Source organism: Acinonyx jubatus, chromosome E4 (assembly GCF_027475565.1).
Source record: "Acinonyx jubatus isolate Ajub_Pintada_27869175 chromosome E4, VMU_Ajub_asm_v1.0, whole genome shotgun sequence".
NCBI lineage: Eukaryota > Metazoa > Chordata > Mammalia > Carnivora > Felidae > Acinonyx > Acinonyx jubatus.
In genome coordinates, this window is record NC_069395.1 from 39,153,689 (window position 1) to 39,297,867 (window position 144,179).

A 144,179-nucleotide genomic window follows, 5' to 3' on the forward strand; every position below is an offset into this window, starting at 1 on the left:
CCACTGTCCCAGACTAGGTTTTATCCCTTTCTGCACCTTTCCCTGAGGATGAGAAAAGATGGGCTAGCCAGGAGGCTTCTGTCCCGGCGGATGTCCTCTCTAGTCTTAGAGCAGGAAGACATGAGGCATTGGATTCCCAGTTGTCATCAAGGCACCATGCTTTGCTAAAATGGTCATTTCTGCATCGGGCGTCGGACCTGCAGGGTTCATACCATTTTCCTGTGGGGCATTCTCAGGCCCTCAGTGGCTCATTTCCTCACCATCCCGTGTCCAGTGGTCTGGTCACAGGAACATTTGACTCCTCTCAAGCCACTTTGGACTTGGTGCTCATAACGTCTGTACCCTACCACAGCCACACCGTGTGGCCCAGGGCAACGTCTGCATGCTTTCTACATTCTAGGTGCCAGGTAAAGCATAGATACACATTCCTTCTTCTGAACCCCAGACATCCTTGGCTGCTCTGTCACCTCTACCAAAGCCTCAGGCTCAGCCCAAGGCAAGAGGGGCAAAGTGCCTTTGCGAGCAAGTCTCTCGGCCATTTTTTTTTCTCTGTCCAGGAAAGCGTCCAGCCAGTGAGGGTCACCTACAAGTCCTCTTCATTTGTTACTGCTCTAGGTTCTTCATTGTGGATGAAGCTTTTTTGCCTTGATTCCTTTGGTGCTTTGCTTTTGAAACTAAAAACAGTCTTTTCTTTTAGCATTTTAAAATACACTTTTTCTCTTACCCTGTCAAAATCAGTTTTCAGGTAAATTTCAGGATTTATTCTACTCTACCCCCTTCCCACATCCAATATGTAATAAAATAGCAATAACTGTTTGTGGGGATTTTTCCCCATGACGTATCTGTTTTATAACTGGATGTTTGTCCCTTTGACCCCCTTCGCCCATTTCTTCTATCCTCCACCTCCCACCTCTGACAACCACCAATCTCGTTTCTGTATCTCTAAGCTTGGTTGGTTTGTTTGTTTGTTTGTTTTTCAGATTCCACGCATAAGTTAGGTCATCCAGTGTTTGTCTTTCATTATCTGACTTATTTCACTTAGCATACTACCCTTAAGGTCCATCCATGTTGTCACAAATGGCAAGATTTCATTCTTTTTTATGGCTGAATAATATTCCACTGTTTGTATATACCACCTTCTCTTTAGCCATTCATCCATACATGGACATTTAGGTTATTCCCATATCTTGGCTACTGTAAATAATGCTGCAAAGAACATGAAACAGTCTTTCTTATCACAAAAAAAAAAAAAAGCCTGACTGGCAAATTAAAAGCCTTGACTTTCAAGACTATTAGCTCAATACTAAATTTTAGGACCCTATTTAGAAATTCTAAAGTCAAAACCTCGATTCTTAATTCTCTGCATTTGCGCCATGAATCCCTTCTAGAAGCAGTGCTTGCCCCTGACTGAACAAGGAAGAGTCACAGATACTGGTTTAAAGACGGAAAGATCTCAGTTACTATACGTAAATTTCATGGGGAATGTTCGAGGATAGTCACTGCAAGATTATGGAGTAATAAAGGGAAATTGGAGACAAATTAAATATCCATCACTTGGCAAATTGTTAAAACACGTTCCTTTACTCCTCTTTGAGGTATCTTTAACGTGGGTACAAATGAGCTCAAGAATAAGTTTCCCTGTTATGTTACCACAGCCACGCAAAAAAAAAAAAAAATTTATCCGTGCTTTTTTTAAGTTTTATTCGTACCTTTAGTAGTAAGATTTGTATTTTAAGTCCATGGCCTATGGAATATTATGTATCCAATTAAAGTTTGAGGTTGAGCTACAGCTATGTAGTGAAATGGAAGGTTATCCATAATATGTTGTTGATTTTTTAAAGTAATAGAGCAATATATTTCTGTAACATGACTCCACTCGGGCTTTTTGTTTCTGTTTTTGTTTTTTTTAAGGGGGGGGGCGCAAGGGAGTGAGGGTGGAGAGAGAGAGGGAGAGGGAAGCAGGGCTCACCTGATGCAGGAGTCAGGAACCTTGAGATGCTGACCTGAGCTGAAGTCAGATGCTTAACCGCCTGAGCCACCCAGGCACCCTTGGGTTTTTTGTTTTTTTTTCTTTTAAGTTGCTATACCTTTACCTATATCCACATGCATGTGCACACACACTATTTGTGAGAACACGCACCTTCATAGTAAATGCTACTCCTGAGGAGTGAAAATAGGCAAGGAGGCATTTCGGCGAGGGGGGAGTTCAAACATTGGCTTTATACATTTCTGCCTAAATGTATGCATTTAATTTTTTTTTTTCAGCAAACAAGCACAACTTTTGTTTGTAAGAGGCATAGGTATTAGAATACGAAAGCACTGAGGGAAGAGTGCACCCTTCACCACTGAGAGGAAGTGAGGTCCTGACCTGGATCAATGGATCCCCTGGTCTGGTCTGTGTCCTCGGGGGCCGGGGCAGGGGCGGGGGCGGGGGAGTCTGGACTGCAGGGCTCACCTCAGCGGTCAGTGACTCCCGAAGAAGGTGGGGGCACGGGGCCAAACACACCTACATCTGAAGCCTAGTCCGTGACATGTCAGGTTTTTCATCTTTTTGAATCATCCGCTTTATAAAATCAAGATCTCTTATAAAAAGAACACCCACCTCTCACACCAAGGAGTAAATGAGCTCTGCTGGGCACAGTGCATCGTATACAACGTGCTCAATAAATGGTAGGCGGAAGAGGCGGTCAGGTAGGAAGAATTCTCGTTAACCTTGAGGTCTGGGAAACACGGCTGCCCCCACAGGGTGGTCACGGACATTTTAAATGCCACCACGGCTGCTTGCTTCCTTTGTCTTTTCCCTTGCCAATTCGAGAGCCCATATCGACTGTCGCCAAGCATCTGGTAGGGGAAGCAAGCAGGGTGCACTTGTTTTCCTCAAACAAGGACGCGCCAAGTGGGATGTCGATGTGTCTGTGACACATGGGAGGGGGGGGGGGCGTCAAATGTGCAGAAGGGATATGCTGTGTTTCGCGTGGGTCCATGTGATAATGGGTTCGTAGTTCCCTACCGCAGGTAAGGAAGAAGTGGGGAAAGAGGCAGGAGAACCTTATTTAGGAAGACCAGAGTTCAGGGTGAGTGAGCAGGAAAAAAAAAAAATTAACTTGCGAAACAGATGGCACCAAAACCACACTGGAAGTCTGGGTAGAGGGCAGAATGGGCGACAGAAGGAGACGGTGAGGAAGGCGCGGTCAGGTACAGAAACTAGCCCTGGGCGGAGCGGGATTTGACGCTCACGCTTCTGGGAGCTGGAGACTCGGGCAGAGCACGTATGGTGGCAAAGGTGGGAGGCAGAGGAAATCCAGGCCGCCCGCACCCCCACCTGCCCTGACCTCTCACCCTGAAGCCTCAGAAAAGGGAAAATCAATGGACTCCTGAAGTACCGGGGCCTCAGGTCTGGGATTGGAATTTGACCCAGGCAGAGTGTTTACTGATCTAGAGGCGGATAGGTGCAAATGAGCTCATCTTTATCTTGAGAGGAAATTCGGGAGACCAGACCTAGACAAAGCCACATTTTATTCAGTGAAAACTTAGCACCGCCCCCTCCGCCCCCCACCCCGCGACGATGCACGCACGACCACGTAAAAACATCTGCCCGAATCACCTGGTCTCCGAAGGTCCGTTCTGAAAGATTAACGGATAGGGAATTAGGAGCTTCCGGAAAACCAAAAACGTTATTCCCAAATGTCTTACATTTGCCCCACTTGCTGCTTTGTATACTTTTTTCTTCCCCCTGCAGTTTGCAAATATTGACTAAGTTCAAGGGCAGGGGTATAAGGTCTAACTTCAGAGTTAGCATGAGGTGAAATACTTAAGATGGTGCAATCCTGTCCTAATGAAGAACATATTAGATCCCAAGGTTGGTTATGGGCAGTTCTTGTCCCCTGACCCAGTTGATATTTGTTTTATCAAGTCAGGGACTATTTTTGTCATCATTGTTAATCTCCCTCTTGCCAGATCTGTTTTGGCCGAGGGCATGCACTTGAGGTATGTTAGAAGAATGGAGTGCAGTATTGTGGGAAAGAATTACCGCTAATTCTGTCTGCCTACAGCTTCCTCAGCCCTGTTCATCTGATCTTAACAGACCAAGCAGAACCGTGGATGGAAACTCCTACAAGTCTGTCACCCGGTTTCCAAGAAGTAGAGTTTGGAGCTGAAAGAACAACATAGCAACATTCCCATGATGACTACAGGTCTACATTCGGTTGGAAAGAATTTTGACCCGCGCATCAGGGGAGAGCTTGACGGAACGCTTTCCCAGTAAAGAAACCCAGAGCTAAGTGGACAGGTCCAACCCACTTAGCCTCATCTTCGGACCCAGTATTGCATAAGTCTTGTCTCAAGGAATCCTGGAGACCTGGCCTAAGATCACTGGCAGTTCTAGCTGGAGCTCAGAATTGTGACCCATGGGGTTTGGAGTCCAATAGACCCTGGTTCAGATCTTAATTTCTCTAAGCCTCAGTTTCTTCCTGTGTGAAAGTAATCGTAACAATGCTCTCCTTGCAAGACTGCCGTGAGGATTAAATGCGGTATTGTGTCCGAAAGCATTTAACACAGTGCCTGTTACTTGAAATGGGATTAATATGTTTTAGCCTGCTTCCTTCCGCTCAGCTCCCCCAGCTGCTGGTGTAGCTCCTCTCCCTGCTGCATACGTCTGACGTAGTGGAATCGGGCCAGTACACTTGAGGGGATCCCATCGTAGCAAGAATGAATAGAGAGAGATAAGACCAAGTTAAACAATGTCCAGAACAGCAATATGCACTTTTAAATGGTGGGAATATAAACTGAGTGGGCTCCACTGACCTTTGAAAGCCTCCAAATAGATAAACGTGTGGTTGTGTGACTGCTTCCTAGACCTGAACACAGCCAGCAAAATCTGCATGTGAAGATCGTTGCCTGGGGAGTTTTTTCTTAAAAATCTAACACCATGGAGGCCATCATAGACTTCCTTTGATCTTAATGATGTGACTGAGTTGCCCAGTGTATCAATAAATCGCCTGGATAGTTTGTTCAAGGGAGAGATGATGTCCTTTTAGACTCATAGCAGCCTCAGCCACTATATTCTACCTCGCATGGCATAGTGAGATGCTATACATGATGTCGCAGTTGGAAGTATCGTATCTAAACACTCTGGCAGATTGGGTAACCCGTAACCACTTCCTCTCTTAGCATCATAGGAATGGCCGGAATCCACCAAGTCATATCCTCATGTTGGGCACCCTGAGTTAGCTCTGAGGTCTCGAAACAAACTGACTTCCCAACCTTTGGATCAAATGGCTATCTGCAACATAGACGGTCAAATCTGTATTTTGTATAAGTCAGTATTTAGAGATTCTGAGGGCAATAACTACTTCCATATGCAATATAGTCAATTATCCAATGTATCCAACTCGGTCAGGGGAAGATTAATATGAACAATTGAGCATTGAAAATGTATTTATGGGGGCGCCTGGGTGGTCCAGTCGGCTAAGCGGCCAACTTCAGCTCAGGTCATGATCTCGCGGTTCATGAGTTCAAGGCCCACATCAGGTTTCGTGCTGACAACTCCGAGCCCGGAGCCTGCTTCCGATTCTGTGTCTCCCTCTCTCTCTGCCCCTCCCCCACTCATGCTCTATCTCTGTCTCTCAAAAATAAATACATGTTAAAAAAAATTTTAAAGCATATTTATGTTTGACATTGGAGTGATAACACATCAACCTTGAGAGAAGCTCGCATAGTAACTCCTGAATCTGGCCTCTGTTTCTCCACACCTGGTATTTCCCAATGGCACCAGAGCTATACTGGAGGAAGGAATGGAAAGAGCCAATATAGGACACCCAATAAATATTGGGAGAATTCATGTAGATTTCAATTTACATTTTTTTATATGTTAGCAATAAACACCTAGAGCATACAATGGAAATAAAATAACAACCAAACCTATAAACTATCAGGAATAAAGCTATAAAACTATACTGTAAAGACATAAAGAAGACCTGAAAAAAGTGAGAGTCAGACAACAATGATAAAAATAATAATGATAATAAGAACTAATATTTATTATGTTCTTATGATGTGCCAGGAATTATCTAGATGATTTCATGATTCTCAGAAATCCTATGAGTTACTAATATGATTATCCTCATGTTTTTTTTAAAAAATGGAAGTAGGGCACATAAAAGAAGGTATACCTTTTTTGCATAGGAAGACCCCAAATGATAAATAGTTTAATTTGCCTAATTTGCTCAATAACTCTATTCTGTAAATTAATGCAATCAATTAGCGCTATAAATTAATGTGACCCCAATCAAATTTAGAGAACTGCTTACAGAACATAACGATTTTTATTCTTTTTAACAATTTTTAAGTTCACCTAGAAGAGAAAATGCTAAAAAGAAAGCCAAGAAAGTATTGAAAAGTACAAAGAGAGTTAATTTTTAAACCTGGTAACAACTACAGGGGCACCTGGGTGGCTCAGTCGGTTAGGTGGCCGACCCTCAATTTTGGCTCAGGTCATGATCACCCTGTTCCGGAGTTGAAGCCCCGTCCCGCATTGGGTTCTGCGCAGATCTTGGGATTCTCTCTCTCTCTCTCTCTCTCTCTCTCTCTCTCTCTCTCTCTCTCTGTCGCTCCACTGCTCTCTCTCACATACACACACTCTCTCTCTCTAAATAAAAAATAAATGATTGGGGCGCCTGGGTGGCGCAGTCGGTTAAGCGTCCGACTTCAGCCAGGTCACGATCTCGCGGTCTGTGAGTTCGAGCCCCGCGTCAGGCTCTGGGCTGATGGCTCGGAGCCTGGAGCCTGTTTCTGATTCTGTGTCCCCCTCTCTCTCTGCCCCTCCCCCGTTCATGCTCTGTCTCTCTCTGTCCCAAAAATAAATAAACGTTGAAAAAAAAATTTTTTTAAATAAAAAAAAAAAATAAATGACAAACAAATAAATAAATAAACTTTAAAAAACAATTACATTAAAGTCCAGTAAGATTATTAGATACACCACTCAGGGGCTTACAATGAAGCCCAGCACATGGGGGACACTCAATCAATATTAGGAGAATTAATGTATATTTCTCTCTATTTCTTCTCTGATTTACCCCAACAGATAGAAAAACAAAATATGAAATCACAGTAATTAGAACTGAGGAAAAATAGTTCAAGAAAGCAGATTAGAAAACCCAGAAACAGATACAGGTAAACGTAGGAATTTAGTCTATAATAAAGTTAACTTTCAAATCGGGATGAAAAGATATTCAACCACAAAAGGTATTCAACACTATTCAACAAAGAGCATGGAGATGATTTGCTAATGATATGGAAAAAAGTCAGATCCCCGTCGTACAACATACACGAAAATAAATTATTGATGGACAAAAGGTTGAAAGTGTGTATTCACACACAAACGCATGTGTGCACACACATGCACACGTACTCCTACACGTGACACACACATGAACATTCTGGAAAACTGATTCTACCATCTTGCACTTTGTAAAATATTTTAAACCACACAAAGCCCAGAAGCCATAAAAAAGTAAAATTAAAGATATGGCTACATAAAAAGTTATATCTCAGCAACAATAACAAAAGTGAAAAATTGGGGGAAAATAAACAGAAAGAATAGACTAATTAGCCTTAGTGCACAAAACACATCCATAAATCAGTTAAAAAATGTACCATTCAATAGTAAAATGGTCAGAGGACATGCATAGTGAAGATAACAAGGAAAAAATAAATGTGGTTTGTGAATGTGTGAAAGTATGCTTAACTTTACTGGCAACCAGAGAAGTGCAAATTAAAACATAATACCGTGTTTTTGCCAGTTACGTTGGAAAAATAGGAACCGTGAGATCATGACCTGAGCCAAAGTCGGACGCTTAACTGACTGAGCCACCCAGGTGCCCCAGTATAAAAAATTTTATTTAAAACACTGTTTTCAAATGCAAAAATTATAATTTTGGGCGAGTGAATGATTAAGCAAATTATTTCATGTATATATTTGGAAAACTACAGAACAATTTTTTTATGTGATATATGTTTTAAGTGTATTTATTTTGAGAAAGAGAGAGAGTGTGCAAACAGGGGAGGAGCAAAGAGGGAGGAGAGAGAGAATCCCAAGCAGGCTCCACGGCCAGCACACAGCCCAATGTGGGACTCGATCTCATGACTGGGAGATCATGACCTGAGCCGAAATTAAGAGTTGGGCACTTAACTGAGCCACCCAGGTGCCCTAGACTAATTTTTAAAATGAGATCGATCTTTATGTAACAACACAGAGAGATCTCCAGGGTAAATTACTAACTAGAAAAGTCTAGGAGCAGAATAATGTAGTACTATATTTTGTTGCTTCTAAAAATCATTTTTCCCACATATCAATACTTCTGAAATTGTGATGCATCATACAGTCCACAGCATCTAATAATTATAATAGATAGCATTTTTTTCTTCTTACTTAAACATAAGATAATAGCATGGCTTACAGTTGATGCCTCTTAGATTTTATGAAATATAGTAAACCACATCACCTCATTTATACTTAAAATTATATTTATTTATACGTCTAACAAAATGAGTAATTGAGAACTTAATTGGTACCTCTCTTGTGTACCGGTCTTAAAGGGGAATAACGAAGAGGGAGGAGCAGGAGAAGACGCAGAAGGAGAATCTTTTTTCTTTCCCTTTAAGGGAAGCCTGGTCTTTATGTTATTGAATTTGGCTCATTCACTCCAGGGGCCTTTACAAGTTCTGACCATCAGATCTGTCGGTGATAGCGGTCTCTGAAAGAGAGAGGATGGAGGCGTCTTTGTCTCAAAGGCAAGAGAGGGGCATAGTCCAACTCCATGCCCTGGTGACTACAAGGAGGTGGGAATTTAGGGTTTAGGCTAGGAGGCCAGAAAGCTGCTTCCCTGAAATGGAGGGATGGATGGGATTGCTACACAGGTGCCTGGGGAGGACTGAGTGCCAGACTCACCGTGTTGAAGGCAGAAGCAAAGATGTCTGCGACCAAGCTTATCACAGTGGCATAGGTGCCCCACAAGAGCTCTCTGCTTTGAGTAGCCTTTAGTGTTAGAAGCAGGGACCCCCGAGTACAGAAGCATAATTGACAAGAGAGCAAAGGCCCATCCATAGTCTTCCTAAGTCCCACAAACCCTGGAGTTCTCAATCAACGTCAAGGGAAAGAGAGAGTCTTCCCATGACTCAGACGAGTTGTCCAGCCAGCTCTGATGGGTGAGGGCTGGGGCACTTTATAAAAGGAAATGTCCACCTGCTTGATTCTAAATGGTCTGGACCAATTTGTGCCAGAGATGATAGATAGATGATAGATAGGTAGATAGAGATAGGCAGACATAGCTAGATAGGTAGACAGATAATAAATACCTGGGATTGGAGAGGAGATGTGAATGGCACCTTTTACTTTTTACCGTGTAAACTTTTTATTATTTGAATTTTTGCAAGCTCTCTTGCTCTTGTGATTTTAAAACAATTTTTAAAAGAAATTTTACTGTAAAAAAATGAGATGGGGGCGCCTGGGTGGCTCAGTCCGTTAAGCTTCTGACCTCAGCTCAGGTCATGATCTCACGGTTCGTGAGTTCGAGCCCCGCGTCGGGCTCTGTGCTGACAGCTCAGAGCCTGGAGCCTGCTTCGGATTCTGGGTCTCCCTCTCTCTGCCCCTCCCCCGCTCCCATTCTGTCTGTCTGTCTCTCTCTCTCAAAAATAAATAAACATTAAAGAATTAAAAAAAAAATTATATGATGGCAGATTGGTAGCTCCGTTTTACTACATCCATTTGCTTATTTAACGCATTTGTATGGAGCCTAGTTTACGTGCCCAGCACTCATCTGGGTCCAGGGAGAAATGCTCATGGACGTTTACCTTGAGGAGTTCATGGTCTCCAGAGAGCAAAGGTGCCAGAAGGGGGCGGGGGGGGGCGCTTCGGCCGCACGTACCCCCATGTCTGTAGGTAAAATTACAACCACCCTGTTGGTCATTGCCCAGAGTGGCCTGACAGCAAGTGCGGTGTCTCCAGTTCAGAACTTGAAGCGGTGTGCCTCAGAGGCCTAAAGTTATAGTTTTGCCGGAACTGTGTGCAGTGGCCTCAACGTGGCCTGTGATAAACTGCTGTCTGGGAATTAGCCACGCAGCTTCTCAAACAGCTGCTGAGAGTTGTCTGAGAAGAGTCATTTCACTCTGGGGGCAGAAAGCCTCTGTGGTCACAGCCAAACTAAGCTACAGGGCATTCTTCTCTTTCATTCCTTCAACAGACATTTGTTCTAGGCTTCGTGAAAACAGTGATGAGTAAGACATAGTTCTCACCCTGGTGGAGGCTATACTCCAGTGGGGGAGACAGTTATTCACAAAAACAAAGGAACCACGTAGACTACAAAGTTCTTTATTGGTGCAGAAGTTTAGAAAGGTGAAGGCAAGGGTCATGCTGGAACGAATGTCCCCGGGCCTGGGACAGGAGAAGGCAGGCATCTCTGAGGAAGGGACATTGCACTGACATCTAAAAAGTGAGTAAGTATCACGTGGCCAAAGAGGAGGGAAAACAGGCAAGTGTAAAGGACCTGTGTTTGGGGTAAATGGAGAGCATTTGAAAGCTTGAAAGAAGACTATTCCTCTAAAGCCAGGATGCCGATGGTGGGGTGTTCCCAAGAGAGGATGGTGTGATGGGGAGACTGTTCCATTGCTCTGGAGGAGGAAAGATATGAAGCTCTTTTCTTTGCTTCTCCAGACAGATAAAAGTGATTTATATTTCAGGAGAGAAGGAAAGAGATATACATATGGCTAATCTGCTTTATCCCAGATTATGACATCTTTCCCCCAAAATGTCTTTGCCTAAGCGGATGGAGTCATTCATCCATCCACTGGACCAAACCAAGAACCCAAGAGTCATTCTGTCTTTCTTCTCTCAAATCCCACATCTAATCAACCATTATTGATGTTCAATTCATGTTCCTTATATCACTCAAATCCATTCATCACCTTCTAGCCACAGTACCCTAATTCAGGCCCTGTCAACTCTCATCCCAGGTTCTACAAAGGCAGGAAGTGAACAACATTAGGATAGGCCTTCCTTCCTTCAGTCTTTCTACCCCAGCACTAATCCATTCTCCTGCACTGTATCGGGTGATTTTTCTAAAGCATTAATCTGTCCCTCTATTCAAATTGAGAGTTTTGTCACTGCTCCAGAATAAAATCCAAAGTCCTTAACACGGTTTTTTAAGACCCCTTATGATCTCTCCCTGGTTACTGCTCTATCATCCTCCACCCAGCTATAATGAACTACCTCTTTTGTGCTGGTTCCTTTCTTCCATTTTCATGGCCATTCTTCATACAACTGCTATCAATAAGTAATTGATCTTTCTGTGTCACAACTCTGGTATTTCCCAGATTAAGACTAATCTGCAATTCCCTTTCACGCCAGCATTATACCTAATCCCCTTAGCATGGCAGACCCGATCCCTAGGATATTATTTGTACCTGTTCCTTCTGCTGTATTTCCTAATACTTTCTCCCTTCCCTCTAATTCTTGCCCTACAGTATTGAATTGCTTCTGGTTCCCAATACATACCCTCTTAGTTTATGCCTCAGTACATTTGCATAGATGTTTCCTCCGCCTGAACGCTTTTCTTATTTGTTGCTTGAGCTCTTTGTTACTCCCTAAAGCACTATCCAGAGGTGGAATATGAAAACCTAGAATATAATATTAATCCAAACTGTCAATCATGAATAAAAACTCCAGTAGGCACTGATTCAAAGCTTATCTTCCATGTACTCTTTCTGAGAAATTTTCCTGACATGTATTCCAACGGAATGAAGGTGAAAACCAAACCAAAAAAAAGGCGGGGGGGCGGGGCGGGAAGGATGTGGAATAAACAGTGAAACAAACCAGGAAGTATATAGAAAATAGATTCACAGCTGTGTAGCAGCCTTAGACTATAATTCATTCACACTGAAACAAGAACGCAATAGTTCCAAGAAAGATGTCTTTAGAAGAATGTAAAACATTCTATGCAATGGGCAGAATGGGAAAATACGGTGAGAACATATTTGTGAAAATATGATGAAATTAGGTTCTTCTTCTTATACCAATAAGAAAGGAAAATCAAGAACATAAATATTCTCTATCATATCCCCATTGCCTAGACTTTCCACCACAAAGGAAAGCCTTAGAGCTGCCTCTACAAACACTAGCTGTTCCCTGTTTACAACCAGGGGTAAGGGGAAAATCACAAACACCCACAATACATTTTTTTCCTTGAAACAATAGTAATAATTTTTGCCACACCGTAAACAAGAACAAAATTCATGGAAGGAAATGCATTTCTGAAAACTATGGGAATACGCAAACTGAAAGATAAGTCCTATATTTCTCTGGACTAGGGGACTCCAAGCCATCAGCATTGTATTCTGCTTTGGAGGACCATAACATACAGCTGCCGTCATCTACCTGCGGGTTCCCTCGAGTACCATTAAGAATGACGCCCACTGGGGTGCCTGGGTGGCTCAGTCGGTTTAGCATATGACTCGGTTTTCGGCTCAGGTCACGATTTCACTGTTTGTGAGTTCGAGTCCTGCACCAGGGTCTGCACTGGTGGTGCGGAGCCTGCTTGGGATTCTCTCTCTGTCTTTCACTCTGTCTCTCTCGGCCCCTCCCCCATTTGTGCGTGTGCTTGCTCTCTCTCTCTCTCTCTCTCTCCAAAAGAAATACACATTAAAAAAAAAAAAGAATGGCCCCCACTATTCTAACCTCTCAAGGTTCTTTAGTCTTCCGAGATGGCCGCACTCTTCAAGTTCTGTGTGGTTGGCAATATTTGGGCAGCCCCTAAGACTTCCATCCCAGGTGTACATGTCTCGTGCAGTGCCTTCACTCTGAGTGTGGACAGAACCTATGAATATGATGAGCGATCACTCCTATAGTTAGGTTACATTATATGGCAAAGATGAAGGTAATTAAGGTCCTTAAGCAGCTGATCAAAGCTGAAATTACCCTGGGTGTTCCTGGACTGATTAAGTGAAATCTTAAAAAAATTCCCCTACTGGCCTTGAATTGTCACCTTGTGAACTGTCTATGGAGGGGGCCACATGGCAAGGATCTGATGGCAGCCTTGAAAAGCTGAAAGTTGTCCCTAGTCACCAGCTAGCAAGAAAATAGGACCTTTTATACTACATTCCCCAAATTCTGCCACTAACTGGAGAGCTTGGAGGAGACCCTCAAGCCTTACATAAGATCACAAGCCCTCACCTTGATTTCAGCCCGGCGAGACACTGAGGAGAAGACCGGACTAACTCCATCAAGACCTGCCACACAGAAACTTGAGATGATAAATTTGCGCTGCTAAATTTTTTTCAATGAAAATGACTTATTCAAGGTGTAGCTCAATGTGATTTATTACCTATAACTTTACAAGGCATTATAAATAAATCAGATCCCAAATCATAAAACAATTTCAACCACAAAATATATCAATTAGTAGATATACATGTCATTAAGGCAGCCAGATACACTTGACTCTGCTTCTGTCTCAAATGGCAAGAAATATCCAAAGGCTCCAACAATGTTTCTCTGACCTCCTCTTCCTTTACTATGGTTAAGTATTGATGGTTTTGTTTGAGCAGTGAAATTTCTCAGAGTGTCTTCCAAAGATGATGAATCAACGAGGAGGATCATTCTGCTGGCTATCTCTGTTACACAGTCTCCAGGTCTTTAACACTATTTGATTTCAAGTGGATGAAGCTGTTTCAATACAGCTGTTACTGGCTTTGAGCTTGCTTGAAGTACCATGGCTTCTTAGCTGGTTTCAGGAATTCTCTCTGTTCCACCATCTTGCTGCCATCATCCTCACCATCATCATCACCATCACCATCATCACCATCACCACCATCATCATCACCACCATCATCATCAATCATCATCGGTATTGCTTAACTTCATTGATTTGTTCAACAAACTCAAGTAAGTGTCCTCTACAGGCTAGCTCTCAGCTAAGTGCTGGTAAGTGGGAGGCTCAAGGAGTCCAAAACTTAAATCCGAATAGATCTGATTCAAAAGCCCTCCTTCTGCCTGCACTATGCCCTGTTGGTGCACACTTCACCACTGAATTTGTGGTAATTTGCTATTTAGCCATAGAAAAGGAACACATACTGCAATATCAATGGCAGTGTCCAGGAGGAGGTTGTGGGCACTACAGCCAGCTGTTCTTGTGAAGAACCCTGAAGCCTAAAATGTTATAGCTCCCGGAACCTTGACCCAGGAGGCAGCAAGGGTAACTGCTAGGGGAGCCCCGTGAGACGTGCTCGGGGTGCTATGTGTCTCTGAGGAGGCCTTGGCATCCAGGCACTTGGCCAGGAGGTAGGCTAGGTTTCCTGAGCACTTTGCAGAACTGTGAGTGGAGGGGAGGAGATCCAGGCACGTAGCAGGATCTTGATACGTTACCAAATTCAGAAGATAGTGGATTGGGATGGAGGCTGGGAAAGGAAGAAAGACACCACAATGAAAGAAAATTGCCCTCATACTTCATTGGCATGAACTCTAGAAAAGGCGGACCTGGGTTCAAATCCCTCCTCCCACCTCTTATTCTGCGCTCTCGAACAAATTACCTGCCCCTCAGTTTCTTCATCTCTAAAATAGTCCTTACGGTACCTCTATCGCCGAGTGGTGAGAATTAAGAGAATATGTATAAAGGCTTTCGTACAAAGCTAAGCACACAGTAGACACTCAATGAGTGAGAGTTATTACTATATGATAATAAACTAGTGCAATATGTATTAGTTTTCTACAGCTGGGTAACAAATTGCCACACATTTAGTGGCTTAAAGCAATACATATGCATTATCTCATCGTTTCTATGGACATGAGTTTGGGCATGGGCTGTCTGGGTGCTTTTGCCTTAACAGGGCAATTTACCCAAAAGCAGGCCACACAAAACGAGGCCCTTCTGGAAATATTAAGCTATTTACATCTCCTTTCCTCAGAGACAGTCCTAACCAAGGTGATGGAAATACTTCCTGTGGAGACTCGGGTCCTCAGTGGAGGAGTGATGGTGGTTGTGGGCGTGGGGAATGAAGCCACGGTCAGTCCTCATCAAGAACAGCTGTCAGAGAAAGGACCAAGAATAAGGAAGAGAGCCTGAGTGGGGGTCAGGTACCTCTTCCACTCCTCAGCTCTCCATTTAAAGCTGTCTTGCTATTTAGTGCAGCTCTCCAATGGCACTGACTCATCGGCAGACAGATATTATCCGTGGTCATCAAATTCACTGTTATTTGTATTTCTCCTGGGCTAAAATACCCTTTTCTGGAGCTGGTTTCCCGACCCACGTGAACATTCGTGAGTGGCCTATGTACCTTGTAAGGACTCGCATAACTTCGCTTTACGGTTCTTCTTCCAGGGCCTGGGGAATGGGTAGTACTCAGTGGAATACTCAGAGAGAGGATCCATCTGCCTGGTTCCAAGCACCAGTGTCTCCCCAGTTATCGCGGCAGTAACTATGGCACTCGTCACCGTGCCGAGCACAAAGTTTGCCTCATAAATCCCGCCTGACTGGCTGGTTCATCAGCTCACCTCCTAACGTGTAGTGCACATTGCCTGAACCAAGAACACTGGCTGGCCAGCACCCTGCACTTTGACATTCACATCGTCATCCTTGGAGCTCACATCAACCCTGGGAGACTCTTGACTCTAACGGGAACCCTTGACTATTCCTCTCTCATGGATAAGCTCCGAAATCTGACTAGTGATAAGATTTGAGTGTGAACCCAGGACTTCTGAATCTTGTCCACTCTGTTTTCTTTTATGAATCCGTGGTCCCCGTCTTCCGCTTTCCTCCTCATTCAGGGCAATCTCTTAATGTCTCACAGTTCAGCAAATTGATACTCAAAAACCGCAGGTGTCTTCTGCGCGCTGCAGAGATTCTGGATGGGAGGCGATCAGAGGAGTTTACTTTTCTATCCCTCTGCGGTCAGGCCCGGCTTCGTAGGCGCGAGTCCTATGCAGTCACACAGAGTCCCACACTTAGGAGAGCCCCACATTTCTTCACTGCTCTGCCGCTACCCTCTTGAAATTCTTCATAATTTTTTAAACAAAGGACCACACATTTTCATTTTGGACAGAGCCCCACGGATTATATCACCAGTTCGGTCTGCAATAAAGATGCAGTGGGCTTTAATATACATTTGCAAATTGGAGAGAGAATATAAATCCCTCTTCTCATTGGCTAATCAAACCCTGGGCATTTAATATAAGTCAGTGCCGCATCAGCTTTACCAGTAAACCCATAAAGGTAACCAAAAAAGAGGAAGGTTTGCATAGAAGCAGCACGTAAAACATCCCGGGATGGCCCTCCACCGCAGGAGGACCCGAAAATTCCTCTGTCTCCTCATCCACCTCCATCCTGAGCCCACCTACAACTACTCTCTACCCACATCCCCTCCCCCCTCCCCCCCTCCCCCGCCCCCGGCAGCTCTCTCAAAATCTCCTCCTATACGTATTGGCACGCCAGTTCTCTCCCTCATCTCCTGTGGCTCATCTGTGTTTGTTAAACATTATTTGGCACATAGTAAGCTCTTCAAAACCAGAGACTTGGAGTGCAGGGGACAGACGGTGGGCTTTTGAGTCGGGTCATACACGAAAGAGGCTGTACCGGCACTGCCCCCACCTCCCTCCTGTGCCCTCCCCCACCCCCACCCGCACCGCAGCCCAGGCCAGGCCACAACTGTGTTGATAAAGGAAAGTAACAGAGCCACAAAAAGCTTTGGAGACGAGGCCTGATAACTCACCCAGACCTGAAAGCTTGGATTCTGAAGGAGGCCAGAAAGGAGGTTGTCGAATCCACACTGTCCTTTTCTAAGCGTGTCTGCTTCTACACCCAGGACCTTCACCAGGGCACTCTATCATGGCCAGGCGCTGGGGGTCCCATGATGTCTAAGTCACTGATCCTCAAAGTTTCTAGTCTGAAAAGGGGAAATAACCATTCGGAAGGCACCCATCTGCAGCCAGGGGCTCTGCTGTCTTCACTCGTTTAATAAGCACACTTCTGATACCACGGCATTTTTCTAGGGCTTACACGGAAGAAGGACAGTGGATTTCCGATTGAGGTCTCCCAAAGTATGGGGAGGTTTCTCTTTTCGGCATGAAGGCACCCACACTCTCCCATCCTGAGACCCCCAACAATGACAGTCACACGCATGTGAACAGTGCTCTCCATTCTTCAAGGCACTTTCTGACTCGGCATCCCATATGATCTTCCGGGCACGCCTGAGAGATGAATGGGGCAAGAGGCATCCCCACTTTACAGATGGGGCAGCTGAGTCTCGATGCCCGCGCCGTGTCAGCAGCAACCTCAGCACACGTGTGGCAGCACGTTTGAAGCCATCATCCCGGCTGCTGTCTAAAGAGGGAGTTCTCACCGCAAAGCAAGAACGGTGAGGAGTCTTTTTCTCTCAGACCACGAAAGCATTAGCAAGCGCTTCCTCTTTCCCTCTAACTTCGGGCCCGGGACTGCTTCGGATGAGGCCACGCACCCTCCGATCGGCACAGTTGTTGTGAAAGACGTGGGCGAGGGAAGACAGCTCACTGAAGGGAGAGAGGAGGTTTTGAGGCTGGAGAGGGAGGCAGGGCACAGAAGAGCAGAGAGAGGCGCTGATTGAAAAGAAAAGGGGGAAATTATCCCAATTCTAGCACTGCTGGAAAATGGGAAAGTTATTGCTGCACAAAGACCCTCTCGAACCGCCTGCCTTCCAAAATTTCTACTGCACTGTCTGCAGTTACTTGGGTATGGCAGAAGCAGCATCTTTGTATTATATGAACAGTCTGCTTCATAATCAAATACCATCTGTCGCTACATCTGAACTTGTTTTCAACATCTGTGCGTTCTGGTCTTAACAAAGCTTTAAAAACTAATTCAAAAACTTTCACAGATCACTGACTAAATATGTACATTGACCATCTTTCCACATTGGGTTTGCTATGCTTCTTCTATAGGTGCCTCCCTCTGCCCGGGAAGAGGGAAGACGTATACACTTGGAGGCTTTATTCAGCTTATTTCCTAATGGCCTTGGGTAGCCAAGTGCAAGAGAGGGACACTTGCTTATGCACCGAGAGGACCCATCATATTCTTTCTTGGTGCCAATATGGTCCCTTTCTGCCAATGAGAAACCTGTAAGTTGATCAGCTACCATACCCCAATTACTCAAAATGACACTACAGATAAAACGGCAACCAAGGGGGGAATGAACTGTATGGCTTATACGCGGCTAAAGTGTGTTTGAACAAATGGTGAAGTAAAACCGTGAGGGCTCTCGGGAGGATAAGGACGCTGTTACTTTGCACATGCTTCAGAAATGTGAAGTACATCTTTACAGAACTTTTTGCCAACCCCCTGGCAGATGTTGACCAGTTTTGCTTATGTATACATCAGTTGCAGAACACTAAAACAGAGATTGGAAATTTTAATTTAGTCAAGGCAGTTGGGCTAAAATGATGGCTTTTGTTGAAACCATTAAATAGAGCTGCCTAATGAAGTACAGTACAGGGCTGGCAAACAGAGCCCTGATCGGAGGCTGCGGCTTCCAAGCACGAGAGAGGGAAGGCAGTGGCCTTGAGGCCTCGGAGCGCAGGCAGCGCGGCGCCCTTGGACGGAGAGCAAGGGCTCCGGGTGGTGGGGGCAGAGAGGAAGGAGGGCTGGGACCCCCCCCTGCCCCTGAGCGGAGGGGCGTCTGTCCACGATACCTGCACCGATAGGATCTTAGCGGCGCGCGCGCGCGCACGTGGGTGCGCGTGCGCACACGTGCGTGGGAGGGGGGGGCGTGCGCGCACGCGTGCGCGTCCGGGCGAGCGAAGGTTTCGTTTCGGAAATGTTCTCCTTGAAGTTGCAGGTGCTCGTTTGCAAGGGGCCAGGTGGGAAGTGTGGTGTAGGGAGCAGGTGCATGGTCCCTTGAAGGTGGTTTGGGTGACCTCGGATCCCAGAGGAGGGAGGGTAGTGGCAAGTGGTACGGCTGGGGAGCCCGTGGGAGGGGGGTGGGAGGCTGCCGGGTTAATGAGTCTGGTGATTGATTCCGCTGCTTCAGTACCCTTGCCCTTCCCACGGCTGCTTGACGGCAAGGAGCCATTAGGTGTGCCCGGGGCCATTCTTCCCGTCCCACTCGGGGTCAGCGGAGGCAAAGCAAAGATAACCTCAGTATTGATGGAAACCCACTTTAGTGTGATGGCGCTGACTGATAATTATTTAGGAGCCTGGACGTTGGCTTTTTGCACGGTGATGAATATATTAAAGAACACCGGAGTCTGCGCCAATTTTTCCACTGTTCTCCTATTTTGGTGGGAATCTTTGCCACGTGACCACGTAATCCTTTCGTCGTCGTGAACGCTTAAAAAAGATACAAACAATACTGTATTTTCGTGAGAGTGACTATCATTGTGAAGGTACAATTATTTGCAGCATATAAATAAGTGAGGCTGCATTCAGTAAACGTCTATTGTTGGCCGGGTATTGTAAGAAATAGAGATTCTGTCCTGTTCATCTTGTGAGGAACAGCATGAAACAGCAGTGGCTTTTCGTCAGACAACTTTTATTTTGAAAAACACCAAAGGAATTAGTGAATCGTTGTTTGCAGTGGCTGAGATTAAGTGATGTTGGTGTATTATTTTTCAAGCTGACTCGGTTGTATAGACGTGGCCTAAGTACAAAACAAACAAATAAAAACACGTACACGCCAGACCATATTATTCCTGTTCAGTATTTGGGATGTGCATACCTATATTGTGTGTGATTTTTGTCAGGGGGAGGACCAGACTCCTCATTCTTCAAGCGAACACAGGATTGAACCCTAAGAGTTCCATGTTCCAGAACATATTCCCAAGCTTTCAGCGATGAGGACGCCTCCATTCCTCCCAGAACCCTGTAATCTAGGAATCAAAATTGGATTCTTTCAGGGCTCCCTGAGTGGCTCAGTCAGTTAAGTGTCCAACTCTTGATTTCAGCTCAGGTCATGATCTCGAGGTTTGTGGATTCGAGCCCCCCATGTGGCTCTGTGCTGACAGTGCAGAGCCTGTGTGAGATTCTCTCTCTCTCTCCCTCTCTCTCTGCCCTTCCCCCGCTGACAATAAACTTCCAAAAAATGGATTCTTTCTCCCACGTAGGTGATTGAGATTTGCCTATAATACTTTTCCTAACTGCTTCTGTTAAATATCCAGATTTCCAGGAGTAAAGAGGGAAGAGAAAGAAGGAGAATTCCAGTTAGATACTGCATCATGGCTGTATCTACTAAAGACAGAACAGCAGATGTAATTTTGAAAGCCAAATTATTTGGAGGGGAGTGAGAAGAAAAACCAGGACTCAGTTGACATTGATGATCACCCTGATGTATAGTTTCCAGTTCATTTCTTTTTCCTAGGATGTAGTGTCAGTAAATGCCATTGCTCTTAAAGGGTTGCCAGTATTTCTGTGAGAAATCTCCATCCTTTCTGCTGGGGGTTTGCTCTAACTTGGCAATTTGTAAGCACACTGGGCTGAAGCTTGGTATACACATTGTCGGTCCAGATGCAATTTTCTGTTGCAATTACCACAAATGAAATCAAAGAAGCTGCTTGGGATTTTAGTTTACGGGGACATTAGCGAAAGGAGAATATTTGCATTGATTTTTTTCTCGCTGCGCATTTCACTCCTTGATTTTATTCATCTTTATTTCAGGTTATTTTCACCTTAGAAAAACTGAAGCTTAAACACTCACCAAAAAAATCGAGGTAGGTTTCGTTACCGAATACATGTTTGCTGTGGTACCGATGTGGCTTAAATATGGTTTTGATTGGTAGAAGTTGAAGGCAGGACATGTATCCTTTTCCCAGGTATAAGATCTTTGGGTTTCCTTCAGCTTCTACTGGTCTCTCCTGATCACTGTGCTGTTTTCCCTTACGTTTCTTGGGGTTCTCTAAGTGCCCTACATTTTAGTATGCATTGGGTAATTAGTGGTCAGGGACTACATCTCTGCAAACCGTTGTGTCTCAGACAATGTCACCCACCCTGGCCACATCGGTGTGAAGCCACAACGACAGCTCTTGGCTGAATAGTCATATTTCTTTAACAATTGGCTCAACAGACTTGTCAATTCAATTAACCAAGCAACTGATTCCTATGACTTTGTAGACTTGAAGACACACGATTCAGTCATGCTGAATAAATATGCATTGAATGAAATAGGAAGGAAGGGGTCACTAAAGCCACCCGCAGCTTAGTAAAGATTCTTGGGTTAGGAAAAGGAGAACTTTTCCTTGACTTCAACGAAGTTGGCCATGTCACAGAAATGGAGCTGTACTTTACTGATAGAGCAATCTCCAGCTTTATTGCTCAGTTCGTTTTTTCCAAACAAAGGATGAGAAACCAGAAAAACGGAGAGAAGGTGCCTTCAGAGGGAGCCTGGCACATAGATAGCACATAGTGAAAATTGGTTGGATGAACAAAGGGCCCCAAGAAATGGACTGTGAAATTAGGTAGAGCTCGCTAACACCATGGCTCCTCCCAAGATGAGAGCTGTAATTTTCACAGATGTGTTTGTCTGCCTGGGTCTCAATATTTAAATACTTAGGAGAAAGGATCAGGTTCCTGCTTGAATCCCTAGAAACTCTTAGTGGTGTGCCCCCATGGGGACTCTTCCACCAGTGATTTGTCCCATTCTTCCTTGTCTACCATCATCTCCTTTCTCCATACTAGTCTTCAAAACAGGAAAAGAAAAGAAGAGAAGAGAGAAGAAAGAAAGAAAGAAAGAAAGAAAGAAAGAAAGAAAGAAAGAAAGAAAGAAGGAAAAGGGAGAGAGAAAGGGAGAGAAGGAAGGAAAAAAGGAAGGAAGGAAGGAAGGAAGGAAGGAAGGAAGGAAGGAAGGAAGGAAGGAAAAGAAAGAAAATCGGTGATTCTTGAGTCTTCCATTTTATTTCTGACCTCAAAGATGGCGTCTCCAATCACCTTGTTCTCTGAACTGAAAGGCATGTGAGGAGTTGCAGAAAGAGAAAAACCTTGGCATTGCTGACAAGACACACTGCAGCATCTGGGGTGCTCCTCGGAGACCTGTGGCCAGGCTAACCTGGCCTCACTTTGCTGAGCTTGCAAAACCTAGAGGATGAGGTCACATTTGGCCATGACTATAAATAGACACCAGTGACAACTAAAACCAAAAGGGATTCTGCCTCTGATTCACAGGCTGACATCTTTGAACAAAGAAATTGGGCATCCATCATTATCAAGAAATCTCAAGAAAAGCAAAATACTGTCTTCCCTTTATTGCTTCCCTTAAAGTTCTTTGATCTTAGAAACGTATCCCTTGGGTTCCAATATCAAGAGGAGAAAAGATTCTGAAGAATTCCCTGTTGCCTGGGATTCCCTAAGAGAAATATCTAAAAATTTCTAAATATCTAAAAATATTTTTAAAATATTTCAGAAATATTGCCTGGGATTCTCTAAGAGAAATATCTAAAAATACCTAAAAATTTCCTTACATCTCCAAGCTGCCTAGTGACTTTATCACAGGAGCACCTTTTTTTTTTTTAATGTTTTATTTATTTTTGAGAGAGAGAGAGAGAGGAGGGGCGGGAGCGGGGGGGGGGGGGTGGGGGGCAGAGGATCCAAAGCGGGCTCTGTGCCAGTAGCAGAAAGCCCGATGCGGGGCTTGAACTCCTGAACCTGTGAGATCATGACGTGAGCCAAAGTCGGACACTCAACCGACTGAGTCACCCAGGCACCCCAGGAGCAACTTTATATACATTATCTATTTACGGTGAAACCTCACACGGTAGTCCACATCCTCACTACTGCCCTTGGAGTTACTTATAGTATATAGTAAACATAGCCCATTATCTTCCAAGAACCCACCCTTAGCTAACAACTTCAGGGGGCTGGGCAAGAGTAAAAGAGCCCCCCTGGCTTCCACAGCAGCCTATAAGGATCAGGATCCAGCCATCTGCGGTACCTGTTCATAGACAACTAAGCGGAGTTATTTGTCTTCCAAATCACAAAGAGAATGCATAGGGAGAGCCAAGGTTCTTCCATTTTATGGGGTGGCAGGACCAGCCGCCTGGGAGTCCTCCTTTCGTTTCCCCAGAAGTCCAAGCTGCTGCTGCTGCTCCCTGAGACTCTGAACTCCCCTTCACCGGAACAGCACTGTCATCTGCCTTGGCAAGAACACAGGAGCCCAAGCCCTAAGTTCTAACATTAATAACGGGACCCGAGCAAAGTCTGTTCAATCAGAAAATGCAAGTAAAACTCTAAAAAACTGCCATGTGGACTAGGGAACCATGTCGTCTTTCAGAGTATGCATAGCATCAGTGTTTTTCTTTTCACAAATTTAGCACTCTGCCCCCTCCCCCCCTGCTGCCTCGCCCCCCCCCTTCCCGCGCCACCTCCCCCTTCACCCTCCCCACAGCTCCGTCATTTGAGAAGCCCTGTCTTCACTTTTCTTTGTATTTAATTTTTCATATCATTTGCAGGACATATCACATATTTGTTGTGATTTATTCAATACCCATCCCTCCTCTGACTTTGGAGAAGGCTATCACCTTCCCCTCCTGCTCTGGGAGAATCTGCCAAGTCTGCAGTTTGTGATTTTTGCCATAATCCATGTGCGTAAACAGAGAGGGGAGACGGTCTCAAGATTCTGTGGGTCCCCAAAGTTGCCTCCCACCCATTGTCTACCCACTTGGGGTTCGTTCTAAAGAGGAGGCAGGGCAAGCCTGAGCTGAGGACCATGTGATGTGACCCTTCTGAGAATGAGACACTTATCGATACCTCCTTATTTATTTCCTAGGAATAAATGTATTTGGATTTGCTAAAATGTGGATAACTAGATTTAAAATTGCCCCTAACATGCTGGGGACAATTAAGGATTAGAAAATGAAGTTTCTCTGCCATCTGCATTTAACAGTGATGGGTCATTTACTAGTAGGTATTGGCTTCATCTCCAAAATGACAGAGTATTCATGTTCAGAGGGAGAGAGACAGAGACAGAGACAAAAAGAGAGAGACAGATGAAAAACACAAGCTACTCATGTAGGTTAGTTGTTTATTAAGATCTTTTTCAGTAAGAGTCCTCAAGAAACCAAAAGGGAAAAGAAAACCATCCTCTGGACATAAGCACATTTTTAGGAGCATCAGCCATGTGCAGAATCCTGCTGGGGAAACCAAAAATATAAGGCTCCATCTATTTCTTTCAAAAGACCTAGACGATGTACAAGTTTAGCACAGCAACAAGGAACCAAGTTTTTGTTTTTGTTTTTGTTTTTTTTTTAATCACTGGTATCACCTTCCCCTTGTTCATTATCATATAGGCACATGTTTGGGCCCTTATACTAGAACGTAAGCTGCTTGAAGGCAAAATCCACGCATCACCTTAATAGGGACCAACCAGAATAGGGACCAACTGGGTATCATTGGCTACCCAATGAATGAAACAAATGAATGTTACCCGGAATGGACAGTCCCAACAGGCAGGTAAGGCAACTATGTGTGACTTTAGAGGCCCTGGGGAGAGCACTCAGTAATCCTGCCCACTACTGTTCCTGCTCTTTCAGGGGATCGCCACCTCTGTTGGCAGCTGTATAATGACTGACGGGCCACCACGGTGACCACGTGGCCACATACACACGATAGTATTTTTTGCCAAGACAATACCTTGATATGCAAATTCGAGGCTTTTGCATACTCCTAACACTGGGGTTTACAATTCATTTTAAGCCCTTGACCTACATGAATCCCAGGTCTCCTGCTACCATTTCCCAGTCTGGCTGCTCTGCAGCTCGTATTCCTCAGCCGCGCTCCTTTCTGCCAAGTCATTAGGAGCAAAACCGCAGTATCTCGAGGTTTCCTCCTGCCCTTACAGCTAAGAATCACACCGCTTGATTTCTCCAAAAAACCTTGTCAACCCACATAGGGCATATAAAGATCAACCCAGCTACTGATGCTATGGTCTTGGGCAGGTCACTTAACCACAAACCAGTGCCTCCGTTTTCTCTTCTCTAAAATGGGGGGAGACACTGGCTGCCTTTCCTAATACCGCCATTGGATTCTAGGAGGCTCAAATAAGACAACATTATATAAACAGGTAGCAGAACTGCAGAACGTTTTCCCAAATGCAAGGTGTGACTCTTATCCTGGGCTGCCCAAGGATTTATTTCGTGAAATTGAGACTGTCCCTCGACATTCATAGGTCTTTGTTTTGCCCACCTATGGAGGCAGAAATTTGCTTTGAGATCTTGAGCAAAAGATACTGTCGTACTACAAATTACCATGATCTAATTAGGCCTCCCTCCATAAATCTGTCATTTGAAAGCCATTCAGGCCTGCTCAGCCCAGCCCTTGATTTAAACTGCTCCAGGAGTCTAGCCGAAGATATGTCCAGGACAGAATCCAACACAATATTCCAGTCTCCTCCCACTGCTCCCTTGAGAAGGGGCTGTTCACCAATTTTGGCCACAATAACAGTTATGTAGAAGAGAGATTCATTATAGTTTGGGCATAGATCTTAGCCAGTGCCCATGCAACCTCGTGACAACATTATTTAGCATTCAGATTGGATGTGAGCTCTTATTGGGGAAAGAATATTGCTAAAGATTAGCATTGCCGGGCCCTTGAAGCAAAGAGAGACAGATAGGAAAGATGCACATTTGCTCGACTGAAGTGACAGGTGTATGCGGCATCCCTTAAGTATGATGAATACTTTGCAGTGACATACACGACAGAACTATGAACTATGATTTTTTAAAAAAATGCTGGCATTGGCCAAATCAAACCAGGTACATTCCTGGCTGTTCTGGCTGAAGAAGATTTTTTTTTTTTTTTAAGTATGGAGACTCCAAAGCAGGGAGTATTCCAAGATTCATTTATACTGAGCTTTAGAATATGTGCTTCTGCTTATCTTTGATGGTGGGTGTCTCTGAGGTCCTGGGAATCCAAATGTAGTCACAGAGCAGCCCCACTGTGTCCTCCCTCAAGAAAATCTGGGAAGCGGAAAACTTTTCCTCTTTTCTTTCCTCTTCCCCTCTCCTTGCCCGCTTTTGCTATCTCCGCTTTCCCCCTTGCGCCCCAGCATCCTCAAACAACACACCCCACTCTTCCACCTTCGTTTCTGTGCCTCACTCCAGGCTGTTTGGGTTTCAAAGAAATGCTCTGTGTGCAAAGCAAACAGAAAGCGGTGGAATATCAACAAAGCATTATTAAACAGCTAATGGGCTTATACTCTCTGGAAGAGCCAGTTCTGGGCTGGGAGAACCCAGCTCAGCTCACACAAAGTTATGGAGATATGCCTCCCGTAGCTTTCTGCTTCAAGTTGGAACTGGGAAAGCCGTAGAATGAGCTCTCTCACTCTCTCTCTCTCTCTCTCTCTCTTTTTAATGTTTATTTATTTTTGAGAGAAACAGAGCATGAGCGGGGTTGGGAGAGGGGCAGAGAGAGAGGGAGACACAGAATCCGAAGCAGGCTCCAGGCTCTGAGCTGTCAGCACAGAGCCCGACGCGGGGCTCAAACCCATGAGCAGTGGGATCATGACCTGAGCCAAAGTCAGGCACTCACCGGACTGAGCCACCCAGGCGCCCCGACCTTAGAACGATCTCTTAACAGATGAAGGCAGCATGGGATTGACGACGAGGGGAGGTAGGAGCTGTGGTGTGGACGTCCCATGAGACAATCAGGGAATTCAGTCAGGAACAGGAATCAGCACTTTGTGCGGCTGTGAAGGGGCAGAGGAAACAAGAAGACGTCAGAGCCGCCGGAAACACCTACGGGCCGCACTGGGCTTTGCCGTCACACTAGAGGGGATTTTGCCAGGCAGCCCTTGGTTCTCATCAGCAAAGGGCCACATGAAGATCCCAGTAGTTGTCTGGTGCTGAGGGATGAGGCGATTAGGGAGGAGGAGGGCAAGGAGACATGAAGGCAAAGCATCAGAGGAAAGAAGAGGGAGAGGAATTAATCAATAAAGGGCCGTTTTGGCCTTCCCTTTCACGTGTGCTCAGATTAATGGGGGAGGCGAGCACCCACACACGAGCAGAGCACAGAACCGAGCTTTTCAAGCAGAGCCTCGCAGGAAGGAAAAGTCTGAGGAAGCATGAGCAGGGGCTTGAAACCGTACTAAGGAAAGGGGTCGGATGAATGTTTTCAAAATAAAAAAGGCCGAGAAGAGAACAGTGAACGGGGCACCACCAGAGGTCAACTGGCACATTCAAGTGTTTTATTGTTGCTATCAAAAAGATGCTTGGAAAGGAAAAGGAAGAAGGAAAAATTCTTTTAAGTTTTGAGTTCCTTTTTTCTTTCCTCAAAAAGAGGCATTTGAGAGATCGGGCTGAGGATTATTTTTGTCTATTTTGGGAGACGATGCTCGTGTCATTGGACTCCAACCAGCCAGGGAGTAGAGAGGCAAGCAGCCTTGGCCGAGCCTGAATTTCTGAGGCTGCAAGCGGCGGCCACGTGAGTGTGGGAGCCACGCACAACGGCAGCCAGCACGTGTGCAAGGACGGCGTGTGGCCCTCCTGCCCCTGGGCCCGCTGACCGAGATACAGGCCGAGCTGCCATTTTTGTGGCTGTTCCCCTCAGCTCTCTCCAGTCTCCAGAGGTGAAAACATCCAGGGGGCGGGGGGAACCCTTCCTGAAGGACCGCTCTGGACTCCATGCCAACCTGAGACAGCTGCTGATGTTGAACAACACATCAAGGGCCTACTGTCCCTTCCTGCCCCTCCCCCTCCTCCACCACCGCAGAAAGAACTGTGAAAAGACCAAGAGTTGGTGGGCAGCCAACAAGAACTAAAGAACTTGCAGCTGGTAAAACCACCTGTGCCTTGTCAAATTCCAGCCAAAACAATCCCTTCCCCCAAGTCTCCCATTAAGGAGAAGGGGAGAAAATCTGATAATAAGATGAGAATCAAGGGGGTGGAAAGTAAGTGGGGTGGCTCTGGACCAAGCACTCAGCCAGTTGGGGAAGAGAAGATCGGGAAAGTGTGCCAACGGAGGTCAAAAATTCAGCGCTGTGTTCTTGAGACAGAAGGAACAACAACTATACGTGACTGAGGCAGACAAGCCGCCCTCACAATTCAGCTTTCCCGACGGGCAGTGCTTTGCAGCACCAAGGCGGATGTCTGGGCCAATGTGGCAAATGGCATAAGGAGGGCGTCATGAGTTCAAGTGCTGGGTGCCCACAGGAACATTCCAGAAAGGAGCCCCTCGCCTTTTCTAATGGCAAAATCAAAAGATGGCTAGAGGTTACTCACTCCCCAGCTGCACTGCCTGTCTGTCACGTGTGGTCTACCTGGAAGGTTTTTGTTCAGAAGGCCAAGGTCCCATAGTCAGGCTTCCTAAAAGGGGTGTGAGCAACGTTGATGAAGAAGACATTCAGGGATCCCGAAAACCAACACACCTTCAAATGAGATGCGGTCTTAGATTCCATCTCTTCTGTCGTTTTTCCTTTTTCTTTCTTCCACTCACCGGAAATGAAGCTGCCTAAGCTTAGCTATCATTCCCCTAGTGGCAGTCTTTAAAAGTAATCACCCATTCATTTGAAGCACTAATAAATGCCCGTTCTAAAATTAGAAAGTTCTCCTTGTCCTTTGAAGATTAGCTGAATCTCTAGCTAATGTTATCATTGGCCAGGTAATGTCGGCATGCACCAGGATTGAATTTTTGCTGGCATCCCCAGCTGAACTCGTCATCACAGTTGAGAGCCACTGAAGATTAGTAGGTCATTCCCTGTGTTAAAACTTCATTTTCAAAGTATTTATTCAGTTCACTGATCATTGCCACCCCCTGTCTGGCTTTTTCTTTAGAGCATCCAAAAGAAATGCTATGAAGGATGGTGAGAATAAGTAAGCTCGTGGTCAGTGTCCACGGTAAACACCAAAAGCAATATCCTGTCATTCGTCATAGGAAGGATTGATTGGTACAATTGGTAAGGATGGAGAAAGGGGTTTCTTTTTTGGGGGGTATGAAAATGTTCCATCTTATATACAAAAGTAAATCTGCATTATGACAAATTTTGTTGTTTATTAAGTATAGGTTTACTAGTATACATTTATTAAAGGCACAATGCTTTTAATGGTAACCATGCTTTGGAAGTATTCTGGCCAAAAGTGTACCACCTAAATCTAATTACGAGCTAACACCAAACAAATCCAAATTAAGGGATTTTCTACAAAATAACTGGCCCGTGCTCTTTTAAAAATGCCAAAGTCAAGAAAGATAACAGAAAGGCTGAGGACTTATTCCAGATTAAATGAAACTGGAGAGCCGTGACCATTAGATGAAACGCATGATCCTAGATTGGATTCTGCCCTGAGAATAAAACGATAGCTGTAACAGGATTCTTGAGAAATTTGGTAAAATTTGAATATTGACTCTGTAACCGTAGAGTTTCAATGTTTAATTTCCTGACTAATTTTAATATTTTACTGTAGTAAAGAATTGTCTTTAACCCTAAAAAATAAAGATTGAGATAGTAAGAGATAAAAGGACACTGTATTTCCAACTTACTCTCAAATACAGTAAAACCTTGGATTGCGAGTAACTTGTTCTGTGCGTGTTCCGCAAGACAAGCAAACATTTCTAATGAATTTTAACTTGATAAATGAGTGATGCCTTGTTATACGGGTAGTATGTGACTCTAAATGTCATCTGATTGCAACTGAGCCAAAGGTTTTCGAAATTTGCTTTGATACACAAGTGCTTTGGACTACAAGCACATTTCTAAAACAAATTATGCTCACAAACCAAGGTTTTACTGTAGTTCAGAAAGAAAAGATCATACGCATACCTACATCAACACATACATAGAGAGACAATGATAAAGCGATGGGGCAAAATGGAAACAATTGGTTAAACTGGCTAAATGTGTATTGTAAGAGGTCCCTGTACTATTCTTGCAACTTTTCTTTAAGTTTGGAATAATACTGTTTTTAAAAAGCAAAACTTCTCCAAGCCTCTGCCTCAGATATAACTATTCACGTATTTACAGTAACAATGCATATCCTCTGCAGTAAGCAGATTCTAAAATGGTTCCGAATGACCCCAGTGTCCCCTATTCAAGCCCTTGTGTGATCCTCGGAGAAGCTCTCGTGTGTGGGCGGAAGCTGGTAACTTGTTTGTAACAAATAGCATACTGCGAAAGTGATGGATGTCAGTTCTGAAATTAAGTTATGAAGGACTGTGATGCCCATCTTGCTACGCTCTTTCTCTGATTGTGGAAGGCCAGCTGCCATGTTTTAAGTTGCCTTATGGAGAAGTTCACGTTAGCAAGGAACTGAGGGTGGCCTCCAGCCAATAGCCATCGAGGAGCAGAGGCCCTCAGTGCAACAGCAGAGAAGGAACTGGATCCTGCCAACAACCACATATACTCCTTATAAATACACACACATATAAGAATGGAAGCCAATCCTTCCCCGATTGAGCCTTGAGACACTGTAGCCCTAATTAACACCTTGAAGGCAGTCTTTCGAGAGGCCCTGAGCTAGGAGACCCAGTCAAACTATACCAGGAATCGTGACCCACAGAAGCCGTGAGATAATAAATATTTGTCGTTTTGAGATACTGAGTTTCAGGGAGATTTATTATGAAGAAGTAAACAATGCGTTCTCCAACTTTCTTCTCTTCCTTTATGTATTTTTTTCTTTTCTTGTGGGGAAGGCTGGTGGTATCATGGATAGCCTTCCCTGTCATAATATGAAACATTATTTCATTGTTTGTAACAGCCAGGGTACATTGTTCAAATTGTGCATTGTCAAGGAGCACCTGGCACAGGGGGATAATGGAAGCTAAAATCTAGCCCGTGCTTCATTCATCAGATTGTGCTTCCTGGCATTTCGCTTTGTTCACCCAGAGAAGGGGTTATCTTTTTCTGATTTACACACAGGCGCCTTCTGGGCTAATGGTAGCCCTGTTAGCAGCTGCATAATATTCCGTGGTGTAGATGTACTATAATTTGCATAACCAACCTCATCTTGCTGGCCCTTTAGATTGCTTCCTGTGTTGTTATTGCAAACAGCGCTATACTCAGCTACAGTGAACATGCATGTATATAGATTTTTGTATTCTTGGACAAACACTTCTGTATGAAAGATTCTTTCTTTCTGTAAACGTTTATTTATTTATTTTGAGAGAGAGAAAGCACGAGCAGGAGGAGGGAGAAAGAGAGAGAGAGAGGGAGGAGAGAGAGAATCCCAAGCAGGCCCCATGCTGTCAGCACAGGGCCCCAGTCCAGGGCTCGAACTCACGAACCATGAGATCATGACCTGAGCCAAAAATCAAGAGTCAGATGCTTAACCGACTTAGCTACCCAGGTGCCCCTGTATGAAAGATTCTAAAACAGGATTTCTTGACCATAGATTATGTCTGTCTTTAATTTTGATAGATCCTGACAAATTAACTTTACTAAAGGTCTTTACCTCTTTATACTCCTAACACATATAAAGAAGTTGCTTATTTCCTTATCCCCTCACCGACACTAGATAAGATCAATCTTTTAAATATTTGCTAATCTGATAAGTAAAAAATTTTATCTCAGTCTAACAGATCATTTGTAGAAAATCAAACATTTCCAACTTTCTGTTCTCTGAGTCAGAACAATTTCATACTAATACTGAGTTGGTCTTTCCCGTCAAAAATGTAGGCAATGTTGAATACATCTGTTAGAGACCAGAGAATCAGACCCCACCCAAGCAGTATATCCATTCACTCAGTCCTATCTCTTGTGTGATATATGAATACAAGGGGAGAATCGGAATGCCAAGCGAGCGTATGGTTTTAGCAAAGATCTCCCAGCATTTGACCTTCAGATTGTAATTCTCAATAAAAACCTTGTTGACTCCTCACCAGACTTGCTTGTTTAGCCACCGTCACCCCCTTTGTAAGTCAGATCACTTTGATTCAACTATTTTGATGTAGGTTGTATAACCAAAGCCAAATGCTAGTGAGAAAACCAAGGTTTAAGACCCATGGCGTTGTAAGCCTCACTCTTCCACTAGGTATGTGTGTACCCACCCAAGTCCCCTGAGAAGCAGACACCAAGTCAGGATGAGATGTGCAAGAATTTTATTATGGGAAAGGTCTGTGATGGAAAATGGTGAGAGAACCAGGAAAGGCTGGAATTGCTTCCAGGCAGTTATGCCAGTTTGACCCCAAGGAAAGGAAAGAAGGCTGGTAGGTTGGGTAGAAGCAGTCTAAGGAAAGTTCGGCAAGTCCTCGGAGAATCCTGGAGCCCAAGTCAGCCATCAGAGGAGCCTGGTGTCTCCTAGAATTGAAATTGCCTTAGTATTCATGCCATACTCAGTCACTGGCTGGAGAAAGCCCATGGGAAGCCAGACCTTGCTGTGAACGTAGCCATGAGATTTCACAGCACAACAGCTGGAGGCCACGGTCAACTGCACGCCCTAGGGTTGGTTGGAGTCCTACTAGGCTCGTTGTCAAGATCACTACCACACATTATCAATGAGCTAATTTTAAGCAGAGCTTTGGCAATTATAGAAACATACAATAGAGAGGGAATTTTTGGTTTCTTGCTTCCGTAAGTTCTATGCAACTGCTTACCTTACTTTCAAATAATGAAAGAAATCATTTCTATCTGGTTGATGATTGCATAACTTACCTAATTGCCACAGGTAAAAGATGAAGAACAGAGAAACAGCTGGAATTCTGTGTGCAAGAAACAAAGAAATGGACAGGAATTGAGGGCTGAAGAAAAGCGAAGAAGAAAAATGAGGGGAAGTCAGAGGAAACCTTGACATCTCAGAGGCAAGTACCAAGAAGAAACTCCCAGCAAAAGGCTGGGTGACAGATATTGAAGAATAAGAATATCCAGTCATCAGAATAAAGGTTATTTTCATGCACAGCATCAGCATCAGATACACAAATTACCAATTGCCTATGAGGTTTTTTAAGTGTTAGATTTTGGAAGGAGAGGTTAAATACCAGTGTCTCTCTAAAATATATGTCTTAGATATTGAGTTCTTCTTGCTTAGTTTCCAGGGGGCATTTTGCTGTGTTGAACTCTAAGGAACAATGCAAATTTTTTGCTTAAATTCAAATTTATTTTTATCAAATAAGCTTTTAAGGGCTCATAAGCCAGAGCTTGGAAATATGCTGTGCAAATACTGTCATAATTGTTCAACCTGTGTATGTGTTTGTACTGGACAAGTCTTTGCCTTACCTTTTAGATTGTAAACTCTTTAAAAATATCTTTAGGAATATAAATATCTTCTGTTGTCCCTGCATTTGTCACAACAACATTACTATTTGATTATGATCATGATGCTTGAATTCTAGAAGTCTATATTTGATATTTATATAAAGAAGTAAATTATTTTATACACATATTAATACAAATTCAGTAGGTTCCCTGTTATTTATTTCCTCCATTGTATCTTTGCTACATCTGACCCTGTTGATCAATCACTTACTGGATGAGGCTACTTCTTGGCCTCCCATTACATTAATTTCTTGGCTCTCCTCCTAGCTCCCCACTTTCCTCTTTCTCCCCAACTGTCTTTGGCTTTCTATCACCTCTTAATTTTGAATATCACACATCAATCTTTCCGAAGCCTTCCATTTCATGGCTTCCATTATCACCTTTAACCCATGCTCCTATAGTATATCCCCAAATCTTACTTAGCTCTGATCCTGTAATTCCAACGTCCTCCAGGATGTTGCCTCTCAACTATTCTGCCGTCATTGCAAATTCAGTTTGGTCCAGAGCATTCTCTTTCCATCACTTATCAAAGACACTACCGTCATCTTTCTCTCCTGCAAAGGAAACTTTGGTGATGTCTTTGAATTTTTCTTTTTTATTCCTCTACCCACATTTAACGGCTTTAGCAAATTATACTTTTCTTCGCAAAACAATGTATCAGCTACCTGTGTGATCCCAAGCCCTTAGCTTGATAAGGTTGCGTGGCCCTTTAAGCTTGGCTCACATTCCCTTTTCTCCATTTAAAAGAAACCTCAGAGTCTGTCCCAAAGTTTCCAGAGCTTTCTGGCAATCTCACAGTGAAGCTAGTCATTCTGGTCCCTATTTGCTGCTTCTGATGAATTTTCAGTCTCCCTCATAGCCCAGCTTTGTGACTTTTCCACTGCATACCCCAAGGGGGCCCCAGAATGGGATGTGACCCCTTTGTTTTATGTTATCCCAAACACCTCTCACTCACCCAGCCACGCCCTATAGAGTAAACATTACTGAAGCTTTCAGTAGTAATGACAAGGGGCCCCTGTGATTGCCCTCAGGGCAGATAATAAAACTAAATATTCAACTTCTCTGTAAGGGTCAAATATTCCTCTGGACCACCAGGGAGTATTCACCAACCATGCCTTCTACTGGGGCTCCAGCTCTCATCATGTTTCCACGTTGGATCTCCTCTCTCTCAATCTCCTGTCTTCTCTGTTGGCTCAGTCTCAACCCTTAAATTCTGTTTACTCCTTATACAGGTAAAGGGGGGGGGGGGGCAACTGTTGACAACTCTGGCAATAGTTTATCACTTTGTCTCATAAGACTATGAGGTTTTTAAAAGTGGGTTTCACATCTGAGTCGTTTCTGTAATCCCTATAGCGTCCAACCTGATGACCGCCCCGCAGTAGGTTCTTGATAAATGGCTAATAAATTTAATTTGGACTGGGTTACTTTTCTTTGGAAATGGAATTTTTTCACTCTCATTTACCTTTCCATGCAAATGCTTAATACCGTGAAACTCATTGCAGCAGGTAGGTCACTTGAAAAGGTTAAAATTATATATAATATGTATGATACCAAATCATCTGTTGGACTGATTTTTGATATAAAAATAATCACTTCCTTGGGACACTCTAGTAGGACATTTGGATTTATTCATTCAGTAAAAGGCACCATCTGCATATAAAGGCCTATGCGAGGAGTTCTGTCAAATCCAAAGCTAAATCACACATGGGACTCACTCGGGATGCCTGCAATTATAGGGGTGACAAGGATGTAGATTCATATCACTATGAGGTAAACATACAGTGTGCACAGGGTCAGAAAGGTGTGGCTCAAACCTCCAGGGACATACGGGCTGTTGGGGTCGTGTTGACATTGACGCATTGTCAAAACAGGGCTTGTGCCACCTTCAGAATTTTGCTTTATTTTCACATTTGCTCTTGAAAAGCTTGCAGCTTTTTAAGATTTATTTTTAAGTAATCTCTGCATCCATATGGGACTCAAGCTCACAACCCTGAGATCGGGAATTGAAAGCTCCACTGACTGAGCCAGCCAGGTGTCCTGAAAAGCTCCCAATTTTAAACATCTTCATAGAGAAAACAGAATCTTGACATAAGAGTTTGCACTTCCATGGCTTTTATGAACGTTCTTTCTTTTTCCGTCAACACAAGTGATACCCTACGTATGGCCACTGAAGGGATCAGCAGCGGCTCTGGAATATAGTCAGGTGCACCACGGCCCCTTGTGGGCCACTAGCCTTATGACCTCAATCAACTAATCTAACCTAACCACTTCCGAGTGAGAAGGGGCCATTTAAAAAAATATATTTTTTAATGTTTATTTATTTTTGAGAGAGACAGAGACAGAGAGAGAGACAGAGAGAGACAAAGCATGAGCAGGGGAGGGGCAGAGAGAGAGGGAGACAGAATCGGAAGCAGGCTGCAGGCTCTGAACAGTCAGCACAGAGCCCGACGCGGGGCTCGAACCCATGGACTGAGAAATCATGACCTGAGCCGAAGTCAGATGTTCAACTGACAGAGCCACCCAGGCACCCCGGGAAGGGGCCATTTAAATGACTCCCACTCAAACACTGAAATTGCCTCTGTTGCCCCTGCCCAGTGACTGCGCATCGCTAATTGGATAACTGTAGTAAAAAAAGACCTCGCTTCCTCTTTAAGCTGCCCTTCTAATATCACACATCTCTCTTAGCGATGTCTTCCCTTAGGGGCGCCTGGGTGGCTCAGTTGGTTATGTGTCCAACTTTGGCTCAGGTCGTGATCTCACAGTTCATGAGTTTGAGCCCCGCATTGTGCTCTCTACTGTCAGCACAGAGCCTGCTTCAGATCCCCTGTCCCCTTCTTTCTCTGCCCCTCCCCCACTCACACACACACACACTCTCTCTCTCTCTCTCTCTCTCTCTCTCAAAAATAAACACTAAACATTAAAAAAGAAATGTCTTCCCTTATATTGTATGAAAAACTGTCTCCCAGCATCTTCATCCACCGGTCCCAGTCCCGCCCCATCGGGGTCATCCAGAAAAAAACAAATCCCTCTTCCAGTGACGAGTACTGTATTTGAAGGCAATGAAGATACTCCCCCATTGAGCCTTCTCTTCTCCAGGCTAAAAATCTCCTGTGGCGTCAACAACACTTCACTGGACTGAGTTTTGAGTCCTTTTTCTAGCTTTCACACCTTCTTTGGAAATGTATACTTCATTTCTTTCTCTCTTCAAGTATGGCATCTGGACAACACATTTCATGTGTGTTCTAAATACTATTGACTAAGACAATTACCTACCTAATTTTAAACATAAACTTTTATAATGCGTCTTAAAAGCAGATTTCTTTTGGGCTTTGTGGGGAGAGGGCATCATTCAAACTATTTTTTATGCATTGAGATGTATGCTAGTTAAAATCTCTTTTTGCACATGTGCTGTGGCTAAGCCATATGCACTTGCCATATAATAAAATTTGATAAATATTAGCTATCATGATTAGCAGTTATCCTTTGGGCACAGTAAATCTGATAAATCTGTTCTCTACAAGTTTATCTAAACATTGGTTTAAACTTTAAAACATAAAACAGAGTACGGTTGAAGATGGAGTTCACAGTATACCCTATTAACTTTAGGGAAACTTTCCCCAGTTTCCCTCAGCTCTGGATATGATGAGGTCCCAGGGAATGCAAATCTCACTTCTGGTTTTGCCTCTCCCTACCTCTATAGATGCCCCCAGTCCCGCAGAACTGGGCCTCTTCCTCTGTTTCTCCTTCCACCTCCACCTTGTCGTCCAGGTACAGTTCTTCTGGATGTCCCCAGGGGAGTCTCATATTTGCTAATGTAGATGCTCTTTCAGCCACTTTGAGCCATCCACCAGCACCATTGCCACTTTCACTGGGTACCATTGCTTTTGGTGAACACGGCTCCCATCACCACTGGGTCTAACACCAGCTGCCTCTGCCAGGAACCACTGCCATCTTCGTGTGGCAAGATGGTCTCCCCTAAAGCACTGTTCTGGCTTTTGCCGACTTTTGTCCACACCGCTGTTGCTACACTGGAGTCCTCAGTTTGTCAAAAATGGACTGTGGCTTACGGCAGACCAACTTTCCTATGCTTTTGAGCTATACTCTATCTGTTTATTATTTCTGTAATCTCTGCATCCAATGTGGGGCCCTAACTCACCACCCTGAGATCAAGAGTCACGTACTCTCCCCACTGAGCCAGCCAGGTGCCCCTGAGCTATACTCTGTTGAAAGTGTTGAAAGGGCACACAATGCTTGGGTCCCTGATATATTAATACATTTTAGTTTGATTTTTATTTTCAGTTCTTTTTTCTCCTTTCACAAGTGTAATCTCTTTCCCTAGGGCCCAGACATGAGCTCCTGCAGCTGGTCCAGGAAGCGAGTCAGATTTATTCTTCCCCTTCCTATGATTTTTTTTTTTGTCATTTTCATACCTGGTTCTTTCTTCCCTTTGAATGAATTCTTTCTCAAAGACTACTTTAGTCTTCTTCTAGCATTGGTCAGACAGCACAAGCTTGAACCTCAAACTTACCCTCAACCTGTGATCCCTACTATTCACACACACACACACACACACAACTACCACCTATGGATTCTTTTCTGTGTGTGTCACCATAAAAAATGTTACCTGTATTACCTTATTTCAATCTTCACAACAATTCTTAAGTAGAGGCAGATATTACTGTCTTCATCTTCTAGATAAGGACACTAAAATTCCAAGAGTTTACATAACTTGTTTAAGGTCGTATAATGAGAAATCGACAGAACTGTGGCTCAGTCTGCCCTTTTACCTGTCACATTATTCTCCCTCCCTCCACTCAGGCCTTCTTTCTCCATCTCTGCCCAAGTATCAAGTAGTGAGGCCCCTTTGCTTTGTCTTTAAATATATCAGAAATCCAAGGACTTCTTCTTACAGCCTCAGGTGCTATCACCCTGATGCTGGCCACCCAGGCCTCTCCAACTGCAATGGACTCACACTGGTCTCCGCGTGTCCTCAAGGGACTTTTTAAGTTGTACATCAGATCATTTCACTCCTCTGCTCCAGCTGGCTGATGGTTTTCCATAGCTCACTAGAAAACGTAAAGTTGATACAATCCCCTTTGAGTTCTTGCCCCAGCGCTGAGGCCTTTCTCCTGCCTGATGACATCTGTGGCCCTGCCGTCACTGGCCCTGCTGCAGACATCGTCCCCCCAGAAGTCTCAAGGGACATCTGTCCCTTTTGGCTCTGAGCACTCTTTGCCAGCTACCGTGAAGCCTTGCTCCCTCTGCTTCAAGCATGCCTCAGATGATCTTCTTGTGGAATCTTCCTGACCACCCATCTCCCCGCTTTGCACCTGCTTCCCCACACTGTGTGCATGTGACATGCTGTGCGTCCTACTTCATCATTTCCTGTCTCCCGTCATCAGACCTTCCACGATATATCCTCAGCATCTTGACCAGGGCCTGACAGAGACAGACTCTGGGGAAATGTATTTTTCAAGAATTAAATTCTTTTTTTTTTAATATGAAATTTATTGTCAAATTGGTTTCCATACAACACCCAGTGCTCATCCCAACAGGTGCCCTCCTCCATGCCCATCACCCACTTTCCCCCACTCCCACTCCCATCAACCCTCAGTTTGTTCTCAGTATTTAATAGTCTCTTATGGTTTGCCTCCTTCCCTTTGTGTAATGTTTATTTTTCCCCTTCCCCTCCACCCTGGTCTTCTGTTGAGTTTCTCAGGATCCACATATGAGTGAAAACATATGGTATCTGTCTTTCTCTGACTGACTTATTTCACTTAGCATAACACTCTCCAGTTCCATCCCCGTTGCTACAAAAGGCCAGATTTCATTCTTTCTCATTGCCAAGTAGTATTCCTCAAGAATTGAATTCAAGAAAGGAGGGAAACAATAAATCAAGGACCCAGAAAAAAGAGCTACTCTTTAATCTGTCATTCTAGTTTCTCTGCCCCAAACAAGCATGGGATTATTCCGGTATGACCTGCTCTCTGGAAATGCACCCTGGATTTTTGGTGAATATGACTTTGATTTGTAGGAACTTCCCAAAGAGAAACTATTACAACACCATGTTGTTAAACTCACTGGTTTATAGTTTCCTTAATCCACATTTCTTTTACAAGCAAGGATAAAACTCGTTCAAATGTGGTATCTCTTACCTCTTATTCTCTCCAGTTCCTCAAAGATCCCAGAGAGTGTGAAAGTGACCAAATTTACAAATTCTTTCACAACCTGGAATCTAATTTTCCTTGGTGATAAATTCTTTCTCTATTTATATACCATAAGAGAATCTGTCATTCTTGGGGCTCCTGGGTGTCTCTGTCGGTTAACTGTCCGACTTTGGCTCAGGTCATGATCTCACAGTTCGTGAGTTAGAGCCCCGCATCGGGCTGTGTGCTGACAGCACGGAGCCTGCTTGGGATTCTCTCTCTCTCCCTCTCTCTCTGCCCTTTCTGGTTCATGCTTTCTCTGTCTCTCTCTAAATAAATAAACATTTTGAAAAGAGAGAGAATCTGTAATTCCTACTTTCAAGTTACTGAAATCAAATACTGTTGGTTGCCTATCCTACATGTAGTGCTAGGTGAGGAAGGCATAGAAGCCAGACATGGCAATATTTGATCGCAGGGAGCCCACACTCTAGGCCAAGAGACAGACATACAAAAACGCAGTAGTAATCAGTGTGATCAAGGTAGTAACAAAATCAGTGGGCACAAAAGAGGGCCCCAAGAAGATGCAGGGTTAATTCTAGCCTGAGCAGTTAGGGGAAGTTAGTTACGGTTAAAGCCTACTATGCTGGGTCCAAAAGGATGACTAGAAATATGCCACATAAAAATTTAAATGGAGAAAAGACAGAAGGAACAGCAACTATCAAAGGGATCAGTGTAGATCTTTTTATGTAGTGTAGATACAATAGTTAATAAACTCTTCTACTCAAGATCTTCTGTGGGTTCTCTTCCTACTGTCATGTTTACTCCAAACTAGTCAGCCTCACCATTAAGACTTCCAATAGTTTCATTTACTGATGCATTCAAGAAATATTTATTAAATGCCCACTATGAGCTGGGCACTGTTCTAGACACTAAAAATACAGTAGGAAACAAAGTAGAAAGCCTGAAACTTAAACTTACTCTCAACCTGTGCCTCCATGGAGCTTACCTGCTCTTAAAGGAGACAGCGAACTAGTAAGTAAAATATGTAGAAAACGAAATACGTGCTGTGGAGAAAAGTAAAGAAGGGAAGGTGGGTCAAGAAATGCCTGGTAAGGGTGGAGGGGTGATCAAGGAGGCCCTCTCTGAGAAGATGACATAGAAACAAAGACCTGAAGGACACAAAAGTATCTGGGAGGAGAGCACTCAAGGCCAAGGAAGGAGTGAGGACAAAGGTTATGAGACAGAAGTGTCGGGATGTGTCTGAAGAAAAGTTGGGACCGGCTGAGCTGGAACTAAGTGGGTGAGAGAGAAAAGAGTAGGAAATGAGATGAGAGATGTGAGACACAGTAAGGACTCGGTTTTATTCCGAGCGAGGTGGGAACTATCACAGGGTTTTGAGCAGAGGAGTGATGTGACCCAGTATGTTTTCATAGCATCATTCTGGCTGCAGGGCTGTAAACAGACCAAGGAGGAGATGCGGGCAGAAAGAAGAAGAATGGGTTGGAGTCTACTGGCCTTCCCCAGGCAACAGACAATGGAGACTGGACCAAGGTGGTGGCATGATGGTGGTATAAAGTAACATGTTTTGGATATCATTTGAAGGTAGAGCTGGACATATTTGCTTCGGACCTCAATATGGAACATGAGAAGGGAGGGTGGGGAGTGAAAGAGAGAGAGAGAAAGGAGGCACAGGAGACTCCAAGGGTTTTGGCCTAACCAATAAGCTCGGAGTTAGAATTTACTAAGATGGAGAAATACTTTTGGAGGGAAGGTCACGTGGAGTCTGAGATGCCTGCTAGATACCCAAGTGGAGGTGTTGAGTGGGGCAGTTCCAGGGTGAGTTCTGAGCTAGAGAAATAACCGTGGGAATATAAGAGTTGGGTTAGGCTGCCATAACATAATGCCGCAGGCTGAATGGCTAAAACAAAAATTTGTTTTCCTACGGTTCTGGAGTCTGGAAGTACAAGATCAAGGTGTCAGCAGGTTGGGTTTCTCCTGAGTCCTCTCACCTTGCCTTCTTGGTGAAAAACCTTCATGGTCTTTCTCTATTGCATGCGTATCCCTAGTGTCTCTGTGTGCATCAGAATTTCCTCTTCCTATAAGGACTACAGTCACAATGGATTAGGGCCTACCCCAATGGCCACATTTAACCTTAATTGTCTCCTTAAAGGCTTTTTCACCAAATATGATCACATTCTGAGGTACTGGGGGTTAGGAATTTAGCATATGAATTTTGGAGGATACAATTCAGCCCATAATAGGGAGTCATCCCTTTATTGACAGAGATTAGATGAGATCATTAAGGCAGTAAATGTAAAGAAAGGAGATGAGATGTCTGACGGTAGAGGTGGAGTTCTTCAATGTTTAGAAATCAGGGAAATGAGTAGGAACCAGGAGAATGAGAAGGGAGTGGCCAGCAAACTAGAAGAAATCCAGAAACATATGGTATCCTAAGAGCCTGGTGAAGGAGATCCTCAAGGAAGGGGAAGTCATCTATGTTGTTAAATTTCTCTTAGAGACAAAAGAGGTGAGAACTGAGAAGTCACCATTGGATTTGGAACCACAGACATCATCGGTGGCCTTGATGAGAGAGGCTTTGGTGGTTTGGGGGAGGGAGGAGAAGCACGGACTCGGACCGGAGTAGAGTGAGAATTGAAGGGAAACTGTGGCATTGAGTATCACCAATTCTTTTGAGTTTTGCTAAGATGAACAGCACGGAAATAGAGCTAAAGCTATAGGGTGGTAAGAGGTCAAGGCAGGGAATGTTTTTTTTAAGATGGGAAAAACAGCAGAGGTTGTATGCTGAGGGGAATGATGCATCACAAGAGAAGAAATGGATGAAACAAGAGAATTGCTGGAGTGATGCCCTTGAATAGCAAGACGCAAGGCTACTTCTGGTATCAGGTAGCAAAAGTGAAGGGGTTTTCCTTGTCTCGGAAGCTGAGTGTTGAAGGTGGAGCACCTAGTACAAAGGCAGGGAGGGAGGTGAGTGGATGTGGTTGTAAAGGTTACGGAATTTCCCTTCTGAGCATGGGTGGGAGTGGAGATACTGAATACTCAGGAAAGAGAAGAAGTTGTGCAGGTAAGAGGGAAAGTGAATGGACTAGGGAGTCCTAGTAGAATTGGCAGCCAACGATGAGAGCCAAGTCGAAGGTGGTCATCCTGAAGCTAAAGCGAGGCCACTCGTCACAGTTGTTTGTTTTCCTTCAGCCACGGCCAGCCAGAAATGTGCGATGCCCTGTAGGCTGAGAATTCAATGTAATCAGGGCTGGTGCTTTGCCAGACAAGTCCGACTCTGAGAAAAGAGTTAGAATGTTACAGAAGGAGTTGCTCTAATGACGCACCTTAGAATCTCAATGAGGGAAGAAGAGAAACAAGGATACGAGTCAAGAGAGTGATGGTAAAATGGTGGTAGGGTCACAGGGTATCCACCCTGGTGGGGTGACTGGAATCTTTGGAGTCATAGTACTAAAAAGAGCTGGAAAGAGAGAAAGAGATGGTCAGAAAGCTCTTTTCTCAACTCTATATTAAATGGCAACTCTATTCAAGAAGGAGGGGCTATGATTTGTACTTATTTTTCTATTCCCAGAAGTGCCTTTTTAAAAGTTCATATAATAGACATCTCTAGAGAGAGAACCATTATTGTGTTACCAATTTGACAATTATTTTCAAGAGACAGCATGCGAATAGCGGAACTGCTCTAATAGGGGAGCCAGATCGTATGGGTTCAAGTTCAGACTTTGCCTCTTAACTCTCAGTTTGTGGGCTCATTTCTTAACCATTGTGAGTTTCAGTTGGCTCATCTGTAAAATGAGGAAAATAATAACTGCCCTGCAGTGATTGTGCAGATCAAATGAAATAAGCTATGTGAAAGTGCTTTGTAAACTAAAAGGCCAATTAACAATAACCCGAAATAGCCACAAGATCATGAATCACCCAGCAAAGGGAGAAACACAAGCCTCCAAGGACTTTTCAGGGGGACCTTTGCACCCCTTCCAACCTCTATGACTAAGCCAAGTGACATGCTTGTTGGACCCCAGGCTCTGTTTGGAGTTTTCTCACTTACCAGTCTCGTTTTTATGCTCCGAGCTCTGTGTCCTATCGGAGAAGAACAGATTGGGGAGAAAATGAAGGGAGGAAATCAGAGAGTCAAAGAGAATGGGATGAAATGACATTTCCTGAGTGCCAAAGGTACATTCACCGGGCATTTTGCAAAAATCCCATTTAGCCCCCTCTCCGTTGCTCTTTGATATTATCCTCCCTACAACTGAGTATTAAAGATGAGGAAACAGACTAGAAAGTTTAAGTTATGTGACCCAACTATACAATCAAAAAGTTGTGGGATATGGGACCAACCTATTCTCTTTCTAAAACCAAAGCCCACAGTCCTCCTAATGAACTCTGGAGTTTACAGTTAACCAAAACCTCCCTTCTACATCTGAGAAAAATTCGCTTTTCAGAGAATTTTCCGTACTCAAGCTCTCATTTTCTCTGTGGCGATTAAGCTTAGAATAAGAGGAGCATGTAATCAAAGAAAAGAATCATTTTGGGATAGTAAAATTAGTAAAATCATCAATGTAAGGAGTTATTCACACCAAAGTGAAAACAACTTAGATTTTGAAAGTGGGTTGTCTTAAAAGCCTCTCTTAGTTTTTCATTTGTTCACAACTGGTCCATTAAGAGGTCCATGGCCACACAACAGAGGGACAAATAGAACTGGATTAACATCCCAGACTCAGGTCATCAGGGGATCTCAGTGTTGAAAGGTTACTGGTTGGATATCTCTTCGTGAGAAGCCACCTCAAAACATAATGGCTTGAAACAACGTGGTATCTCTTGTTCTGAGAGTTGACTGGGTTCTGCTGGGCGGTTCGTGCTTAGGATTTCTCCCTGCACTTATAACCCGATTTGGGCTGGGCTACATCCATCTGAAGGTTCAGTGGGTCTAGACATCCAAAATAGCTCCCCCTCCTGGCTGGCACTTAATGTTGACCAAACTGGGAGTTCAGTTAGAGCCACTGTCAAGCAAAGAGGGCACATATGGTCTTTCCATGTGGCTCGGGCTTCCCACAGTATGGTCTCTGGATCCCAAGAGGGAGTGTCCCAAGAGTGAATGTTCTAAGAAGTAGGAGGCGAAAGCTGCTAGGCCAGTTAAGAGCTATGCCTAGAACTGGCATGGCATTGCTCCTGCTGTATTCTATCGGTCGAAGCAATCACAGACCCCGTTCAGATTCGAGAGAGTAGAAAAGTGAACTCCACATTTTGATGAGAAAGAGACACAGTCACATTGCAGAAGAGAGCGGGGATGGGAGACGTTATCGTACATATCTTGGGAAAATGCAACCAGCCACAGTCACTAGTCCAGTGAAATATCCAAAGTGAGATTGGCTTCTACATCAGTCAAACCTCTGGCCTTGGAGTTTGATCCAGCCCCTTCCAGACTCTTCACTGCCATCTCATACCATTGCTTACCATGCTGCAACTATATGATCTTCCGTCTTTTCTTTATTCCTACCTCAGACTTTTGGCATTCTTATGCACAAAATGCCCCTTCCTTCAATTCTTCCCATCGGAGCCTCCCCCAGATCATAGAGGTCTCGGCTTAAAGATCACCTCTTCTGGGACACCTTCCCTGAATAACATGCGACTGTGTTTGTGCCCTCCATGGCCCCTGGGTGTTCGCTTTCCTGTGCACCATCTGTCCTGCGAGTGCAACACAAGCTCCAAGATGGCCGTGACCTGGTCTGTCTTGTCCACTGCTGTTTCCCAGTGCCAACACTAGTGTCCACTGCATGGTGGGCATTCGGTCAACTAAAAAAATTGTTTTTAATTTGAGAGAGAGAGCACAAGTGGGGCAGAGGGGGAGAGGGAGAGGGAGAGAGAGAGAGAGATAGAGAGGAGAGACTCTTAAGCAGGCTCCACACTCAGCGTGGAGCCTGATGCGGGGCTTGATCCCACAACCCTGGGATCAAGACCTGAGTTGAAATCAAGAGTCAGATCGACTGAGCCACTCGTGTGCCCCTTCTGAGTCCATTTCTGTTAAATGCATGAAGGAACAAATGAAAATCCCTACCACGTGGGCAGCCAAAGACTGCTTAAATTCCTGTTATGACAGAGAATTCGATGCTACTTCTGCAGGAAACTGTTGTATCTTTGGACACATCTTACTCAATTCACGCATGATGTTACAGAGTTACCTAATTAGGGGCGCCTGGCTGGCTCCCTCGGTTAAGCATCGGACTTGGGCTCAGGTCATGATCTCACAGTTCGTGAGTTCGAGCCCCGCGTCGGGCTCTGTGCTGACAGCTCAGAGCCTGGAGCCTGCTTCCGGTTCTGTGTCTCCCTCTCTCTCTGCCCCACACCCACTTGCATCCTGTCTCACAAAAATGAATAAATGTCAAAAAAAATTTTTTTTTAAAGCAAATACTTAACTAATTAAAACATCAATTATTATCTCTCAAGATTAACTCAGGGTTTTCAAACTGTACCTCCAAGTGCCACAACGCCATGGCTCCAGTCCCCAGGAAAGGGCCAAGGGGAGAAAAAGGGAAAAAGGAAAGGACAGGAAAGGAACTTGTCATCATTTTAATCATAGCAACAATCCTTTTATTTGTTCTATTGGAATTCCGTATCAGACTTAATTTGAAAACAACGTCATTGCTAAAAATATGATTCGATGGTCTCTTTGACTCTGTTCTGTGTCTTCATGGTAATATTTCTCAGTGTGGCCTCTTCACCCCCTGCATCAGAATCAATACCTTGGAAGCCTGTGAAAAATGCAGATTCTGTGGCCCTACCGAATTCTGGCCATGGGAACAGAGAATTCATGTTTCAATAAGCACCCCAGGGGCTTCTTCGGTACTGGAAATTTGGAGAATCACTGCCCTCTGATGTGAGAACAATCTGCTAGGGTACAGAAATAAGCTGTGAAGGTAGAACTCTTTTTCTTTGCAGATGGTCTCTTACAAAAAGTAATGTCTTTCCTCAGTATACACAGAATTTTTTGGAGGAGTAGGCATGGCCACTTGACCTCAAGAGATCCAGAATGTGGACTTTCCTATCTTTGTTGGAGGCCCTAAATGCTCCCTCAAATATCTTTCTGTGGCTCAGGGACCGAAGTGAGAGCATATATATGCATCACGTGCACACACACACACACACACACACACACACAATTACCAGTGGCCAGCGTCACAGCCAACCTACCACCTCACTCAGCGGAGTCCTGCCAATTAAATACTTCTTGAGTGGTATAATAACAGGGCCCTTAAAATTCCAAGCATAAAACAGCTAATAAAAGTATCTTGTTTAACAAAGTAATAATTTAAAAAAAGCAGAGACCAAAAAGGCTGCAAAGTTTTCTTTGTGATCATTGTTTAACACTGTATGTAATTAAATATTAATGAAAGTATGCTACTTTCATTTTGTGAGCAATTTAATTCAATTAAAAATAAATGGGTCTCCTTGGCTCAGTGGGCATACTGATATACAGAACAGCACTGCCCTTAACTTGGTTTCCACTGTGTTTAAATTCAGCACCGAGCAGAGCTGCTGAAATACAACCCCAGGCTTACACAATTAACTCATTAAGAACCAAGAGCCAACCTTAGGCAGTCAACTGAGTATAGCGCTCTGCCCCTTTCGCTGGGTGCAAAGCATAATACTGTTTACTTAAAAAAAAATATTTTAATCAAGCATTTCCTACGTGGGATGAAAAGACATTTAAGACATTTCCTAGATGTCAAAACCTGGTCATCTCAGGGGATGGGATGGCATTGACCAGGAAGGCGCAGAGGAATCTAGAAACACTCTCTCTGTATCTTGATCTGGATGTTGGTTAACAGTCATGTATATATATATATATATGTATGTATATATATATATATATATGTATATATATATATTCATATATATGCACATTATATATATACACACACATATATACACACATGCACATATATACATACATATTTTTTGTATATATTTACATACATATGAGTACAGCTCAGTGTTTGTGTGTGTGTGTGTGTGTGTGTGTGTATACACATACACTTAAGGTTAGTGCAGTGTATACACTTGACTCCAAATGCAGTCAACCCTCCAACAACGTGGGGGTTATAAGTACTGATATCCCTCCAGTTGAAAATCTGGGTGTAAGTTTTTACTCCCACTACTAATAGCCTACTATTGGCCTTACTGATAACATGAACAGTTAACACATCGTTTGGGATGTTAAATTATACACTGGTTTTTTTTTAATGTTTATTTATTTTTGAGAGAGAGACAGAGTGTGTGAGCAGGGGAGGGGCAGAGAGAGAAGGGGACAGAGGATCTGAAGCTGGGCTCTGTGCTGACAGCAAAGAGCCCCAGGCAGGGCTGGAACTTACAAACTGTGAGATCATGACCTGAGCGAGTGGGACGCTTAACCCACTGAGCCACCCAGGTGCCCTTACTCTGTATTTTTACAATAATGTGAGCTAAAGAGAAGAAAATGTTATTAAGAAAATCATGAGGAAGTGAAACTACATGTATAGTACTATCCTGTATTTACTGAAAAAAAAAAAATCCGCATAGGAGTGGACCCGTGCAGTTTGAACCCCCTGTTGTTCAAGAGTCAACTTATATTTTATAGATGATGGGGAAAAAAGAGACACTTTTTCTGCCTGCAAGGACCTCACAGTCTGGTTTTCTTAGGCACATGAGAAGCCACATAGACATCAGGAGGCTCCCAGCTTCCCATCTGGCTGGGAAGGCACATACAAGTACTTCAAGGTACTAATGTTGTGCGAAAAAACATACACCCGTCTTAAAGCGTCCTTAGGAAGAAAGCGACAAAGCAGCAGTAACATTTTACAGTCAGTGCTCAGGGGGAATGCGCTGGGCACGTGCACCCCGGGCCGGCCCAGGAGACAGGGGGCCCTGGGGCACAGCCGGTTCCGCGGGGGGAGAAGGGCGGCCGGGGGGGGGGGGGGGTGAGCAGCAGGCTGCGGGGCGAATTAACAGAGGTCAGGTCCGCCTCCGGCAGGAGGGGGCTGGGCACGGCGCTGCTTGGGAGAATGGGGCGGGGGGGGGGGGGGGGGGGGCGGGAGCGCTGGTGGCGACCGGAGTTCCAGCCCCGCACGGGGACAGTCTGCAGGCGGGGCTTCTCCCTTCTCCTCCCGGGGCTAATGCGCTCGCGGGGCCGGAGGTAATGGATCCGCCGCCACCGCGGTAGCCTGAGCTGCTCTTTCATTTCACCCACAAGGGCCGTTGTTTGGGAATGAACTTCAGGATTCCAGAGGCCACGTCTAATAATAACAATGTTATCAACGCTGCGAGGCTGAGCGGGCAGAATGTGTGTGTGTGTGTGTGTGTGTGTGTGTGTGTGTGTGTGTGTCTGTGGGTCCCCAGGGGCCAGCGCCCAGCCCTGAAACCAGAGCCGGCCCCCGTGAATGGAGAGGAAAATGCCAATCTCTTGACAAAAAGTTTGCTGCTAAAAACGAATCCCCAGCCAACATTTTACAACCTGGACGCATTGTTAATGTGTTGGTTTATCTGGCAGGAATAGGAAGCAGTGTTTGAAAACAATGTATTCTTTTTAGGTGCAAGGTCAGCGTCTGTTGGACCTCGGGGTGACGGCCAGCCCCCTGCCGCAGGGGTGAAGGCTCCAAAGGCCTGCCCAGGCGTTTCCTGGGCGGAGTGAAGAGCACGTAGCCGGCCACCATGGGGGCAAGATGGTATCCTGCCCATCCTGCGGGAGGCTCTGATGCGCACAGCCCCCGCACCCCCCTCCCGGTGCAGGCCTGCGAGCGGCGGCAGCCTGTGCCCGCCCGAGGAGTGATGGTGCCCCTGGGTTGGGGCCTGTGTGGAGTAAGGGGGGGACCCTGCCGACCCCAGCACATGGCTCCCTCCTTCGCTGCAGAGCACAGGAAGAGCCAGGAAGGCTCAGAGCTGCTCCCGTCTCCTCCTGGATTCTCCCCACAGCCAGAGCATGTTGAGAGTAGAGAGAATGCAGAAGCGCCTCTTCTAAACCTTGTTCTCAGTGGGAAAGAACATCCTGGTGGTCGCTGGGTGACCTTGTGCGAGAGACTTAACCTCTCAAAAACATCTTCAGTCTGCTCACATGCAAAAAGGGAATGATAATAATACCTACCACTAAGGCCACTGCATGCATTAAATAGGATAATGGAAGTGAAGCATTTAGCACAGGCCTGGCCTCTGGCCAGCACCCAATAAAGGGCTTTGCACTTGCTGTTTCTTCTACCTAGAGCACTCTCTCTTAGAAAGACTTGTTCCCTGACCTCCCACCGGTCCCTTCTCTAGTTTATTTTTCTCCACAGTGTTTACCACTATCCAATAGACCATGTCTCTTACATTTATATCTTATTTATTGTCTGTCTCTGCCAAACAAGAGGGGAGCACTATGAGAACAGAGGCGTGTGCATTCTGGCTGCTGCTGAATCCCCAGAACCTAGAATAGTGCTCAGCGCACAACAGTTGCTCAATTAACATTAAATAAAGGCGAGATGATGAGGAAGACGAGGATCAGAGTGTAAAAAGCGCTGGGTTAATAATCCCTTGATTTCATATTTCACAAGGTCAGTACTCCTACTAGATCCTAAGCAACACGCATGAAGACACTGTATCTTGTATAAGTGGTTTCTCCACAGCTAAGGTTGATAGATAGATATAGCAAGTAAAAACCCTGGACGTTCAGTTACACTTAATTTTCTTTTTTAGTATAAGTACATCCCCAGTGTTGTACGGGATGTACTTATACTAAAACATTATTCATCGTTTATCTAAAATTAAAGTTTATCGGGCTGTGCTGTATTTTATCCGGCAACTTGATCCGGAGTAGGCCACAAAATAAGTCATTGCTGCCCAAACGGACAACGTGCTCAAAATCCAGAGAAGTCAGAGGACAGCTAAGTAAAATAAGAAGGTCACGCCCAATAGCGTGCTGCTAATGTTTAACTACTGACTCTTCCAGGAGAGAAAAAAAAAAAATCCTTGATTTACAACATTTGACAATTTCATGGCGTAAATACCCCCAGCAAGGCTGATTTCGGCCTACCAAGGAGACACAGTTAGAGTGCAGAGTTGGAAAGAGATGAGCCAGATCAGCTTTGGCAAAGCAGCACACGCCAGCTTCAGCTCAGACTCCTAAAAGTCACAGGACTGAAGAAAGAGGCAACAAGCTACCCAGGGCAACGAAGCAGAAATAACTCCCCTCCACTACACCGCAGCCAGACTCTGCTGGCCACTCCCTCAAACACATTCCACGAGGTAGAAGTTATTAGTCCCGTTACTTTGAAACACAAATGGGGAAACTAGGGCAGAGAGCAATTTTGTTTAAAAATTGTTTAGTCTCGGGGCACCAGGGTGGCTCAGTCGGTTAAGCGTCCGACCTCGGCTCCGGTCATGATCCCACAGCTCGTGAGTTCGAGCCTCGCGTCGGGCTCAGAGGTTCCGCAGGGGACAACCAGTGGACAGAAGCCGGACTCTGCGGGTAACCACATGGGGCTGCGGGCACGTCCCCGTCACCCTGTCTCCCATGTTTCCCCAGCTCGAAAACAAAACGATGATTTCTGGGGCCTCTTTCAGCAATAACAGCTGTGATTTTCTCCCTCCATCCCCCACCCCCCCTTTTCCCGCTATCTTCTCACTTTCTCCTCCCTTCCTTCTTGTCCTCCTGTTTTCTTCAGTGTCTTCAAACCTTCTTTCCCTTTCCTCACCCCGTCCCTTCTGGCTCGCTCTCTCTGCTGCCTGCCATACGCAGCCTTGCTTCTCTGTCTCTCCTTCTCACTCTCTCTACCCTTGCCCCCCCCATACACACATACCGCTGGAGCTACCACAGTTGGACAGAAACCCTGCTCACAAAACAATGGAAGAACATAGGAGAGCCAGGAGCAGTCATCGCCTCAATGGAGAGCAGATCTGCAGAGAAGCGAGTGCCCCGGTAGTGTTCTTCTATTCATATATATTAACTGTGCCCCTTCTCTTTTATCTGGAGAGCACTTCGCCAGCTACGCAAACAAAAGATTATGCAGATTATCATAAGCATAAAGAAAAAAAAATCATCTTCACTAAATATCCCAAAATGTGAGCCCCTGAATGGGGAATGCTGGGCCTCCCAAGGCCACAGGCACCCTCCGGAAGGAGAACGGCGCTGGCCTTTGCCCGTTCTCCTCCTGATGAGTGGCACGGAACCCTGAGAGGCGCGTGTGCTCTGAGATGTCCCAGCTTGCTGCAAACTCTGGAAGCAAATGAGAGCCCTCCAGGCTCATTAGACCTATTTATACAGTTCTTCATTGGGAAAAATTAAATCTTCCGAACACAGATAAATACACCCCTGTGACAGATGAACTAGCTAGTCACGTTTAAACCCCAGCTCCAACGCTGACAAATGTACTAGTTGAACCCCCCAGGCAAGATAAACATATTTCTTTATCCTGAATTCCCTTTAGTTGGGAGAAAAGGAACACAGAGGCTACCCCACGTGTGGGGGGGCCGGGATGGAGGCTGGGTGTGGGGAGCAGGGTCGGGGGGAGGCGACATGGTAGGAGGAGCTCCCAAAGGTCACTTTCTCAGCCAGGTAGCCAAGCCATGCCATCTCTCCCCACCTAGCCCTGCTCAGACCTTCCGCTAACCTTGAGGGTTTCTCAACCCGGCGGCACTGGCCATTAGGTATTGTCTACCTACTCACAGTATCCTTGGAGACTCCAAAGGTACAGAGTGACACAGGGCGCCCTCAAAATGGCTCACTGCCTGCCCCTCTGTATTTCTCAACAGGCCCTATCTTTTCCAGGAAACGCTCCTTTTCTGGGAAAGGTTGGCAGAGAATGAACCCCGACAGGAAATGGCCGGCTACATCTGAGGACCTCTGAGAAGAGATAACGATAAGACAGAAGAGAAGAAAGAGAAGGCTCCAGCTGACTCTTGGGAATCCCCATTCCTGCGGTGGCAGTGACATGTTCTAGAGCTGTGGCCACTAGCCACAGGTGGCTGTTGAACACTTGGAAGACAGCTAGCCTGAACTGACACGCGCTGTAAATGTAAAACATGCACTGAATTTTGAAGGCTGAGAACAACCACAAAAGTGACCTACCTCATTAAAAACCTTTATATACTGATTACATGTTGAAATGAGATTTGGGGTGTGTCGGGGTAAATAAAATATATCATTGAAATAAACGACACCTGTTCTTTTCTTTTTCTTTTCTTTTCTTTTTTTTCCCCCCTTTGTAAATGTGGCCACTAGAAACCTGGAAATTCCCAGGGTGCGTATTCTATTTCTATCACACAGCACACCTCTGGAGAAGCTTTAGCTTCAACACATTGGAATCCAGGTTTCCTCAAGAACCCACTTTCAGGCTTTGCCTCATTATGAAACCTTTTCATGCTTGAACCAAAGTGGAATTGATTTGTGTTTTCTTTTTTCCCAGCATAGGGCCCTAAAGTTAAACTCATCCTAAGCCATGAAATAGAAAGCCAGATTCAGAAGTTCCTCACTTTAGCCTCTGTCCGTCTTTAGTCTTCAAAGCTCTCTGCCTTTCCTGTCTTTTCTTACTCTTGCCTCCTCCCACTCTTGCCCTGAGAACGCAGGCTCTTAAGTGTGCTAGCCTTTGCTTTAGAAATAGCACAATACAAAGACTGATCAGAACCTGGGGAGCCCATCAAGCCCATTCAAATTGGTCCACTTGACCCAGTCCCAGCCAAACACTGTGTCGGTCAATTCTTTGTAGAAAAGCAATAATGCTCGTTTGTTTTCATATAGTAAATAATACTTATTCATTGTAGGAAAATGGGAAAATAGAAGCCGAAAGAAGAAAATAAAAGTCACCCACAATCTCAAACCTCAGGCTAGCCATTGTTGATGTTTTAGGGTATATCCTGCCAAAATTGTATTTCATACAACAAAAATAATCATTGTAACATTGACTGAACCCTTATATATATATATATATATATATATATATATATAGGCAGTGGGCTAGACATTTTAAACATATTTTTCTTCATAATAATCTTAAAGTAGATTCTATTATTATCCTCATATTACAGTTGAGAAAAACGCAGATTTAGCAGGGTCAAATGTCCAAAGACAAACCGCTAGTAAGTGGCCGAACCAGTTAAACACAGGTCCAAATGGGCTCTGGACAGGAAGCACTCAGGCTCCTGCCTCTGGCTGGAAGTTCTCTAAGTAGAAAGACACTATCACTTCCCTCATCAGCTTGTTCTCATAAAGGCATCCAGCTCCATTGAACCCTCCTAGATTCACAGTTCCTGCCTCCATCTATTCAGACCACTGTAACACACTAACATAGACGAGACAGATTATACATAACAGCACTTATTTATTACAGCTCCAGAGGCTGGAAAGTCCTAGATCAAGACGTCTGCAGATTCAGCGTCTGGTGAGGTCTGGCTTCCTGGTTCATGGATGGCCATCTTCTCCCTGTGTCCTCACATGGCCAAAGGAATGAGGGAGTGCTCTGGGGTCCCTTTAATAATGGACTAAGCCCACAGCTCATGGGTGACTCATCCCAACTCTTGATCTCAGCTCAGGTCTTGATCTCAGGGTCTGGGGTCCAAGCTCCACGTTGGTCTCCATACTGGGCGTGAAGCTCACCTAAAAAATTAAAAAGAAAAAAAAGGACTAATCCTATCCTAAGAGCTCTGTCCTCATGACCTGATCACCTCCCAAAGACCCTGTATCCAAATAGCATCACGTGGTTGGCTTCAACGTATGAATTTGGGAGGGACACAAATATTCAGTCCACTGCAATGCCATTTGGTACACCTGTTCCAGTCTACCAGAAAATGCTTCTTCTTTACCATCCGTTCAACAGGTAGGCATCAGACACTTACTTTGTGCCAGGTGATATTCAAGGCAACTGGAATACAAAGTTCCTTTGCTCTTAGGGAACTTCTATGTTTCAGTTTCAGGAGACAGACAATACAGACAAGCAAATACATATTATGTCAGATATTAAGTGTGACAAACCACTAGGGGCAGAAGACTGAGGGGCCAAGGGGGACACAAAGGGACGGGAAGGGGAGCAGCGGTAAGGATCACGTGGTAGGTTGCATTATTACTTGAGTTTTTCACACCTTACCTAGAAAAACCTGGCCAAGACAGATTGCTAATTGTTTTTTCAATTTTTTTTGACGTTTATTTTTATTTTTGAGACAGAGAGAGACAGAGCATGAACGGGGGAGGGGCAGAGAGAGAGGGAGACACAGAATCGGAAGCAGGCTCCAGGCTCCGAGCCATCAGCCCAGAGCCTGACACGGGGCTCGAACCCACGGACCGCAAGATCGTGACCTGAGCTGAAGTCGGACGCTCAACCGACTGGGCCACCCAGGCGCCCCTGTTTGCTAATTTTTTTAAGGCTGTCCAGGGAAGACCTCGCCGGGAAGGTGACATTTGAGCAGAGACCTTGGAAGAAGTGAGGAAGGAAGTCACTAAGTTACCTGGGAGGAGAGTTTTCCAGGGCTGAACGTGCAGCAAAAGCAGAGGCCTCAAGGTAGGAATTTGGCTGGTGTGTCTGAGGAAAGTCAAGAGACCAGTGTGGCCCTAGCGAAGCTGGTGACAGTGGTAGCAGATTAGGTTAAGCAGGTGTCTGGAGTGAGGACAGGTCACACAGGGCCTTTCAGGCCACTGCAAAACTCTAGCTTTCACTCAGAGTAAGATGGAAAGCCACTGGAAGGTTTTTAGCAGAGGGGATGTGACTTACCTGTTCAAAGGATTACTCCAGCTACTGTCTTGAGAATATAATTGGGGGGGCAACTGTTGAAGCAGAATGGCCACTTGAGAACTACCCAATAGCCTAAAGGAGAGATGATACTGGTTAGGATCAAAATAGTGGCAGCAGGGAGGTGGCATCTGGGTGGCTCAGTTGGTTAAGCGTCTGACTTGATTTCAGCTCAGGTCATGATCTCATAGTTCATGGGATGGAGCCCCACGTCAGGCTCCTTGCTGATGACACAGAGCCTGCTTGGGATTCTCTCTCTCTCCCTCTCTCTTCTCTGCTTCTCCCCTGCTTGGTCTCTCTTTCTCTCTCTCAAAATACATAAATAAACTTTAAAAAATTTAAAGGGAGTCAGATTCTAGGTCTGTTTTACAGGTAGAACCAACATGATTTGCTGATGGGTCAGATGTGGGTTATGAGAGAAAACATCAAGGAAGGATCCAAGTTTTTCAGCCCCAAACAACTAAAAAGATGAGATCCCCATTAACTAAGTGGGGAAAACTACAAGAAAGAGATTTTGTTTTCAGGGAGTATGGAAATCAGGAGCTTGTTTGGGGGTATGTTAAGTTTGAGATACCTATCCAACCTCAAAGCAGAAGTGTCAAATAAAAAATTGCATATTACCTGAATTCAGGGACTAGTCTAGGCTTGAGATGTGAATTTGGAAGTTGTTGGAAGATAGATGATAGTTCAAACCATGAGTGAGGTTATCTTGGCAGTGATTAGTTACAACATAGGTGACATATTTAGACTAATTCCTCGGACCTTCTATCTGGTGGATCTTACAGAAGTGACAAGGAAACAGCAAAGGAGATTGGAGGCAACAGCTAGTGAGGTAAATGAATAACCAGAAGAAAGGGGTATCCGGGTCTGACGAAGGTAGCTTTGCAAGTTGAATGCTGTCACTCACATGCTACGGATGGAGTATGATATGGAGGACTGGCCATGGGCTCTGACAATCTGGAGAGCATATACATTACCAATATAAGCAAGTAAGACAAACCAAGAAATCATTGCAGAAAGACACTGGGTCAAGGGAGGCAATGAACCTCCCTTTCATCCTTCTTGTCTTCCTTCATGGTTCTTAGGGACACCCGAGGGTCAGTTAGCCTCTTTAAACTGTTCTTGCTAGTCTAATCTGGTTTCCTACGCAACAGAAATATTGATAATAAAATGAAGATCAGGAGATAGATTTTTAAAAAGTTAACGATGATTGGTGGTGAGTTCCCATTGCACCTTCCAAAGCTTTGGTGAGTTGACAACCTTCGGAAGAGGGCATACATTTTCCAGACCTTTGTGAATTTACAAAGCAGGATCTTTTCAGACTATTGTGCCTGTACTCAGGACAGGATACCTTGTTAGCAAGTGTTAAAATCAGGTGAAGTAGTCATTCTAGGATTGAATTGCCTCGATTCCATAAATAGACCCAATAGTCCCAATAATTGCAAATTAACTCTAATCGTCTCATTTTTTTCCCCCTCTGTCTTTTGACAGTAACAAGATTTGACTTTTTCTGTCCAACTCCATTTTTAAAATATGTCTCAAGACTTACGGACTGCTGGCCCTACCATAGTATGTGTACAGGATGTGCCAAGCCTGGTTTGTTGCTGCTAATCAATTCCACAGAGTCCAACTTGAATCTCAGGATCTACCTCTCAGTCTTCCTTTGCCCCCTCCTTAAATAATTCATCCAGAAACGCTGAAATGTCCTTGGCTAAATAAGGTCCAAATCACACGAAATGGGGATATGACTCACTCGGCAAGGCCACTCTTGGAATTCACTCAGTCCTTCAGTGTTAAGAGCAGGCAGGAGAGTTTTGATCCGGATAGTGATGGAGGACAATCTCCAGGGCCTGAAGGAAGTACGAGTCACATGCATACTTCCTTCCTCCTAAAACAAGAAAAGGTGGCTCTGGGAAGAAGACAGACAGACCTGTGTTATTTGTATCTGGAGCCCAGCCTTCTAAATCCAGAAGCCTCTAGAAACTTTCCAGAAGCAACGTGATGAAGAGTACAGACTTCTCTCAAAAATAGCCATTTTGAGGAATTACATTGTTTTCTCTCTAAAACTCCACATGCTCTTTCATTGAACTGGGCTGCTTTTGCGCCTCTCGGAATAGGCGTGCTCTTGACCCCCCCCCCCCCCCGCATCCACACTGCTCTAGAAGCCTCTGTTTTCACGAAGGGTGGCTTCATTGAAAAAGTCCATGTTAGTGTTCATGTGTATGAAGCTCTTGACACGTTTGAGAACTGTTAAAGAACTTGTCTCTCCATGAGTACAATGACTTCACAATCTATATACTCCATAGAGACGTTTTTCTAAGTGCAGGCTGCATTCATTCATTCGTTCAAGGAATATTCATCGAGCGTCTGTTACCCAAAGCTCCATTCAAGGCCCCAGAGAGCACAGCACTAAACAAAATGGATACAAATTCTTTTTCCTATGGAGTTTACCTTCCCGTGGGACAAGACTGAAAAGAAACAATAGAATAAGTAGAACATGTAGTTAGTTAAATGACGGTAAGTGCTAGGGAGAAAAACAACCAGGGCAGGTGAATTGGGAGTTACCTGGGTGAAAGGGGTAGAAAGAGAGTTGTTATTTTATTTTATTTTATTATTTATTTATTTATTTTTGAGTGAAAGAGAGCATGAACGGGGAAGGGGCAGAGAGAGAGAGACAGACAGACAGACAGAATCCCGAGTGGGCCCCACACTGTCAGCACAGAGCCCAGTGCAGGGCTCAAACTCACGAACCGTGAGATCATGTCCTGAGCTGAAACCAAGAGTCTGACGCTTAGCCGACTGAGCCACCCAGGCGCCCGAGAGTTGTAATTTTAAACAGGGTGATCCGAGGAGAGTTTGTTGAAAAAGTGTCATCTGAACAAAAGCTAGAAGGCAGTGAGGCTTTGAGCTTTGCAGAAATCTGGGAGGAGAACCAGCCAGGAAGAAGGAATTGCAATGGTATAGGTCCGGAGGCTGGGGTGTGCCTGGAATGTTCAAGGCACAACAAGAAGTCCAGTGTGGCCCACGTAGAATGACCAGAGAGAGAGTATTAGGGGAGAGGTAGCAGGGGGCTCAAATCACACACGTCCCTGTAGGGACTTGAGCTTTTTCTCTAGTGAGAAGAGGACCCACTGAAGGATTTTGAATGACTGAGTGACATATTCTAACTTCTATTTGAATAGGACCACTTGGCTGCTTTGTGCACTATATAGGATACGGGAACAAGAAGGCAATCAGGGACATCAGTGAAGAGACAATTGCGATAATCCAAGTGAATACTGATGGTAGCAAATCACCCACCAAGGTGACATGGAGTGTCCGTGCAACTGCAAATTCCAGAGCCAATCTTAGATCCCCTGAATCAGAATGTGGGGTCCTAAGACTCTGAAGTTTTCACAAGTTCGCAGTACTGCGTAGGTATGCTAGACTTTAAGAACCATTCTTCTCTTCTCTGGTATGCCAGTTATCGATCTATTGCCTCTTAGCTCCAAATTCACCCTTCACTGCCTGCTCGGAAAAAATATGTATGGACCCTTTAAGTATTTTTGCTTTGCCCGCTAGCATAACGCAAAGCTTTGCGAGTAGAAAGCATGGAGAGACATGGCGGGAGGAAGGGGATCTGCATCCCCGTGGTGTTCCCGTTCGGCAGGATCCTGCATCGCGGGCGATGTCTCCACTGCTCCACTCCCGCACACGCCCAGATTCTTCAGCATCCAAAGCCTGCAGGGCCGACGCCTTCTTCAGCACCAGCCCTTGTAGCGCACATGGCTTGCCCAGCTTCTGCAGAGCATGTGGCTTCTTCAGGGCCAGGCTCCCGCGGTCCAGGAAACCTTTCCCGCAGCCGGCTGCGGAAGCGCCGCGGCTTCCCGAACATCCGGGGCCTTCGGTGCGTGGCAGCCAGGGGTCCCCTCCTCTATCAGCTTCCCCCAGGACCTCAGGGAATTCTATAGTAAATGCCTTCGGGGAGACACTGCCTCCTGAACAACTTTCTCTGCACCCTAGGGAGCTCATTTATGATGAGGTCTATGCTCATCTATGATGAGGCAAATTTCCAGCAAATTCCATGGACACAGCTACTCCTTTTCCATCCAGGGGGCCACAACCATGCTCTCCCCCAACAACGTCTGAATCCCAGCCTGGGGAGTGGGCTGGAACCGGGCGTGGGCAAGAGGCAAAGAGTTCTTCCTTAGGCTCCTATCTCAGCCCTGAGTGTAATAATTGCCTCTTTTGACTGCTTTTCCTATATTTTTAGACTTCTCTTTACTTATCCCTCATTATTCTAATCACCTGTTACAGTTAACAATTCTTTATATGAACATTTTTGTGTTCAAATTACTGTGTTGATTCTCTCTTTTGATTAGACCCTGACTAACTCACACAGTGTTACATCCCTGGAGGGAAATTTAAAAGTCCAACCTCTAAATTGCACACCTAAATGTTTGGAAATGGTTGGATAATGGAGACAAACCTCCCAGTTTTTATCCAATTGCTTGGCAGAGCTTTATGCACGATAAATAATTATTTCCTTCTGCCTCACTGCTGTCTGTCTTCAACCAAAGAACCTAGAAAGCACAGTCTCTCCAAACCGCTGGGGTGCAGAGCCTCACGGAGCATTTCTGCCTGGCAGGTGGAGAATGACGGACCAGCCCTCCGAGATACAGAAATAATCCCTGAGCAGAATCAAGGATCTTCTGGAAGGTTCCTCCGGTACCCATATCCTTCCCACAAAGCAGATGCTTTTTTCCACTTATCACCTGGTTTCAACTGGATAAACTGAGGCTGCTTAGACTCAGTAGAATTACCTAATGGTTACAAATACAAGCTTTTGAATCAGACCCACTTCTCGCAAACTAGCTCTAGGACCTTGGGCAAGCTACTCAACCTGTGTTGTGCCTCAGTTTTCACACAGATGGGTGAAATCCGCGTAATAGCAGATTTTGCTCCCATAGGGCTACCACGAAGAATACATGAAATTGTACACCTGGTAAAGAACTCCGTGTACGTGAGGCGCTTCAACTGGCACCTGCAAAGGTGGTTGTGCTGGCCGAAAAGTGTGAGTCGACATGTTGCCGCGTGTTTAGTCAACATGCTGTCCGGGACAAGTCCGTTCGTCACCAAGTTGGATGGCCAGTTTGGGTCCCAATAGTCCAAGCTTGTGCCGCTCAAGGGTCGGGCTTGCTGTGTCTGTGCTTCCTCCCTCAGCTTTGGCTCCTCCTGAGACCACCCAGCTCCAGACCTGCAGAGTCGCGTAGAAATGGCCATTCTTGAGACACGTGACCTCTAGCGACGATGTCTCAGAAAAGTCGAGAAAGCACGGTCTGAAAGAACAATCGTTTGGGCCACACGCATAATTTTAAATGTGCTACTAGCCACATTTTACAAACGAAAAATAAAGCAGGTAAAATGAATTTTAATAATATTGCTCATTTAACCATGGATATAATATATGTAGTATATGTGAGATATATATGTAACATTATCATTCCAAAATGTAATCAATATTTAAAATACTATCAAAATATTGCATATTCTTTTTCCCGGTCTTTGAAAGCCAGGAGGTATCATACACTTACCCTTTTCAATTCGGGCTCGCCGCATCAAGCGCTTAATAGCCACGCCTGGCGAGTGACCACCGTATTGAACGGAGCACTTCCGGATCGTCCAGCCCAGACCCTTCATCTTAAGAAGAAGACCCAGAGGCTTAAAAGACTGTCCTTCCTAAGTCATGAAACTAGAGAGTGGCAAAATCAGGATTGGAATCCAAGGCACCTGACACCTGGGTTTAAAACCAGTAATGGTGATGAAACTTCCTTTTTATTAGCTGTGTGACTCAAGGCAAATTTTCTTACCTCTCTGAGCTTCAATTTCCTCTTCTATAAAATGGAAGTGTTGATTGGTTCTCAAGAGTTGTGCTAAGGATTGAATAAGGGAATGGATGTTAAGCGCTTAGCCCACAGCAAGCACTGGCTAACGGGAGTGGGAAGTTATTATCATCAGCTTCACCAACCACACCCTCGTTCATCCCACCTCGTCTTACTCTAGCAGGAAGTACAAAAAAGATAGCCTCCCAGGGCACACCACTGGCTTTGGATGTGGCCTTGGTCTAGCCAGCACGAACGATGTTATGATGCCGCACACACCCATCAAAGCTTTGGCACAAGCAGGAAGTTGATTTTCCTGTCAAGATTCTCTTCATTAAAGGAACCGTGATGCATTCTAAAAATTTCAGCAAGAAGAAAAAGTTACAGAAAGAGAGTCATTGAATGCTCCTCCTATCCCAGGCCCTCATGACCCTGAGGGCTCCTGATTCACCTGCTTCCCCTGTTGACCCTCCTGGCCCAGCCAGAAGCCGAGGTACTGGCTCAAAGGGAGATAATGTCATTTGTTGACATTTCCCAGGTGACAACAAAGTCAAGCCCTCTTTTAGGGATCCTAGTCTTTGCATATAATTAGCAGATCAAATTACCCTCAGGGAATCGAGGCTTGACATTCTTCTTTGTCGAGAGGAACCACAGCCTCAGAGAAAGGGGGTGGGGACTGAACCACCTACACTTCTCTGGGCCTTTCTTCATTTGAGGATCTTAAATGGGGCAGCGAAAGAGGAAGGAACCCAGGGGTCCAGGCTCTACTTCTCCTTTGCCTTAGAAGTTTATTTCCATGGATGTGTACTCTGAAAGTTAGTGCATAAACTGATATCAGCAAATAGAACACTTCCACTTTCCCTGAACGAGGGCCCGCTGGGCCCTACCATTTGTAAAACGGGTGGCTAAATTTTTTTTTTTTTTTTTTACGTTTCGAGGAATTTCAAATTTGTTTGGAAGAAAATGTGGAAGAAGCAGGTCCACATAATACTGATAGAGATAGCAATATGATCTAAATAATCACATTAATTATTGATATATAATTACAGCTGTATCCGTATTAATAGGATATAAGATGGTTAATTTCAAGAACTACAGACAGAGCTACTGGTGTGCTTAGGGGTGAAGAGGTGTGAACTGACATCAGGCTGGAGTGACAGGTAAAAGGCTTTAGGGAGGTGGCCAAGGTTGAGACAGCAATTGAATTGCAATGAGATCGAAGGAAATTCCAGGGGAGAGAGTGTGGAGAGATGGCAGGACGCCAGACTTAAACGAAGGAAAGTGGAGGCCCATCTGGGGGACTCAAGTGCGGGAAGAGGTACAAGAGAGGTGGGAACGGGGAATCAGGTTGGCGAGGTAGGCTGTGCTCTACTTTCTCCATGGGTGGTCAGCTTTAGCCCCCGTCCGTGCCCAGCCCTACCCTGGGCCTTGAAGAAGGAGATGTTTGCAAAGCCCCCACAAGGCCCCTGCCCCAGCCTCAACGCCAGGCTTGGGAATTTGGTCGCAGATTTGAATTTTATGGTAATGAACCTTCAGGCTGAGATCCTTGCTGCAGAGAATACCTTCCCCTTCCCCTTGCACGTCTAACCACAGGTTGTTTTCTTTTCTTTTTTTTTTTTTTTTCCAACAACGGTGTGAGGGATGCCCGTTTGACCATGAAGTACAGAATCAAGAGCAGGAAGGAGAGTAAAAGTGAAAAGTGGGGGAAGAGACACTGGAAGGAGACGGAGAAAAGAATGTATGGGGAATCACTGCCATTAGGGTTCTTGGCAGTTTAATAACTTTTTTTTTAATGTTTTTTGTTTTATTTTTGAGGGAGAGAGAGAGAGACAGAGCATGAGTGGGGGAGGGGCAGAGAGAGAGGGAGACACAACGCTGTCAGCGCAGAGCCCGATGCGGGGCCTGAACTCACAAACCGTGAGATCATGCCCTGAGCCAAAGTTGGCGCTCAACCGACTGAACCACCCAGGCACCCCTGAGAACATTATCTTTAATGTTTATTTTTGAGAGAGAGAGAGAGTTGGAGAGAGAGAGAGGGCATACACTAGTGGGGGAAGGGCAGAGAGAGGGAGACAGAGATTCCAAAGCAGGCTCCTAGCTATCAGCACAAAACCTGATGTGGGTCTTGAATTCAAGAACCGTGAGATCATGACCTGAGCCGAAAGCAGACGCTCAACCTACTGAGCCACCCGGGTGCCTCTGAGAACTTCTAATAAATGTCATTTTACTGCTTTGCGCCCTGGGCTTGGCTTGCGGAAGAACACATAGTGATAGGTCTGTGAAACCCGTGAACTGACAGGGAGGTGCCTTCCACGAAACTGGGGGCAATTTTATTTATATTAGACTTTTAATTTCCCGAAGACATTTTGTCTCACATTTTATGTATATGGATAGCTGCTTAACCTAGGCTTGCAAAATAAACAACCATCATGGGAGCTGATTCTAATTACCTCCTGCGCTTTGGGTACCTTTTTTCTGCCCCCTGTAAATAATGCTTGCACTTTCAGACTTCTCTTTCCCTTCTTCCAGAGATTTTCTTAAGAGTCTGGCAGGATTATTTAAAACAGAGCAAAACAAACAACCAACCTGGAAAGCAAAGGCATCCATTCAGTTGCCTTTGGCCTTAAAAGTCTTCCCGATGAACCTTCTTTAATTTCCTGGCGAACTTCTTTGCTATCTGGACGTGGTGCTAACAACCGACAGGCAAATGAAAATGTTAGCCCAAGAATTCCCATCACGTGAATGTGTTTGAGTGGCTTTTTTTTTTTTCATCCTCCGACTTGGATCCCGCTCAAGCCATTCACACTTTTCTTCACGGTAGATGCCTTCCTGAAGTCATACCTGAAACTTAGAACCGATGTCAGCCCAAGGCAAGTCGTTTCCTCCGTCTGGGTGTCTTTCCCTTCGCTGCAGAGCTGAAATCAGATGAGTTGCTGACATCTGGTGGTTACTAAGCAGAGTGTAAACTCAGTCTCCGAAGGTCTTCTACCTCCGATTAGAACAAATTCCCCAGCCTCCGATTCTTGGAGGCCGCTTCTTGGTCTAAGAACATTTTTGTGTCCACAGGGAAAGCGAGAACACAGACTGAGATGCAACGGAAACAATCCCCCCAGCACTGAAAAGATGGGTGTTGGCGGCCAGAACGAAGTCTCGGCTTCCTGGAGCATCCAAGACTCCTTGGATTTTCTGCAGGGTTCGGCTTTGTCCCAACACACTTGATGAGCCAGGGAAGGTGAACAGCACAGGGGGAGTCCCTTTTGGGGACTAGTAATGGTTTTGCTGCCGCTGGAAATTTTCCTACTCCCCTTGCCGCTCAAGTATTCTAAAAAGCTCTCGTTTGTTTGGGGGCAGAGAGTGGAAAGCGATTTCTGAAGCATGCTGAATTCTTCTAGTCTTCTGTCTCTCCACTCGTTAAGTGCATCTAGGAGCTGATGGAAGTGCGATGAATGGACCTCAGAGCTTTGCTCGCATAAGTTTTTTGGACGCCGTCTCCAGAGGACGAGGTGGAACGTTTGCTCTGCATGGGACAAAGGCACCCGCCGCTAAGGGTCTCAGAGCCTACGGTTATGTCAGCCAACTCCAAAACTCGAGACTGGGGCAGAAGGCTTCCCCAAAGCTGCAGGCGGAAAGGAGATTCGTCACTATTCTAAACTGCCATTTGATCTCTTCACAGCTCTTATGACTGACCACGTCGTGCATTTCGCTTCTTAGTTTTCTTGGGTTTTGCCTGCCTCTTCTTGTTTGGCCTTCTCCACTCAACACTCCTGGTCCCCAAACTGGAAAGTCAAATTTGAAAGCAGGGAATGTGGCTCTCCCCTCTGCCATCTGTCTCCCCAGCCCCTGAAACATTGTTGGGTACGTGGTGAAGTCCTCAGATACGTGTTCAAGTGGAAACAAAAAGGCAAACGCTCCTATACTTCCTCCTAAAGTCAAAAGGGAGTCCCTACTTCACCTTTTCCTCTAGAAAGCCCACAGGAAGGTCACGTTCAGGCCAAAACACCTCCAGGGGTCCCCAAAGGGTGACTGGTGTGAGCAGGGATGAAGGTGGCTGTCACCATAAGGCCTTCTGAGTGCTCCAGAGACAGAAATCTTCACGGACAAGGTTGAGTATATTGCAACATACGTTCTTGGTGCTAAATTGCTCTCTGGGTGTGCATGAGTCTGTGGGGGCTGCGGGAAGCGTGTTGGAAAACTTTCCCTGTGTCTCCAACTAAATGGTTTCCTGAGGAAATGAGAAATGGAGGTGGGGTGGGTGGGAAGGAATGAAAAAATTCCAGTAAGGAAAAAAAAAATGACTTTTTTTTTCCCCCTTTGGAATAGGGAGAGTTATTGGCAGATCTGAAATCCCAGGATCTCTTTGTATTAGAAACACAAAGCACTTGAAAAAAAAAATTTTTTTTTACTTTAAAAACATGGAGTATGAGACACTGGAATAAGCACTTAAGAGATAACACTTTTATGCTGAGGGGTTTGGGAAAGCTTGGCCCAGAACCATGGGAAGCCAGGGTTCTGTCCCTCCCCCTCAGCTCAGCCGAGCAGGTCCTTTCTGACAGCCATTAATATGGTTTATGGTTAAATTGCTGGACCCCATGTGGACTGAAAGGGCCTCTTTATCTTTAAACAAACATATGAGGAAGGAGGATCTCTCCCACCCCAGCCTAGACCTATATTTGTGAGACCACACCATGGGTTTTTCCACCCAACCCAGCTATCAATCTTCCCTTGTTTGAGCTTTGAGAGAAAAAAAGAGAAGCATGGGAAGTGGGGGACATAATCAGAAAGGGACTTTGGCTCTATGTTAGCAGAGCAGAACAGAACGAACTCGGTCTGGCTTTTCTTGAAAATGGATGGAAATTTGAGAAAATCAAGGACTCCCGTGGGGACTCTTTTGACTCTCCCTCCACCCAAAACACCACCCCTACCTTCATCGGGCTTCCGGTACCACACAGGCTGGTGCACGGGGTCCCTGCCGACAGCACTAGAGGCCACATCCGAGACCCGGGCTTAGAGTGTTATCAGCAACGGCAGTCACGGTGGAACAGAAAGCCTCCGGTAAGTGTCCTGTGCCCACAGCACCGTGCTAGACGGTGTCGGAAAAACTCACAGCCACAACAGAGCTTCTAGTCCGAGAAAAACCTAACAGCCTTCTCAGGGAGCAACGGTATGCTAATGACAAGGTTGTTTTTGCTTTGTTTAATTTTATGTGTATCGTGGGGCCACGTGGTGGTGAAGTTCACAAGTTTTCTGTGTGGGACAAAACCAGGTTAGAACCCTGGTGCTTTGACCCATGAATGTGTGACCCTGAGCAAACGGTACGACTTCCCTGTGCCTCTTTCCTCCTCTATGAAATGGGGATGAGCACAGTGACCACGCAGACTTGTTGTAAGGCTAGAATGGAGTCCCATGGGAACCTGCCACGAGGCAAATTCTCGGTAAATGGCTGCCGTTGGGGTTGGGCAGAGAGACCCAACAGCATCTGGGGAGGACCAGCCGTGTGCAAGACAGCTTTCAGTTCTTGAGACATATTACTCATTTCACCGCACAGGAATCCTATGTGGTAAGAACTATTCTTATTCTCATTTTATAGATGTGAGGGAACTGAGGCACACTGGCCCGTGATCACACAATTACTAAGCGGCGAACCCAAGTTGTCTGGTTCCGGAGACGTCCTCACAAAGGGAGGTGTGGTTGTTGATCTAAGTAACGGTGCTTCCATTTCTGTTTGAACCACCTGAGTGGGAAGATTTCATTACTACCCTCCTCATCTGCTGACGCCAGGCACTGAACATCCAACATCAACTGAACTCTGTCTCCTTGGACAGGCCCCAGGCTCAGTCTGGACGGCTGACCTCCATGAACATTTACCCTTGCCCTGGCCTCCCAAAAGGGGGACGGTTACATAAAGTAATGCCGGCCTACATTCTTGGTCAGGTTGCTTCTGGGTCCCCAGAGCAAACACCGAGGTTCACCAAGAAAGAAGCACAAACTGATGTCCGATTCACTTTTACCCCCCACCCCCACCCCCTACCATTAGCCCAACTTGGCCTCAAATCAGTGGATATTGACTGGTTTGGCTTTACCACCCTTGTTCCCTCAAGGGAAGACTGGCTCTTTAAACACAACCCAAAATGAAACAAAATGAAACACATAGCAACACAAAAGCTTATAATTTCTGATTTTTGTGGAAAAAAAAATAAGTTTGCAAAAAGTGGCTATAACTACAGAAGAGTTCTTTGGAGAAATTGCTTAATTTTCAAATACTTAAACACTATCAAATAAGAGAACATTGCCAAATGCGGTTCTGGAGACAAGATTTAATGAACAAGTGATAAAATCTAGTAATTATCCCATTCCATACATATAATATTTGCATAGATAAAGTTTGGCTCCTCAAATAATTAAACATCATTCCCTACAAATTTGTTTTGCTAATCGCCTCAGGAGATACCGTTTCAAAATAAAAAATGAAAGTCTGATTTTTTTAATCTAAATTATCCAAATTAGTGGACATCTTACTACTGAAGTTCTGTAGTTATTAGCTAAAAGAAAAAAAAAGAAAAGAAAAGAAAAGAAAAATGTTTGCTGGGTCTTTTTTCTAAAGGATACTCAACAAGATACCAACTAAATCTTCTCTGGACTCATTAGCATGAAACAAACAAAAGCAGCGACTGAGGTTCAGAGTCATTGATGCTGTTGTAATACATGCCCATTCCTTACAATGCCCCCAAACCACTACTATGTAGTTCTCCGAGAGGAGTCAGAAGCCCAAGTTCAAATGTAGAACTACCACTGGATCGCTTGAGGAGAACCAAAACACCCCTTAACTTATCCAGGCCTCAGTCTCCTCCCTCCTGTAGATGAGGGAACCATCTCCGTAGGTTCTTCAGAGATGGTGATGATGATAATTTGGTGGCAGTGATGGCCGTGATGGAGGTAGCCCCTGCTGTCTAGTGAGTCTTATCATATGCCAAACACTCTTTGAAGCCTTTGACTTACATTAACTCACAATATCTTCCTGGAATGCTGGACCAAGCATCTTTCCCCAAACTGCTGTCCATTGTGCACTCTTGAACAAAAGACACTGTGGCAGACTAAGTTTTCAAAAAGTAGCCTCAACCAGGGGCACCTGGGTGGCACAGTCGGTTAAGCGTCTGACTTCGGCACAGGTCATGATCTTGAAGTTCACGAGTTCAAGCCCTGCATCGGGCTCTGTGCTGACAGCTCAGAGCCTGGAGCCTGCTTCAGAGTCTCTCTCTCTCTCTCTCTCTCTCTCTCTCTCTCTCTCTCTTTCTCTCAAAAATAAACATTTAAAAAAAAAGTAGCCTCAACCCAGTCTTCTATCCTACAGCCCCTTCAAAACAATGTATTGTTGACACTTTTCTCATCGATAAGCGAGGTCTGTGTTTCCTCCACTTGAATCTGGTGGGTTGGTATCTATGGCAGAAGTGACACCATGTGGCTTCCAAGGCAGGTCATAAAATGCATGACAGGTCCTGCCTGGGCCTCTTTAAGATGCTTACCCTTGAACCCAACCATGAGGCTGTGAGGAAGCTCCAGCTGCAAGGAGATACCTTGCGTAAATGCTGCACCTGACATCTCCAGCAGGGCGCCCCGCCAACCACCAATAGTGATCGCCAGTGTGAATGAGGATGTCTGTGATTCTAGCTCCAGCCACTGAGTCACCACTAGCTTTCAGTTCTTCCTAGTGCCGTTCCCGTGCATCATATCTCTGTCCCCACTATGGGCCCATCGTGAATTCATGATCCATAGACGTAGTAAGCATAATAAAGTAGTAGTGCTCTTGGGAGGACATCGCACCCCTGACCTCTCCACTCCTCCATGTGTCCACCCCTCGGCTGTCCCTCAGTTCTAGAGGACTATATATATACAAGTATATGGCCCAATCTCAGGGCAGGGGGGCACAAGCAGGTTGGTAGACACCTACAAGCCTACTTCTACCAAGGTAGAAGTCCACACCTGCCCTGTGGTGGGCTCAGGGCCATTGGGGCAGGAAATTCCCAAGCAGAGTATGGTCTTGGGATGGGAGACCCCCCTCCCTTGTCCTGTGGGGGGGAAGAACACTGCCAGAGGAGGGCTAGAGCAAGGCCCTCTAGAGCATAGGTCGTAGGGCAGGGGTCTAAAACAGCAGGGCCTTCCCTCGACTGCTTCTTAGAACACAGGAGGCTGTAAAAGACATACCCACTCTGGCATCTTTACAGAGCAGCATGAGAGGAGGAAGTGTGCAAGGGCTTCTGGAATAACTTTACTCCCCCATCAGATGTTCTATACTCGTGCCCACACCATGCTTGGGAAGGGGATTAGAGTTGGGAAAGGAATTAGAAGGACATTTTTGTAGACCATCTCTAGAATCTCTTAGTCTCTTAGCATCCTCTCTCTCCCTCCCTCCCTCCCTCTCTGTCTCTGTCTCTGTCTCTCTCTCTGTGTGTCGGATCTTCCTGTTTTTAACAGAGCACACACTTCCTGTTTTGTTCTCCAATCCAACTTTGCCATCAATAGAGCCAGAAATGATATTTTGATCCCCATCTGCCTCCTTACGCGTAATTATCAGTTGGTTAGAACTAAACAAAGGGGAAGCGCCGGAGACCGATGAACACCCCCAAACCTCTAACATCAAGCAACTCTCAAGAATTCAGGTCTTGAGACCCTCCACACTTGCCCCTTTCACAACTGTGCCTTTCAGAGCCCTGAGGCGACCAGGCAAACTGGCTCATCCTTCCAGGAATGATTGCATCAAATGTGGGAATGGAAGAGAAACCACATCAATGTCTGGATATAGTCCAAATCTGTATTTTCGATATTCTCTAAAATGTAAAGGTGTAAATGATGATGAAAAGACTAGGAAAGGGTAAAATGGGGAGAAAAAAAAAGACTTACAAAGGAGAAAATGGAAACGTATTTCAGGCCTGGGGGCAGGATTAAGGATAGAGAAGCGGAATCTCCAGCACTTAATGTGAGCGGCCTTCAGCAACACTCCTCTGCGCTATTCACAGAATCAGGAGGCACTGGGGGTACAATGAGCCCCTGGTGTATTCTCTCGGTGAGGGCCAGGGGAGCACAACACAGCTCCACTAAATGGGCAACTTGGCTCACTGTCATCCTTCCTGCCTCCTCCCCCATGACCATTAGACTCGTCCTTCAAAGCAAATTCCACTTGACTTGTTAACTTGTATATGCATAGTAAGTTCCTGTAAGCAGGCATCAGTGAATACGTGCGTGAGCAATTTAGGTGGAAATTCAGCTGCATTACACTTATTAAATCGTCTGGCAGTCTACACACCTAGTTAGGGCTGAACTACATTATTAAGTGACGATAACAATAGGGTCAAGTTATACGTGCTGGCATTAATGGGAGAACTTGTTTTCAATTAGCAAAATAATGTCCCAAGTATGTATGCATGTGTATAAATACACAGTTCACATGGACACGCTTATCTGTAAGACAGGCTGGGCTGTACGTATGAATTTGGGAACCAAGCAACAGGCAATGGAGAAATTACGTTTGCAAAGAGAAATGAAGTTCATTATTCCCCACTGTTTTCCATGACTTGTATTCTGAAAATACCTTCTATTTAGACAAATGTGACCCAGCAGTGGACTTTGCTTAAAGATTATTTTGGTTTTCCAGGAAATTTGTTTAACTAGCTTAGATTCTGAATGAGGGAGGAAACTGTAAACTCAAAACCAATTAAATGCTGAGCTGTTGAGAAGCACTGGCTTGCGAAGCTAGAGAAAGTCAGAAAAGTGGGTGAAGGGGAATGCAATAAAGTTCGCTGCCCTCCACTGAGGAGGTTAATAGAAAGGGAGCCAGAACAAAACCAGAAGGCGCCATATGCAGTCTCTGCTCCTTACTAGCAGTGTGACCTTGGACATGTCACCTGACCTCTCTGAGCAACTCTTTCCTCCTTCATAAAATCGTGATAATAAGTCTGCCTTCCCCACATTGACAGGTGGTAGAAAAACAATAAAATAGATGAGGAAGTCTCTTTTTTAAATATAATATGTGTAGTATTAGGCTCCGTGCATAATTTACTGGACTTATAATTTACTTCTCCGTGTATGCTGTGTATGATATTCTCTGCCAGATTATAAATTCCATTCTTATATGAAACAGCTGTATCACAACAGCACTGGTTTTGCCCATTCTGGTGGGGATATATATTCATACTAGTACTGATGTTATAAGGACTAGAAAATCAGATATCTACCTTTTCACCCTTGAAACTTAAGGACTGTTAGGGCACGAAGTATGTATGCTATTTAATAGAGGGCAAAGCAACGTATGTCATTGAAATTAAACCTCAAGGGGTTCCAGAACAGCTACTGGTGACATCCTATTTCCCTTACTGGAGATTCCTGGTTCTATGGTGTTGTGGTTCTTCTTTGATCTTCTCTCCCTCTATTTCCCCTTTATTCTTCTCCCCTCCTCTATACTCATCTTTCCCATCTCCCCCTCTTTCCTTTGGCCCCACAAATGGCCTCCTGGGTTAGAAAGTTACAACCCCGTGCTCTATAACTGTGTTGCTCAGGCCAGTGGCCATGAATCACCGGCAAACTGTTGCCAATACAGAATCTCATCAACTGCCATCCGTCCCACCTGGATCCTAAGTGGTTCGTGTGCACGATGATATTTGGGAAACACTGCTCTAAAATGCAGGCTTCCGCACATATGCACATAGAACCAGGCTTTCGCCAAGCGACTGGCCAATCACTGTGAGCGGATCATCAGGTGATCCTATGGCACCTTTTGCTTCTCTCGTCCTGAATCTCTTTCTGGCGTTTGTTTATTCTGTTCCTCTTCAGCACCTCCTCTGAAGGGCTGGGAATGGCGAATTGAGTGGGAGTCATTTCAAGGCTATTCTTTTTAGCAAGTTGGGTAAAAAGTTCAGTGAGGAAGGAGTTACAAAGCACATTCTTAGGAGGGTTTGTGATCATTGAGTGCAACCCAGATGTTAGCTGCAGTCACCCTGTCACATGAGGTTTGGGTGACATTAGCTCACGCTGACTCCGTAATGTCCCACAGGAAGTGGATATGCTCCTCAAGACTGTCACGCATTCCTGGGGGTGTCCTTCTCAGGGCCACTCTGGCCTTGGAGCTTGTATCTCTAAGCTCGTGGGCTCCCTCTTCTCTCGTCACCTGCGTCTCTCTGTCCTCCCTCCACCCCCGAGTTGGACATAGAAAGCCTGCTGTGTCCTTGATCTCTCCATTCCCCATCAGTGGGCGTATAAGGCGCTGATGTTCAGGGGCCTTAACTGAAGGTTAGGAAATGGGTGACTCACACCAAGTCCTATAAAATGGCCATTGGACACTTTTGCTTAAGGTCCTTGGCCAGGGCTCCACTCTGTAGGTCCGGTTCCCACCTTGCTGCCCTGTTCACCCTCTTTCCTCTCTACCTCCCTCCCCTCAACTGTGCTCTTCCCTCCCCCCAAATTCCTGTTCCATTTCTGATCCGTGACAGCTTGGCAATTAGAAAAAAATTTTCGTTTTGGAGACACTTGCTAACCCAGACCCTCAAGTTTCCAGATTGTTTTCTTGAACGAAGTTCCTTCCCTACAAAGCCCCCTAGTTACGGCTGCTTAAAATAATTTTGCCAAGGGTATTAGGCTGTGGTGGTGAGGCTAGACTTTTCTCAGGAGACGTGGGCAGTCCTGGGCTGGTGGTATGAATGAGCGCCAGAAACCAGAAAGGTTGGAGGAGAGGGGAGAAGACTCATTAAAAAAAAATAAAAAAAAAAGATTCAGTAAAAAAGTACACAGAGAACTTACTTCTTACTGACTTTCTGGTCCCCAAGTAAACACATTGAACTGATTCTTCTCTACTCTCAGTGAACGCATCTACTTACCATAATTAAATCAAATTCCATCCATTTTCTTCTCGCGGCTCCTGTATCTCATCCACCACAGTCCACGGCTCCTGAAATCTACATACCTCCGTAGGGTTGTGGGGCTTTGCACAAATTCCTGAACCATTTTGAACCTCAGGATCGACAACTATAAAATGCAAACAATGTTATTTCGCAAGGTGTTAAATGCTACTTTCCCAGTTCACTCTGCGTTTTGGCTGAGACCCCAGAGCTGTGGACAATAGGTGTTAAGCAGCAACATATTCTAGAGAGAGGCGTCCAACCACGCATGTAGGGAGTTGCTAACCGAGGGGAAAACTGGGTATGGGTCTTGCAGTACAGCATCCCCCGCTTGCCTCTAGGTAACCCGAGACCAGAAAACTGATTTGAATGAAACCAGAGAGGATGGATGTTTTTCCCTTCCTGCCCACCTGCACAGAGAAGGAAAGGGGGTTCCCCTCTCAAACCAAGTAAGGAGATGCTGTGGGCGCTAGTGAAGAGTTTGCGGGAGCAAACGGCCTGTGTCGTCTGACTCTTGCCTGAGAAACACCTAAAGCTTCCTCTCTTGGCGAAGCAAGTAAAGAAGGCCATGGAAGGAGCTGTCTGTACCTCCAGCTTCAGTGGTGCCAGGATGCTGGCTTTCCCAGGATCAGGCTTGAGTCACCTCAAAGGAACCTGCCCAGGGTGATTCACCGTGTCCCCGTGCTTGTCCGGAATGGCAGGATGAGGTGGCTCCCACGGAAGGAAGCTGACATGTGCCCTTATATGCAGATGCATGAGTGTCCCATCGAAGGCAGACTCACTGCTGAAGGGAGTGGTGTCTCCAGACACCCCACTAAGGTGCCCGAGGAGAACAGCCAGTGGGTGGGTCCTGCATGGAGCCCACCCCACATTCGCCACCGATGGAAGGTGCTGCCCTTCTCTTCTACTCGTTCCTCGCCTCCCTGGGGAGACCGGACTCAGCCGACCTGAGCGACAAGGGAGGAGAAAGAAAAGAAAGGAGTCATGTCACTCTTTCCTCTGCAGGGAATACAGAGTCTTCTCACCCGCCACCCACCCCACCACAAGATCCCCCTCACACCCACCATCAGTGCTAGTCCCGGACATGAGGCTGGACCGTAGTTCCCGGCATTACTTTCGGTCAAGCTGGGCTCCGATGCCTGACTTCGGGCCACAGGATGTAGGTGAAAAGATAAGGGACACTTCTATAAAGTGTCTCCATAAAGTCCCCTGCGTGATCCTCCGCTGGTTTCCTTCTCCTCCCCGGGTGGTCAGGGAAGGCACAGGTTGAAGACGGCAGAGTCAGAAGTTGGAAGGACCTCGCATCTCCAAGTCAGTGTTCAGAAGTGACCTGCCCTCCCCCCCAGTGGACACAGGTGCCAAAGCTTTCTTAGGCTCAGGAACCAAAATTTCAGGGACTTTGTTTTGATTTGTTTTGTTTTTATTACCAGAGCCTGGCTTGGCCTGCCCTAGCAATGCAGCAGACTTCTAGGCCCAGAGCAGGCCTGATCTGGCAGTGCTAGTGAGGGGAGAAACTTTAAATAAGATGAGATATAAAAGGGTTTTGTCGTTATTGTTGTTGTTTTATAAAAAATTGTTCATTTTGAGAAAGGGAGAGAGAGAGCAAGTGCGAGTGGGGGAGGGGGAGAGGAGAGAGAGAGAGGGCAGGAGAGAGACTCCCAAGCAGGCTCCGCGATGTCAGCACAGAGCCCCATGTGGGGCTCGATCTCACAAACCGTGAGATCATGACCTGAGCGGAGATCAAGAGTCAGACACTTAACCAACTGAGCCACCCGAGATAGCCATCCTCTCAAAACCAGGAAATTGACATCGGCGCATTGTGTTTGTACAGTCCTGGCTCATTTCATCACACATGCAAATCCACACTAATGGCAGCTACCAGGAAAATCAAGACACAGAACCATCATTCCTTGAGCTTAGAGATTTCCCTGGGGTCACCCCTTTGGAGTCCCGTCACCGCCCTCACCACCACCCCTCTCCCACCATCCCTAACACCTGACAACCACCAACTTGCTCTCTGTTTCTATGCCTGTGTCATTTGGAGACTGTTACAGAAATAGATTCATACATCTTGTGACCTATTGAGATGAGCTTTTTGAAAAATCGGCATGACGCCCTTGAGACCCATCCACGTTCAGCGTATGAAAAGCCTGTTCCCTTTTCTTGCAGATAGCACATCATGGTGTGGATGCACCACCTCTTGTTTAACCATCCACTTGTTGCAAGACATTTTGGTCATTTCCACAAAGGTAGATAAATCAATAAAGCTGCCCATGCCTAGGCTTTATGCGCCTGCTTCATTTTTTCCGGGATCAATGGCCAGGAGTGTGATGGCTGAGTTGTATGGTTAAGTATGTCCAGTTTTTTTCTTTGTTTGTTGTTCTTGTTTTCTGTGTGTGTGTGTGTGTGTGTGTGTGTGTGTGTGTGTTTAAAGAAACTGCCAAACTACTTTCCAGAGTGGCTGTAACATTTTAAATTCCCACCATTTAGGAGGGATATAGATTCCCCACAGCTTTGCCGGCATTTTGTGGCCTCACTGTGTTTAGTTTTAGTTGTTCCAGTAAGAATGTAGTGAGATCTCATTAGGATCTTAATTTTCACTTCCCTGGTGGCTGGCAATGATGAACATCCCGTCTTCTCATGGTCTCTTTTGTCCTTGTGTATCATCTTTGGTAAAATATTCCTTCACACTGTTTGTCCACTTTATCATTGAATTGTCTGCTTTTTTTTAAGTGTTGAGTTTTGAGAGTTCTTTATGTATTCTAAATGTGAGTCCATTTTCAGATACGTGGTTTGCAAATACATTCTCCCAGTCTTTAGTTTGTCTTCCGTCTAATTTACCAGTGTTTTTCCTTTCATAGATCATGTTTTGATGTCATGTCTAAAAACTCTTCCCCAAGCCCTATGTCTCAAGGATTGCCTCCTATGTTTTCTTCCAAAAGTTGTATAATTTTACATCATATACTAAAGTAAATGAGCCAGGGGCACCTGGGTGGCTCAGTCGGTTGAGCTACCAACTTCAGCTCAGGTCACGATCTCACGGTTTGTGAGTTCAAGCCCCGCATTGGGCTCTGTGCTGACAGCTCAGAGCCTGGAGCCTGCTTCGGATTCTGTGTCTCCCTCTCTCTCTGCCCCTCCCCCACTCATGCTCTGTCTCTCTCTGTCTCAGAAATAAATAAACATCAAAAAAATTAAAGTATATGAGCCATCGTGCAATCATTTTTGTACAAGTTGTGACATGTAGGTCAGTTCAGGTCTTGCTTGGGGATGTCCAAATCCTCCAGCCCCATTTGTGGAAAATGGTCTCCTTCCAGTGAATTACTTTTGCACCCTTGTCAAGAATCTATCGGTTGCGCTTGTGTGGGGCTATTTCCGAGATGACAATTTTGTCCCATTGATCTAGGTGCCTATCCTTCTGCCAGGATTGCACAGTCTTGATTGATATTATTTTGTTAATAAGCCAAAATGGCTATCCCAGGCTATGGATCTGCCTAATTTATCATCCAGTAGGAAGGAAAGTGATCCAACAGGGTTTGGAAAGAGTGGCATAAAAAAGTAAATTTTCTTCCTGTTAAAATCTCACCAAGTCCAGCTTGTTTGATAGGCAATTACAATTATCTACCTCTTGGAAGATTGTCTGTGTGTGTGTGTGTGTGTGTGTGTGTATTTATTTAATGCATCATGCATGAGAAGCATTTAATATTGTGTCTGGGTTAAGTCCTCAATTTTGTTGTTTGCCATTAATATTCAATATTATTATTATTACCTTCACCATCCATGCTTTTCTCTGACCCCTTTCTAGGGGTCACACAGAGAAGCTAGCATTTCCATTCCTCAAACACATCTCTCAACTATGCTTAGAAGTTAAAAATTGCCTTAAGGAAACAAAAAAATCTTGCTTAGCATCTATTAGCCTTCCTCACCCACCTTGAAGAAAAAGGAAATTTATCTAGACAGGTTAACAGACCCCAAGATGGAAGGGCTGAGCAGGCATTCCCTCTCGACCCTCACAGCTACCCACCTGCCTTGTGCGAGCCCTCTCAGCCCTCCAGCGCGGATCTCTAGGACCTAGATTGGGAATCCCTGAACCTTAGCCAAACCCACCAAGGCCTGGCTTTGCTCTCCCAGCTGAGGACAGGCCTGGGAGGCCACACCACTCAATAGGTTAATAAGGATTTCCAGGGCCGGGGAAGTGAGGGCTGCAGCAGCTGGGATGAGGAATGGGAGAATCATTATTTTTAATTTCAGCAAGTCCATGTGTTAATAAAGAGGTTGGATGAGATGTGAAGACGGTGGTGCCTGGGGGTTGGGAGGGGGCGAGAGCAAAGCCCATCACTTCCTAAATGTTTGCTGCTAGGGCAGCCACATCTTTGAAACCAGAGTGAAGAATTCTTCAAGTCTGGTAATAGCAAACACTCTTCATCATGCCCTTCAGTGGCTTCTGACTGCAGACAGCTTTTTTCCCCTTCAACAATAGAAGAGATGGGAAAGAAAAGGCAAGCTTTTGGCCTCAGGGTTTTTTTTTTTTTTTTTTTAACCACTGCTCTTTCCCGCTCCAACCTACATCTAAGAGGGAGGGAAACTATCTTTTGTTATCACTCAATCTCCCTTAAATTTAAGAACAGCTGGGGATATTTTTCATGATTCATTAAATTCACATCATTCCAAAGAAATCTTCCTGCCGATTTATCTTTACCTCAGCAGTTGGGGCTCCAGGAGTGTGCAGGCTTCCTGAATGCCGTCAACCTGGGTCCACTGTTTTGGGCTGAGTCTGTGATCTTTCATGCTGGAATATCTTTTTTTTTTTTTTTTTTTTTGAGGGTGAAAGAGAGCAGGAAAGGAATCAGGGTATTGAAATGAATCTTTCCAGTCAATTTTTCCCTTTCTGGAGATAAAGAGAAAGTCGTATGGCAGTCACAGCTAAAGACTAAACCCCAGCTAATGTCCTCAGCAGGGAAGAATAATTAGTAAATTCTCTAATTAGAGTCCTGTTTACATTTCTCTTTTCATAGAGGCTAATCCTTGTGTTTAAAGAAGATATTCTGCCTTGATTAAAACCATTGGCTTTAATCGGAGTCACAGCAGAGTCCATAGTAAATGCAAATATGCTTGTAAGTATCCATTCACTCACTCACTCATTCGTGGAGGCCCTTATATGCCTAGCACCAAATACAAATATGACATGATCCCTACCCCCGTGGGCTAGGGCAAGCACAGCAAACAGGTTTCACCTTCCATGCCAACTGTAATCCACCGGAGAAGGTTTTCTAGAGCATTCGGAGACCATTTCCTGGTTCAAGAGAAAGGACAGCTTTACTGGATAATTGGCATCCATCAAGAGGGCAGAAAGGTGGGGCATCCTGAAGAGGGGGACACCCACCCACCCCCCAGGTCATTTGTTGTACACCCAGGGAGAACGAACACTGCCCGAAGGGCTTTTAAATGCTCTCCTGTAGTCCTCACAAAGCACACAAATGGAAAGCTGGGCATGATTAGACATGGTTGGTGAAGCCCTGGGACAGCCCATGTCTTCCTCAACCCTGGCCTTTCCTTCTTATCGATGTTCAAGTGACATAAGGGGCCGGGCTAACTCAGCATGTTTACATGAGGATACCTGTCATTCAAAACTCTCCACTACCCTAAGTGCTTGTGCTATATGGGCAGCACAGCACAGAGATGAGAAGCTCGGGTTCTGGAACCCATCGTCTGGGCTGTATACTGGCTCTGCCTTGCGTAACTGAGTAAAATTAGGTAGAATTAACTAACCTCTCTGTGCCGCAGTTTTCTAAACTGTGAAGTGGGGAGAGAATACCTACGTAATGGATTGTTAGGACTAGTAAAAGAATTCCCATGATGCCTGGTTTCTAATAAGTAGCACTGTGGGTGACCATTGGTGCTGTTGAGGACCTGCCGCCCTCCCTCTACACCCTCTCTTTTGGTTTTTCCTAATAGAATTATGTGCAAGTGAAAAGAAAAAGAAAGGAAACCAAAAACAAAAAAAAACAAAAAACAAAAAACAAAAACAAAAAAACAAAAAACAAAAATGCATTTCTCTGTTTGGAGTTAAAGAGAGTCCCACATCTGAGAGATTCACTGAGGACTCTTCTATAAATACCCAGTGTAACCATATCTGCCTCTTCTGGAATGAAGAACATTAAGCTTGTATTTCAACAAGCTTTCGAGGAACTTGATAGTGCTGATACATTAAGTGATAAGTAAGAAGCCACGGGCACAGTCACTATCCCTGAATAAGCATAAAATTAAAAGCTTAAAGAATTCTGGAAAATTATTGTTTCGCTAACATTAATGGGCGAAAACCTGTCCCCTCCACATTGTGCATAGCCTTTCCAGCTGATGGCCGACGAATGCTACATTTGTGACTTCCTTCCAAGTATAGACCTTTGGAGAGGACACTATAGGACTGTTCAAAAAATTTATCAGACTTGGCTTCTGCCCTCAAGGAGCCTGATTGGGGAAGCTCCTAGTACACCCATCAGAAGGAGGAAACTGTTTGCAAAGCCAAGTGTTACCATAGGGCCTCTGATTGCCAAAGGGGCAGAGAGTGGAGAGGGGTCTGGCAGGGCCAGGAAAGTTCAAGAGGACAGTAGTAGGATTTGAGAGCAGATAGGCAACTCATTTGCCTAAGTGGAAGTGTCTAAGTGGAAAAGAAGGAAAAGAAACCAACGGGTAACCTACAAGAGACAGAGTCTTCTCAAACACCTTGGCTCATTTAGTCCCCCCAGAATGCTCTGGGTTGATACTAACTTACCATTTTTATAATGAGACAATGGAAACTAGTAGCCGGGAGGTCAAAAACTCCTGAGACTTGAACCCCGTTATGGCAGACCCCTACTCATTTCCCACTCCATCTTGCTGCTTCTCTGGAAGCAAAGAACTTGAGAGTATCAGAAATATAAGGTTTCCGCGATGAAAAGACAACAGCCTCCAGGAAAAAGCTATAGGGGAGGAGATTGGGCATGGTGGATGGAGAATCTCTCAGAGAGGAAAGTGCCAGCTGGAAAACACCCTGTGTAAGGAAGAGAAGGCAAAGAGGGGCCAGATGATAGTTTTTTGGTTGATTTTTGTCTTGTTTCTGAGTATGTGTTTACTTGTACAGAATCTTGTGAGGCTCTATAAGGACTTAATTTTGGAAATTGAATTTTCAAATTTGCCAAATTTAATTTAATTTAATTTAATTTAATTTAATTTAATTTCCAAATCACCATTTGCAATCCTTTTACTTCTTATCTTCTGTATATGGTCCAGATTATACAGACAATTCTCCACAATGAGGCCAAGCTACCACATACAAACTGAGAACTTCATTTCCAGCCTTGGAATGGTCTGCCCCACCTAATTCTGTCCCAAGTTGCCCATTGGAAATGAAGGTGATCAGTTCGGGCTTCTTTGTCCAAAAGATAAGCGAGAGGAGCAAAGAAGGGCAAAGCCATAGTTTACGAGCTCACAAAATGCACCCCAAAATCACTCAATGAAACTCGGAGTCAGAATTCCCTTCCTAAAATGCAAGGCTCTTTGTGTTACTTGCCTGTTTAAAACCCTTTAATAATTTTCCATTTCTTTGAGGTTAAAAGCCAAATATCTTAGCTACATGATACAGTGATTTGGGACTCAGCCTTTGTGAAGAGACACAACTGCATCTGAATCTTAATCCTACAATTTACTAGCTGTGTTACTTGGGGCAAGTTGCTTAATCTCAGTTTCCTCCTCCATAAAATGGGTTAACAAACTAAACCTATTTATAAGGTCCTTGTGAAGACGAAGTGATGCAATCCATGCAGCCATTAGTTCTGTGGTCTAGTGGGATGGTCAATACGTTCACCTCTTATGACTTACTAGCCCCATCGGTCATGTTACCGCTACCTGCTTTTCCAAAGTAATCTTTTAACACTCCCTTCTCCTTAGCATTTCCAGCCACACTGAACTTCATTTCATTTCTTCTAAGGCAATTTTCTCTTTTACCCTGGGCCTTTGCATATGCTATTCTTTCTGTCTAGGATATTCTGATTCCTCCTCTTCCCATGGCTAATTACTAATTATCCTTCTACCTTAGTGTAGACATCCTGCCTTTTCTGACCCCAGCAAATTGAGTCGGGTGTCCTTAAGGGTATGGCGTTCCCATGGCACCTCACACATCCCATGCCGTAGCACTTTGCACACGTGATTGTAGTTGTTTCTTTGCCGGAGTACGTGGTCCATGCAGGCTTAGTGTGATAGCCCCAGCAGTCTAGTTAGTGCCTGGCATATAGTTGAGGTCATTGTGGAACAGAGATGACACCAAATATGCCTGTGGTAATAGTGGGTGTTTGCCTAAGCCCCTCAGCCCGGTGACTTCTAGCCTCAGGGACCCTAGTCCTTCTGTGGGTCTACAGCTCTTCAAACCCTCTCTCTGAGTCCACTCAGTCCCACACCAGAGAGCAACGGACAGTGTATCGTTGGAGGCCATACCCAAGACCAGCAGGACCCTTGTTAAAAAATTATTATAAAGAATTTCAAGATGGTAACAGTAGAGCATTAAACCAAGTGTGGGGCCCTCCTAAGCATGGCATGCTGTGCCACTGCACAGGTCCCACACCCGTGATGTCACACACCCAGGGCCTGCCCTTCTCCACGACCCTGGGTCCAGAAGGATCCGACACATTCTTTCCCACCAAGGCAGTAGGAACCAGTAGTGCTATCTAGTGCTATCTCCTCAGGAATCAAATGACCTTTAAGGATTGCCAACCGGGGTAACAAGCTTAAAGCTAAGAAAGGAATTAGTGATGTAATTTCTGTCCCCAGCGGCCGAGATAATTTTGCACGGGGCTTAAAGAGGCAGGCAAGAACCTTACATTCCATTATTTTGCTAATACTTCCTCACACGTTCGTCTTCTGTTTTAGTGTATATGCATGTGTATATAGCATACACACACATCCTGAGCTGAGAATATTTTTTTCTAACCTCATTGTATCCATCAGCAAAATGAACACTGACGTATTAGTTTGGGGGCTTCAAAGAGATGTCCTGAGGCTTCGTGTTAGTGAAGAGCTTAGAAATCTTCCATCAGAACAACCACGTGTCCACAAGTGAGGCAATGGACTCTAGAAACGCAACTGTTAGACTTTTGTGACACATACTTCATGATAATAGAATGCCATGTGGTTTCAGAAAATACGACATTTCAGTGGTTCTCAACCCTGTCTGCTTATTAGAATCACTTTGGGGAAAGCATGGTGAGGCCTGGGTTCCCCAACAACTGAATCAAAATTTCCCGAAGTCTGGCAAGGGCACCAGTAGATGATAAAGCTCTCCAGGTGGTTCACATGTACAGCTGGATAAAGAGGCACTGTCCTGGCTTGGACAGGTTCTGGAACAGGCACGGGCATTCCCGGCATGCAAATTAGCGTCGTCAATCGAACCTCAATCAAAAGGTGATGAAAATCACGTGCTGTTTAATAGCCTCTTAATTTAAATCCACACACGAGGAGGAGAGCTGCTCATGTCCCCCGTCATTATTATGTATTTGGAAGCAGTGAAATCCCTCTACAAAAATAAATAAATAAATAAATAAATAAGCCTTAAAACTAACTTAAGCCTTCAAATCATCAATAAAATATAATATCAACTTCATCCCATGGCACAAATTCCAATTTCCATGAAAACTGCCCGACCCTAAAATATATCAAGAGCTTCTTCTAATCACAGGAGATGTATTCCGTAAAGGGCCCCTCTTCTGGGATGGCTAAGTCCGCAAGTCACTGTTTTTACTACAGCTGAAAAATTAATTCCTTTTTAGAAATATTCTCATCTTCTCCTAAAAGAAAAAAAAAAAGCTTTTTTGATGTAGAGTGACAGGATTATGAAGTGACCCTCTGGGTCAGAAGGAGACTTTTCTTTTTCTCATCAAGGAAATCAATTTCTAAAGTCCAAGTCTCTTAAAATAATATATTCTTGTGGCACGCACGCAGCTTTTTTGATCTGCTATGAAAAGAATAAGAGGTAAAGAGGATCAGGGGTGGCGATGGAATATTATAATCTGCCACACTCACACATCAGCCTTTCACTAAGTAATTCCAGATAAATTGAGGATTTACATATTTAAGATTAAATGGGGGAAAGAGTAGCTGATGCATAAATATGGGAATATAAAAATATTTCTGGAGCAAGTTAACTCTTAAAACTTAAAGTTACTTGGTGTTTCTCTTATTGTTCCGCGTGGAAGTTTAAGGTTTATTAGTGGCTAACCGAGATCATCTTTTTCAGATCAATTGCAATGACAACCCACCCTTAGGGAATGTTTTTCCCTGTCCTCGGTAAAACCCCAATTACACCAACAAGTAACAGTTAAATGCATACAAAGACGCATAAATACAGCAGATGGAAAGCAGGAGGAAGCAGCTGGAAGTGTGTTTCCCTCAGAACTGTTTTTAACAGCCTGTGCACAAATCATGCCTCTCTAATGCAGAGATAAAAATAAAACATAAATATTGAAAAGGTTACTGGTCACAGCAACAAGATGACATGAGACACTGCGATCCTCCCCGGTTCTATTACCCTCGAACCACCCTTCGATGCTCTCCCAGCTGGGGCTTCCGAGAGATCCTGAAAATCATATTCAACTCCAGGATTTTGATTGTGCTGGGAGCACAACTGCGTCCTGAACCCGTCCCTGCCACAGTTCCCAAGCATCCGGTGCCTGTCTGGCTCTTGTTAGACCCCCGTTAGGACCCCCAAAGGGAGCCACGATTTCTAACTTCCTAACAGCTCAAAATACAACTTAACCAAGCAGTGTCCTTCCTTGCTAGGACTTGGATCCCACATTGCTGAGAATCCTTCACTGTGTAGGTGCTTTCTAAAAAATGAATCTTTCATGTATGGAGGGAATTCTGACCCACCATTGAGTAGGGGAATGAAGCTTGGGCCCTTTTTCCGGTGATGCTGACATTTTCTTAGGCTGCGCCTACCTTATTGTCTACTCATTTATCCTTCAAGTGTTTTCTGACCACTAGCTAAGCTCAGGCTTCTATGGCAGGTGCTAAAGGGAAGGGAGTGACTATGGTGAAGAGGGTAGGGAAGGAGCATACGGAGGCAACAATGGCGGCTCCCGAGATGCTGGCGATGTTTTCTTTCTTGACCCAAGTGCTGGTTTACTTGCTGTTTTCTTTTAATAACATATTAAGCAGTACAGTTAGGTTGTGTGCACTTACATAGTCATATGCTACTTTCACAAATTAAAAAAAAGTGAAAGTGGGGCACCTGGGTGGCTCAGTCTGTTAAGCATCTGACTTCGGCTCAGGTCATGATCTCACGGTTTGTGGGTTCGAGCCCCCCCGTCAGGCTCTGTGCTGACAGCTCGGAGCCTGGAGCCTGCTTCGGATTCTGTGTCTCCCTCTCTCTCTGCCCCTCCCCTGCTCATGCTCTGTCTCTCTCTCTTTCAAAAATGAATAAACATTAAAAAATAAAAACATGAAAAAATGTGAAAGAAAGAAAAAAGAAGAGGCAAACATGAAAGACCCAGATAGGGAGTTTTCAATCGAGTAGGAAGGATACTACATAAAGCTATCTTGTTAATAATGCACAGGGAGGTATGTTCAATGCCATAATTTATATAGAGAGATAACAATCACAGATAGATATAGACATATAATCATAAATACAATCATTTATCCATATTGTATAAATAGAATCATTTATCTCCATAAATAATTTCAGAAAAGTATAAATGACTGTAGGAATTAAAAGGTCCATCCGGAGAGATCAAGGTTATCAGATAAGGCATCATAGAGAAGGCAGTAGTTGAAATAGGCCTTGAAAGATGGGCAACAATTCAACAGCAGCGCTGGAGCCCCTAGGAGGTGGGCATTGATCAGGAAGGAAGGTCGGGAGCACAAAGAATCCAGGAAGGACCGCTTTAGTCAATGGAAGCAGGTAGTTTAATGAAAGCATAGGGAAGAATGTATAGAGCCAGAAAAGTATTTTATTTAATGGATAAAGGAGAACCACAGAAGTGCTGTGAGCAAGAAAACATATATTTGAACTGTATTTAGAAGAATTAAATTGGCAGTAATCTCCTGAATCGAAGGGAAGAGAGCATGAGACACGAAGGCCGTTAAGTCATGCAGATTATCCTTGGCCTTCAGAATGCCAAGGTCGGGGGAGGGAGAGGTGGCTCTCTGAAGGCTCTCGGGAACTCAAGGTTCTCTGTCCATATTGGCGTGGATCGCTTCCTTCCATCACCTCCTCTCTGTCCCTCTTGAAATCAATCCCTTACCAATGTTGTCGTTTACCTCCACTGGTGTATCTTTCCAGTATTTATTCTTCGAGTACTATAAAAGCTTTTAATGTGAGAAACATAGTCTCCCCTCAAAAAAAGAAAAAAAATATATATATATCCGTAAATTGATGGAGGGAAGCTACAAATATAGTCAGTCAATTTGAATATTGCAATACCCAAATCTTACTGTTTTTCTATCTGCTTCTGAGTTGAACTTTCTCCTTCCCTTTGCCTCTATCCACACAGTTGCTGAGGGCGGGAGGTTGCTCGTGAGTGCGTGTGGAGGCGTGGCGGGAAGCGTGTGCATGTGCCCCTGTGCCTACCTGTGTCTCTCTCGGAATTCTTGGTGCTTCTTGCTAAAAGTTTGGTTTGGTCCTACAAGAGTTTCCAGGAGCTCAAAACCGTTGGCCTCCTTACTTTCACAGCCATAACTTGGGGAGCTGTTAACACGGTTGCAAAACAGCTGTAATGCCCCTCACTCGACTGCCAGGGTTTCCTCTTCCTTAGGTACCATCAGGATGTGTCAGAAGCACGAACACAACTTAAATGTCTATCTGGTGCGTTTTACTCTTGTTAATTATGGATGAATTGGCGCATTCAAAAGTGAATCAAAGGAGAGGAAGGAATCACCTCCACTATTCATTTACTCACAGTAAATGCTTTCAGAGGGCCCAGAATCGGTGCATTTTCTAAACTGCGCATCTGTCTTTACTGCTTTACTTGTCCTATCTCACTCTGAGGTCTGTCGTTTTTTGGGGGGGGGGGGTGTGCGCTGCATTTTGTTACTTATTCTTTTCAGTTTCTGGTACCCTGCATTTATCAGAGAAGGACAGTTTGAGGAAGGTCAAGGTTCAAAAGGACTCGTTGCCAATAGGAAATAAACCTTCTCTCCGCCTTCACACAGGTTTGCTCACGCCCCACAGCTGGGTCGGGTTTATGGCCGAAGGGAAGCTTATCATCGTCGGCTGGCTGGGTGACCAACCGTTGATTTGCACATATAGCTGTCACCAGCCCCTGCTGTGTTTCCCCTGTGACTCATTTATTTCAGGTGCTATAGCAACAGGTCTGGGATGCACACATGATGAAGTTCCTCGCCAGACCGAGTTCAAAGCACCTCTTGCCCTTCAATGGATCAGAAGAAATTCTCTTTTTAAATATCTGCCAGCTGACCCAGAGCTGGCCAAAACAGGAAGGAATTTTCCACCAGGACTTACTGGATCTTGAGAGCTTCTTTCAGAACTTTGTGTGTTCAGGTGGGAAAGCTTTGTTAGGAGTCGGAGGCTGGGATCATAGCTCAGATCTCCCAGAATGAGCTAAAACACTCACGCTCTGAAGTCAGACGGACTAGGTGGTTCGTGATCCAGGTGGCAGTGAAGTTGCCATGAAGAAGTGAGAAAAACGGGGAGTGTGGAACAAAGTTGCATTAAACTAAGTTCTTTCATCAAAAGTGTTGTCATCCTGGGGCGCCTGGGGGGCTCAGTCGGTTGAGCGTCCGACTTCGGCTCAGGTCATGATCTCGCGGTTTGTGAGTTCGAGCCCCATGTCGGGCCCTGTGCTGACAGGTCTGAGCCTGGAGCCTGCTTCGGATTCTGTGTCTCCCCGTCTTTCTGTCCCTCCCCTGCTCATGCTCTGTCTCCCTCTGTCTCTCAATAATGAATAAACTTTAAAAAATTAAAAAAAAAAAAGTGTCATCATTTAAGGCCTAGTTCAACTGCTCGCTTCACTCAGAAGCCGGTTCTGACATTCCAAATTCATCTCCAGGGCTCCTTTAATTCTCACAGCACTTGATATTATCCAACCCAATGATGTTTTAAAAAAAGCCCTTTCTCTTGTAAAAAAATAATGACAGATTTTTGAGCCCACACATGGATCTAGGGAAAGGTGAGTGGGCTGGTCCAGAGTCTGCAACTTTTTTTAGTCCAGATACCTATTCTTAACCCAGCTATAAAATCCAGAGGTATTCTAACCCTTGGGCCAGAGGAATTCTGAGGATTATTCCAGGCCAACGGCTTTTAAAGTCTGCGTATTTGTGCCTGTTCTCTCACATTATCCCCAAAAGATCCCCGCGAAGTAGCTAGTGCGGACCTGGTCCCTGTACCCCCATTCATTTATCCCACTAGTATAAATGCCTACTGTGTGCTAAGTGCTAATCCCTACCCTTGCGGCGGGAGTGGGGGTGGGGGTAGGGGAGGGTTAGGTTATGGTCCATGGTCCAGGGAATGTGATGTTTATGCAAACATACATTAAAAAAATATATATGTTCAGGGGCGCCTGGGTGGCTCAGTCGGTTGAGAGTCTGACTTCAGCTCAGGTCATGATCTCGTGGTTCGTAGGTTCGAGCCCTGCGGCGGGCTCCGTGCTGACAGCTCGGAGCCTGGAGCCTGCTTTGGATTCTGTGTCTCCCTCTCTCTCTGCCCCTCCCCTGCTCACACTCTGTCTCTCTCTCTCAAAGATAAACATTAAAAATAAAAATAAATACATATACGTTCAGATATATACATATGTGTATATGTATGTGACACATGATCATTACAGAACCCTGACTAACTTTGATGGAATCTATTTCATCTATTTGTTGGTCTTAAGGTTTGTGTTCGGGCATTTGTTTAAGACCTTTCCTACACCTAATCACAGAGATATTCTCCTACGTTTTCTTCTATAAATTTATAATTTAATCTTTCTCATTTAGGAATTTAATCCACCTAGTGACCTTATTGGAAATCCCGTTTAGTTTTCCTTCATATAGTGATCCAGTTTTCCTGATACTGTCCATATACAACCCACTCATCCCTCTCAATTTGCAGTGCCTCCTTTATTATATAATAAGTGCCTACATGTACACATGTGGGTCTCTGATGTAGGTATTTTTAGAGCGACTTTCCCAAGGTCACTCAGTCTGAAGGCAGCTTAACTGAGATTAAGGTGCTCTGAAGCCCATTAGATCATATTGTTCTCCTAAGATTAATAAACTCCCTCAGAAGTCGCAGGATGTTAAAGATGGAAAGGGGGAGGGGGTGCCCGGGTGACTCCGTCAGTTGAGCGTCTGACTCTTGATTTCAGCTCACAGTTTGTGAGTTCAAGCCCCACGATGGGCTCTGTGCTAACAGTGGGGAGCCTGCTTGGGATTCTCTCTCCCTCTCTTTCTGTCCCTCCCCCATGCTGGCTCAGTCTCTCTCGCTCTCTAAAAAAAAAAAAAAAAAAAAAAAAGCTGGAAAGGGACTTGGACATTCTCGGCCAACTCTTTCATTTACTGTCGGACACCTTGGACCCAGGGGGGGGTTGAGTGATTTGCCTGGAGCAGAGCAAAAGGGCCAGAGCTCAAATGCATTGCAAGGCTCCTGCTCCCTTCCTGCACTTAGAGCTTTCTCGATGCCCTCTGGGCCTGGACACAGAACCACCTGGAAAAACCAGCACCCCATACGAGTTTGGTGTTGAAATTTAAAGCATTTATTTGACCTTCCCCTATCCAGTGCTCTTGGCAACTAGAGCATAGCAGAGAAACAAGGAGTAAGGGAAAGGGGGAAGAGATCTTTTTCCGCACAGTCTACAATGGATATTACAAGTTTCATTTTATTTATGCGCGTGGACCTCCGGACCCATAGTTAGTGCCTCTGCGCTTTCACTTTATGGACGAGTTGACCAAACTCGGTTATCTGATTACAGAAAGACAGCACATCACAGACAGTACATTGAAGGGAAACAGAGGTGGATGTTAAAGACGCCAAGAGGAAAACGAATTCGAAAGGTTACGAAAAGCTGGAACAGGATTCGAATAGCGCAACAGCGTGGCATCACGGTGTAAACATAAACGCTCGTTCAAAGCTGGTTAGGAGTTGGGGGCAATCACTGTACCATGGCCAAACAACTGGCATTCAAGACAAGGGCCCCACTTCCCAAAAACAGGTTAAATTATACTGACTGTATTCCGTCTTGAATGCAGAGAAGCGTATAATACATTTTATCAATATTTTCATCCAAAGTGCTAAAAATAGTCATCACAATTGAGGGCCTATTTGCACGCATTTATCAACTGAGACAACCTGAATGCAATGGCATCCCAGTAGCAGTGAGAGCCAACCTAGCACTTAGATCTTCGCTTCTCACATCGCTTTCCGATAAAAGGAGCAGGGATCCTTGAGAAAATGGCTGATTCTAGGACTCAGGCAGGGAATATACAAGATGGGCCTTGCGCACTTTGTAGTGCCAGAAAGTAAGAAAGAGCTCAAAACGGAACAAACCATAAAACCCACGACGGTGTGGAAGTATGTCAAAGGGACCGAGGCACCAACTAAAACTGCTTCCCAATGGCCAAAACGGAAGCAATTTCATCAAGAAAATAAACAAAATTGTACTGGATTGTGACCCAAAGTACGAAATAAATATCCCCGAGTCATGCTGATATAAATAAGCCATTGAATAAATAAATAAACGTGAGAAAAGAGACAAGCGTTCCATGCAGAAGACGTCCACGTAATTTACGTAGACATACCGCTCTCAAAGAGTATAACTCCTCATTGCATCAGCGTGACACGCCTCTCACATAGTTATACGCCCATATAGTGACACTCTTCCTTCCCAGGAGGTACGGTATACAAAGGGGAAAAGAAAGAGTAATTTTGCCCTAGAGAAACATGACAAACATGACCTCAGCTGCGTGGTCAAGGTCAACATCAAGAGTGATAAATTATGTTGATTTGTACCCTTGATATGATGGGATGAAAATGTACCTTACCTCTCTGATCTCCTTTCCAAAACCCATAGCCTCAATATAAGCATGAGAAAATCGTCACACAAATCCCAATAAAAAAGGAATTTATAGGAGCACCTGGATGGCTCAGCTGGTTAGGCGACCGACTTCGACTCAGGTCATGATCTCACAGTTTGCGAGTTTGAGCCCCACATCAGGCTCTGTGCTGACAGCTCAGAGCCTGGAGCCTACTTCGGATTCTGTGTCTCCCCCTCTCTCTACCCCTCCCCTACTTGCTCTCTGTGTCTCTCTGTCTCTCAATAATAAATAAACGTTAAAAAAAAAGAAGAAAAGAAAGAAAGAAAGGGATTTACAAAATACCTCACCAGTACTTCTCAAAATTGTCAAGGAAATCAAAAACAAGGGACACCTGAGAAATGTCACAGTCAAGAAGAGCCTAAGGGGACATGACACCTTAATACAATGTGGTTTCCTAGATGGGAATCTTGGAACAGAAAAAGACATTAGGCAAAAATTAAGAGAATCCAAATAAACTATGAACTTTTGTTAGTAATAATGTGTCAGTATGGGTTCATTAATTGTGATAAATATCCCATTCTAATGTAAGATGTTAATAATGGGCTCTGGGATTTATGGGAACTCTCTATACAGACTTTGTAGTAAATCTGAAACTATTTTATCTTATTTTTATTTTTTTTATTTAAAAAAAAAATTTTTTTAACGTTTATTTATTTTTGAGACAGAGAGAGACAGAGCATGAACAGGGGAGGGTCAGAGAGAGGGAGACACAGAATCCGAAACAGGCTCCAGGCTCCGAGCTGTCGGCACAGAGCCCGACTCGGGGCTCGAACTCATGGACCGTGAGATCATGACCTGAGCCAAAGTCGGATGCTTAACTGACCAAGCCACCCAGGCGCCCCTGAAACTATTTTAAAACATAAAGCTGAGTTTTCAAGAAGAAAAAACAAAAAACCCAAGGGTCTATAGAGCCAAGCCCACATGCATCCAGAAAACCTTAGTCTTTAGAAGAATTTCAGGGTTCTGTGTAAGTAAGCTTGTGTCATGTACAATTGAAATGATGATATTTCAAAGGTAGCTATAAATGAGATAATTTATACCTTAGGGTAACAAACCACCGTAATTATGTGTTATGTGACCAAACTCAACCCGGAACTCCCAGAGAGCAAAGAGCTGCCATGGTCCTACTCACCAGGGTTTTCCGGCACCTCGAACAGTAAGTAGCTGGCACATGTTGGGCCATCTATTTGAAGGCCAGATACATAAAAGAATGAAGACATTCAAGATGAAAGAATCAAGTCTATTTAATGTGGCCAAGATTGTTTCTTGAAGATGAAAAATAATTCAGAGATATGGAAGGCAAACAAGCAAAACAATCGTTCAAAGATTCAGAATGACCTACTTCCCATCCATGACGATGGCTATTATCAAAAACACAAAAACCAGAAAATAACAACTGTTGGCGAGGATGTGGGGAAATTGGAACGTTTGCGCACTGTTGGTAGGAATGCAAAATGGTGCAGCTGCTGTGGAGAACAGTTTGGTGGTTCATCAAAAAATTAAAAATAGAATTGCCACGCGATCCAGCAATTCCACTGCTAGGTATTTACCCAGAAGAATTTCAATAGGGACTCGAACAGATATTTGTACACCCATGTTCATAACAGCATTATTTATCATAGTCAAAAATGGAAGCAACCCAAGTGTCTACCAACAGATGAATAGGTGAACAAAAAAAAAAAAAAAAAAAAAGGAAGAAAGGAAATTCTTAAAAAGAAAGGAAATTCTGCCCCATGCTGTAACATGAATAAATCTTGAAGACAAATTATGCTAAGTGAAATAAGCCAGTCACAGACAGATATGATTCCACCTGATGATTTCACTGGATGATCCCGAGGTACCTGGAGTAGTCAAATTCATACAACAGAAAGTCAAAGAGAGCTTCCCAGCGGCTGTGGGAGTTATGGTTTAATCGATACAAAGTTTCCGCTGAGGAGGGCAGAATTGCCAGAGATGGATGGTGGTGATGGATGACACAGTGTTACTTCATGAGCCTTACGGTGAAAATGGTAAAAGCTTCATGGCAGATGTATTTTACCACAATCTTTAAAAATCAAAATAAAAGAAATACAAGGTTAAAAAAAAAATTCAGAGTGAGGTTGAAGCAAAGTTGATCAGATCTCATTAGCCTGAAAGCTTGGCAGGGGGTCAAGAAAGAAGTCTAGAAATCTGTGAGCCATGTCATTGGGCTTTTACAGAACTGCCCCAGAACAGATGGTGAGTACTTTCATAGATGCTTCTTGATAATGTTCTAGACACTTCTACTTCCGTTGTCATTAAAACTATTTAATTATAACAATAACCTCTCAGTGCTTAGTGCTTTTTCATTTACAAAGCACACTCACATCCATTCTCCCCTTGCTTTTCGGAACAACCCTTTGCAGGCAGGCAGACAGAAAATATTGCCTGATGCTATTGATTTGCCCCACCTCTCTGACATCTACCCTTCCGCTTTGTGTGCAAAGCACTCTGCAGCCGGAGGGTCGTGGGCACAGAATGGGAAGGCTGGAACCTGTTGCCCGGGTTCAAATCCTGACCACCCACTTCCCAGCTGTATGAATTTGGGGCATGTTAACTTAATTCTCTGTGCCTCAGCTCCCTTATCTGTGAAATGGGTTGTTTGTGCCTGAAGTGAGTTGATGTAACATGGCGTCTGGCAGGTAGTTGCTCTGGATGCAGAGACACACAAAACGTGGATGTGATAACGAGTCGGGCTGGATAGGGGAGCAGAGGTGAAGGGGTAAGTAATTTTGCCTGGGAAGATCAGGGAGAGTTTTGCAGAGGGGAAGACATGTGAGCTCTGAGTGCAGAAAAGGGCAATGAGAAAGTGAGCCTGAAATAAAATGAAACAGCAGCAGGCCTGTCTCCACTGATTACAATACCCAAAATGCGTATAATTCCTTCTGGTTTTCACAGCATTACCATAGCCACCTTTCTGCTGTGCTACTGAGAAAACACAGGCCCTTGGGGTAGGCTGAGAGAGGTCACACCCATCCCCATTCTAGGGAAGAGGATCTACTGGCTCAAGTGTAAACAGTCTGTCAAAGGTCTCTTAAATGTACAGTGGCTTAACCGTGGTCGAGCCAGCATGAGCCTAACCTTTCACCTTCCAGCCTAAAACCCATCCTTTGTGCCCCAGAGAAACTCAGGCCTTGTAACCCCCAGACTCATCCATCTGCTCAGCCAGTCTTTACCAAGCACCTGCCAGGTGCGCTGTTCGAAGCGTGTCAGTGCGCAGACAACCATCGTGGAGCTAACGTTCTCGCAGGGGAAACAAAAATTAAGCAGTAAACAAGACAAATGAATGGAGTCCCCAGCATGCTAAAAGCTGAGAAGCACAAAGTGAAGAAAAAACAATTCCAGAGGCTTGCAGGGAGGGGCGGGGCAGCTGGAAGCATGAATTAGGAAGCCAGAGAGAGAAGGTGAGATGATAAACCTTCCAGATGGCTCCACTGAGCTCTGCAATCCTTGTTCTCACCCACAGTTGTGTTGCCTTGCTGCAGCCCATCGCTGGATCCCAGCCCCACCCCCAAGGGCACGGACTCAATGGGCAGCATCTCTTCCCACCTGGGATCTGGGGGAGCAAAGTGATCCAGATCTCCTCCCAACGTTTTGTCCTCCTCTTTGACCACGAATCAGCGTTTCATTCTCCATACCCTCACTCTCCTCCTCTCTCACCTAAACCCACCGCTCTCTGCCCCGAAAGCCTTTAGGAAAAACAATGAGCGATGGTTTTCTTTTATCTGCCATGAGCAAGTCTTCATGTGCTCATGCTATGGTTTCATTGTTTGGCCCACTGGAGTCCCTGCACTGGGGGCTGTCTGGCTTTGATTTTGACCCTGTTAGGAGAAGGAGAAGTTCACGTCAGCTCCTAAGTGTCCAGCTTGGAGCTGTTTTATATTCCAAGCAAACCAGAAAATTGCCTGGTTCTTTCTCTGTCTTAACCCAAAGGCAAGGCCGCCATCTTTTATACCAGGACATGGGGTAACGCACCCAGACTGAGGTAGGAAGAGGTATGAAAGGGCATTCCTAAAATCAGAGGGGATGCTTCAATGGAGGGGCTCCCCCCGTGCTGGGCCCTGAAAGAGACATGACTACAGGAAACTCCCCAACCAACCAACCAGCCATTGCCCCAGTGGGATCCTTCTCCCCCTCATTTCCACCTCCTGCTTCTGGAAAGAAGTGGTGATGTTAGGAAATCACGATGCATCCACAGGTGGGGGCAGCCATGCGGACAGAGAAGGGCTGAGCACAGTCCCCAGCCCTGGGCTGTCTCTGTGTCCCCAAGTACAGCAGAGCCATCGAATGCGAGCACAGCTGTACAAGAAAGCCAAAGGCAGATCCCTAAATCACCACCCCCAGCGCGACCTCCCAGACTTTCAACCTCAATAAAACCTACTTCCCGACAGATCACAAAGGAAGCCCAGCATTTCGGGGTGGAACAGGCTTTTCTTCGGCGAATCTGCTTTCATTTCTGGCGGTCTTTGATTTGAGCTGAATAAGCGATGCCAGATTGGCCGGGGTTGGCACGTCCAACGGCTCTGGTAGGGTACAAGATGCCACATGTGCCCAAGTCAAGTAACATAACCAGCTGCGGCATTTTAAACCCTTACTCTGTAGTCCAGTTTTTTAGAACTGTTCTATGGAAGTGAAAACTAAAGAGAACTTCCATCTTCCTCTGACCCCGCCGGCCTTCGCAGCTGGAATGTGCTGGGAATCACTTCTGGCACTGAAAAGGTTAATTGTCTCCTGCTGCGAAGGAGACGCTGAGAAAAGGGTCCTGTGCAGGGGAGGAATTACGGTAAATGAGGTTTTCTTTATAGTGCTGCTCATTCTCAACATGCTGAAAGGGCATTAGTTCACAGTCACTTTCTCTGGAATTACCAAATCTGCTCAGAAGCCTTCATTAGGATATTAAACAAGACTTAATAAGTGAAAGTGATTTGCATCGCTGATAATCGTGGGCATTAATCAAGACGGCTTCTGTCTCTCTCCCTGCAATATGTTTCATGTTCCATTGTAAAGCCCCTGTAATTCTGGAGGGCTTCTTAAAAGGGAAATATTACATTTAGAAAGCCATTTTTTAAATGATTTACTTAGCAGCGATCACTATAAATAATGTTCTACTCTCTTCTGAGCTTTAACTATCAGAGCAATTAAAGCTGTGAGGCTTGTGTCCTTGATAGAGCCGTCATCAGACATGGGTGGCATTTCTTCTAATAAACGCCTTCGTCTTTAAAAAGAACTTCAAGTATGGCTCGAAAGCAAAGGACCAAAGTTTGCACTCGCACCTGAAGTCACACGCGGTGGCCATGTTCTATGCCACTCTAGGGACAGCCACACGCCCTCAACATTAACTCCTGTGCCATACAAAAGCCTTGGGTTGTAGGCAGTAAAATAAGGCAACCTGCTTATGGTGGTCAATTAAATAAGAAACAAATGCCAGTGAAGCTATTTAACAGTGCTGCTTGCTTTATAAGGCAGTTGTCTCTTGTTAAAACCAATGGCTTCTGAGCCAAGGGACTTCCATCCAGAGAAAGCTTATTTTACGACTACTAGAAAGAAGAGAAATGAGTGACTACTTCGGTTTAGGCAAATGAAAGACCAAGGGTTGTTTTCTGATGTTGTTTTTCCCTCCCCCTTTTCTTTCCTTTTCTTTTCTTCTTTTCCTTTTTAATTTCTGTGTTTTCAGTTTCACAAGTGGATTATTTTTCAAGGCTTTCTGAACAAAATATCAAGGCAATCTTGCTACTTCTCGTGGTTTGAAACAGCGTGGGAGACATGAGTTTTCTGTATCTAGAGCCATATAAAGTCAAGGGCTGGAGGAAGAGACAGGAGAGAAGGCTGGAAGTCTGTAACCCAGACCTGAGCCTACAATTCAGGCCCACGGTCTCCCCCCACCCCTCCATCCTCCCTCCCTCCTCAGCCTCTCCTGTGATGGTTCTGGTAAGCCGCCTGCGGTAGAGATGTCCACACCTATATGTGTTTAACACACATGCCTGCAGAGTTTACATATAGATGCACACACACACCCCAAGTTGAGGTACCGCTGAGAGGTTTCAAATCTCTTGGCATATCTGATTGCTGCTTCTGCCCTACTTAATGTGGTCGAATTTACTCTTCTTCTCCCTTTCGGAGCAGCCTCATTTGTTATGTCTCTGCTAAAATTAACTCCACGTTAATTTCTGGAGGCTTTGGAGTTTATTGCTGGAAAAAAAGGTTATTTGCTGGCAGTGACTAGGGCCATTATTGTTCGCATGCACTAGGGCTCAGCACACTATTTAAATGGAGCTCAAGAGATGAGCTTCTGTGAAGCAGAGGAGACTTGATCCATCCTAATGAACTGCAACATGAATTATATGCCCTACTTCACCACCTCCCTGCTTCACTAATCTGGGATAGTTCACACGGAACCATTTATCCAGAAGGGAGAAGATATCATTCCCAACTGAGGACTCTCTCACTCTCTTTTTCTTTTTTTCTCTTCTTGTTTTCCTTCTTCTTCATCTTTTTTTTTTTCCTTTCCAGCTCTTCAGTCCCCAAGCTAGTTTGTACGCTTCTCTAGGCTGCCAGGGGGACATCTCCTCATATCGTGTGAGACATCACCACGTTTTCACCCTTTGCCACTCGTTAAGTGTCAGCCATTGTGTTGGGAGATTTACAAGCACGGTATCTAACCCTACAAAGAAGATGTTACTGCCCTTGCCCTTAATTTACCTATGAGGAGTTGTGCTCGGAGCCTCTGAGTAGCTGTACAAATTCACACAGCTCTTAAATGATGAAGCTAGAAGTTGAGTCATGGCCCTCTAGGTCTGGTTGATGCCAAATCTCACAAACCTTTTCCAAACCACCCCATCCCCCCGCTACTGCTTTGGGCTAGAAAGAATGACGATGGACATGTGGAGGGCCAACGTCATTTTCCTTGAAACACTTCCGTGAGCACATGAATGCTGGAAATTTGGGTGCCACTTGAGCTCACGGTTTTGTTATTATTGTCACAGTCTGAAGTTCCTTATCTCTTCTGCTGATGAAAGAGAAAAGCCACACAGTCACATGCAAGCTTCTTGTCAGAGGCCCAGGAACAACAGGGCAACCTCTATTTACTTAGTTTCAAGGCCAATAACCAAGGTCAAATACCTTAAAAAGCAGAGTTTTCAACTTTATTCCCCCAAATATTTCATAATGCCAGCAAAAAAAAAAAAAAATCTGTGCAAGCTATACACATTTCAACATTCAGATCTATTTTTTATTTTTTACTTCTTAATCTTCCAAAATGTTAGACACAGGGGCACCTGCTGGCTCAGTCACTAGAGCATGCAACTCATAATCTCAGGGCCGTGAGTTCAAGCCCCGCATGGGGTGTGGAGCCTACTTAAAAAAAAAAAAAAACAACATTTTTTAATTAAAAAATAAAATGTTAGATACAATCACATTCAATAATTCAAGAGATGAAAATTGAGTCTGACGGTTAACTAGCTTCCATCCGTTTTTCTTCCTCCGCCTGTAATATCCACACATTGGCTGTTAAAATTCAAATGCATTTCTAGGAGAGGAAGAAAGATAGCACAGAAATGACATATAAATTAGACAACCATGTCACTTCTTTTTTATTAGTTTCAGGTGCACAATAGAGTGGTTCAACAATTCTATACGTTTCTCAGAGTCCATCAAGGTAAGTGTACTCTTAATCCCCTTTCCCTATTTCTTTACTACTTCTTAATACTTTTTGAAGGACTGCAAGGATGAAAAGTAAAGAAAGGGTTAAAGCTATTTGTTTAAAATAAACTGAGAGGCCTAAGCATAGAAATTATACCTAGCAATTGAACACATGCATTAAACCTCTGCTCCCTTCAGAATCTCCACTAATGTAATAGAAATGTGGGGGGGGGGGGAGAGGGAGGGTTGGGGCAGGTTGTTGTTTGCTTATTTTTAAGGAAAATAAACCCACAAGGAGATATAAAATGGTGAAAAAAGACCCAATAATATTCTGGAACCTGGAAAGCAGGTGTTCAGGTAAACACTGACCGCAGGTTCACAAACATGGCACCCTTACCCTAGAGGAAGCCACAGAAGGAACCCGATTTGAACTCAGAACCAATACAGATCCACCATTTGGGGGAACCGAGTCACTTTGGAAGCAGCACTGATGGTAGGGCTAAAGGAGAGGATTGGTTGAAAGTCTATTCCAGGAACACAAATCTCTACCATCCTTCTGCTAAGCTCAGCAACTGCCCCTTCCCACACGGACCAGCAGAAGACAGCAGGCTTGTTCCCTACAGAAGGCCTCTGGACTGAGGACAGTAAGCACATTTGAAGTTGGGGGCGCTGTTGAGAAAGCAGAAGGAACGGGAGAAGGTTCATGCAGTGAACATTGAGACCCTCCTGCCCTGCCTCCTCACCCCTCCTTCTTCCCCCACTTGCCCTTCAGAATCCTGGAGGCAGAAAATTGGAAGACTCTTCTCCCGGACTTCTGATCAGCCTAACCGGAAGGACCTAAAGATACTGACTTCTGGATTTCCCCAAAGAAAAGTCCCAACCAGCTCACCCTCCAGGGAATACCTCCAGGTACACAACTTCCAACTGGGGTTTTACAATCCTGTTCTAGAATGTAAACAGACAGCCAAGGGTCTCCAGAATTGGAGAGAATCATCTCAAATGGATTCAGAGAAGAAATAACCAGGGTAAAAGCAACCTGGAAGAAGCAGAGACCATACCAGAAGAAATAACAAACTCCCCCTAAAGTATTAGTAACTTCACAGAGATAAAGGAAACCTGAACAGGATGCTCTGAAAAAGGAACATTCAAAGAACAAAGAGAGAGACAGAAAAACCTTGGAAATTTTTTTTAAAAAATTGATGTCAGAAAAACATTACCAGAAGTGTTGAAGGATATAGCTAAGATAATAACTTAGGAAGAACACAAAGACAAAAAGACAAAAAAATAGCAAATAAAAAAATTATAAAATTAAAAGACCAGTCCAAGAGGTCAAATATCACAATAATCAGAGTCCCAAAAAAGGGAGAGCAGGAAAAAAAGAAGTGATGGGAGAAAACTAATTAATAAAATTATTGTTGTTTTCCAGATTTATAGGATCTGTGGGTGTTCCCAACAATGAATAAAAATAGATCCACACCGGGGTGCCTGGAAGTCTCAGTCAGTTAAGCGTCCCCACTTTGACTCAGGTCGTGATTTCACGGTTTATGAGTTCGATACCCATGTTGGGCTCTGTGCTGACAGCTTGGAGTCTGGAGCCTGCTTCGAATTCTGTGTCTCCCTTTCTCTTTGTCCTTCCCTCACTCGCTCTCTCTCTCTCTCTTTCTCTCAAAAATGAACATTAAAAAAAAAAAAAAAGATCCACATCAAGAAATGCCAAATTTCAACACACCAAACATCAAATGCCTACAAACTTCCAGAGAGAAAAACCAGGTTTTCTACAAAGGATCAAGCATCAGAAGAGTCATATCAGACTTCTCTATGACCACTCTAAAAGCTGGAAGGCAATGCAGCGATATCTTCAACGTGTTGAAGGAAAATGATCTCTAACCCAGAATTTTATGTGCCACCAAACTATGAGTTAATTGTCAAGGTTAAATGAAGACATTTTCAAACATGCAAGATCTCAATGCATCTATTTTATCTACACCTTTGTCCAGGTTATTGCTGGAGGATATGCTCCAATCCTGTGAAGGGATTAAAAAAAAAAAAAAAAAACACGGGGAAGACTGGATCCAAAAAAATAGCGTATCCAGCACCTGAGGGAGTTGGAGGGCATTCCCAAGATGATGGTATAGAGAGAATCGGAAATCATACCTCTGCAGCCATTTGGTCCGGATGGGAGCAGAGCAGATTTTGGGAAATTCTCCTTCGAGAAGATGAAGTCAATACAATACCTAATATGTTTGAAAGCATTGGGTGGAGAGTTACAAACCTGGGAGGAGCACTGAGGAGAGGAATTAGTGATAAGGACACAGAGTCCTAAATAAATTTCTAGAAAAGGGAATAAGAAGAAGATATGAAAGACTGTGCCAGAAAGAAAATTAATCCGAGGAAAATACGTGAAGCACCTGTGAATTAATTTGTGTAGTCATAATCGCATAAACACTGAATACTGATCTGACCAAGATTATGAGATGAATCCATTGGACATTTGAAAGGATAAGGAGTACGTGAAGGGTGGGCAGATGGGTAGAGGAGTAAATCCTCATTTCTACGACGGGAAATCAATAAAAAATGCCCAAAACTACAAAAGCCAAGAAGCAGAAGTCTAAACATATTCTACGAATATATGCAGGTACGTAGCAAGAGAATCAGTTTTGAGTGTTGAAAATACATCCCAGAAGAAACTGAAAGTAAAGGGATAATGGTGGGTACTTGGAATACGATTTGACCCTTGCAACTCTGTGCCTGTACGGCTTTGGTAAAAATTAAAACTAGCTAAAATATTAATGCTATTTTGAACACGGATATTTTTGAACTTCTCCTGCTAAGCTGGCTGGGTAAAATTATTTCTAATATGTAGCCTACCATACGAGAGGGCAATCATTTGTAAACTGTATGTCGTGGCCAATTAGTGGATTATGAAATCGATTTTGTAAATGGTCACCAGCAAGTTTGTAAGAGAATGAAATGGAATCGTAGCAGGCATCACTTTTTCACACGTACCCATTCATTCTTTATCTTTTCTGGAAACATAGGCTGAGTTGTAGCCAGACAAGCTGAGATAAATTTGCAGGTACTACCACATAGTTAAATTTGGGCCAATAGGAAGACACATAATGCAAGTAAACTGTAGGACGTGCCGTAAAGACAAAACTATTCAGCCCAGACTTTCCCTTTTTCTTCCCTGTGGGTGAGAATGTGGGCGTGTAGATGAACCAAATCGAACCAACCAAATGGAAGAAAATGTGTCCCTGGATAGCTTGTCAGGCAAAATGATCCGGCCAGTCCCAAATTACTTATTCCTGAATTATTTCATGAGAAAGCAATAAACTTCTATCTTATTTAAAGTGAGTATTTTGGATTTCTGTGTTACAGCCCCTAACATGTGCCTAGTACGTGAATAGAACAGAAAACAGAAAAGTGTACCGCTTGTTGTAAGGGTATGTAATGCTTTGTGACATTTTTGTGTTACTGTTTATGTGCATAATCATGTATGTGTTTACCTATACTGGATTGCAGTTTAAATACTGGATTGCAGTCAAAAAGCTCTACAGCCACTGCTTAGGGCCTAAATCTCTTATGTTCACTAAATGTTGGTTAGTTAAACAAAGTTGGGTATTTTCAAATGAGGCCTTTGAGCAGAAGGGAATGTGAACTCACAGGCTGTGTGGCGTTGGGTGAGTGAGTGGGGACTCCGGTTCCTAACATGCAAAAACGACAGAGTTTAAGTAAATGATGTTTATATCCCTTTCAAGCCGAAAATTGTGTTATTCCGTTCACTTGTGATTCAATTCCACATTCTTTATCCTTGCTAAGTATCCAAACAGCCAGAAAGTCCATAGGCCCTTTATGTCACAAGCTGGGGAGGAGAGGGATACAGACAAAGTTAGATGGGCACGGCTCATTTCTACGTGGCTGCTATTTGAATAAAGATCCCCTTACTCAGATTTGGGAGACTCAGCAAAATGAAAGTGTGCTCTACATTGTGGGAGGTGGAAACCTATGCAGGTGTTGTGAGGACCCAGACTAGACAACATCATAATGACAGTTGGGCCCCAGATATTTTTGAAATTTGAGGAAATAAGGAGAAATAAGAAGGGGCCCCAGAGGTGTGATAGGAACTATAGAAAGGTTGCAAAAATTTAATCAACATCAAAAGAAGTGGGAACGTTTAGCCTTGAAGAAGGCTGGGGGCCACTGAATGATTATTCCTTAGGAGGAGAAGTGGAATTCTAAAAATAGAGAGATGATCAACCTACTATTGATATAAACCAGTGATTTCCAATTTTTTTTTTAAGTTTAGAAGCAGCATAGTTTCTCCAAATGTAATCTTATGCAGTATCCCCAATTCATGAGACAACAAAAAATAGTTTTTTAATGGTTGAATTAGTGATAGGGGCCTCCTACCGTTTAACCTCTCAAGTACCTTTTCTGGAACCCTAAAGTTTGAGGAATACAATTTTTAAACAAGTCACTTAAATCAATGCTTTCCAAATATTTGTCACCATGATCCACAGGACCACACCTCTTCCTAGTACACCACACACACACACACACACACACACACACACACAGGCACACCTGAAACAAAGTTCCACAAGACAGTTTTACATTTTGTAGTCTATTTCATTTTATTCTATTCCCCTTTTGAAATGCCAACCATGATCCACTTAATCTATTTCAACCCCTTAATGAATATGTTACAGCTCACAGCTGAAAAATTTGGTCTGCACTCGATTGAGAAAAGATGGATACAAATTGTCCCAAAAATTATATTAAATTTCTTCCTTGCAAATGTAGTTCGCTGCAGCGAGTATTCATAGGCAACTGTTGATTTGTAACTTTCGAAATCTTAACAGAAGTAACTCTTGGTCAAGAATAAGGTGGGAAGGAAGAAGTTGAATGTTTGGCTGTTTCTCTACCTATAAAACTGTCTCTGTGGCAATGGGGGTCCCAGTGAGGCTGGATGGATAGTGGACATGTGTAGACACTGAATCCTACTTCTCAAACAGTACTGATGAGAGAGAGATTACATAGAAGGCCCATTAGATTTGCTGTGTAATTATATAACGAAAGAAAGCTAAAGTAAGAAGGACATAGAGACTATAACCAAATCAGTTTAACCCTGTAAAAGAAATGCTACTTTCCAACAATCCCTCTTTATTCAACAAGCCATTTGTAAAAAAAAAAAAAAAAAAAAAAAAAAAAAAAAAAAAAAAAAATTTAATCAATCAAAAAAGGAATCATTTAGGAGCTGGGAAAGAAATACAGGATAAATCTTGCACTCTCTTCATAAATACCTATCTCATAATTCAATTGGGAAAAAAACAAAGGATCAAGTGACAACGGAGGAGTCATGGACCCATACAGAATTTTAGTTGATACACAAACAAATTAAAATATGGAAAACATAGCCATTCTTCTTAAAACTGATGCTCAAAAGGGAACCTGTTTCCCCACACTAACAGGAGAAACAATGAGTATGCAAACCTCTCAAATAATAATAACAGCTGATTTTTGTGCTTATTACTCCACGTTGATGAAATTCCTCAATGTGGAACCGTAGCCGTTGGAAGAGTCCTGACGGCAGGATGCCTGTGCAGCCCAAATGAGCCCACTGAGCTGGGAATTAGGAGGGACTTGCTGTTGGGGAAGCAGCAATGGCAGCTGCTAGAGAATTCGAAATTCAATGAGGAGCCCACAGCACTTCCAACGCTGGTAAACAGGTCTGTGCACCCTTTGCAATGACTTCTTGGCTACATTTTAGAAAGTAACCAATGCTAGGTGACTCGGGAACAGAACCAAGTACAATAGATGGGTCCAAGACAGGCATGTCCTAGCCAGATGAGGAAGGTCATGGGCGTACTGGCCAAGAGGGAGAGGGAAGAAGCAAGACCACAGTCCACTGAATCCTGAATGTTGTTTGGAATTTTATGCATTCAGAGGGTTTTATTTGTTCATTTGTTACTTCCGTGACCTTAATTTGGTCCATTCCATTGTAGAGCTTCTTCTCAAACAGCTCCTTAACTTCTTTACAAGGTTTCAAACTAAAATAGCCCCTCAAATGCCTGGTGCTCGATAAATGGTTAAGTCCTTCTCTTCTTCCTTTCTAAAGTGGTAATTCAGGAAAGGAAGGGGAGATGAGATTCTGGGATACTGGCTTTACCTGGCAATGCATTCCACTGCTGAGGAGGAAAAGGTGAACATTTGGTGGGTCTATGACACCTGTGAAAAAGAATGGGAAATGGACGTGATAATGAGCTCATTTGTATTCCCGTTTGCGCCTTCTACCGCATTACTCTCCGACTGCTTAGCCAAATCCTTTTAACAGAATCTGACACAGTTTCCGAAATCTGGAAGTTTCTGTTTTTCTGTTAAGGTGATCCCCAGACACATTACAACTCACCATTTCTGCCATATCTGTCCTTGGAGAGAAATTAAAAGAAGATGGAAAGCACATTCAGAGAAATGAACTTTGGGAGAAACATTAATACTCAAAAATGGAAAAACTTCCTTAATTCAAACTTAGGAGGCACGAAGGTCAGTCTGAATGAAAGTCCATTTTATGTAGAGAAGTCGCTTTATAAAAACCATCTCAGGGGCGCCTGGGTGGCGCAGTCGGTTAAGCGTCCAACTTCAGCCAGGTCACGATCTCGCGGTCCGTGGGTTCGAGCCCTGCGTCAGGCTCTGGGCTGATGGCTCAGAGCCTGGATCCTGTTTCCAATTCTGTGTCTCCCTCTCTCTCTGCCCCTCCCCCGTTCATGCTCTGTCTCTCTCTGTCCCAAAAATAAATAAAAAACGTTGAAAAAAAATTAAAAAAAAAAAAACCATCTCAGATCCTTTTTGGAACAAAGTGGGATATAAATAAAACATTTCTTTTTTTAAAATGTTTATTTATCTTTGACAAAAAGAGAGAGAGCATGCGCGGGGAGGGGCAGAGAGAGGGGGAGACACAGAATCCGAAGCAGGCTCCAGGCTCCGAGCTCTCAGCACAGAGCCCGACAGGGGGCTCAAACTCATGGACGGCGAGATCATGACCTGAGCCAAAGTCGGACTCTCAACCAACTGAGCCACCCAGGTGCCCCTAAAATATTTCTTAAAAGTACTAGTGGTTACAGGAAACTAAATATTAAATCATTTTCAAGGAGAGAATCTATTTGAATGAATTGCTACGGCCACATGGTATTATATGGTAATTGTTTTCATGCAGACAATTAATGTACTAAGTCCTTAGGCTCAGTTCTTCATAAACAACATAAAGCAGCAGCAGCAGCAGCAGCAATATTTTTGCAGTGGTTCTTAGCGACAGCTATTCATCACCTTACCTGGGGTATCTTCACAGTACAGAAGATGCCCAGTCTCCTTCCAAATACGCTCCATCGGGACACCTGTGGAACAGCAGGAAAAGGATGAGCTTGTAACATTTTGAAAGTAAAGAAGGTGGGTTCGTTCTTACACACACCCTCAGCCAAAAACATGAATTGACTGAACACTCGCTGTCTTACAAACATCTTGCGTAGGTGATCTTACGGATGGGGAATCTTCAAAGGTCACATAGACCAAATTTGGACTATCTGGCTCCAGACTCAGTGTTTGTCCTTAGCACCACATGCTGCATACGATAACACCAAGGAAGCCCAAATGTACCTTCTAAGTTAATGAGGTTTAACTAGGAGTTCAGAAATGGATCGCTGATCCCCAATAAAAATGCGCTAATCCCCGGATGCTTAGAGAACTGAGCTCACACCAAGCTTCCCAGGATGTGCAGAGAAGAGAAAGCACATTGTTCCCATAGGAAAAAAGGCCGCACCAATGTTAACCAGCTTGCGAGCCTCTCTTCCTACACATGTGGTAGGAATTGTCACCTACCCCAGAGCTATATTTTATACCTGAACAAGCCTTTGTCCAAACATGCGGTGTTTCCTTGCTAGGACACATCTGGCCTGCTCCTTGAACTGGAGCTCTGAGATTAGCTGGCCAGATTCCAACTGAGAAGGCTTTTTATCTTTCTCACGGTGACAGGCAGCATTTGGAAACCCCAGAGATGAGGCGCGGGAAGGATGTCGATGCTATTGCGGATGCTGTTAGTGTTATCTGAGGAAATCATCTTCCTCGAGTGCCACTGCGTCATCACACTGTCAAGACCCCTCTAGCAGTCGCGATCACCTGTCACACCCCATCTCCATCTTGGCTGTCTTCAAGAGCCTCCACCTGTCTGCCACCCCGTCGCCACTCACCTCGTCTATCTTCTCGCTAACCTGAGATGTGTCTCTGGAAGCAGGGCAGGGGTTCCAAACCCACTCCCCTGGGTGTGGGTTCCCCTGGGGGGACGTCACCACCCTACGGCTCCATAGACACCCTTCATCACACAGTGGCCCCAGGAGCATCTTGCAGGACAGGGAACACACACATCTGGGAGGCAGATGCCCTGGGTTTGCCTGCCACCTCTGGGCAAGGCATTTAACTGCTTCGAATCTCCACTTCTGTGTCTGCAGAGGGGCGTGGTGACACTTGTCTGACCTCACCGGTCAGGGCTGAGGATCAAAAGATCAGAGCCGAAGGAAAACTTGAAGGGTATCAGCAGTGGGTTCTGATGGCAGAACTGAATCAGATGAGATTCTGTAGGCTGAGATGGTCATTCACAAGCTAGAGGTCCTATTTTCTCCCCACCCCCCCCCCCTTGGCAAAAGGGAAGGCATAGACAGTCACCACCCCCTGTAAAGGAACACTTCCTGGAGGTGAAGACGCCAAGGCCCATACGCACATCACTTCCCATCGTGTGGTGTAGTTGAAGAGGAACTTACTAGGAAAGCATCTGAGGCCATCGTGCAAGACCGAAAGCATGACGAAGAGAACATGGAACTGGGACTCGGGGCCCCCGGACACCAATGCACCCCCAGCCTCTATCACCAACCGAGCCTTCCTCACATGAATCACTTTCTCTGCTTTTCCTCAGTTGCAGCTTCTATGTGAGCGGGTTGACTGGGTAATCTCCGAGTTCCCTTCAAGTCAGAGGATTCTGTGATCCACATAAATGCTTGTTAGTGACGCAGTAAGCACAATGCTGCCTACCGTCTTTACGAAATGGTTCTTATCTGTGACACCTGTTTTATAGATGTCATATCTTTTTGGTACTACAAATAATCACAGTTCCCTGGTCTGTAGAAGGAAGCCTGGGGGAATATGTCCACATTTCCACCCCCGTAGAGTTACCGCATCAGGGTCCTAATTGCAAATAACTGGCTCCATCTCAAGGGCATCATCTTTCCTTCATATCCACGCAATGACACAGTCTTACCTTGTTCTCTCTGTCTCCCTCTCTCCCTCTCTCCCTCTCTCCCTCTCCCTCTCTTTCTCTGTCTGCCAGACAAGAGAGAGATCTTATAAGGGTTTTGCTATTTTGGAGCTCGAAGAATCCTCATATACGATCCTTTCACACCCCCACCGCGAAATAGAGCCGTTTGAGCCTAGATATCATTCTTTTTTTTTTTTCAATGTTCTATGCCCTTCAAAGTGATTTTCCTTCCAAAACGGCATTTTCAGCTGGTCACTCTCACCACCTTCTTGTGCATCTCCTAATTTTCCGTGGGACAGATTTATACACTCCAGATGCTGAGCTGAAGCTGCTGTAATCCCACCTGTCACATCTGGCTCTTTGGCGTGCTGGCCCAGAAGCTTCAAAGCTGCATCCCTGCACTATACTCGTGGTTCAACTGCGAGCTGCTGCTGTATCTCCTTGGATGTAATTTCCCTTTGATTCACCCCTAATTCTGAAGAATTGATGCATTTGTATCCATCTTGAACAACGTTCCATACAAACGCTGCGTTCGATCTCTGAGGCAGACCGTTTTATCTCCTCATCTGTGGCCTCGCCTTGAATTCAGACAGGAGCCTTAGGACAACCCGGAACCACTGTGCCTGATTCACCACACAAGCAGTTCTGTTTGTTCCAAGTGCCCTGCTTCCTGTTCTTGGAGGAACAATAGAAAGCAGTGAGGGCAGGGGGGCCATTCATGCCCCCAGCATTTCAGAAAGGACGGCCAGAGAGCAGGGCTCAGTGATTTTTACTCCTCCTCTTTGTCATTCAGCTGCCACCTGAATAGTTACACACCATGTTTTTGCAAACAACCAGATCTGTTGGAGAGGTATAAACCAGGAAGCATGAAGTGTTACTACAAACCATCATTCTTCAAAGTGTGTTCCACAGAACATTCATCAGCTAGACACTGAATAATCCTCTGCAAAGATCACGGTGCACATTAACATAGTAAATGCCCTGAGAAGTCCTCAGGCGCAGAAAAATACACACATCTTGTTGTCTTAAGCAGAATTTTCCAAATGTGTGTGGATATAAACCCTTTTTATATGTCACACCCATTAGCCTCTCATCAGAGCCCAGTCTGTGGGCCCTGCTGTGAAGGAATGTTCTTGATTTACCTTGAGTACACCAGCATTGACATGGCCCAATGGCTCCCGTAGACACGTTGGGATGCTAGACATTTAGTGTGATGACAGTGACATTGTTCAAAACAATTGAGATCAAAGGACGAATGTGGCTGAAATAGTAACCAATTGTCCCGAGCTCCTCAAACACCAGCAGAACAAGACAAAAATGAAACAAAGCAACAAACAAACAAACAAACAAAAACCCTGGTTTCAAATACCAGATGAACCCCAGAATAATTTTCACCAAGGAAACATCATCTAAATAAAGTTAAGCTAAGAATTAAGGTATGGTATCCTAAGACAATTACTCCTTGGGGGGGGGGGGGGCGGGGCGGTGGATTTATTTGAATGCCTAAATTCAAGTTAATTTACCTTAAAGCCTATATACCAATCTTTTAACTTACATATCCAACGGCTGATATGTAGTTATGGTTACAGAGGGCCCCAACTTTCCCGACTTTAATATTAGCAAATTCATTTATTCATAAGGGACCCCAAAGGTCCTTGCCATGTATTATTTCTTCCAATCTGCCAAAACCCACTAATAACTGGGTAGTGTATTTCCTATCTAGGGAGTGAGCCCAAATGACCATCGGCATCCAAAGTTCTATAGGCAAGTATTCTATGGAAGTTATAGAACTTTTCAGATTAAGATGAATTTATATTTAGCCTTACTACTGTAACAACATAATGTGATATAGAGTTGTCAGAACAGACTTTTAAAATAAATTACTTACCTATTTCTAAAATCATTGAGGGGATGAGTTTCAGTTATCCATTATTGCATATCATTTAAAAAAATATATGCTACATTTTGTCAATTTGGGCTTTTTAAAAAGTTTTTTTTTAATGTTTTATTTATTTTTGAGAGAGAGAAAGAGTGAGCGAGCAAGCAGGTGAGGGGCAGAGACAGAAGGAGACACAGAATCCAAAGCAGGCTCCAGGCTCCGAGCTGTCAGCACAGAGCCCGACACGGGGCTCAAATTCACAAACTGTGAGATCATGACCTGAGCTAAAGTTGGACACTTGACCAACTGAGCCACCCAGGTGCCCTTGTGAATTTGGGCTTTTTAAAAGGACTACAGATCCCCACCCTTCGCAATGTTCTAGCTCTATCTGATCTGTAATTGATACTTATCTGATTTTTCATTGGTTCATCTCCTATCATTTTTCTATTTCTTCTACAAACCAAATCGAATTAGTAGACCTTAAGATAACTCGAAGTACCAGGAATATGTTAAAAGGGGTTTCTTCCCTGAACTACATGACCCCTGATATTTGTTTCAACACACAGTAGTCTCCAGTCAAACTTTTTAACAGTTTTTATAAAGTGGTAATAACAAAAGTTTTCAAGATCAATTTTGTATTTACACCATGAAAGTCCAGCCAGAAAGTTCAGGCACTATAAATTTCCAAGCCTTTAACTCTTACATAAGGAATTGAATGGCATAAATTCTACCATCAAGCCAATAATGCAGATGCTGTGTAAACTCTTACAACTATCCAAGTTAATACATTCACAGACTCAAGGCAATAATGATAATACCTTATATGTACCTCATGGTTTACAAAATATGAGTCACACTGCCTGGTTTCAAATCACATCTCTACCATTTACTAGCTCAGAGGCCTTGGGCAAGTTCCTTAACTTTTCTGTGCCTCAGTTCCCTCATCTATTAAATGGGGACAATAATCATATTACCTCATAGGGTTGCTGCAACAATTAGTGAGCTAATAAATAGCATGTAGTAGGTGCTAGTTATTTACTGTTGCTGCTGCTGTCATTGTCATCGTCATCATCATCACCACCATCACCTTCATCGTCTAAGCTGATTTTCAAAAGAACTCTAGCTGACCCAGTAAGATACTATTATAAACCTACGTACGACAGAAATGAACTTCAGGGAATTTAGTGATCTGCTCATGGTGACACAGCTAGTAAGAGGCAAAGTAATGTCTCTAAAAGGGTCCTCAGACCAAGGGCACCTCTATCATCTGTAGAGTCTGGGACAAGAGCACAAGGGAAGGCACACATACTTTAAGTTACATATATTAAAGTTGTAAATCAAGCCAACAAACTTTAAAAAAAATTTTTTAACGTTTATTTATTTTTGAGACAGAGAGAGACAGCGCATGAACGGGGGAGGATCAGGGAGAGAGGAGACACAGAATCTGAAACAGGCTCCAGGCTCTGAGCTGTCAGCACAAAGCCGGACCTGGGGCTTGAACTCACGAACTGAGAGATCATGACCTGAACTGAAGTCGGATGCTTAACCGACTGAGCCACTCAGGTGCCCCCAAGCCAACAAACTTTTAAATGTAATGTGTTCCAGCCTCCTCTCTTGACAAGCATTTTTTGCAATGACAAAATGGAAAAATACGTGTAAAACTTACATTTATATACACACACAACTAAGTTAGATATCAGATAGCAAATGGGCCAGAAATAGCTGGGTTAGTAATAAAGATACACACATGTCACATACTACTTATACGCATCATAAAATCTATTTTTTTTACTTTCATTTTAGCAAAATCACTAATTATGTGATTGTAATCAAGATTGTCATATAATCTATGTTCTATTTTTAATAATACCAAACTAGACAACCTATCCCGAGCCATCACCATTCTGTTTTAATGTTTATTTTTTAATGTTTATTTTTGCGACAGAGAGAGACAGAGCATGAGTGGGGGAGGGGCAGAGAGAGAGGGAGACACAGAATCTGAAGCAGGTTCCAGGCGCCGAGCTGTCGGCACAGAGCTCAATGATGGGCTCGAACCCACAAACCGCGAGATCATGACCTGAACCAAAGTCCGACGCTCAACTGACTGAGCCACCCAGGCGCCCCGAACCATCATCATTCTTAAATATTTTTTTTAAATTAATTTCAATATGTAAAAGCTTTGAGACTTGCCAGTAAAAATTAATTGTGTAAAAGGGCAGGCAGCTGGGGGGCTCAGTCAGTTGCGTGTCCGACTTCGGTTCAGGTCATGATCTCGCAGGTTGTTGGTTTGAGCACCACACTGGGCTCGCCGCTATCAGCCCAGCAGTGGAGAGCCCACTTCAGCCCTCTGTCCCCCTCTCTCTGCCCCTCCCCTGCTTGCACTCTCCCCAAAATAAATATCTTTTTAAAAATTTATAAATTAAGAAAAAATGCTTAAAATAATACTTAGATTGGACCGTGAATTTTACAAATCACGTATAAACATTATGATGGTTTCATATATGAAAACTCTCTCTATTGCAGAAAATGTTATGAAATGTTTTAAATTCGTCGTATTAATTGTTACCACACACACTGCCGTCCATCATTTCTTATAGTGGTATCCAGAGTGTTCAAGTATTTCTTAAGTTCTTCCAAATTTTTCAATGTTTGGATATTGAAAGAAAAAAAAAATATTGCAATATGTTGCTCACTCTATTCAAATCTTTTTCAATTGCAACAACATCTCCTTATTTTTCTTCTTTTCCATAGCCATGCAAGCTTTTCCTTCCCTTGTTTCAATTTTCTTCTTGTTTTATTAGAATGTCACTTTTGTTGCATTTATCACAGGTAGCTTCTTTCAATAAGAAAAAGATATTTCCTCTATAATTAAAAAAAATATGTTTAGCCATTTGAAAAATGAAATAGCCAAACTTAGATCAAGACGCATGTTTTGTAATCTTTTCTGACATTGAAGGCAATTTATAATTTATACCAAATAACCATGCACGGTACAAATCCAAAATTAATTTCATTTTCCACCAAAGTCTACAATATGTTTTTTATTCGAAGACTGTCTATTGTTTTGCTTAACTCTTCTAGTGAATCTCATATCTTGTCTAAATTAAATCTAATTACTTTAACAGCATTTAGTTAGCATTCCTTTTGTGAGCTCGAGAGTAGATCTAAGGTCAAATTATATTTTTTTCTGTCAGGATGGTTCATCTTCAGACAGATCTAGAAAATATAATACATACTCTTTGAAGTATCTTGAAGAATGTCATCGTTACCAGTTGATGTCATGTCTCCTAGTAACAAATTCAAAGTATGCATGCAACATAACACAGAAAGAATAGGTCTGGACTTTCAGAAACTCTGGCTTGTATGCTTTTTTCCAACCAACCATGTTACTTCCATTATAACAGGCTTACCCTTGACAATCTTTTAAATCAGTGCCTGATGTTGCAAGATGTTTTCTCCAGTCCTTCAATTAAATCTGCGTTTCAGATATAAAATCACTGAAATTCTCATTTATTTTGATTTCCTTGTTTTCTTCCTTTGGTAGTTCAACAATTGCATGTAATAAATGTTAGATGTCAACAAGAGTTTGGTTTCTTGAACAATATTTTCTTTTTCTGTTTCATGTATGATTTCTTCTCTCATTTTATAATTCTTTGTACTGGTCAGCCTTTGCTGCGGCAACAAACAACCCGCAAATCTCAGTGCTGTCCAAGAATAAACACTTCCATTTTGCTCACAGAGGTCTGAGGTAGGGATGCGAACTTGCGAGGCATCCCTAAGGTGTTCTGGCTTCCTCTGGGCTCAGTTGGCTCCATATGTCTTTCCATTCCAGTACCTGGGGGAGGAACGTCCAATATACAGCACATGAGGTATTCATAGGGGAGAGTAGAACATCAAAGGTTGTAGAGACAGAGGCAATCCACGCAAGCACATTTAAAGCTTCCGCTCAGATGTGGCATATGTCACGTGCATATATATTATTCCCATTCCCCTGCCAAGGCAAATCACATGCCAAGCCGGAAGTCAATAGAGTGGAAGCATACATTCCAACCAGAGGACAGCATGGCAAGGGCAGGGACAGAAAGAGTAATAGTAGATAAACAGTACCATCTACAAAGACCAACCTCTTGATCACAAATATCTGCTTTCTTCCTGAGACCCAAAGTATCACTCAATGAAGTCTTCAGGTTTAAACACTAGGATCTCATCATTTCTGTTAAGTCCAGTTACAGTTCTTGTTGATCCAGAGACATATGAACTTAAAAAAACATATTGTCCTGGGGTGCCTGGGTGGCTCAGTCAGCTGGGCAACTGACTTCAGCTCAGGACATGATCTCACGGTTCGTGGGTTCGAGCCCCGCGCCAGGCTCTGTGCTGATGGCTCAGAGCCTGGAGTCTGTTTCAGATGCTGTGTCTCCCTCTCTCTCTGCCCCTCCCCCACTCATGCTCTGTCTCTGTCTCTCTCTCAAAAATAAACATTAAAAAATATATATATAAAATATAAATATATATAAATATATATAATGTAAATATATAATATATATAATATATATAATATATATAATATATATAATATATATAATATATAATATAATATATAATATATAATATAATATAAATATATAAAATACATACATATATATATATATATATATATATAAATGTATATAGTCCCCCTCACCAGGCTCTGTGCTGACAGCTCAGAGCCTGGAGCCTGTTTCAGATTCTGTGTCTCCCTCTCTCTTTGCCCCTCCCCCACTCATGTGCTGTCTCTGTCTCTGTCTCTCTCTCTCAAAAAAAAATAAACATTAAAAAATATATATATTGTCTCCCTCACCACATTCAACATACTATGGTTGAACAGGAATAGGATAGTCATAATGAATATTTCTGTTTAGAAAGGGAAGGAATGGGAGGCACCGATCCACACCATTCTAAAATCCCACTGGGCAAATATCGTGGGTTCCCCAATCTAAGGTAGTAGGAATTATTCTTTGATTATGCCCCACTTCCACTTTGCTGGTTTACTATTCTTTGCATCTCTTGCCTCAACTTTCTAGGAGTTCTGCCCTCTTCCATCATCAACTTTGACCATATTTGAATAGGACATCAGAAAATATGCTCTCCCAGTGGTCAAGCAGTTTCCTAAACCTCCTTCTTATCCCTATAAACTTAGGTTCTTTTTAATCTCAGTCACGGTCTTCATTAACCCATATTAAAGCACTCTTGGTAACAGGGTTATTTTGAATATTGAGGGGTTTTGTTTGTGTGCTTTTCATCTGTTTGATTCCAGTCAACTTCATATGCTAATAATAACCACAGCCACAATTGTTTTCAACTCAGGTATCTCTCTCTACCTATCTTTCTGTCCTAATTACAAAGTACCTACGGCGTACCAGGCTTCAGTGCAACCACGTCCTTCTTTTTCCTCTCAGCTATTTTGTCCAACCAAAATAATCTACTGGACGATACATTATTCATCCAACAGATACCTGAACAAGAGGTGTGTGAGCTGTGTTCTGAATTTGGTCTTGTTCCCAGGCTGTGTCTTAATGGTAACCCTCCTCATTTAGCCCTTGTCCTCAGATTATGGGTTAAAATGAGAACTTCTTATTGGAAGGAAATGAAAAACAGTAGCCTCTATCAAATTAGCACACCACAGAATTCATGAATCCTCATTTTTCGCCTTTCATTTCTTATTGCAAGCAGGCCAATTTTTTTCTCAGCTCGTCTCTTTCTTGTAGTCTCTATCAACTGCAACCAGTAACAACCAACCCATGCTGCCAACATTCTGTCTCAACGCCCTTCACACAAATTCAGCAGGTACATTTTCTACCTATGGCAGTTCCACCAAATGTTTCACCCACGTATAGCATGGGTTACCATTTTTCCATCTTCGTATTGTATCTTCCTTAATTCCCAAAGCAATACCATAGATTTTAAGATTTTGTTAAGGCAGCATCCCACTCTTGGTACCAGTTCCTGTACTGATCAGCTTTCGTTGCAGCAACAAGAACACAAGTTGCTTGTGACAACACACATTAATGTCTCGCTCATGTTGCTTGAGGGCTGTGAGTTAGACAGAATTCTGCTGAGTTCTGCTGGGCTCCACCGGGATCTGACTGGTTCTAGAAGTCTTCTCTCTCTGGGACCCAGGATGAGTCTAGAGCAAGTTTTCCTCACGGCAAAAGGCAGATCAAACAGAACCAAACCATATAAGCACACTTTAAAGCTTTAGCTCGACCTACTGTAGATCATATCGGCAGGCCAGAGTCATTTGGCTAAACTCAGAGTCAGTAGTATAGAGAATAGGTCCTGCCTATAAGATACTCCAAATAATTAGGGACAAATCATATGTCTATCACACCCATTAAATTAACAATCTCATTTTGAATTCTTCATTCCAGATAGTGATCATGTGTTTCATTGATTTTTATGTACCTATCAGAGCTGGCATTAAGTTTCTTAGTGCTAGCGGCAGAAAGCCTGCCTGTGCCAGCAGAAAACTCCAGAGCCTGAGGAAGTGCCAGTCACAGGCATACTTCCTCTCAGTTTCTATACCTCTCTTCACGCACCAGCTACTAACATCCTGCTTCCCGGTACTTCTCTATAGACGGCACTTCTTTATGACATAAACCTGAGGGGATGTTAAATATATGGCAGGACATCTGGGCGGCTCCATCATTTAAGCATCCGACTCCAGCTCAGGTCATGATCTCATGGTTTGTGGGTTCGAGCCCCGCCTCAGGCTCTGTGCTGACAGCTCAGAGCCTGGAGCTTGTTCTGGATTCTGTGTCTCCCTTTCTCTCTGCCCCTTCCCAACTCATGCTCTCTCCCTCTCTCTCTCAAAATTAAATAAACATTAAAATATATATATACATATATATGTATATGTATGTAAATATATATGTATATTTATATATGTATATGTACATATGTATATGTATATATGTATATATATGTAAATATATGTACATATATATTGGCTTAACAGCAGCTATCTGGAATAGCACAAAAAAGGCTAATTATAGACCCTTCCAACAGGTAGGATACAACATCCCACTAAAGGTTTTCAGGCAGGACTGGAATGTATAGGGGTGCCTACAGTGAAGGAGAGGCAAACAGACATACAATGAGTGTGTGGGTATGCCAGAGAGAAACATAGGACACTCACAGATAAGAGGAGGACCTGAGCACCTACAGAATTCTAGATGAGAGAGTTTTAAGAAGGTGTTGGTGGGGGCGCCTGGGGGGCTCAGTCGGTTAAGCTTGGACTTCAGCTCAGGTCATGATCTCACGGTTCATGGGTTCAAGCCCTGCGTCGGGCTCTGTGCTGACATCTCAGAGCCTGGAGCCCACTTCAGATTCTGTGTCTCCCTCTCTCTCTGTCCCTCCCTGCTGCGCGCTCTCTCTCTCTCTCTCTCAAAAATAAGTAAACATTAAAAAAAAAGAAGTTGTTGCTAAACACTGAGAAATTTTGCATTGAGTTAAAGAATAATGAAGAATATTAGGCCTCATCAGCAGAAGCCTACTGTCCACATGTGAATAATTTTTCCAGGAGATCGAATATATTTCTAGTCATATCCTTCTTGAGTACTGAGTTGTTCATCAATTCTGAAATTAGGGTGATAGACATGATGAGCAAATATTGCCATTTATTGGGAGAAGATAAAACAAGAACAAAGGACTGGGAAGAGGGCCCTGGCTGGGTGTTCTCTGTTCTGAAGGCCATGATGGGTGCAGGCCGACCCGAGAGCACTGTGAACACAAGAACAGCCAAAGGGCCCAGAAGGCACCAAAAGCAGATATGGAGAGCCTAGGATGTCAAAACATGCTTTATCTACCTTATAGTTTTGCATGTGCCTTGCCCAGGGAATGTCCTACAAGGCTTTATCCTTTAGTTATGTTGCAGGTGATTAGAGCAAGGCAATGCTAAAACACACATAATCACATGGGGCACCTGTGTGGCTCAGTCAGTTTAGCGTCCAACTCTGGCTCACATCATGACCTCATGGTTTGTGGGTTCGATCCCCATGTCAGGCTCTGTGCTGACAGCTCAGAGCCTGAAGTCTGCTTCAGATTCTGTGTCTCCTTCTCTCTCTGCCTCTCTCTCTCTGTCTCTGTGAAAAATAAACATTAAAAGAATTAAAACAAAAAAACACAGACAATCACAAAGTACATTATATCCAAGGTCTGCTGTTTCCACCTTCTCTTCTAAGAGATTTTCAATATAAATAACCTAAAATACGTCAGACAGATAGAGAAGCAATGATCACTATATTCCCTGACTGGCCCTCACTTCAAAGTGCTCTTCACAAATGCCATATAATAAGCAGCTGACCCAGAAAGACAACGACTGACTTGCTAACCCATCACTGTCCTTATTTGAGGAAATCTTTGCTAGATATTAAGCCAAAAGTGAAACCTAGCCCTTACAATTCACTCCATGGTTGGACAGTCTTACTACTTGGAATTCGTATTATAACATTTTAGTTCTGAAGGGATCTTGTGGATAGTGTGACCATATAATTTATCATCTAAACCAAGATAATTTTGAGAGTAAAAGAGGAATTCTATTAATTACTTCAGAACAGTGGGCATAAACCCAAGTAAACCAGGATGGTTCCTGAGATGTGTGTATGTTAGATAGTCTCCAAGTCTCCCCTTCATAGTCTATGCATATGTTACCTCTATTGAGAAGTGAATCTATTTCCCCTCCCCTTGGATCCTAGGCTGGCCTCTTGCTTTCTTTAACCAATAGAATCCAGTGGAGGTAATGCCACTGACAGGCTTAGTTTAAGCTTGGCAGCTGCTGTTTTTGCTCTCTTATAAGCCAGTAGCCATGCTGTAAAGAAGTCTAGGCCCTAAAGGATGCCTTAATGTCTTAAGACATTACCTTTTGGAATGGTTTGTTATGTAGCAGGGAATAACTGGTCACCCTCCTTACAGGTAATATAATTCACCATCTACATGCAATTCTGTTTGAAATAGTACTAGCCCATAAAGAGCTCTACATTCAATTTCAGCACAATGAGACAGTCCTTACAGAATGAAAATTCAAGTGATCTGAAAACATAGGTTCTGTTGCCAGACATTGAAGTCATGTGACCTTGAACACAAGCAGCTACATTTAGAAAGTGATCCTCAGTGATTTCTTAGGAGTTTCAAAGAAAGACCAATGCGCTAATATTTCCATTGACTTCTCTTTCTGCTCTTTTTTTCTTTTCCAATATCTTGACCAAATGCTTCTGGTAACTAGAATGCCCTTGGAACCTCAGGTATCTATTGGCAAACTTAGTATCTTAGTTGTTAAGTAGTTTGAAAAGTTAGATAAATGTCTCTTTCCCTGAGCTCTTTGAAATTCTCAGCAGCAAAGTTCTGAAAAACTTGCCCATTAGCAACACAGCAGGTGAGTCTTGCTGGATGGTCATGACATTCAGAAAGACGACTGTGGCAGGGGAGAAATGGGGAACAGAGAATAGCCTCTGTTGATATAGGAGACCCTGAGACTCCTACTTGTCTGAAATTTCTAGAAACAGCAAATAAAACCAAACTCTGAAAGTCCTTGGTAAGATTTCAGGATCCAGCTCTCTCCTTCAGAAGAATGGAGTTTTGCCAGGGAGGTGATAGCACTCAGAGACAAATTATGTTATAATTCAGATTCAAATCACTTCTGCTAGACCTTAAAGATAGCAAAGCACCAGTATGTGGTCTAACAAGGAAGGGAGGCAAGTATGACTAGCGAAAAGTTTTCATGTAAGAATATTTTTAATAAATTATATCTTGCTTGTTTTCTGTAAAGGAAATTGTCAAGTAGAAGTCATTTAAGTAACGCCTTTAATGAATAGATAAACATCATCTGAAATTAGCTGAAAGAATGGGTACGTCTACCTGCTCAACAAATCCTTTACAAATAGAACAAAAGTAAACTTGAACACAGACATTTTTGCTATTGCCAGAATTTTCTAACTATGGGACCTTGATTTTTTTTTCAATTATTACTATTCTAGTCAAGCCAGTCTAAAGCAGACAAGAAAAAGGAACTAAAGAGAAATAAAAAGAATGGTTCCTAATGCGATTTGCATATTGTCAGTGACCATCAAAAAGGCATCATTGTCTTAAACTCTTTGGGAAGAAGCAACTCAGAATGCATATGTTTTGTTCTAAATAGTCACACATTATTTTTGTCACCTTAATATACATGTGTTGCCTATTAATTGAGGTATGATGCTCTAAATTTACAGTATTGAAGGGTAATCTGGTAACTGCCTATTATGTAGGTTTCCATTCCCTTCCACTATTATCTTTCCTCTCAGTGCTTGCCTATAAGCTCAGTTCTTTCATTTGCTTCAGCCAGAGAACCCTTAATAATTTGCACATTCATTCTATTCAAATTAGAAAGCATAAAGTCACTGAACTTGAGGACAGAGCAACATACACTATCCAAAAATGAAACAGGAAAAGAATGACAAAAAAATAATAATAAATAGATGTTCAGTGACTGTGACACTATATCAAGCAGTGTAATATATGTGCAACTGAAGTGGCCAGGAAGGGCAGAAAAATATTTGAAGAAATGATGAGCAGAAATTTTCAAACTTGATGAAAGCAATAAATTCAATGATCCAAGAATCTCAACAAACCTCAAGCAAGATAAACAAAAAAGAAAATCAATCAAATAGCTAAAAACCGGTGGAAAAGAAATCTTTGTAAAAAACATTTCAGTACAAGAAGATACATGATAAACAAAAGACCAAAGATAAAAATGGCTGCATACTTTATAACAAGAACAACGAAAGCTAGAGTATAATGACATCCTTAAAGTGCAGAAAGAAAAAAAAAAACTGTCAACCTAGAATTCTATATCCAGTGAAAATAACCATCAGAAATTAAAATGAAATAAAGACTTTCAACATGAAGTATTTCAGAATGAGGAATAAGAGCACTGAAAATGATAATTATGTGGAACATATAAAATACATAAAAAAAATTTTTAATGTTTATTTTTGAGAGAGAGAGTGAGCAGGGGAGGGGCAGGGAGAGATGGAGACACAGAATGTGAAGCAGGCTCCAGGCTCTGAGCTGTCAGCACAGAGCCCAACACGGGGCTTAAACCCACACATCATGAGATCATGACCTGAGCCGAAGTCGGATGCTTAACTGACTGAGTTGCCCAGGTGCCCCTAGAATACTTTTTTTTAAATTCTAATTTCTTTAGACCATAATTGGCTGCTTATAACAAAAAATAAAAATATATTGTAGGATTTATAACATATGTGGAAATAAAATGTATGTCGAAAGTAGTACAAATTTTAAAAGGATGATGTGGAAGTGTATTGTTGTAAGGTTTTTACATTATGCATGAAGTAGGAAGATATGGGGGAGATATTTGAAGGTAGACTGTGACAAGTCCAAATATATTGAACAATGCCTAAAACAATCACTAAAAGCAAATAAAATGAAGAGCTGTAGCTAATGAGCAAATAATGGAGATAAAATAGAACACTTACTTGAAAATAGTCAATTCCTTGAAAAGAAAGCAAGAAAAGAGGATATTAGAGCTAAATTGACAAATGAGAAACAAATGGAAAGATGGTACATTAAAACACAACTATATCAATAATTACATTAAATGCAAATAATCTACATATTCCAAATAAAATGCAGAAATTGTATGTCTGAATTTTAAAAATCACAGATATGAAGGCAATCTGGCTATGACATCTGTCACCCTATTGATTGCAGGATTAATTCAGCTGATCTGACTGGCTGGGTGGGTGTTCCTTTTTTCTCTCACTACTTCATGTGTCCCCTTCCCAAAGCTGCAAGCTTGGTCAAAGAGGACAACCTCCCCTGACAGAGGTGAACTGCTCTTTATTCAAGAGTATACGAGTAGCTGTGCTTCCTTCTAGAACTTCCAAACAAGTGCTCAAGGTCCATTTGTAGGAGAATGTAGGTCAAGCATCCAGAATCAATTTTGGCTCAGGTAGTGATCTCATGGTTCATGGGATTGAGCCCTTTATCAGGCTCCATGCTGACAGTATGGGGCCTGCTTGGGACTCTCTCTCACCCTCTCTCCCTGACCCTCCCTTGCTGTGCACTCTCTCTCTCAAAACAAATAAATAAACTTTTTTTTAAAAAATAGCATACCTCTAAATGCCTATGCATCAAAAAAAAAAAAAAACCAACACAAATAAACCTAGAAAATATTTTTAAATAAATTAAAATGATAATGCAACATATCCAAATTTGTGGGATGTGACTAAAGTAATGCATAGAGAGAAACATACAGTGACACATGCATATATTGGAAATTAAGAATAGTCAAAAATGAATTATCTAACCACCCACTATAGGAAGTTAGAAAAAGAAGAACAAATCGAACCCAAAATAAGTAAAAAGAGGAAATAATAAAAACAAATGTGAAAATCAGTAAAACAAAACAGGCAAAGAATAGAGGAAATCAATAAACCCAATATAATTTATAAAACTCTAGACTCACCGACAAAAGATACAAGTAATACAGATATTAAATAGACAATAAGAGATTATTATAAACAATTCTATGCCCATAATTTATACAACTTAAATGAAAAGCACAAACTACTTGAAAGTTAAGAACTACCAAAACTTGGGGCGCCTGGGTGGCGCAGTCGGTTAAGCGTCCGACTTCAGCCAGGTCACGATCTCGCGGTCCCGGAGTTCGAGCCCCGTGTCAGGCTCTGGGCTGATGGCTCATAGCCTGGAGCCTGTTTCCGATTCTGTGTCTCCCTCTCTCTCTGCCCCTCCCCTGTTCATGCTCTGTCTCTCTCTGTCCCAAAAATAAATAAACGTTGAAAAAAAAAAAAAAAAAGAACTACCAAAACTTGCACTAGAAGAAATAGAATTCTAAATAGCTCTATATCAATTAATAATTAAAACTTTCATCCAAAGAGAACTCCAGGCCAGTATATTTTTCTGGTGAATTCTACAAAACATTTAAGAAACATACATAAATTCTATGCAAGTGCTTAAGGAAAATGAAGGAGGAAGGAACATTTTCCAACTCATTTTGTGAAACCTTTGACAACAAACACATAACAAGACAAGTCTATAGACCAATATCTCTCATCACCAGAAATACAAAAATCTTTAATAAAATATTAGCAAATGGAATCAAACAATATATAGAGTATATTACATATGTGACCAAGTTGGATTCATGCCAAGGTTGCTAGGTTGACATAGGATTCAAAAATCAATCAATGAACTTCATCATATCAATAGACTAAGAAGAAAAAAGTATGTAATCTTATCAAGAAATGTAATAAAAATATTTGACAAAATTCAACACCCATTCATAATTTAAAATAAATCTCAGGAAATGAGGAATAGAAGGAATTGCCTTAATTTGATAAAGGATGTCTTCAGAAAACCTGAATGCTTTCTGCATAGATTGCAAACAAGACAAGGCCGCTCACTCTCACATATACTCAACATTGTACTGAATTTTTAACCAGAAAAATTAAACAAGAATTAATACATAACACTTAGAAAGGATGGGGGCGCCTGGGTGGCTCAGTCAATTAAGAGTCTGACTCTTGATCTCAGCTCAAGTCTCGATCTCAGAGTCATGAGTTCAAGCCCTGTGTTGAGCTCCACGCTGGGCATGGGCCCTACTTAAGAAGAAAAAAAATTAGAAAGGTGAAGTAAAGCTCTCATCATTCACAGACAACACAATGGTGTATGTAGAAAATCCTAAGAAATCTACAAAAAAAGGGGCTCAAAACAATAAATCAGTTTGGTATGACTGCAGAATACAAGGTCAATACACAAAAACCAATTTATTCCTGTATACTAAAAACAAACAAATAGAACCTGAAATTTAAAATCAATGCTACATACAATAACATCAAAACCATGAAGCACTCAGAGATAAATTTAAGAAATGTGTGCAAGATCTGTACACTAAAAACTGGAAAGCAGTGCTGAGGGAATTTTTTAAATCCCTAAATAACCGAAAAGATAAACCATATTCATGTATTGGAAAGCCCAATATTATTGTAGTAGTTTGCTTGGGCTTCCATAACAAAGTACCACCAACTGGGTGGCTTACACAACAGAAATTTGTTGCCTCACAGTTCTGGGAGCTAGAAGTCTGAAATCAAGGTGTCAGTAGGGTTGGTTCCTTCCTAGGGCTATGAGGAAGGCCTCTATGCCTCTCACAGAGATTCTGGTGGTTTTCTGGTAATTTTTGGCATTCCTTGACTTTTAGAAACATCACCCCAATTTCTGCCTTCATTTTTACATGGCATTCTTCCTATATCTGTGTCTCTTTGTCCAAATTTCCATCATTTTAGAAGGATACCAGTCATATTGAATTAGGGGCCTGCCCTACTCCAGTATGGTCTCATCTTAGCTAATGAAATCTGCAATGGCCCTATTTCCAAACAAGGTCACTTTCTGAGATACTGAGAGTTAGAACTTAAACATATGAACTCAGGGGAGAAGGGACAACACAATTTAACCTATATCAAATATTAAGATACCAATTATCCCCAAATTGATCTATAGTTTCAACACAATCCAATTCAAATTCCAGCAGGCTTTTTTTAATTGACAAGCTGAATCTAAAAGTAATAGGGAAATGCAAAAAACCTAGGCTATTCAAAGTATTCTGATTAGGAGATATATAATACCTGATTTCAAGACTTACTATAAAGTTACACTAATAAAAAACACTATAGGGAAACCTACTTCCACTGGTAAAGAAAACACATAGGGACTTAAGGGTTCAAGAATGTCTGTTTCATCTGGATCCAACAAGATTTCAAGGTTCAGGATCCCTTTCTTTACCAATTAATGCCCTAATTTTCACACAAGAAATTTGGTGATACTATGAATTCAAATGTCATTGTACGCCAGCAACCAACACAATTAAATTTCGAGTTTGATCTTCTGCCCTGAAATGATAAACAATAACAACTTTGCCTTAGGGCTCTCATGGGAACTCTGGTTCTCAACCCATGACCCACAATGGTCAAGTGCAGGCACTCAGGCTCTCAAGGCATGTGCTTCTATTGGCGTTCCATCACAATCACCCACAGGTGACAGCTTGATTGAGTGTAATGTCATTGCCTGCCATAGATGGCTAGCATCCCACCTCCCTTTGGCAAGGAAGGAGATCAGCATTGCACCCAAGACATGACCAAACCAAAACCAAGATCCTATCTTTCCAGTCTATCTCCCGAGATCACTATTACCAATTCTGTATTAATCAGGGGTCCAGTCAAGAAATAGAAACCTCACAGTAATTTGAACAGGAAAAGTTTAATATAAAAACTTATTAACTAGAGCTGAGAATTGCATGATGAGGCATTGACCTGGAAAATAAAGAGAACTTTAAATAATGCAGGAATAGCAGTTACAAGGAGAAGCCATTGACCCCCAGGGTCTGAGACAGAATGCCCAAAGAGGAGCCCCTGCCATGGCTGAGGTTCAGATCTTGTTGGAGAGCCACAGTTTTGGCTCATTGAATGGCAAAGAAGTCACTGTGGTGCTACACTGATGGAACTTGCTACAAATCTACCTTCTAGAGTGCCAGACAAAGATGTTCTTGGGAGAAGTGTTTCATCAGAGGCACATCAGAACTGCCCAAGGGAGATGCTAAGAGGAACCGCAGGCCACCGACTGCTGCTGGTCACTGTGCAATGCAGGAGCCAGGCAGTAAAGAAGTTATGAACACTGCAGAAGCCTGCTGCTGGGAAAACCTGCTCACGCCACAGAAATGGGGCACCTGGGAAGGCACATATGCTCCAGATGTCTGGTGCAAGAGAAGCTGAAAGACCTACAAGACCCCGAGAGCAAGCACAGGGGGATCAGGAAGGAAAATCCCTCCTGCCTGCAAAGTCTTTCTAGTGTTCTCTACTGATAACATGTAACATGGTGCCAGCTGACAAAGGAAAAATAAAGGGCTTATCTCCCCTTTTTTGCAATCATGCAAAGGGTGAAGTTGAAGCTGAGAGTTAGTAAACTGATAACTGACACACAACGTTTATATGATCACACAGAAAGTCAATGTGGCGATAGCATAGTAAGAAAGGACCCAAATGACATTAAGTGACATCAGAGAAGTTGAGTGGGGGACCAGATCATGTAGACCCTTATGGGACACACTATTGTTATTTTAAGTGCAATATTAAGGCATTAAAGAATTTTAAGCAGGAGCATGACTTAATTTACATCTCAAGAGAATGCCTATGACTTGGTGGAGAAAGGATTTAAGGGGAAATCGTGAGAGCAAGGAGTCTAGTTAGAAGTTTAGATGATAACATGAGTGTGGTTTGGATGAAAGTGGTGGCAGAAAAGATTAAAAGAACAGGACAGATTCAACACCATTTTAAATGTTTAAAAGGCATGAGATTTTGATTGATCAGGTATAGGGTTCAGGGAGATGTAAGAAAGGCGATTCTTGGGTTTCGAGTATGGATAACTGGGTCAGAAAAGGAGCCACTTTCTGAAATGGGGGAAGTATGGAAAATGAGTAGCTGAATTCTGAGATATCCCAATGGAAATAGCAAGTGGGAAAATAGGTACGTAAGCTGGAAGGCATCAGATTACAAGAAGAAAATAAAATTTAGGAGACACCAGCGTGGAAATAGAACTAAATCAAGAAAATAGATGACTTTTCCTCAGAAGAAAAGATAGAGTGACTGAGTCCTGTAGCCCTGTCATATTTAGAAGCAGGGCAAGGGAGAAGTAGAAAGAAATTAATAGACATAAAAGATAAAAGGTAAAGGTCTTAAATATATCCAGTCAGATTTCCGGAAAAGAGGAATAGAGACAATGTGAGAGGGACAAAAGTGACTGTTTCATTTCCAGAACTGATGATCAACATGAGTCCTCTGATTTGGGGATCACAACAAATGCCCAGGAAATAAAAAGAAATTCTCAATGAGAAATACAATGATGACACACCAAAGACAAAAATAAATTCCTAAAAAAAAACCACAGAAAAAGGACAGGCCATTATAAAGGGACGATAATTACACTGACAATGTACTTTTTAAAAGCAGCAATAGAAACTAAAAAATCAGTGGACCAGTATCTTCCACGATACTGAAGGAAAATAACTATGAAGCTGCAATCGTATATTCAGCTCCTACCAAGAGTAAAATAAAGACATTTTCAAACAAGGTAAACATACATAAATATTCAAGAAAATACTGCAAAGAAAGAATAATTGAGAGTGACTAACGCTACCAGATATAAAACAGTAACTAAAACACTGAGTAATAGCACAAGATTGAAGACGCATAAATAGAGTAGAATATAGCACCAGAAATAGACCCCAAAACATAGAGAAAGGTGATTTCCCATGAAGTCAGCCATAGCATTCAGTGGTTAAAAGATACATTATTTGATGACATTGTCAAGACAACCAGACAGAAATTCTTGAAAGGAAGTAAGTTGAGTGAGTGCTATTACCAAGATAGCAAGGTAGGAGACTTCGGGCTATCTTTCTTCTCACAGATACACAGAACAGACCCATGTGTGTGGATCAGTCCCCTCTGAGAGACATCCAGAAACTAACTGAGTGACTCATATCAGGGAACTGAGACAATGCCCACATCAAAATGGGTTGGAAAGGCTAAGAAACACTCTTGCCATAAACCCGACCTCTGACACAAGGCCTTACAACCAGGAGGGAACTCCCAACTCAATCTTCTCCCCGAGGAGCAAAGAGCTTGGACCATACAACTAACTAGAGTCCCAACTTGTTTTTTTTTTTTAATTTTTTTTTAATGTTTATTTATTTCTGAGACAGAGAGAGACAGAGCATGAGTGGGGGAGGGGCAGACAGAAAGGGAGACACAGAATCAGAAGCAGGCTCCAGGCTCTGAGCTGTCTGAGCTGAGCCTGAGGCGGGGCTCGAACTCACAAACCATGAGATCATGACCTGAGCCGAAGTCGGTCGCCCAACAGACTGAGCCACCCAGGCGCCCCTAGAGTCCCAACTTTTAAGGCTGGTACCCAAAGCCTCCAAATCATCCAGCTCTGATAGCCAGTGGGAATTGTATTCTTGAGTTTCACAGGACTGTAGCAAACAAAGAAGTACTTTTAAAATAGGTGGGTGAGGATTCCCCATGTCTATCGCCCCCCGCGCCCTGCCCCCAGTTCAGTGCAAAGGAAGCAGACAAACATACCCATTTCCAGTCTGTCTCTGGAAGGAGTCTGACTACATCCTTCTCCATCTGCTGCCTGGGGATCCAGGTTCTAGTCAGCCTGCATCTGAGAGCTGACTGGGATTCTCCCAAGGGCCTAAAAGAGCCAGTGGGTACTTCCCTTACCTTCTCCCTCTGGTTTGTTTCAACTATAAAACCAAGGCACCAGCTTCTCCCTGGAAGGAGGTTGTCCACACATGAGTGCTCCAATTTGTGGCTTCCACCTGAGGGATGGTCCTTCAATCACCTAGTTCCGATAGCCAGTGGGGCTTGGCATTCATGAGTCCCATAGAACCATATTAAGAAGAAGCAGTTGTTAAATGGGTGTCGAGCACTTCCTGTGGCTAATCCCCACCCCCACCCCCACCCAGGCTCAGTACAGGGGAGACAGGCAAAGAGACCCATCTCTCAGTTTCTCCCTGAAAGGGATTTGATTAAATACCTTTCCAGCTGCTACCTGAGGGTCTGGCTTCTAATCAGACTGCATCTGACAGCTGACTGGGATCCTCCTGGGAAACTGAAAGAGCTGGAGGAACATTGCCTGCCACACCCCTCCCTTCTGGTTCCCTCCTATAATAAAACCAACTCTCCCTGAAAGAAGCTTGTCCCACACTTTTGCCACCCTGCTATGGCTGCCACCCAAGAGACTGGCTCCCAAATCACCTAGCTCTGGGTGCTAATGGGATTCACTATTCATGAATTCCCCAGACCATACAAAACAAAGAGGCAGTTCTATTTGGATGCACAAGTACTCCCAGTGAGTATTCCCTGTGGCTTAACACAAAGTGAATAGGCACAAACACCTAGATCCTGGGTTCTCCCTGATAGGGGTCAAACTGCATATGTACTTCCCTGACTGTCCCAGCTGCTGCCCAAAGCTCTGGCTGAAGGAGCAGATAATTAATAGTCCTCTGGGGGCTGAACCGTTGTATGTCCATTTCCCACATCTTTTGGACACTGATGGGTCTTGTCATACTCCAATCTGCTGGGAGTTGCTAAGCCAGTAAGAACAATGATAGTGGCCTGGATAATCAAAGGTTTGAGAGTCAACCAGAAGGTCAGGTGAGGCTGATTTATGAAGTTCATCTCTTACCTCAGGCCAGTTTGTCAACACTGAAAGAGGAGTCTGTTTTATCTAATTTGCAGAAACAAACACAGAGGATTATTTTTTATACTAAAGAATTTTTTTTAATGTTCATTTATTTTTGAGACAGAGACAGAGTGTGAGCAGAGGAGGGGCATAGAGAGAGCTGTCAGCACAGAGTCCGATGCGGGACTCAAACTCAGGGACATGAGATCATGACTTGAGTCAAAGCCGTATGGCCAACCGACTGAGCCACCCAGGTGCCCCACAGAGGATTTTTTTTTAAATGAAGAAATAGGGGAGTTTGTTCCAAATAAAAGAACAAGATAAGCTCCCAGAAGCTGACTTTAACGAAACCAAAATAAATTATTTACTCGAGTTCAAAACAGCAGTCATAAAGATGCTTACCAAGGCTAGGAGAGCAATGCATTAACAGGGTAAGAAATTGCAACATAGAGATAGAAAAATATTAAAAACTACCAAACAGAAATCATAGAACTGAAGAATATAATAACTGAACTAAAAATTTCAATAAAGGGATTCAATGGTAGACTAAATCAGATGAAAGAAAGGATCAACCAACACAAAGACAGGGCAATGGAAATCACTCAGTCAAAGGAAGAAAAAGAAAAACAATTAAAAAAAAATGGGAATAGCTTAATGCACTTATGGGACACCATTGGCTGGCTTGATCTACACATTATAGGTGTCCCAGAAGGAGAGGAACGAGAAAAGGGCAGAAAGTTTATTGAAAGAAATAAGAGCTGAAAACTTCCCAAACCTCGGGGGGTTGGGGGCGGGGGAAGACCATCAGGTCTAAAAGACCAGAGATACCCAAATAAAGCAAATACAAAGAGATGCAAGTAAGACACATAATAATTAAATAGTCAACAGTTAAAGAATTCCCCCAGGCAAACAAAAGTTGAAGGAATTTAATACCACTAGGCTGGATTTATAGAAGATGTTAAAGGCAGCTCTCCAAGCTAAAATGAAAGGATGCTAATCAATAACAATGACAACATATGAAACTAGAAAACTTACTGGTAAAGGTAAACATATAGTTAAATTCAAAATGTTCTACTATTACAGTGGTAGTGTGTAAGTCACTTATAACTCTACAGAAAGATAAAAGACAGAAGTATCAAAAATAACTATAGCTATAATAATTTGTTAATGAATATACAACATAAAAGGATGAAAATTGTGACATCAAAAACCTAAAATGTTGGGGGGTGTAAAAATGTAGATTTTCTATGCATTCAAAGTTAAGTTGTTATCAGCTTAAAATATAGTGTTATAATGATAAGAATGTTTCATGTAAGCCTCACGGTAACAATGAAACAAAAACCTATAGTAGATACATAAAGGATGGAGACAGGACTCAAAGCATACCACTACAGAATATTATCCAATCACAAAGGAAGAGAGTAAGAGAAGAAAAAGGGAACAAAGGAACAATAAAATAGTGAGAAAACAATGAACTGAATGGCAATGGTAAGTCCATACCTGTCAACAGTTACGACAAATGTAAATGGATTAAAATTCTCCAGTCAAAAGATACAGAATGGCTGCTGAATGGACTAAAACAACAAAAACAAAAAACAGAAGCAAAAACAAAACAAAACAAAAAAAACAAGACCCAACTATATGTTGTCCACAAGAGACTTACTTCAGCGTTAAGAACTCACATAGATTGAAAGTTAAGGGATGGGAAAAAATATTCCATGCAAATGGGAATCAAATGGGAGCAGAGATAGCTATACTTAGACAAAGCAAACTTTAAGCCAAAAATTAATAAGATACAAAAAATGTCATTACATAATGCTAAAGGTCATAATGTCACTTCATCAAGAAGATATAAGTGTAGGGGTGCCTGAGTAGCTCAGTCGGTTAAGCATCCAACTTGGGCCCAGGCCATGATCTCATGGTTCATGTGTTCGAGCCCCATGTCAGGCTCTGAGAGCCTGAAGCCTGCTTCAGATTCTGTGTCTCCCTCCTCTCTGCCCCTCCCCTTCTCGGGCTGTCTTCCTCTCTGTCTCATATTTTATTTATTTTATAAACGTTTAAAAAATTAAAAAAAAAAGATATAACTGTAAATATTTATGCACCCAGCATTGAAGCACCTAAATATATAAAGCAAATATTAACAGATTTGGAGGGAGAAATAGACAGCAATACAACATTAATAATATGGAACATCAATACCCACTTTCAGCAATGGGTAGATCATCCAGACAGAAAATCAGTAAGGAAACATTAGACTTAAATTACATGTTCAACCAGATGGATCTAACATACAAATACAGACCATTCTATCCAACAGCAGAATACACATTCTTCTCAAGTGCACATAAACGGTTCCCTAGGATAGATCACATGTTAGGCAACAAAACAAATTTAAGAAGATTTAAATCATATAAAGCATCTTTTCCAACCTCAATGATATGAAACTAGAAATCAATAAGAAGAGGGAAACTAGAAAACTCACAAATGCATGGAGATTAAACAACATGCTACTGAACAACTGATGGGTCAAAGAAGAAATCAAAAGGGAAATTAAAAAACATTTTGAGAAAAATGAACCAAAACTTACTGGATGCAGCAAAAGCAGTCCTAAGAGGGAAGTTTATAGTGATAAATACCCACGTTAAGAAAAAATCTCCAGTAAACAACCTAACTTTACATATACTTCAAGGAACTAAAAGAGAAGAACAAACTAAACCAAAAATGAGTAAAAGGAAGAAAATAACAAGATCAGAGTAGCAATAAATAAAATAGTAACTAGAAAGACAATAGAAAAGATTAACAAAACTAAGAGCTAGTTTTTTTTAAAGATAAAATTGACAAATCTTTAATTAGACTAAGAAACAAAAGAGAAGACAAAACCAGAAACAAAAGTGGAGACATTACAACTGATAACACAGAAATAACTAAGAATCATAAAAAACTACTATGAACAATTATGTACCAAGAAATTGGATAACCTAGCAGAAATGGATACATTCCTAGAAACATACAGCCTACCCAGACTGAATCATGAGGAAACAAAAACTCTGAACACACCAGTTTTAAGAAAAAAGATTGAATCATTAATCAAAAACCTTCCAACAAAGACTAGAACCATATGGCTTCACTGGTGAAGTCTACCAAGCATTTAAAGAAGGATTAATACCAATCCTTTTCAAATGCTTCCAAAAATTGAAGAAGAGGGAACCCTTCCAAACTCATTTTATGAAGCCAGCATTACCCTGATACCAAAGCCAGACAAGGACAGTACAAGAAAAGAAAACTACAGGCCAATATCCCTGATGAACATAGATGCAAAAATCCTCAACACAATACGAGCAAATGAATCCAACAGTATATTAAAAGAATCATACATAATGATCAAGTAGGATTTATTCCTGTGATGCAAGGATGGTTCAACATATGCAAATTGATTAACGTGATACACCACATTAACAAAATGCAGGATAAGAATCATATGATTATCTCAATAGACACAGAAAAAGCTCTTGACAAAATTCAGCATCCTTTCTTGCTAAAAACTCAACAAATTAGGTATAGATAAAATGCACCTCAACACGGTAAAAGCCATGTACAATAAGCCCACTGCTAGCATCATACTCAATGAAGAAAAGCTGAAAGTTTTCCTCAAAGATAAGGAAAAAGACAAAAATGTCCATTCTACACCATTTTTATTCAATATAGTATTGGAAGTCCTAGGCAGAGAATTAGACACAAAAAAGAAATAAAAAGCATCCAAATAAGTGAAAAAGTAACATTGTGTCTGTCTGCAGATGACATTTTATATATAGAAAGCCTTATGATTCCACCAAAAAAAAAAAAAAAAACTATTAGAACTAATAAGTTCAGTAAAGTTGCAGGATTCAAAATATACAAAAATCAGTTGAATTTCTGGATACTAACAATGAATTATTGGGAAGCAAAATTAAGAAAACCATCCAGTTTACAATAGCATCAAAATGAATAAAATACTTAGGAATAAATTTAACCAGGAGGTGAATGATTTGCACACTTAAAACTATAAGACATTGATTTAAAGAAAATCATCAGTGAAAGCAATTGAAGAAGATAAATTGAAAAGTATACCATGTTCATGAATTGGAAGCATTAATATTATTAAAATGCCCATACTACCCAAAGTGACCTACAGATTCAATGCAATCCTTATCAAAATTCCAATGGCATTTTTCATAGGAATAGAAAAAAATGATCCAAATATTTGTTTGGAACCACAAAAGACCCCAAACAGCTAAAGCAATATGAACCAAGGAGAGCAAAGCTGGGGGCATCACATTGTTGAACTATTACAAAGCTATAGTAATCAAAACAGTATGGCATCAACATAATAACAGATGTGTCAATAGGACAGAATAGATAGCTCAGAAAAAAATGCATACGTGTATGACCAATTAATTACCAACAAAGGCGCCATGAATACACAATAGGAAAAGGACAGTCTCCTCAATAAATAATGTTGGGAAAACTGGATATCCACATACAAAAGAGTGAAATTGGACCAGTAGCTTATACCATACACAAAAGTCAACTTACAACAGATTAAAAACTTGAACATAAGCCCTGAAACCATATAACTTTTAAAAGAAGACATAGGGAATCAAGCTCTTTGAGACCGGTCCTGGCAATGATTTTTTGGATTTGAAACAAAAGCAAAAATAAACAAGTGAGACTACATCAAACTAAAAGGCTTGTACACAGCAAAGGAAACCATTAACAGAGTGAAAAGGCAACATATGGGAGAAAATATGTGCAAACAACATACTCAGTAAGGATTAATATCTAAAATGAACAAGGAACTTACACAACTCAGTAGCAAAAAAAACAAATAACCCAATTAAAAAATAGAACAAGGACCTGAATAGACCTTTTTTTTTTTTTTCAGAGAAGACATACAAATGACCAACAGGTAAATTAAAAAGTGTTCAACATCACTAGTCATCAGGACAATGCAAATCGAAACCACAATAAAATGTCACCTCACACTTGTTAGCATGTCTATTATCAAAGGACAAGGGATCACAAATATTGGCTAGGGTGTGGAGAAAAAGGAACCCTTGTGCACTGTTGGTGGGAATGTAAACTTGTGCAGCTACTATGGAAAACACTACAGAGCCTTCTCAAAGAATTAAAAATAGAACTACCGTATGATCCAGCAATCCTACTTCTGCGTATATATGCAAAAGAAAACAAATCACTCTCTGGAGTGACCTGTCGTCCCGGGTTCATTACAGCATTATTCATGCCAGTCGAGGTATGGAAATAACCTAAGTGTCTGTGGACAGATGAATGGATAAAGAAAATATATATGCAATGGAATATTATTTAACCTCTAAAAAGAATGAAAGCCTGCCATTTGCAACAACGCGGATGAACCTGGAGGGCGCCACGCTAAGAGAAAGAAGTTCCATAGAGAAATACAAATACTATGTGATGTCATTTATATGTGGAATCTAAAAAACAGCTAACTCATAAAAACAGGCAATGAATGGTATTTGCCAGGGGGTGGGAGGTGGGGGAAATGGGAGCATATTGCTAAAAGGGTACAAACTTTCAATTATAAGATGAATAAATTCTGTGGGTCTAATGTGTAGCACTGTGGCTACACTTGGAAATACAGTATTGTATAATTAAAGGTTTCTGTAAGAGGAGATTGTGAAGTGACAGATGTGTTTATTAACTTGATTGTGTAAACCCTTTTACAACATATATTTATATCAGATCACCATGTTACACACTTTAAATATGTTACAATTTTGTCAATTATGCCTTAATAAAGCTATTATAGGGGTGGGGGAGAGGAGGAATTAAGTTGGATCTCTACCATTTTACACCAAAAATAAAGTCCAGATACACGAAAGATCTAATGTAAAGTTTGAAATTTTAAAAGAACTAGAAAAAAAATCAACATTTTTTAGAGCAGTGGAAATAACTCTATATAATATTACAAAGACGGATACATGTCATTATACCCTTGTCCAAACCCACAGAATGAACAACACGGTGAGCCCTCATGCACTGTATGGACTTTGGGTGATGATGTTGCAGAAATCCATGTAGGCTCCTCCACTGCAATAATGTACCACTCTGGTGAGTGATGTCTACACTGGGGGGAGGCCACACTTCTTGGGAGCTGACAGAGAGTCTGTGGGAAATCTCTGTACCTTCCTCTCTCTCATTTTGCTATGAACCTAAAACTGCTGCTAAAAAAACTAAGCTTAAAAAAAAAAAACTGGATGGGAATGCAAACTGGTGCAGCCACTCTGGAGAACAGTATACAGGTTCCTCAGGAAATGAAAAATAGAACTGCCCAGCAATTGCACTCTTACGTATTTACCAAAAAGATACAAAAATACTGATTCAAGGGGGTACGTACTATTTATATAGCAGCATTATCAACAATAGCCAGACTATGGAGAGAGCCCAAATGCCCATCAACTGTTGAATGGATAAAGAATATATATAGAAGGTACACACACACACACACACACACACACACACACACACACACACAATGGAATATTACTAAGCCATCAAAAAGAATGAAATCTTGCCATTTGCAATGACGTGGATGGACCTAGAATGTATAATGCTAAGCAAAAGAAGTCAAGCAGGGAAAGATAAATACTATATGATTTCACTCATATGTGGAATTTAAGAAATGAAACAGATGAACATCTGGGAGGGAGGAAAAAAAGGGAAGAGAGGGAAACAAACCACAAGATACTCTTAATGATACAGAACAAACTTTGGGTTGACAGAGGGAGTTGGGTGGGGGAATGGGCTAGCTGGGGGATGGGCATTAAGGAGGGCACTTGTTGTGATGAGTACTGAGTGTTGTATGTAAGTGATGCATCACCGAATTCCACTCCTGAAACCAATATCACACAGTATGTTAACTAACGAAAATTTAAATTTTTTTTAAAAAAAGGAAAAAACAAAAGACAAACCTGGAAACTTTTTAAAATTTCAGAATGAGAAAAGCTTTATTTAGAAGCCATCAAAGAAAAATAAGAATAAACTTGATGATGAAAAAATGGAGGGTTCTACACAGGAAAAAAAAAAACACCCAATAAACTCCATAAACAAACAAACCCCAGGGGCACCTGGGTGGCTCAGTTGGCTAAGCATCTGACTTTGGCTCGTGTCACAATCTTGCCGTTCACGGGTTTGAGCCCGCGTCAGGCTCTGTGCTGATAGCTCGGAGCTTGGAGCCTGCTTTGGATTCTGTGTCTCCCTCTCTTTCTGCCCCTCCCCTGCTCATGCTCTGTCTCTGTCTCTCAAAAATGAATAAACGTTAAAATATTTTTTTTAATTTTTTTTCAACGTTTTTATTTATTTTTGGGACAGAGAGAGACAGAGCATGAACGGGGGAGGGGCAGAGAGAGAGGGAGACACAGAATCGGAAACAGGCTCCAGGCTCCGAGCCATCAGCCCAGAGCCTGACGCGGGGCTTGAACTCACGGACCGCGAGATCGTGACCTGGCTGAAGTCGGACGCCTAACCGACTGTGCCACCCAGGCGCCCCTAAAATATTTTTTAAATAAACAAATCACCTAGGAAAAAAACCTATTTACAACACATTCACTAATGTGGAAGTCTTTGAGGAGGCCTAGGAAATGGCAGCCCTATACCCTGCTTAACTCTGAACAAGTTGAGAAATTAGACCAAAAAAAGACCCATGAAGGCTAAAACAACAGCTATATTTCTGGAAAAGACATTTGATTGCATTAATTACATTGCGTGGTGTGAGAGCCAATGGGTGGCTAACAGGACCCCAGATCAAGACGTGTCACGGAAAGTGTAAGACACGCCTGGTACACAACAGCTGCCCCGGCTTTTTTCTGACTTTGAGCACCCCAGCTTCTTCCTACTTTAGAGACTGTGGGCTTGTTTTTCTTTCTTTTGCAGACGGCATGATCTTTTACTAGATATTCTTGGGCTGGTTCCTGGTCACTACTCAGACCTCAGTTCGAGTGTGATCTCTTCACAGAGATCCCCTTACTGACAGGAGACCACTCTTCACAATGGCAGGTTGTCTTGTTTCTTTACTTATTTATTTGAATAGCTATGTTGTGTTCATTTACCCCCACTGAAATAGAAGCACCATTAGAACATAGTACCTGGCACACAGTAAGTACTCAGTAAATACTCGTGGAATAAGTGAGGGCTGACAGAGAATGCATCAACAGAGCCTAGAAGAGTCCGTAGCTTGGGGGAGTCAGAGAAGGCTTCCAAAAGGATGTAAAGGGATGATCTTTAAGTGGGGAACTGATAGATGAGTAGGCATTACCTAGGGTGGCCTTTGACTCAAATTGAGAAAAAGAGGGAAAGGGATCTTCCAAAGATTGGGACTAAAAAGCTATGTTTGGAGGGGGAAAAAAATGTGAGCGGAACGCCTGGGTGGCTCAGTCGGTTGAGCGTCCGACTTTGGCTCAGGTCATGATCTCACGGTTTGCGAGTTCGGGCCCCGCATCCGGCTCCGTGCTGACAGCTCAGAGCCTGGAGCCTGCTTCAGATTCTGTGTCTCCCTCTCTCTCTAACCCCTCACACGTGCTCTGTCTCTCTCTACCTCTCAAAAATAAAGAAAACTAATTTTTAAAAATTTAAAAAGAAAAGAAAAGAAATGTGAGCAAGGAAATAGCCCTTTGGTGGGTGCCTGGGTGTATAAGTAGTCCAAAATGGCTAGAAGTCAGATTGAAAGGTAAAAGACAGCAATAGTCGAGGCTGGAAATCTTAGCAGAGGTCAGGACCATGGAGGGGTTTGGGGCCATATTAAGGAGTTTACATGTTATCTTAAGGATGGTGGGAATCTTTTCAGACAGTTGAGCTTGGAAGCAAAAGATCACATTTATGTTTTGAAAAAAATCTTGTGTCCCTAAGACCTAATACGGTCTGTGGCCAACCTAATTTCTCCCCCAAACCAGTGAATGAACCGTCGGTGGAGAAGGTGTTCGCGAAGAGCGGTACCAGGCAGGAGGACCAGCAGGGGGGTGGTGACAAATGATGGTGGCTGGCTTCAGGAGGCGCCATGGATGCTTTCAGACACGTGCTTGGATGGATTGCTGCATCTGTCTGCGTGGTGCAAGCTCTGCCCTGCAGGTACTTTATTAGCCTTGCAGAGGGCACAAGGCATCATGCTCCACTTTAGACAAATGCCCAGGTTCCTTAAGGATGAGGGGCGGGAAGGTGAACAGGTTCATTTTGGTGTCTCTTACTCTTCCCTCATTTCAAAGTTGTCTCTTTTTCAGATTTCTTTTTTTTTTTTTTAACGTTTTATTATTTATTTTTGAGAAAGATTGAGAGACAGAGCATGAGCCAGGGAGGGGCAGAGAGAGAGAGGGAGACACAGAAGCAGAAGCAGGCTCCAGGCTCCGAGCTGTCAGCACAGAGCCCGAGGCAGGGCTCGAATTCACGAGTCTCAAGATCATGGCCTGAGCCGAAGTCGGACGCTTAACCGACTGAGCCATCTAGGCACCCCTCTTTTTCAGATTTCTGCCACCTGACCATTAGTCCTAGATGGCCTCTGAGCATGTCCCTGTCTTTCAAACAAAGGCTAGAAAAAGAAATGGCAAGAACCACTCAGCTAAATCCTTTGCTGAGTATATAGATTCTCCTTTTCCTTAAGGAGAAGGGCTCATTAAGTAAATCCTGCGTTCAGCCCTGGCCCGTGTTTACTGAAAACGAAACACGAGAAGCTCGACAAAACCAGTTCCAGAAACAGGCGAGTCCATCCGTGTCAAACCACAATCCTGGAAATTGAATGTATAATTCATAAAGTAAATTATAAGAGATTACTTGTACAAGTAGCTGCAATGTCCTTAAAATTATTCTTTAACTGAGGAAAAGTTTTTTGACCTTTGGAGAAAATGCTTGCTTCTAGCTATGACTAAAAAGAGATTTCCTTCTTTCTCTGTTGTGTTAAGAATCTTTTCTTCTTATAAAGAAGGCACCACAGTGATTTATAACTGTCATAAAAGCCTGGAATCCTTTTGAGGTTAAGCTACTCAGCTATTCAACTTTTACTACAGAAACTTTGAAATTCAAAAAGAAAAAATAATGTAAGTTTTTGAAGGACATGTGTTGCTGTAGGTGATCCCGTTAATTAAAAGTGATTGCCTGCTAGGAAATCATACTTTAAAAAGTTTCATGAATTTATTAGAACCCTGAAGGTATCTTTGTATGCACCCAGCTTTACATGCCATTTATGCAATTTTGTTTCAGATCTGCTTAAAGTCTTGCTGACACTCCCAGAGCAAGGGAACAGCGCTGTGAGCATGTGTATGTGTTTTGGCTAATTGAATTATGTGAAAATACATACTAATGAAGCTGTTAGCAGAGGTGTTTGTTTAGAGGAGTAGACTCTCCCTCTAATTCCTTCTAAATTAGAAGCATCTTTCTGCGGCAGATTAACGTTTTGGGAAAGGCTGCTTTCTTATAGAAAAATAGCACATTGTCTAATATCGTGATTCTTTTTTTTTTTTTTTTTTGCATGCTAAAAAGCTCTCTGCACACCTGATGTGCACATTGTACGGGAGAAACCCTAAAAGGCATTTTTAATTTCAAAAAATGAACGACTCTGGAGAGACCAATGATGTGTAATTATCCAATAAAATTAATGAGCAGATTATTAATCTTCTCTTAAAACATGTTGGGGGTTTTTTGTCCCCCCCCCCCCCCCCCTTTAGCACACTTCTAAGAGTGACTGCGTTTCGTCTGGCTTGGTTTTAATGAGGATTATTATTTAATGGTCCTATTTGGATTATTTTGCCGCGCGTCTATTTGGAGATAGTGCCTCGTAACGTTTGTTGCTGTGATTCTGCGATCCCCTGATGCTGGTGTTTGAGGAGTACGCTATGGCAACGCAGTGGTTGTTTTTCACAGGAACCCAGGGAGCCGTCAAAGTCAAAGAACGCGCGTCTGTTTGCAGTGGAGGTGGGCAGGCGGCGAAGTCCCCGCGCACCGCTCGGCCTTCGGGGCGACAGCAATCAGCGAATGGCCTGGCGGGGACGCGGGGCCGGTGGCCCGCGCGCCGCTGGCGCCTTGCGGGGTCACAGGCACCAGAAAGCGGCTTGCTCGCCCTGTGTCGCACGGTCGCCTTGCACTGGGTGCTCTGCTGCAGGAGATGAGCGGAGCCGGAGGGGCCAGGCTCTCAGCACATCCCTCAAGGGAAGCGGCGGCGGTGGCGCGTTCCGGCTGGGGGGGGGGGGGGGGGGCGGGGGGGGGGGGCAGAAGCCAGGGAGCCTCGACGGGGAAGAAAACCGTGAGAAAACGTGGGCTCGTTGCGCAGTGCTCCGCGCGCGTGTTTGGAACACACAGGGGTACCTTAGAAACAAATGTAACCCGAGATTGAGCTGGAAATGGGCCACGCGGCTAAAACACTGGATGCTTGGAAAACAGGTTGGGGGGTGGGGGGGAGACAGAGAAGCCCGAGAATCATAGAGAATGATTGGTGGGGGGAAATGACACAGGCGTGTTAGAAAGCTATATATTTCTAATCTAGCATTTGGCATGTAAATAGACGTGTGTAGTTTGGGCGGCCAAACGGAGAATGCTTCTTTGTTACCAAAAGATTAATATCTTGCTAGAAATGGTGTGATTCCTGTAAGGTCCAGGAAATCCTGCACAGAAAAGTTGCTTTACAGTTTGGGACTAGAGCTACCAATCCCAGAACCTGTCACCAGGCCTCTCACTTTGCACCTCTCGCCTCCAAGGGAGCCAAGCATCCTCAACAGTCTCCAGGGTCCCTGAGAATCCCCTGCCGCTGAATCACCACTGCTACAATGGCCCATGGGTACACATCCGGGCCACATCCTTGGTATTTCACTAGATCTTTATAGCCATTCTCCTGCCTCCCTGCTTGTAGTGACCTCATAAACCCGTCCTTTTTTTTTTTTTTTAAAGACAGTCCCATTTTCATCTATGGGATCAGTTGAACGTCCCTTTTCTGCCACTTACCAGTAGTCACAGGTTCTTGTTCACGTCAGTAACCCTCGGTTAGCATCGGTTTCCAAATCTGCAAAATTGGCAACAAATAATACTTCTTCTGCCTACCTCAGGAGGCCACTGAGATGATCAAAGCCTTGTGGGAAAGGCTTTGAATATTTAAAGTGAGCCGACAGCATCACCCTAGAACAAGGTGCTTATGTATCAGGACATTGTCTGGTCTTCACACATCTTCTTTAGATCGGAACATTGACCTTCACAGCACGTTGTCAAACTGCTGTCCTGGCCGTCTGCTGGAAGACAAGCTGACTGTCAGCCAGGAGAGCAGGTCAGGCCCTGGGAAGCAGACTCTGGGATGGAGAGAAGCTTGCAGGTGTTTTTTGGGGAGTGCTCTTGGGAACAACACCTGGGAATGGGAAGGGAAGGAAGCAGAAAGGGGCAGAGTGAGAAGGCGAGCTGTGATGCTATCTCAGCGCAGTCCTCAACCAGCCTACAGAGAACTAGGGTGACCCTTCTAAAAAAAATTTTTTTTTTTTATCTCAGAGAAAGAGAGAGCACATGCGTGAGCAGGAGAGGGGGCAGAGGGAGCGAGAGAGAGAATCTTCGGCTCCATGCTGAGCCCCACCCTCATGTGGGGCTTATCATGAGACTCCTTATGGGGCTTGATCCCATGACCCTGGGATCATGACCTGAGCCCGACATCAAGAGTTGGATGCTCAACCAAATGAGCCACCCAGGCGCCCCTAGGGTGACTGATGCTTGCAGCTGCTCGAGTTGGAATGAGGAGGCCATACCTTTATTCTCCTATTTGAGCAGTCGATGAGTTCAGGCCTTCCAGGGAAGGGGTTTTCTTCCGCAGAGACAATTGCCTGGGAGCAGCTAGAGTCTGCCAGCTGGGAGAAGGAGTCCTCTGTCACCCAAAAGGGGATCTGGTTGGTGCCTGTTACAAGGCCCACCACCCTGATCTTTTGCTTTGCGTTGTTTACTTGTGGAATATGCTTAGTACATTGTCCTGCTGGTAAAATGCGTTGATTCTCTGTGGGGCCTTCAGAAATTACCTCGGAGTTAGAACACCCATGCTCCGGAGATGATTCTGCCCTTGTCTGCATTAACAGACTGAGTGTGGGAGGTCCCTAGTAAAAAGTTCTCTGTCTCTGTCTCTCTCTCTTTCTCTGGGAATACACCAAGATCTGCTTCTTAAACCATCCTATCCCACTTCCCCCAACGGTTAGACTTCACCCTTTGGACCACCGATGCTGGAATTCAGACTTCACATCCATGGTGTAAACCATGCCTCACTTCTCTCCCACCCAGTCCAGGCTCCGGGACTCCAGCCCCAACCAGAGCCCCAGGCTCCCTATGTAGTCATTAAGGGAAGCTGGACACTGCTAATCTACCATGTGCCTTAAACTGTCACTCAACATCTCTTCAACTATAAAACAAGAAGGTCTGTTCTTTCCATTGTTATCTCAAAATTACTGGGTTTAGCAATCAAGTCAGGAAGTGAGAATATATGTTGTATGTGTGTGAGTGTGTGTTTAATGTATGTGCGTGTGTTCATTTCATAGGCATGGATTTGCTGGATGCATAGATGGATGGGTATGTGTGTCTCACAGCTTGGATGAATTCTACGAAATAGTCCACGGTCTGCATTTTCCCCACCACCATGTTTCACTTGTATGTCTTTTGGGAATACAATCATTATCGTGGAATAAATCGCTAGTAGAAAATTTTACCAAGAAATTTTGATAAATACAGCAGATGAAGGTGAAGTCTTGGTACTCTTACTGGAACATAGTAGTTTCTCGAAAAGGTGTCTGTAACCTACCACCTTACCCTTTCAGTACCTAAAACCCAACTTTTCATTCATTCATTCATCCATTCATTCAATAAGCATTGAATACCCACTGGCAGTGAGGCTGTGACCCCAGTCCTTGCCCCAAATAGCAACCAGATGTCTTCATGCAGATTCAAACATGATCACAAGATGATGAATTTAGGCTGTACGTAGAGTAACGCTCTTCTTTTTTATGTGTATGTCTTAGTGGTCTATCTTTTCAAAGATGCTCAGTTTTTCTTATGAGAAGTGTATGTAAATGTGTATCAAAAAAGAAAGTTTTCCCCACATAGTCCCAAACATAGTAGCCAGTAGGCTACTTCAGTCCACAGGGAAAACCAATTTTGTCCTCTTAATTCACTTTCCGACCCATGTTATGGGGTTGTTGTGTAACAAAAGTGCTTAGCTAACAGTACCTCTACACTGCATTTTTCATTTTCAAAGTGTTTCCATAGCTGTTAACAAATGCAAGCCTCCCATAAACCTTGGTAGGTAAGCTAGACCATATTAAACCCGTTATATTGAAAAGGAACCCAAGGCACAGAGAAGGTTGGGGGATTGTTTAAGATCGCTCAGCTTGTCATTTAAAACAAAATACAAAAACAAAACTAAATCTGGTGCCCAGCTCTCTTTCTGTTGAAAATGGTGTCTATTTTAGAGTTTTTCATAGTAGATGCATTTTTATGACCTCGAGTTACACATGCCACAATCCAACCCCACCCCCCGCCCAACAACCTGACAGCAAATATCTCAGCTTGTCTGTAGCCTGTGTGATTAGTAGCTAAAATGACTAGTGGCATGTATCAATTCATATGAATCACTGATTAAAGAGGACTGCTATGAATCCAGGGTCTCAATTTGTTAAGCCCCAGGACACAATTCAAGCTCTCCGTAATCTGGCCTACTTGCTACTTGTTACTAATTGCTTGGACTTTTGAAATTATTTTATATTTTGAGGAGTAGTTTTAAATTCTCTTGGGTATCTTGAAACGTTCTGTTATAGGCAGCAGATAAGTATTTGCCTCTCAGTATCATCCCTTCTTGGCTTTAGTGCACAAGAAGAGCATCATTATCTTAAAACCTCAAGAGGGGACATTTTTAGCCAGCAAACAGGAAGCAGGAAGAACTTTCCCTCATCCTGCGCCTCTGGTACATGCTGAACTCTGCCTCCCTGACAGATGCCTCAGACACCAGAGCAGCAGAAGAAGGAGCAGGGAGGTAAGTGAAGAGGCTGTGGGGCCGGTTCCTGCAACCTTTTCCTAGCCCCTGTGCTCACCTCCTCTAGAAAGCTCTTCCTGATAAGTTACATTCCTTCACCTTAAACTACTCCAGCCTTTCCTCTGGAAGTGACCACAAAAAGCTCATACTACGATAGCAAATTAAAAAAAAGAAATAGGCAATAAAACTACATGTGCAGATTGATTTGTATCACATAACTTACAAGATAATCCTAAAGGAGAAGGTATTTGAAACCTCTGATATAATTTTGTGTTTATAAATTCAAATGCAAATGATGTACCGACATACCCTAAACAGATACGTGTGCTCACGTGGAAAAATGCTAGAAGGATAACTGGTACAATATAACATTAATTATTCTTTCGTGTTAGGATAACGGGAATTTTCTCAGTTCTCTGTACCGAACATGGATTATTTTTGATACTAAGAAAAAACATTACTTATAAAAAAAAGTATTCCTTAAAAAAAAAAGTATAATCTTGGGGTGGCTGGGTGGCTCAGTCGATTAAGTGTCTGACTTCAGCTCAGGTCATGATCTTGCCCTGCATCGTTCAAGCCCTGCATCGGGCTCTCTGCTGACAGCTCAGAGCCTGGAGCCTGCTTCGGATTCTGTGTCTCCCTCCCCCACTCATGCTCTGTCTCTCTCTCTCTCTCTCTCTCTCTCTCTCTCAAATTAATAAATATTAAAAAAACAAGTCTAATCAAAAATCTATCATATTCATGTATATATGCCCTTTTTTAAAGATCAGAATTGGTTGCACAACAATGTGAATGTATTTAACACTATGCCACATCGTTGTTGTTGTTTTAAAAGAGAGTAAAGAAATAGAGTATGGGTGAAGCCTTTTTCTATGAATGAAGTCTATAAGCTTTAGAAAAATTAAAAGGACCAGAAGAATTGCATTAAAATGTTACATAATTCCTTTTCTTTTTCCTGAGTGGTGGATTGCAGATAATAGCTATTTTAATCTTCATTATTTTGTTTAGTTTCTTAATGTGCACGGGATGATTAATATTAAATTTAAATTAAAAATAATTCCATGATTTCAAAAATACTGAATAAAAATAGTGACTATGTACGTAACGAGCATGGGATGATTAATATTAAATTTAAAATAATTAATTCCACGATTTCAA

At 43.4% G+C, this 144,179-nt stretch overlaps 3 long non-coding RNA genes across 4 annotated transcripts in view; 2 read left to right on the forward strand and 1 right to left on the reverse strand.

Moving 5' to 3' along the window:
* The first annotated feature begins 24,386 nt into the window (after nt 1-24,386).
* Nucleotides 24,387-34,566, forward strand: LOC128313011 (uncharacterized). Its single transcript, XR_008293100.1, has 3 exons — nt 24,387-24,446; nt 28,763-28,884; nt 32,585-34,566. It is a non-coding gene; the product is annotated as an uncharacterized LOC128313011 (long non-coding RNA).
* Nucleotides 34,567-55,243: 20,677 nt separating this feature from the next.
* Nucleotides 55,244-66,818, reverse strand: LOC128313016 (uncharacterized). 2 transcript variants are annotated; one of them, XR_008293113.1, is made up of 5 exons: nt 65,841-66,818; nt 61,095-61,273; nt 60,907-60,969; nt 60,631-60,788; nt 55,244-57,525 (listed from the first exon to the last, which is right to left on the reverse strand). It is a non-coding gene; the product is annotated as an uncharacterized LOC128313016 (long non-coding RNA). The 2 variants fall into 2 exon arrangements; XR_008293112.1 differs by having other exon boundaries at nt 60,631-61,273; nt 65,841-66,816.
* A 73,139-nt stretch (nt 66,819-139,957) lies between these two features.
* The window catches only part of LOC128313050 (uncharacterized), a 7,685-nt gene continuing 3,463 nt past the window's right edge, over nt 139,958-144,179 (forward strand). Inside the window, exons 1-2 of the long non-coding RNA XR_008293183.1 lie at nt 139,958-140,294; nt 142,855-143,021. This is a non-coding gene — a long non-coding RNA (uncharacterized LOC128313050). The remainder of the gene's footprint in view (nt 140,295-142,854; nt 143,022-144,179) is intronic.